The sequence below is a fragment of the Arctopsyche grandis genome, chromosome 4 (assembly GCF_051622035.1).
Source record: "Arctopsyche grandis isolate Sample6627 chromosome 4, ASM5162203v2, whole genome shotgun sequence".
NCBI lineage: Eukaryota > Metazoa > Arthropoda > Insecta > Trichoptera > Hydropsychidae > Arctopsyche > Arctopsyche grandis.
Genome location: NC_135358.1, coordinates 15,122,812 through 15,238,653, shown reverse-complemented (window position 1 = coordinate 15,238,653; position 115,842 = coordinate 15,122,812). Strand labels below are relative to the sequence as shown.

Below are 115,842 nucleotides of genomic sequence, written 5' to 3'. Positions count from 1 at the left end.
CCATTTTACCATTTTTCATCAAACCGAAAACCGGCTTTTTTGGCTCGATCAACCGGCTTTTTAAGGTTTTTTTTAATTAATGTTTTTTTTCCTCAAAACTAACAATCATGGATTTCAAATTTCTATGTAATATCAAAAAAATGTGCATGTATATCCAAACTTTCTTAGGGAATTATCGTATATTTATTTGAACAACAAATAAGGTACAAGGTTGAGATTTAGTAATGGACGAAGTAGATTCAATAACCTACGCAAGGTCTTTCAGAATTTCGGCAAATTGGGTTTTCCATAATTTGGGTTCGACAAGCTTTTGCTGTTGTAAGCTAAAACAGATATGTAAAAATAACTTTGGAAGATGGAAATATTTCATAGTTCATTACGTTTTCGATCATAAATTCATCTCAGCAGTGTTCTTATTCACGATTCCACGATCACAGTTTTTGTACGAGGTAAGACATTTTTTTTTAAATATATTCTTGATAGTAGCTTATTTAAATCATTTAATTATTTGTGCGTATTCAGGATCTGCCATTTTACGGCTGTGATATATAATACAAATTTTATTGTTTATTAAAATAATATATATTGATCTTATGGAAGTTAATAATTTTCATAACTCAATTTAATTTATAAGCAATTATTTTTGCCTAATATAATATGTGTATTTACAATTTTTTTTGATATAAAAATTTAAATCTTAATTTTCTCAAACCGGTGAAAGCCGGTCAACCGGCTTTTTATTTGTAAAAAACCGAAAACCGGCATTTTCTTTTAGGTGGTTTTTTGGAACTAACTCGGCCTTTTTGAGGATACTCAATAACCGGATATTTCAGCCAAATACTCGGATAATGCTCAGTAATCGATTTTTCACAAAAGATCGAAAAAACAAAATGATATTTTTTTAATCGAAATAAATTTAATTGCACGATAATTTTATATTTTGTATATTTGTAATGTTCCGAAATAGAAATAAATTTGATTTTATGATAATTTTATTCTTTTTTTTAATACTTGTTTATACTCATTTCAGTTTAAAAAAAAATATTTAGTCGAATATAACCGGATACCCGGTTATTTTCAATTTTTACTACTCGATACTCGGAGAATTGATGAAGTCGAGTATTTGGAAACTCTACTGGATGGTTAACCCATTTGAACCCAGAGCTCGCGTGAAAACACATGTCCCATGTGCCCAGGACTATTTTTTCGTTTATTTTCCAAAATCTTTGAGTTATTTCATGGGAAATATTTTTTGTAGGATAGGGATGGATAATTAATTGATTTTTCAACATTTTTAATTTTTTTTCAAGGTGGTGTCGTGAACGACCTTTGGGGCTAATGAAACATGTTTTTTAAAATAAAACAAAAATCACAATGGAGTCACATAATCAGTTATAATACTTTCTCACTGGTTATTTGTAATTTTATTGTTAAGAAATTTATAAAATTAATTTTAAAAATAACAAACACGCATCTCTTCGATAAAATGATATTTTCAAATCGCATAACATAACACACGTAGGTACATATATTGTGACATATACACATCGTCAAAAAAAAAAAGGGCGCACCCTTTTAAAAGAAGAAATGTCATAAACGAGATTTTGGGTTCAAAAGTCGTAAAAACAAAATACATGAAGACAAAATAATTAATTATTATGATACGGTACAAAACATTTGTCATGCAATGGAATTTCACAGTTATCACAAGCGGAAAACGTTTTATTTTTACAGTGTCCACAATTTCTCCTTTTCTGTTTGACCAATATCAAATGTCTTCCAACTTCCTTTTGATTTTGATTAACTTTGCCGGGTCTGAATGGGACCAATTGTTTTCGTTTTTGACCATAACACTTGCACAACGTCTCTGTTACCTGTCTGATAAATCCTAATTTATCAAATTTACAACCAAAACTTTTGCTTAGAATCCAAGCGTTATTCACAGCTACATCGATGTTCCAAAACAGAATAGGCATGTACCATTTTTTCCCTCTAATACTTATGTTATAGTTATAAATATGGCTATCCATTTGATCAACCCCACCCATATATTTATTATACGTATTTATACTAAATGGTTGATTGATTTCCACCCTACTTTTTTCTTTAACCGAATATCAGTTTCCAGGGGTGGTAATATGTATGTATGTGGAATCCGGAAGTTGAGACTCGTCCCAATTATCAATTTCTTCCCGTATCTCTGCAGTAGTAAAATTGCATTCTCTGGAAAAAAATATGTGTCATTATCCCAAGGAGTCATATACGACTCCGTCGACTTTTGATTTTTTTTTCCAGGAATATGAGATATATAAACGCGATTTCTCTTATGCATATTATACAATAAGTCCTACTGTATTAGAAACACAAAGATAAATAAAAAATATGTAAAAATAAAAAACTTACGTATGTTTTCTCTTCGACATATCTGCAAGTCGAAAAGCGCTCGATGTTATTCCCTCAAAACTCCAAAAGGAACTGATTTAATTTCGTGTGACTTTCTTAAAATTCATCACCAACATCTAACCAAGCGTAACGAAAGGTTTTACGGCCGGCCTGAGTGATCCCTTTATTTTACGACGCAAAATTGTAAAATGCCGTGAATGACCGCGCTGGCATACATCGTGTAAGTTCATAACTGACCGCGTGGGTTCAAATGGGTTAATCCAGTTCGACCGTCTACATACTACACGACATGGTCGAACCTACATAAATTGCCATCCTGCGAGCGAGGACCAATTCGAGCAGTAGCTTCAAGAGTCAAAGTTCAAAATGCCGCCTTCTCTAGAAATACGGTTCAAATAAAAAAAAAATGATAATTTAAATTACATTTTTAAGTCGTAAATCTATTCCGAAACACAAATATCTTGAAATCAATATAAAACACACATATGTATGTTGTAACGAAAGTAATTAGTAGACTTAGGCGGCCTGGATGCTTTAACCCACCAAAAATTGTTCACTATTGTCAACATTTTTACTTCATACTTGTACGTAGTAACAATACATGAAGTTTTGTGATCATGCGAAAATTCGAACTCGAGATTTTGACTGATTTGAAATCACGTTTACATGATCTAGAAAAAAATGTGTGTGTGTGTGTTTCTGTGTGTCTCGGAAACCTTTCGGCGTATTAAACTGAGATTTCATATCTAAAAGTTTAAGCTTAATACCAGTTATATAAAAAAATTTGGTTGAGTACCCGTCAACCGGAAGTGGTACTGATTTACTTTTGTTCAACTTTTCTTCCATTATTTTTTTCGACCCTTTGAACATGTGTGCTCTTCACAAGAAAATTCAAGTATAATCCTTGTATCAATGTGATGAAAATAAAAAATAATCATTAAATTTAATAAACCGGAAGTGAGATTTTTTTTCCGCACCCTTGAAGGTATCAAGCTGAAAATTTATTATATATTTATATTCTTTATATACTAACTTAGAGTTGGTAAGGTTTTGGCTAGAATTCGTAAACCGAAAATTGTAATTTTTTTTAAAACAGTATTTCATTATTTTATTTTGAGCTTTTAAATTATTTCTATTTTATTGATATTATATAGTAATATTAAATAATAAAATAAGATTGAATAAAATCGAACAACCGAAAGTAAAACTTTTGTATTGTGTAAGTTTCCCCACGTTTGCGCTCAATGTGTATCGAAAATGCTCTCATAGCCGGTATCTTTCATGATCGAATTTTGCTATTTTTTTAATTCTTACATTCCTCAAATACATAGACAATGTCTTGAGTTGGTAACATCCGAATTTTCTTTTTACTCTCTTACTTTGTAGGAAAATAGTAATTGACAATAGTGAACCATTTTTGTGGGTTAAAGCAACCTGGCCACCTAATTCTGTTAATTAGTATGCACTCACCTACATCAATAGAGTATTGATGGTCCATTCTTGATTGGTAAATTATTTACTCACTATTTGAATGTCATAGATTCCTAAAAAGCTCTAATAACACTCGATTTATAATAATAATATTTACGCATTTAGATTGTTATATAAACTAATTTAAATTAATTTACACTATATGTACACTCATACTAATTAAAAACGACCTGTAATAATATCGACCCTGAAAAACGTGTAGTTATGTACATGTCGGTAATATGATCCATTCTTTGAAGAGCTTTTTTCAAATAAGAAAAAAAATGACAGCTAAACCGAATACAAGTTCAACACTGGTATCTAAAAAGTTAAAGCGGGTTTGAATGAACTATAAATAAAGAAAGTTAGGGCGAAAACACACTGAGTGGGACGTGGTACGTGTTTTTTTTTTTAGATACTTTCAAACATGCTAAAAAACGCAACACCCCTAACCCATATTCATGGTACACAGTCCCAAAAATCACCCCCTGGAGTGTTTTCAGTGATATTTTATTCCTGTATTTATCCTCGCTCGACAGAGATCAATAACGGCGAATCCTATGTTTTAAGAAATGTAGGAGAAACTTGTCAGTTGTATGTGGATATGCATACACGTGCGACCTCCCAAACATATTCATTCTGCACGTGCACAGCGGGAAGCCAAGGACACGTGACATCCCATACCACTGAGTGTGTTTTCGCCCTTAGGGCGCGAACACACAGCGCGGGATGCGGGATGTTGTACGTGGGATATTTTTTTTAGATAGTTTTAAACATACAGAAAAAACATGTTAGACGACGGTCATATACGCGGTATCGTGTGGTATATACATGGGACCGTCTATTCATTGGAGCGGTCTCGTTGAAATTCTATAGTATTGTTTATACTTGCTTGACGGTGATATATACCAATTCGACCCTTCGGACTATTGCTTGACAGTGATCGATACCGGTGTATCCCATATTTGCAAAAAAATATAGCAGAACTTGTCGAAATAATAAGATCATAGGAAATAAAAAAGGACAAAGATGTATTCAGCATAAAGGGTTTTATGTAGTACACTAATTATTTACCGGAACCAATTGTTACTAAATAAGCAGAAACGGAAAATAAGTATTCCGTTTCTTTAAATTGTATTTAAATATTTTTAATTACTCGAGAATAGATATATATTATTGTATTAAATAAAACCTTTGGAGGATTTTAAAAGTTGGAGGCAAGTATGAGTGGATAATCATTATCAAATGTTGCAGATCTCGAAATTCGAAAATTTGCCTATTTTTTGCCATGGTTGATAAAGTTAATTCAAGGTTTTCCAAGGCTGTTCGCAAATGATCATTATCATCTATTTTAACTGATTAGAATCACAATTTAATTATTATAAAGACAAGATAAGCATTTTATATTATGATCTACATACTTGGTTGTGATGTAACATTTCTTTCAGGTACTTTTTTAGCTCTTCAAATAAACAGCAATAGTATTTTAGTTATTCTTTAATCGAAAGAAAACAAAACAACTGAACTGTTCATAAAAAATTAAATTTAAAAACAAACGATTCAAAAATGCGTTTTAATCGCTAAATACGAAAATACAAATAAATTGCGAAATGGAATCACTCAAGAAAAATATAGCATTGTAAACCACCAGAAAGAAATTGAAAAATATATTTTTATATCTTTAATCTTATCATTCATGCGTCCAGCCTAATTTGCAGAATACTAAAGAAATACATAATAATTTTATCACAAACATAAAATAAAGGTCAATACAAATATAGATCATAGTGAAATGCGATAAAAAACACGGAATGTGATAAAATTATTTTAAAATATACTACATACGACTCGGCTAGTTTAAAATATAAGTATTCTAAATTATTTTGCTTTGCATGTTTAAATTATGACAGTTTGTTCAGTACATGACAAGGTATCTTTATAAATTTCATATTCCATCTATTTGGCTATATGTATGTATTTTTCTTCGCTAGAAAGCAACACGTCAAATAAAACGATTCGACAATAAACAATTAAAACAACATTCTTCTACTATGACAAATTTATTATTCACCTTTGATGACCTCTTGTGTGACTTATAATTTCCATCACTTTTTCTCTTACAACTTTTTTCTTGTATAGATCGAATCTGAACCAATGTTTATGCATGAAAACACAAAAAAATTAAAAACACCAGAACATACTGCTCATTAAGAGCTTTTTTATAATAAAAGCTCCTAAGCCCCTTTCGAAAATATAAAATCAATGTTATACATACCATGTTGCCATTTATCGTAGAAATAAGTATATCTTATGTAATATTTGATGAATTTCCAAGGAGATGTGCAATTGATTTTTTTTTCAGTATATATACATATGTATATATATTTTTATGTGCAAAAATACAATCAAAATCAATTTGGAAAAGCAATGCACACATGGTTTATCCCTGCCAGCATTATTCAAATCTATTACAATGGATATTGTAGTATGAAAAGGATAAAAGAGGTACCTACGCATGTAAAATACATTGCATATATGTATGTACAAATTAAAATACAATATTAGGAATAAAAATATATATTTCATAAACACCAATTCTCTTTAAAACAACTGAGCCATGTAACACTCCAATATACATGAAAATAATATTGTGATAAAACATCACTTAATCTTATCAAAAAAAAAAAATACTACAGCATTCAAATTAGTTTAAACAACTATAAAATATTATTCATAACATACCTTATTTCAAATTAAAAGCACAAAACAAACACTATACTAACGTAAAACTAAATATAATTGACACATTTCCCATAAAAATGATAAAAACGGGGGACTTTCATCGTTAGAAACAATAAAAAAAAGCAAATGCAAATTAAAAGAAAACAAAATTTCGTGTATTAATTCGTTATTTGTTAAAAATGCAAACAGCAAACATCATGTGCAAATTATTTGGAAGAAAAAACCAAAACACGAAACAATATAAACATCGAAATTTATTCTTATCGAGTACAACGCACTCGATTACATTGTTTGTATAGATGTCTAGAAGTTTATCATTTGACCTCAAAATTAAGTTCTTTCCGCGATATACGGAACCCCTTATCATCGAAACTAAAACAAATACTAACCAACTTTTGTTATAATAAAGCAGAAATAATTAATAAAACACATTAAAACAAATGATATGATGCATTCTTGTTTCATCCGTCGAGAACTTAATTCGACAGATGGGATTAAAAATAAATACATATACATTTAAACATACCTAAATTATAAGAAAAAGCAATTAACTAAAAAATTATAAATGAGTGCATGAAGGAAGAAAATCGGGAAGCGCTAAATGCTACAAATACCAAATATATGTACAAAACAAATCCTAACCTCACTTTATAAAGTTCACTGAGAAACGTTTTTTAATTAAAAAAAAATATATATATATATATATATATATATATATATATATATATATATATATATATATATATAGAAATATGGCGCATATTAAGAAATAATTGTAACTCATATTTCTGTTACGAGTATCCATTGATTGAAATACTTCAATTTAAAGAAACGAAACTCGAAAGTCACTGTTAAAATTCATCATTAATTTGTTTAAATATCCCGATAATCCAGACAGCACAACATGATCACAAATAAAAAATTAATAAATAACAATTAATAATGTATCAGTCTTACTTATAATAAAATGATTTTAATCCTATTTGATTAAAAATTATGAAGGCACAATTTACATTTTGAATTTAATATTACCGATGATACAACAGTTACTACAATTTTAGAAGATAATATGTATATGCATGTATATTTATGTAGCGTTAGCATATGGAAAAATTAAAAATATCGCCGATCCAAAAAATCAGTTGTCTTCATCTGAATTATCGGGTTCATATCAAACAGTATTCATAACTTGGTCAAAGCACTTTGCTACGAATTGCTCTCTTTCGGTGAGTTTTCCATCTTCTCTCTCTTTGTTGGGACCGGCCTCGCCATCGAGGTGTAAAGTTTGCAAAGCGTCTTGAAGGAAAGCGAGCGACTCTGGCGTAAACTTCTTCCCTTTAAGATGAGTTACCACCGAAGCTTCGCCGTGAAATCCAGAAGGCATCAATCCCGGAGGAATGTTGAGCGTAACGTCACTGATCAGCCCCTTTTCCACGGCCATATCAATGCGCAATTTCTGGCTATCTTGCTCTTTGAGAACAAACTGATCCATCGAGTTGGTCGAAGTCAATAGGTTGACGGGAACAGTAAACGAACGGCTGATGCTGAAGTCGGGAGTTCTGCCAAAACGCCATTCCCAACTAACAAACTCTTCTCGAATTTTGTTTATGCCTACAAAAATAAATAAAATTTTATTGTGAAACCAATCGAGATAAATTTAATAGCTAAAAATACAATATTCGAACGACACTGATAACACATTTGAGGCTCGTGTTTTAGTCTCGGCGAAAATTCACAATAATAACAAAAATATTATATCACATGCAAGTATAAAGGTTAATAAAGATAAGTATTTGGTTAATACAACTACAAACAAATAAGATTTTTCTAGATCGTTTCATATAATAAGTGACGTTAAATACTTCATTTTCAAAATTCAATAATAAAAAATAAACAATTTTTGACTCACCAGGGAACCAATTGTCGTTAGGATTGACGAACTGGAAGCCTCTCTGCTTTGAAATGAGCTCGGGTCCACCGTCTACCATTTTAAAAGCAGGAGTACGTAAGAATTCCCATCCGATAGCTGTTTGAAGACCATCAACGGTTATACGTGGATTTTCCTCGCACAAATTACGAATAGGAGATCTCACAGATGGGGTAGCATATGATTTGATACCAGACTGAAAATACAGAACATCCAATTTGAAAATGCTGACATTTTCTACACAAATACTGAAGTTTATAATAACAAATATAAATATACACATGTATTATCTACTCAGCGGGCAGTATTAATAACAATTAATAAAAGAAAATATGTGCCAATTCAATTCATTACAAAAGTGAAACCATTCCGTTTGATAACAATATGAATGTGTATTCAATGATATAAAAAAAAATAAACAAATTAATAAAAAATGAGGTTGTCTCTACACGTTATAAACAATTGTGCAAATGTATATATCGTTAGACAAATAAAGTATGGCTAAAAACACACCAAGCAAATGAAATACAATAAGAAGATATACACACTCGTTAAAATAAAAAACTTGGATGAGCATACATATGTAATTGAGGAAATTTTCGTGTTATCAAAAAGACATGGTGGCAAGAAGGTCAACATTATCTTGAAAAATCATTTTACACTTTGAGCTCCAGAGGGCAAATGAGCGAGAAATGTCTTCTGTATAAAACACATGTATAAACAAAATTATTTAACAATGAACAAACTGAAATAACACGAAGCAACGAGAAAAATCACGAGGAGAGAACGTGCACGTTGCATGTGGTACTGCGATAAGATTCACGCACTTTCATATCATAATACAAACATGTCGAGCTTATTTACACACATGTTTAAACCGTGTTTATGTACATACCTCAACAACATTAATGAAAAGAAATTTCAAGTCAAATATGCGATTCTTGTTAAATTTTCAACGAATATTACATATGTTTGGAATGAGAAAATGATATCATGAAATACCTATGTGAAATATTATTATTTAAATGTATATATCTTACCTCATGTTTCGCCAAGGCTTTGCTGAGGCTTATCTTGTTAGAATTGACCAGAAGGGTACAATGATGATACGCCGATGGCCTTCCGAGTTTTGCAGCAGTGCCGGAGATCTTACAATATGCATTAAGGAATAATACTATTGTAAAGAGTTTTATTACAATTATAATATGATTTTAATACTATATTTATATTGAAACGAAAAACTACTGAAAAAAATTTGGTTTTGTGCAATTAGGGATAAAGTACAAATTTTACTATTGAGCGAATTCTACAAATTTTCGTACAACTGAAATTCCATATACAGAACTAACAAAATTTAAAGAAGGTGTCTGGTTGTTAGTGCTCTTCATATATATGTAATATTGAGACAAATTTTAAGCTATTTGCCTCAAATATGAAGTATTATTGTACAAAAGATGAAGAATACTTTTCAGTATTCGAATAAAATTTTAATTTATGTTGAATAATGTCATCGGTTTGAAAGGTAGCTTACTGAAAACATGATAATAAAAAAAAAGTTATTGTGAAAAAGGATACTTTATATTTGTCTTTCACGACGACATCTTGTCTCTCGTTGATGGATGCGTTGACTCCAAACTCTCTAAAGAGAGCCCTAACGATCAGATCCAAATTGTACTTCCTGTCGTAGTGCTCTTTGGTTGTGAAGAAAGACAAATTAAGATTGCCTCTATCGTGGAAGACGGTTCCTCCTCCACTGTTACGACGAGCCAAAGGAATTCCCGTCTCTGCCAAGTACGGTAAATTAGCTTCGGTCCAAGCGTTCTGATGTCTGCCGATGACGACACACGGTTCGTTGCGCCACAGCAACAAAACGTGTTGATTTGAAAAGTTTGAATTCTTGTACAGCCAGTCCTCCAGTGCGAGGTTCGTGAATATATCTGTAGACTGCGAGATGAGAACCGATTTCACGATGTCCGTGTCGGCCGTCTTCTGAGTGGAATACTGCATCTGCACCTGCATCGGCTTGGAGAGTACTCGGAGAGAAGCGGGGAACGAATTCACCCTAAGGGCACACGATCTGAACAGTGCCATTTTGGATGTTGAAATGTAAATAGTGTGCGTGTGTGGGTGTGTGTGTGTTGTAAGTATGAGTGAAGATCACAGGTACTTGTGACGTTTTAGTCTCTATACGAAATGTGTCAGGGGTGGGGGTTGGGGTTGGGGTTGGGGTGTGGGCGTGAGCGTGGGTCTAGTGGTGGTGTCCGTGATGGGGGATGAGGGCAGGGACGTCCGTGTCAGCGACGGCGAGGGTCACCAGGTATTCGTGGAGGGCGATAGTTTGGTGCAGCCACTTCCAGGTTTGGTGCAGCGAGTTGGAGCGAACCCTGATGCCTAAGCAGTCGCGCACTTCTCTGAGCATTCCTGTGTTGCGAAGGTCGGGGTGTTGCGGGTCGGCGGCGACTCTCTCGGCTCGGCGTCGCGGCAGCGGGTGGCTCCTCGGGGGCCCCGCATGCCTTTATATAGTGGCGCCCCGCAGCGCGCCTCGCCCCTCGCCCCCCGCCCCCCGCCCCTCCCGATCCCGAACCTCACCTGACAGATAACGCGACGTCTCACGACCCCACACTTTTTACAACGACCATCTCCGCCTCAACTCTTATCTAATACTAAATTATTAATATTACTTATAAGATCAAAACTTTTCAGTATTTATGATGTATCTACTCTAGGTCTAGCCTAATGAGTATATTTCACTTCGATCTCTTATCTATTGAGAGCAGAATATTGGAAGATTGTTGATTCTTGAAAAAATAAGCGCAATATTCATTTCCAATCTAATATTTTATAATCCAATCTGTGTTATGATTATTACAAACAAGGCTATACAGTCAGAGTCGTAGAATTGTAGAATAAAACCAGAATCGAAGTGGGAGTAGTTGATTATTTATATGAGCTTATTGTATATGTTGTGGCGGCTCGCTTATACGACATGGTCGAGTTTGGTTGCCTTCCTGCGAGTGGGGACCAACCCGGCTGGGTTCGGAGAGCCGCTACTCACTCTGTCTTCAGCTGTCATATAATAAACACGTGCATTAACATGCCAGTCGTCTCATTCGTTCATCCTCCATACTGGTGACCCCCGACATCGAGCCACGCAGCCTCGATCAATTTCAACATGCCGCTCATCCCTGCCTCGCCGAGCCAGGCGGGGAAGCTACCCGCCGCGCCCCCATCGCCATCAACACGCGTCGCGGCCCGCGGGTGACAATAAACGAGCAGACACGGCTACCTACCTACCTACCTACCTACCTATCGACTGGAGCCCAGCCACAACGTCGATGACAGGTGTGTAGGAATCTCGTCGTCGTCATCGTCATCGAAACCTTCGAGAATATTGGCGGACTGGTGGTGAAGAAGAAATACATGGCGGACTGGTGGTGAAGAAGACCTTCACAATAAGACTAGTTCCCATAGGTGCTTTAAAAAAATGGGGGAGCGAATGAGACGACGATCTTGACAGCTGGATGTGGAGTCATGCGCGATCCACTACACATAGAACGGTCATCCAGCACCACAAGACATACACCACCTCAGCACCATCATCATCATCATCATCAAGGCCCCGTCCGTCCCCACGAGCGTCGTCACGCCGAGACGGGCGTTAGAGCTACAACACCTCCACGAGCCACAACGACTCACAGTCCAGCTCGGAGTATCATCAACCACATCGATGCCCCTGCCGCCCCCGCCGCCCCACCAACCGACATCAGCCTCGGAAGAGCGCTGATGTTGGTTGGTGCATTCAAGCACTTCTTTTGTCCACCTTTCGTCCATCCTCCTAGCTACGTGACCCGCCCATTGCCATTTCAATCTCTTCACTCTATCCACTATGTCCACTACTCTTGTCATACTTCTCACCCACGTGTTCCGCTTTCTGTCTTTCCTCGTTATGCCAAGCATACAGCGCTCCATACTTCTTTGAGTGCATTGGATTTTATGTAGCATCTTGGTGTTCAGTGTCCAAGTTTCACATCATATATTATATATAGAATCAAAAATAGGAAAAAAACCCGACTGGAATTTAAAAAAAAATTCTGTCGTAGTCGGATTGTGAAAAAATGTCAAAACCGGAGTTGTATTTTTTCAATGACATTATAGCCTTGATTATTAGGCATGTAAATACCTATGTAATCGATTTTAAACATTGGAAACAGGGTTGACAGTATGGCTGTGATTATATCGATTTAGGCACGTTGACCAGGTCAGGCTGTCAGTGCCATTACTCCGTTGGTAGTGCGGTTGTAGTGCGTTTTTCCTGGTTGGACTGGTGAGGATTTACAGCTGTAAAGATGGCAAAGCTTGTGAAGGCTACTGGCTTCATGCGTAAGAAAATTTCAACATCTCACGTAACCTCGTCAGCCCCTCCCCTCACTACCCTTTTTCTAGTTATGTAATCTGACATTAACACTTCACAAATCCCCGATTTCCATTTTTTTTCCATTATTTTAAGCTATGAATTCCCCCAAATATTGTCACATCCTAGTAATAAATTTGATATATCGCCACCGACTACATAACCTATATAAATTTTACAGCTGCGCTAAGACGTTGGGCGTTTAATAAGTCAGGATTCAATCAGTACGGTTAGTATTTATTCATCTACTCTGAATGCATGAAGTTTTGACTTTATTACATTCATCGTTTATTATCCAGGACTATTCTTTGACGACCTCTTGTACGAGACTCCAGATGTGATAGAAGCCGTCAATAGGCTGCCCAATAAAATCATCGATGAACGCAATTTCAGGATGATCAGGGCAGCTCAACTGTCAATGCAAAAAATTGTATTGCCAAAGGAAGAATGGATCACTTTCGAACAGGATAGGGCGAACCGTTATCTCTCGCCGATCGTCGAAGAAGTCAAAAAAGAACGTGAAGAGAAAGAGAAATGGATCAGCTTACATTAATTGAAATGCATGAGCTAATTAACAGAATATAATATGTTACATTTATCATTTAAAAGTTAGATGTCTTATTATTCATTATTTCTTGTATAGTGTTAAATAAATTATTTAAGGAAGAGCAGAACTGTCTTTTTACTTTATATTTTTAAATATTCGACTTAAGATTAAATATGTATTTCCACATACCAAGTGCATTAGAGATTTATACAAATTTGAAAAATGCATTAAATAAATTCAATTAATTATATATTTTTTAAAATAATATTTATTCATCTGAATAATCTGGATGGGTTTATAAACTAAATGAGAATTGCTATAAAAAAATTATAAGTGAGTATATATAATAACAATAGATGCTTAACAATTTATAAAAAATCAGCAGTTTTAAAGAAAATATTTCATTTGTATTGTTGATGGCATATTTACGACTGTAATTATATATGTATATATATGATATGGAATGATTTTTACTTCATCCACGTGTATATACGAAGTATGGATAGATGAAGTTTTGTGATCGTGAAAAAAATTCAACCTCGTTTTTATTACAATGATAAAAACAAATCAGTCATATTTCATCATACATATTGAGAATTCCGGATGTAATATTGTAAAATATATAAATGATAAATTTCAAATTAGTCAAAACAATTTGATATTTCATATAATGGTATTTCCTATGTGAGGGGTTCTTTATACTGACACACTAGGAACTGTGAAACAATTTTTCCCAACATAAAATAAAAATTATTTGCGAACAATAACATTGCTCAGGTACCATATTCATATGTCTATTCATTAGTAATAAATGTAGAAGATGGAATGACAGATAGACCTTAAAAGAAAATCAGTTTAAGTATAAATGTACTTAGTAAATGCTCTAGAAAAATGGTGATGGTAAAAATGCATTAAATATAATATAATATAACAGATATTTATGTTAAATTACACAAATGAACTATCAACGTTTAAATTATAATAAAACATTAATTTAATATAAAATAATACACCTTCAACGAAATTTAAATATTTCACCCAAAACGAATACGCATTTAAGATGGCTTACACCATTTGAGCATAAGCCAACGATTAGTATCAAAAACACAGTATATTTCATTTTCAGTAATTTACTGATTTAAAATTAATTAAATGATCAAAGATAGATCTGATAGTTAAATAATAAAAATAACTAAGAAGACGTTAGTAAAAAGAAGCAAATTGAAACTGATAAATTTTAAAAACCTCTAGGTCTTTGTTTAACAAAAATTTTTAGAGATTCAAAATCGAAATCTTTGGTAAAGAAATATTTTAGAACTTAAATACACAATTATCTAGTCTTAAGATTCATCCCAAAATTTACAAATGACTGATGCCAATTAAAACTAGTGAGTTTGAGAAGATCGTTACTATTATATAAAACAATAAAAGTCAATTTAACATGTAATTATTGTAACGAAAACATTCGCATTGATTTGCATTATACATAGATGAGTGGGACTCGTTAATTACTTTAAAATGTGCATAGTCAAAAATGTGCTTTGATTCAGCTAGAAACAAAAAGTCTTTAAAATATACATAGCTGTTCAATAACCCTGGTAAACTTTTAATCTTTTGATAAATTTACATATACACATAATAGATATAACAAAAATAAAATATACAGATTTATACACTATTTACACATTACTGAATTGCACTCAAATTCTATGACAAATAATTTTTACTTAATTTTTTATGGCAATAGATTTACAAAATTTTAATGTAAAAAAAAATGGTTAAATGTAGAGATTATACATATATAGAGCTCAATAAAAATATGTTAAAAACATTTATGCATTATTAAAGATTTCAATATAATGATATACATATTCTATAAGTATATATTGTAAAATTATAAAAATAATTGACGATTTATAATATATAAAATGTGGTAGTTGAAAACAGCGACAGATGAATCAGAGATCGTCATCGCCAATTCCTTCAAAGGCATTATTTTCTACACAGTCATTGCCCGATCGAAAAGACACACTCGCAAACTTTTCAGAAAGCTTCCTGATAGAAAACTTTTCTTTCGGAGATGTCACAGGTCTGCTATTATCACCGTTCTAAAATCATAGCAAACAGAAAGATAGCACAAATTCCATCGTTTCATTTAACTCCATACAGCCAATTATTCCTTATGAAATATATTTACCCCCGAACTAAGCGTATCAGTAGAGGATGATGGAGTGATTATTTGGCTGGAGCCATCCCTCTTCAGATAGGTAAGGCTGTTTTTCTTAGATGTTCCTCGATACACTGTACTTCGTTCACTATTTCCATGAAGCCCGCCATAATTCTTTTGACACATAAGTTCATCAACAACTGCCTAAAAGTTAAAGCATTATACAAATTCAAAATAAATCGACTCCTGTTATAGATACAACAAAACAGCTACAAACATACAAATGTACCTATAAATAATGTATGGATAAGAATTATTGAAAAACATAAATAAATTACCTGAAGGCATACGCTCATAAACATAGCTCGTTCGCTATGAATGGTCACCCATTGCAAAGAATCTTTGTTCATCAAATACTCAAAAGATAATTCTAGCTTTGGCTCGTTTGAATTAGTATGCTCACTACCATTTTGAGCATGACCATTTTGAGATCGATCCTCATCATCTTCCTGTAAAAACACAATTCGTGAAATTTTATAAAAATGTACACACATAAAACATACATTATAGTAATATATGTATGTATGCAACGAGTCATTAATTACCGAGTGTAAAGTTGTAATACGCCAACACCTCATTCGAATAACTTTAAAATATGCCTCATGATGGTCTTGCGTCAACAGTAAAAGCCCAGAGTGGCCGAGTAAAATTTGTGCATATCCTTTGCTAGCTCCTCCCGAGCCCCATTCAGCAAATCCTTGACCAGCCATTACATAGCCATAGTGTCTTTGAAGACGAGCTAGTTCCAAATACTAAAAGTAACATTGATAATATGTTTGTATTCATAAATTCAATATAGACAACCAAACACTAATAATTTCATTGATAACATACTTCCTTTTTTTGATTGTTCAATTGACATTTTTGCAAATGGTCCAAAATTGCAGGAGTAGCCGTTATCCATCCGGCTGAGACTTCGGCAACAGTTTGTGCGTACAATAATTCTAATGCTACTCGATCACACATCAATTCAATATCATATGTCGTGTCCCAATAACTACAACATTACACAAATAATCGATAAAACACATTATATTCATGACATCAGCGATAATTGACCAATCTGTATAAAATTATGTACCTTTTCCTTATACAAATTTTATGATTAGATTTGAACATTTTCAATGATATGTAAGGTGATTCAAAGTCTTCAAGTTTTTTTAAAACAACCATTTCATTCGTTACATCATCAATTTCAACTATATATAATGAAAAATATTTTATCAAATCTGCCGGTAATAGTATGTGCGAGCAAGCATTTTCTAATACTACATCAGAACGATCCGCCGATGACACAATCAACGGTATCCTCAGACCAGTCATGAAATGAACGTCCATTGGTACTCCTTCATGTTTTTCTTGAAAAATTTCTTGCTGCGCAGATGCAAGGAAACCAATCAAGAGATCAGAATTCGACAGTATTGAATTTTGGCCAACTAAACAAAAGCAATTTGTTAGTTTTCATGACTAATAAATACGAAACCTATCTACATATGTACAAATGTATGAGCTAAAATTAATGAAATTACCAAGTTGTAAATATCTTTCCAGTAAAAGTCGCCGCTCTTCGACTTTCGTATTTGTCAAGGGTAAAATTTTTTTTGGAGGAAAATGTGGAAGTTTAAGTGTGGGATATTGTTGATGAAGTTGAGCATGAAGACTATGTAATTGTCGGTATCTCACTGTACAATGAAAATTTCCGTTTATATGAATATTATAGCCCTAAAACAAAACAACATACAGATATAGATAAAACTACATACATACACATATAGAATAAGCACATCCTAGTTAATAGATACCACAACATTTAAATGGTAAAAACATCACCATTTTTTCAGTTAAATTGCTGTACACAGCAATCTGACCACAATGTGGTAAAATAAAAACATTTAAAATTATGTAAGATTACAAATATTAATATCAAATTTATATGATATATGTACATATATTGACTCATTATGGACCGCCCGAATATTCCGAAAACTCTCTATGAGAGTCTGCATATTTTTCGCAAGTAACGGCAAAAATAATAGATTTTATAAATTGAACATAAATGCTAAACCTTTCAATGAATTAAATTGAAAATTGCCTTTGATCTTATAAATGTTCATATCACTATTTCTCAATATGTGGTGATCGCTGTATTCAATTTTGTATGAAATTTATATACATTTTTACGTAATCTAATATATAATGTCGAAAGAGATTTTGTATGTATGTAAGGTTGGTTGGGAACATCGAAAATACATCAAAGTTTCTATGATGACTATATCGACATCGATTCAAATACATAAATGTTTACTAATAGATTGTTTCGCCATGTTTAAGCGTTTTATATTACAAATACCGAGCGAAGCCGGGTAAAACCACTAGTAAACTATATCTTTCTTATTACATTATTCATTTTAATAAAATAATTCAATTTAAAAAGTATGCAACACGAGAAAAAACTAGTCAATGTCGATATCTGTGGATTTGAAATCATTTCTGAATATTATCGATAAATTCCTTGGAAAAAAAGTTATACCATAGAAATATAATATCGCTATTCTGTGTGTGTATCTGAGATAACACTCTCCGTACAATAATAGTCGTTTCGATTCGACATACATGTACGTCACAGCCAAACCACTGCCAATAAAATGTACGAATATAATTACGAAAGAAAAAAACTTCTATATATACTGTTCACTACCAATGCTTCCTCTAGGATAATAGACGGCGCTAAGTCTCTGAGCATTTAGCGCCATTTATTGAAAATTTATTTATTTAATTAATTTATATATATATATATATATTTTTTTTTTTCTATTTGTGTTTTATATTGTTCATATGTAGGTAAGTAGGCAGTTTTTACCATTTTTCTTTCATATTAAACAATTAAATATAAATATTAAATTAAATATATTTAAAAGGTATTTGGAAAAAATCGACCACATGCGGATCGAACACAGGACCGACACATTTCTTTTTTTTTTTTTTTTATTTAATACCTTAATATGCCAACACCCATGCGATGATATTTCATCGGGTACAATACTAGTGTATCTAATATATAATTTCGAAAGAGACTTTGTATGTAACATTGGTTGGTTGGGTGGGAACAACACGTTCGATTTTTACTTTATTTTTTTTCGATTCATAGGTGCCGATTCGATTTTTTTCGATTCAAAGGATTCGAAGTCCTTGGGGGCGAACCCTCCTAGAGAGCGAAGCCCTACCCGATTTCTCTTCGGATTCTGGTATACATATAATTTCGAAAGAGTATAAATTTTTGTTTGTTCGTGAGAGTCAATTTAATAAAAAAAAACAAATGAGTATTCAAATAAATTTATATAAAATAAAACTATTCAAATAAATTTATATAAAATAAAACTATTCAAATAAATTGAATAAAATGTTTACTATTAGATAAGTCATGTTTAAGCGGTTTATATTACAAATACCGAGCGAAGCCGGTTAATACAGCTAGTATGAATATATTTTTAATTATGAATGGAAGTTTTAAACTAAATCTTTTAAATAATACTTTTTTTTAATGAAGTTTGGAGGATTTAAGAACACACACTTTGTGTTGACGGCCTTTGAATGGAATTTCTTTAAAAACACAGCGTATGTGTTTACGGTCCATAGTGAGTTAAAATAAGAATAAAACGTGCTCAATTTTATTAATTACAAAACACGACGATCGTTCTCAAGGTGAGATTATTCAATTAGCTGTGCGCAAATACATATTAATAAAACAGCAAAATAATACAGAATTATCAACCAATTCCTAGTGATAAGTGCAAGAGTACAAAATTGTGTTGAAAACAAACATACAAAAATATACTACATTAATGACTCGAGTCAGTAATTGATAAATCTACTATCTGAATAACACCATTATCAAACATTATTCGAAATGAACGATAAAAATATACATGTATTTTAGTACACCATTGTATATCAATTTGGTGTGGCACACAGCACCTATACAACGAACTCGTAATTCAATTGGTTCCGAGCGTCTGTTTATTGTTAGTCGTGTTCGTGCAATTCCACACGCTAAAAATGCACATGCAACGGGAGTGCTGATAAGATAACCATAAAATATCAACATTTCCAGCGACCTATGCATACCAAGAGTATAAAAACAACATTTTTAAATAAGCGCTCATAGAAAATTTATACCCGGGAAAATTTATTCTCGACAGTGTGAAAAAATAATGTATATTTGGAGTTGTTGAAATATATTTCACATATGTATATGTATTACAAGGATGAGTTATACAAATATTTGAAATTGTTTAGAAACCAGGCCATAATCATGAATTTTTAAAACATCGCAAATTCTCATATGAATTTTAATTTGATACAATTTGGTTTAAAATCGTATTAGCTGTATTTAATGGTTTAAAATACCTATATTAATATTGTATTCCTATGTTGAAATTTTGATACACTTGAATTTACCTAGACTTAATACTTTAACCTTCCATACTGTTACACTACATCCTCTTTCTAGTTATTCTCTTTCTAGTTATCTCTTTCTTTATTTTTTGTAATAGAATTAACTGGAAAGAGGATTGAAATTTCCAAGAAAACTCCAGAATTAAGCTGATATAAGTATTAAAATCAATAAAAAAAAAATTAAACATACAGCAGTCGGTAAACAATTATAAAATTCTTATAATATAGTGAAAGTTAAGCACTTGAAATAGTGTTTGAATATTATGAAAAAGGTTTATAAGAGGTTTGCAGTGAAAAAAATTCATCTAGATAGTAAATCGAATTGGCGAAAATTTAGCACCTACAATACTATTTTTATACAGATAACGAGCCAAAAACATAATATGAATAGTCGAGAAACGCGGTTTGTGTTCAGTGGGGTAATGTATGGGGAAGTTGTGGTTAATTTATAAACAGGTGTAGTCAACTTGGTTACCACATATGCTGGCGCTTTGTCGTCTGCAGCGAGATGTCTCGCGTCCGGTAAAGAGAAATGCATGGCAAATGGGTGGTGCGCCCTTCGTGGGCCCCCGCGTAGCCCCTCGACACCGGAGCCCCGACGCCCGTCTTATCCAACTGTGGCCGCGCACACACTGACAGCTGACATTCACTTTCTACTACACAATATACCAATAACACCACATTCCACGGCCATGCTTGTTGCCCTTTCGTTTTCATTTTGCCCGTAAAGATATTGTTTGATAAGGTTTTAGACGGTTTTCAATATTTAAACGTGCACTTTTAAAAAGAAGAAACACTAGTAATTGATCGCATGGCAGCTGTTAATCACTTAGATTAGAATTGACAACAATTACAATATCAATTATTAGTAACAGGACTCAAAATGCTGCTCCCTCTCGTGAAATCCAGAGACGTAGTGCTCCTTCGTGAAAAATCCAAAATTTCCGTACCCTTAAGTAAATTTTGAAAAACGTGAAATTTAATTACATATTATTGCGGAAAATAATATGCCAATATTGCTTGACTATGTTTAGAAGGTTATTCTCATTGCATAGATAACAAAGTACGTATTCAAAAAGTTTTATAAAGCAGTGAAATATGAAATCTGTTTAAGGTCTGTTCATACCTATCCAGCACGACCCGAATCCTGCAAGTACGGACAGTATTCTTCAGTACATTCTATATGGACGCGCATGAATGCGTAAATGCGCGAATGGAGTATGAATACGTCCATATAATGTACCAAAGAATACTATCCGCACTTGCAGGACACCTGCATGATACGGGTCATGCTGGATAGGTATGAACAGACCTTTACTCATAATTAAAATATTTTGAAGGTACTTGTATTGTTGTACATATTCACTATTTATTCTCAAAAAGAAAAAAGAACCTAATAAATTACTTTTACATTTTTATTTAAAATACTTTCACATAAAAATAGTTAAAGAATTTGCATTCATTTGTAGTTTAAAAAAATACATTTTTTGAAAATCCATATGTATAGACGTAATGTCTTAAGATTTAAATAAACTGAAAAAAAAAGAAATATGAATTTTTATTTTTAAGTCAATTTGATATATCATGGATGAAGCTATTTTGAAATAAACAAAGAAATCGATTATTCTACGATTAATACACAATAAATGCAAAATAATACAAATACATCGATCAAATATATCACATGTGCTCAAAAGCCATTTTTATTAAATGCATAAGTAGTAAAGGATACTGATTGTAATTACAAAATTCTACAAACTTATGTCAATATTAAATACATAGAAAAGGGTACAAAATAAGACTAAAATACAGAATGGGTAGATAATTCAAAGATAAAATGTATAAAATAATCTCAATGTGGGAATGTCTTCAATCAGAATCGGACGAAATATTATTTCCCATGTTCTGAGTCAGTTTCCTACTGCAACGAAAATTATTGGTTGTCGTTTCGCCCCTATAAACGACGTGATTCTTTTCAGTCTCTAGAATTTTCACCTCATGAAGTAGTTCTGGTTTACTCATTTCAGATTGCAAGCGATCCCAAATAAAAATTGCTAAATTTTCAGTCGTCGACACCTAACGAAGCAAATATACAACTTAAAATATAAACAATAAAATAAAATAAAATTTCAATGTTCACTTACAACATTTTTGAAATATGGCACATCTTTATCCAAATTTTTATGATCCAATGGTAGAGTTATGGCCGAATGCATATACTTTTTCAGTTCATGAATATTCATCACCATGCCTGTTTTAGGATCAACCACTCCACGAATTGTAACTAGCACTGGAAATTCATATTATAAGTATAAAATATTTGTTAAAATCAAAAGTTCATTTAGAAGGTTAGTAAATAAAATAAATATTATACACACCAACATAATTATGACCATGACCATTTGGATTATAACATTTGCCGTAAGTTTCTTCATTTTCCTTATCAGTTAAATGTGGACTGCAGATTATTTAAAATTATAAACAAAAGTTAATAACGGAAATAAAAAGAAAGTTAGTGAAATATAAGCACAAAACATTTATAACAGTGTGTGACAATAAAATTAGCACATATTATTAAAATAAAATTAAATAGAGTATAAGAATAAACTCTACACAGCACTTGTTTTTTAGACACATTTTTTTCTGAAATATATTTGCATTAGTAGAAAAGCTTCAATCACGATCGCATTTATCAGACTTTATAAAATTACAATAAAAGAAATGATAAACAATGCAAAAATAAAACCTAGAGAGTCGATGGCTCGCACTAAAAGTTTCTCTGCGAATCAACGATACAATCGGCATCGAAGTCATGACGTTCACTCGCAAATTCTGGCCACACGACAAAATAACACCTGTCAAAATGAACGACAATAACATGCAGAAATACGACTATAATTTTTTTTAATTTACGGTTGAAAAATTAAGCAAAATAATTGGAAACTGTATGATGGATGTTTATAAATATTTAAAATACATACATATAATTAAAGTCGATCGAGTCTGTCGGAATAAAATGATATGAGTCGTTTAGAATTTGAGCGATTCCGACTCCGATTTTGCACTTAAATTGCGATATTTTTTTTACTTAATAATGTATGTACGTACATATATGAATAGTGAATAAGTAACCAAGAGTTACTCGCCAATACTCAGTGTATGTATGTATGTATGCATATCTAAAACAGTGTTTTTATATTTTTATTTCTCTCATTTCATTTTTATGTAAAATTGAGAAGGCCTAATATTCTGCAAATCCGTTACGCTAAATGTATAGACTTAAGTTTCATGTATGTGATCATAAATAAACATTATGAAATATTGAAAGAAAAAAGTTACCGTAGTTTATTTCTTCTAAAGCAGTGTCGATGTGAGAGTTGAAAACTTCATATGGCAGTGCAAGATCAGAAATTATTTTTCGACTGGACAAAAATCCATTCCGAAATGTACGATTCTCTCATCGTAAGTTTTCAATATATTAATTTATGTATAAACTCACTTTAATGGTCAATTAAGTCGACCAAAAAGCCCTCTACATGAGGCTACCACCCCCCAAGGAATACAGTCTGAGAGATCTTTTCGTCGAAGAATGCGACGGTTGTCCAGCAATATAGTACTAGAACAACCGCATATCACCGTTCTATTAAAAAAACCGCAATTTATCTAACAGTACAATAAAATCAAAAAAATATTTAAATTGATTAATAATAACGTAAATTGTGCTTTTGTTTGTAGCGGCGGTTTATCATAAATTGAAAAAAAAGCGCGCGATTGGGAACCCCGAAATGAGTCTTTATAATTGTAATATAGGTTATTATTAATATTATTTTTTACTACTATCATTGGTACTACTGTTGTCAATATTATTATTATTTCTTTTGTTAATTTTTAATATTTAAATTTTTTATCTTATATATAATATTATATATGCGAAAATTTTATAAACGGTTTTTTTTTTATTAATAATTATATTGTTATTATTATTTGTAATGAATTAAATTGTAAATTTTCCAAAAATAAATAAATAGATAAAAAGCGATCTAGCGCGCACGTCAATAAAATCTGGATCACGGAACTTCTGGCGCCCAAAAACTCCATAAATCGAAAGCCGTTCACGCCGCGAAGTATTGCACTAACGAGAACTCGAGTGCCAGATATTCCGTATTCGCAATTTTTGCGGCAACGATTGTGGTGCGCGAGAACGTTTTGAGCGAAATAATCAAATTTTTTATTTTATTTATTTTTACAACATCAATTAATCAAGCACACTCGTCCAACAGATTGCTCCAAAGCAACGAGTGTGCTAAAAAGATTAAGAAGTACAAAAGGAAAAAAATACAAGTTAAATAAACAAATTATATATACAAATATACAAATTAAATAAAGAAAAGATAACTAAATAAAACATGACATAGAAAAAAAAGCTCATTCATCTGGCGTACAAGCTCCACCGTCAACACACTAATTTTAACAATTTCTATGTTTGACTTATTTAATATTAATGCTTTACAAGCTAGAGCGATTATTGCAAATTTGTTTTTCGATGATTAATTTTATTGAAAATTTACGATTGTGATTATGAATTTTTATTTTGATGTATTTATTTTGTCTTTTTGTTTTTTGTTATATATTATATTATTTTTATTATTTCATAATTTTTATCATATTATTATTCTTATTATTTTGATATTTTTATTATACTGTTATTTCTATTTTTTTCTTTTTGTTTTCTCTTACTATCTTACTCTATTATCATTTTTGTTTCTTATTTTAAATGTTTGAGCTTTTCTTTTTTTACCTATATGTGAAAATTATTAATGGTTTACTTAACATAATTATGTTTTTTTACTATCAATCTATGTAACTTTATAAACTGTAAATTTTCCAAATAAATAAATAAAAAGAATTCCTAATAAAATCATAATTAAATACACTAACTCAACCTTTCTAAATGGTCGCGACTTCCATAACTTACGAAGTGGTGCAGAGACTGAAAAGAGAGACGTGACAAATGTTAATGGCACCCATCCAGTGAATTTAAGAAACGGAGGAATGGGAGAATAACTAAATCAATCGAATCAAACAAAGGAAGCAGAAAGAGCATAGGTCGCAAAAGGCGGTGCTACGAGCCGCGATAAATAGGCCGGAATGTGTGTGTGTTCGTGTGTGGAGTCGGCCGTCGAGCGGCCAGTGTCGATCGTCCGCGGCGAAGGTTCAGTGTCGAGACGGAGAGGGGGCTGAGCGCGCGCGAGGAGTGCGAGCAGTGCGAGGAGTACGAGCAGTGCCAGCCGTGCCGGTGTCGGAGCCGGAGACAGCGACGGAGACGGAGACGGAGCGGGTGAGGGCGAGGGCGAGGGCGCGGGAGGGGCGAGGGGAGCGACACGCCCTCAGGGGAGAGGTAGCCGCAGCCATGAACGGGCTGTCGCTGTCGGAGCTGTGCTGCCTGTTCTGCTGGCCGCCGTGCCCCGCGCGCATCGCCGCCAAGTTGGCCTTCCTGCCGCCCGAGCCCACCTACGCCCTGCTGCCGGCCGCTCCCGCCCCCGCCCCCGCCACCGCCACCACCGCAGCCCCCGCAGCCCCGGCCACCACCACGGCTACCGGAAGCGCGTCCACAGCGACAGGAAGTGGAGCCGGAGCCGGAGCCGGAGAGGAGCCGCGGCTGTCGCTGCAGCTGACGGAGCGCGCCGAGTGGCAGTACTCGGAGCGCGACCGCGACTCGGTGGAGGGGTTCTTCTCGCGCACGGCCCGCGGCAACCGGATCGCGTGCCTGTTCGTGCGCTGCCAGCCCGACGCCAAGTTCACGATCCTGTTCTCGCACGGCAACGCCGTCGACCTGGGCCAGATGAGCAGCTTCTACCTGGGCCTGGGCACGCGCATCAACTGCAACATCTTCTCGTACGACTACTCGGGCTACGGCGTCAGCGGCGGCCGCCCCTCCGAGAAGAACCTCTACGCCGACATCGAGGCGGCCTGGCACGCCCTCCGCACCCGCTACGGCGTCAGCCCCGAGAACATCATCCTCTACGGCCAGAGCATCGGCACCGTTCCCACCGTAGACCTGGCCTCGCGCTACGAGGTCGGCGCCGTCATCTTGCACTCCCCGCTCATGTCCGGCATGCGAGTCGCCTTCCCCAACACCAAACGGACTTGGTTCTTCGACGCCTTCCCCAGGTATACAAACCACGAAACCTCCAACAAACATTCTCACCTACTCTCTATCGTTTCAGTGCAGACTACAATGCAGAATATCCGATACTTGCACGCGGAACTATAGTCCGTCCGCTGTAAAAAGACGATTAGATAAAACGTACACGATGTCCCTTTCGAGAAATGCGATGTAAACATTGGAAGAACGTAAAAAAAATTCCTTTGTTTTGATTTATTTATTTTTACATTGAAACAAAATATTTTTTCTTTATCTACATTTGTACGTATGTATATACTAACAATAGATAAAGTTTTGTTTTTGTTTTTTCATTTAAAACTTATTCACTATACGAATGAAGATGGAATGACATTCTCATTTAAAAAAGGAGTCTCTGAAGTGGAGACACTGTATGGAAGAAAAGTTGTCTCGTCGAATGAAAGTCAACATCTGACATGGAAATTGGTTCGGCGACAGTCGTATACCATTTGTGATGGTCGTTCGTTTCTTGTATCATCAGGCCAGAGAGTTGATGTGGTGCAAAGGAGGAATTATAATCAATTCTCGTTAAATTAACTCTCCGTTGCTATAATTGTCTCGTCGGCTCAGTACTAGGATCATCATAGTAATCATTCCAGAAACATTTTCCAAAATCTCTAATATGTTTCAACTTATCTCGACTTTTAATTCAATATTTATTAAAAACAAATTATTTATTATCCTAGAAATTTTGAATTTTAGAGGTTTTGTTTTCATTACATACATGTATGTAGCTGTAATAAACATAAAATTATTAATCTTATTCAAAATTGATGGCAAATTCTATTCAAGTACAGAAACAAAGAGCCAGGAGAAATTGGTGAAACTAAGCCTACCAAAACAATAAACAGGAGGTAAAAGATCAATCATTGAAAGCTTGTTTACAAAGAGAAAGAATAATACCAGTAGAAAACTTCCATGACAGTGGATTTCGGAGGACTGTGTCTGGAAACTCAGAAATGCTTATTAGTCGAAATGGCTAACCGCGATTGAAGAATTGGAAAAAACTGGATGTGAACATTACTAAGTCAATCTACAATACAACTCGGTTAATCCACACCCTGGTGTACATATTCAAATACAGTAACGTAATAAACGACCGAGGAATAATCCGTCATCATTTGAAGTCAAATTCATTCAGAGACGGCTGGTCAGAATCAATAACCTATTCGAATCACTTTTGGACACAATTAAAACTTTTTGGCCTTGTAATTTTGGATTATAATTATATTTAAAATTTCTTACTATTTGTGTATTCAATTATTGAAACTGTTCAAGAGGGGGGTGTAAGAGACAGAATGTACCTATTTTTCTTCTAATGCCGAATCCGTATTCGGACGTAGGTGGCTACCATGGACAGACATTGTTTATGGCCCGTGCTAATTCCTCCCTATATCTAGTCCTGAATATAGTCCTACAGCGAACAGACTATAAAGCATAATTTTTATTTAAATTGCATGGTCTTTATTAGGGTACGATTTTAAGTCAACAGCACTAAATTACTCGCAGTCATTGGTAAATTTGAGTTTTACTTTGAAACTTCATAACTAACAACATGCAGTAAATGGCAGGAAGACGACAATAACACTTTCAAATGAAGTTTAACTCCAGAAGAAATATAAAATATCTGACGTCTAGCAACATCGGTATGTTATTGTTCGCAAACGAATCTACTCTGCATACTGGGTTACTCGTCAACATTTGAGTAAAAATACAATGACATGTTCTAAATGTCAGCAACTTTACACAATCCACTAAGTATAACCAAGGAACTTAAAACCGTGTAATAATAATGGATACTAAAACTTTATTTTTCCGAGTTCAGTATATTGTTTCTTTCAACTATTCCAGATGTTTTGTTTTGCGACGTAGAATTCAAATTAATAATTTATTGTGATTCGAGTAAATTTTCCAACATCATTTACTAGCGCATATAAAATTTCTAACATGAAGCATTAAGTTTAATATTCACCTAGATGTATGTCTATGTATAAGTATTAACAATTACGCATTCGTTAAGACTACATATTACAAGTAGAATTTATCTTACAATGGCAAGTTCTTGGCGTTGGCATGAGTAAAAATTAAAGTCCCATATTTGCCATCAACAACTGAACTGTCCGAGCTGTCAATAGTAAATATAGTTAAATATTGAAATATTTGTTGAAGCATTCTATGAAACCATATATACAGTTAGTTTTTATAATATGAAGATAGTCTGTAGAAAGACATGTTCACAATCTCGTTTTATATGCTACCACAAATGACACCAATTAAATGTGTAACCAACCGCATATTTCGAGACTTATGAATATATGTATTTATGACTCCGTAGTTTTATTTCAAAATGTGTCCTTTGTCTTTGAAATGTGGTCATTGATTCTTTTGTCTATTATTTTCTTATAACATGTACATAGTTTGATTTTCATTTCAGTGTGCTTAAATTTAAACTTATGAATGATATTTTTTATGTTATATTGAAGCAACCAATTAATTAAGTCATTACTCGGTTTATGAAGTTGAACTTTAGACGAACCGTTTTCCTTGTGATTATTTCGAAATTTATGCATACAAATTAAACAATTCCCATTGCTTAGATTAAGTAGACTGTTGTCATCAATTTCACTTTTTAGAGTTTGTTTATTTTAAACGCATCAGTATTTGTACATTGATACTTTGCAGACGTTTCATATTGATCGTTGCATATTTGTTTTATTAATGTTTTAACAAGATATAATGATGATAATAAAACAAACAAGTCAATTTGCTTTTGCTGTGCTGTTGCAATTCACTAGATTGCGATTTTTTTTAATATCAACTGAATTAAAAAAAAATACATGTTGAAAATTACTATTGCGAAATGTCAAGTGTTTTTTAAGTGTATATATACGATTTACATATTTTAAAATAATACTACATATGATAATTTTATGCAATATTGGTTTAGGTATATAAAAAGTTTGATAGCATTTTGAACTCGATTTCCTCATAATCATGTTTAAATATTATGCAAATGATATTGCAAATTATGTCATTTGATAAGTATAATAACGCCAGAATAATACAGATGTGCATTGTATTTAGAACTTGAATGTGTTTTGGTTAGTTATTTAGGATTTTTTGCAAACGAGAAATCATTCTCAAACTATCACTACATTTCCTATATTAAATTTATGGTATGAAAGGTGGTTATACGACAATTGGTGCAAGTCCAAAAGGTTCAACGACAAAATGTACCCGAAAATTAGTGCACTGACAAAATGTACCCGCGACAAAATGTCCACGGAAATAATGTTCAAGCGACAAAATGTTCAAAAATCCTAAATTTTCCTATTTTAATGGAAAAAGTAACTTTTTATTGTATTATATTTATCGATGTATATGGTACTTTTTATCGTATAGATCGCAGATGTTATTAAATTAGTATAAATTACAGGTGTTCTCAACCGCACCAACATATTCTTATTTAAATTGAACAATTACATTTTAAGCGAATGTCATTGTGACTCATTGAATATCATTTTAAGATGTCATTGAATTAGTTTAAATGTTAGGGGTTCTTGATTATTTCCATGGACATTTTGTCAGTGCACTAATTTTCGGGTACATTTTGTCGTTGAACCTTTTGGACTTGAACCAATTGTCGCGTCCCCATGAAAGGTATAGTAATTTTATACGGACAAGTTTTGTGACTCATTTATGTTATCAGTGTTCGGTTGGTTAGAGCAGTGTGAATTTGATACGGGACTGGCTTTAATTTAATCGTTGGATATACATGGGTACTTTTATTTAGAATTTTCTTTCCTTTATCTGTGTTTGAGTTCCTTTTTTTTTTTCAACAAGTCATTCGATTGCTTATATGAATTTTTATATCACTTGCGTCATTCCTTTTTCATTTTAAAATTTTGTGTACAAACTTATTATTATTTTTTTTCTTATTTTTAAGCTTGTGTTTTATTTATGTTGCAGCATTGACAAAGTTCCAAAGGTAACATCTCCGGTTCTCGTTATTCATGGAACTGAGGATGAAGTAATAGATTTTTCACATGGACTTGCTATATATGAGAGATGCCAAAGGGCAGTCGAGCCGCTATGGGTGGAGGTATGAACTTAATTTATGAATCGCGCCACAATGTGATGAAACATGTTTTCGAAAAATGTGATTTTTAATATGTTAAATTTGATTACAGGGAGCCGGTCACAATGATGTCGAACTGTATAATCAATATGTAGAACGACTTAAACAATTTGTGTCTGTTGAATTGGTCAACTGACAACGACTGCAGGCTCCCGGCCAGAACAAAACGGGTATTTGTTTATTTATTTAAATGTTAAAGCAGAAAATTAGCCAAGCCAAATACATTATGCACTGAAATATATTGTTTTATCACCCTTTTTTTTTAATTCTTTCAGGTGAAGATGCAAATCCAGTCTCAACAGTCAGTTCGGGTACCACCAGTTCCGTAACTGAAAAATTACTATAGCTAGCAGGGGCCGGGTCCAACCACTTGGCCGGCCCCAAAAAGTACACAAGTGTCGATCGAATACCTAACAGTCCTATACATCGAAGTGATGGTATTAACACTAAACGTCTTTCACCTTTGGGGGACTCTGATATCCAAAGACTCGTTCTGATATCTAGCAATGATCATTTGGAGGCGATAAAAGATAAGCATAATGTGAGCATTAGTATAACTAAAGCTTGTTCTCCTGATGGTTCCATAAAAAAAGAATGGCGTGCCATACACTCACGAAGTAACAGTGATGTGACTCCTAAATGTGTTTGCCCCTCCTCTCCTGCTCCCCCTCGTGCCTTGCTTCCGCGTCGACCTCATCCACGCTCTCACTCACTCGGAGCTCGACCTGGTCTAAAACAAACAATTAAACCGCCACCTCTAAGTATTCCAGTACAACGGTCTTCGATAACAAATTTAGCTGTTGAATTTTCTCCACATGCAGAAATCAGTACGCTTAGCTCTATACTTGCTAAATGTGAGAAGAGTCTTTCGCCCAAGTGCAGTCCACGAAAAATTTGCAGTGAACGCACCTCTCCCAATGTTTCCGTGATATCTATACCGGATGCTAATCCACTACTCCTAAAGGTAGGACCTATGCTTGCAGATAAAAGTAGCAGCCAACTGGTTTACGTTCCATCAGATCCGTGGACTAAGATGAATGCAAGTGATTTTAAAACTGGTGGAAAATTGGCACGAGCCAATCATCTTTCATTTGATCATCCAACAGACACAGGACCGTGGGTACTTCACGATTTCTCCAAAGAGAATTCTCAGTCTCGACAGCGATTGTATAGAAAAAGTAGATCTTTGTCTAAGCAAAAAAATAGCTTCGATGGAAAGAAGTTGGAGACTTCTACGACTTTACAAATTTCAAATTGTAACAGTCTCTTACAGGCGAAGTTAGATAGATTTTCCTCCATATCTTGTGATATATGCTGGTCGTCAGAATGTAAATGTTCAAAGTCTAATGGAAATCGAGTTTTTAAGACTTCTCCAACTGTTATCGAAAAACCAATAGATTTACTATCATCTCAACCTAGTCCATCTCGCTTATGCGCCGAAAGAATGTATGGAGTAGGGAAGAAATCTCCAGTCTTCTTGAGAAATGAACCAAAGACATCATCAATAAATTCATCAAAATGCTCCCATAACGCCGAAAAATTTCATCTGGATGATAAAAATGAATTAACTTGCTTGTGCAATAACCAACCATTTGCAATATCACCGAAACCATCTCCTCGTCATTTGTCCCCAAGAGTGAATTATAAAACATTGCCAAATGAAAACAACACAGAAATGGATAAATTACAAAGCAAAGATGTTCTCAATAAAATTGTTAATTGTGAGACAACAAATTGCATAAAATCGGAAGCAATTCCCGCAGAAGTATGCATCAAGCCATTACCAGCAAACTCTCCCGAGTGGAACAGTACACCTGCAGTTATTAAAGACAACCGATCGTCAAAACCCACCGACGCTTGTGATCCTTTACTTGAAACCACCTGTTAATATTTCAAGCACTATTTAGATGTAAGACTTTTTTAAACTATCAACAATTTAAGTAATTAATAAAGAAAGTGACTTTCGTATGAAGAACAATTTTTTTTATAGTATAAAAATATTTCAAAATTTCAGTGATCTATGATTTTCAATCTAGGCTATGTAATATATAAAATATATGCGCTATGTCAAAACTGAATTTATAATATAAATCAGTGTACAAGTGAAATAATCTTTCAGTGTGTTTCAGATACATGTTTAAAATAAATGTTTGAAGTAAACTATTCTGTGCAAAGCTCGCAATAACATTTTTTTATATATTTAGTGTTAACGTTGGAACTCGTACTGCACAAGTATATTGAGTGGCGATTATTCATATTAGGAATGTATACAATCAGTTTCAATTAGACAATTTATGGTTATTAACTGTTATTAAAAGACTGCAAATGATTATATCTTAGGATTTACTTAACATATGTGGGTGTTTCAGCACTTTTTCACAAACGAAAGAGCACGGAAGAAAGATTACTGCTTTTTCATGTAAACAGTGCAAAAATGTTTTATATTAAAAATTTTCAAGATGCATTAAAACATTATTGATTAGTGTTAAATTTTTAAATCAAAATTTAAATGTCTTCCTATTATATTTACACGAGTTTTACTTTGTTCAAAAAATTAGATATTCATTATACAACCCAATTTTTATGTACAGTATGTTAAATATTTGTTTGTTTTTTTTTTTTTTTGAAGGGAATGTTACTAGGATACTTTGTGATTAAAACACAATACGTACTTATCTCTTAACTTCGAATCAATTTATGAAAACTTTCGCTTCACACAAATGTGACCAATGATAATAGTTTGCAAATTATTTTTTCATATTTGCTTAGTTAAGCCATTCATCATAAAAATACTCGTAATGTAATATCGGTAATCAATTTTAGTGGAAACTTAAAAACGAAATAAACACAATCTATGCCTTACTATACAAGGTAATATTTGGTCAATTTTGACTTCTTCCAACTTAAAGTGTGCAATTGCTGTTAAGTTTTCTGACTGTAATTAGAAGTTTTCATTGCAATTTATTACCCATATTACATGTGTTACAATGGAACGCTATCATTGTGTACTTACATTTGAACATTACATGTGTCTGTGTAACTAAATTTATAAAATAAAGTCACATATTATACTTATTTCGTGATTTTATCGAGTGCAACGGTGGCACTGGTTTAATCTTACAACATTTCACTCGAATTGCAAACTCAATGAGTTTCATTGACTATTTATAAAAACGGTTCATAGCACACTATCAACTTTATAACATAGCATTTTTTTCCCCTATACAAGTGATCATTTTTAAGGTCTGCCTATGTATTACACTTTTATATATGTATCATGTATTTCATGTAGATCTATATTTACAAAAAAAAAAAAATATATCGTTAAGTATACATATACATATTATAATCTGATAAAGTTTTAAGCAAAATTTATTTTAAAGATATTATTTATGTTTTTTTTATATATACATATATTGTCTAAACACGATGATCGTGGCAATTTGGAAATTTGAACAAAACGTTCAAAAGTGATTCCAATTCAATGAATTTTAACAATGTTTCTACATTTGAATATTTTAGAATTAAATTGATCGTACCAATTTAACACGTTCTTATTAAAGGAGAGCAACTACCGTGCATTTCACGCAAACTATTCACAATAAGATTTTCTAAGAAATATTGCATTTATTGTATGACGGTTCTTGAAAATATTCACTTGTATCAGTTTTGACCGTAGAAATGTTTTTCATTTGACTAAAAATTTTCGTCGAACGTAAAATATAATTATCTTAAGGTAATCATTATTTTACAAATTATTATATGATTTATTTTGTATTTTCAATTTTCGCGTTAGCTAATGATTGACGTTATTTTTATTATTATTATGTGTATCTTTTTTAAATTAACATGCGACGTATTTGTCAACTGAAATGTTGGCAAATAAAATTCATATCGATTGCATGTTTTTTTGAGGGTCAAAAAATGCATTTTTTTCTGTTTTTGAAGAGAATTCTTATTTGTGCAAATAAAAGACTTCTGAAAACAAATTTTTTTATTAAATTCCCTTTCATTATGCTTTTGCTTTGAAAATGTGATTTTTTTACTAAACAGTGGATCAAAGTTATTTTGTTGCTATTGTTTGTTCATAGAGATATGAGAAAGGATTTCATATTGTATTTGTGATTGAAAGATTGGATATAAAATTTAATCGTTAAATTTATATATTTTATACTGCTTTTATTTTACAAAGTAATGATAAAAAGGCAAATAATAAGCCCAATTAATTCTAAAAAAATATCAGTTATTGAAAGTAAATTTTATATATATTCTTTGCACTTTCTTTATTATTTAAAATTTGAAATTCAGTTGATTCTAGTTACTTTATTTTTTAAGAGATTTGTTGCAGTAATTTTATATACATATGGACAGCCGCCAAGAGAAACTCTAGATCTTGGTGTAGTATCGTAAATAAGGGCCCACTTCGTTTTTTACACATAAGATTTTTTTTATCAGGTAGACTAATTACACTTTGACAACTTTCGACTTTTTTTTGGTTCAAAGACGAGATATGACTTCTTATAGATCTATGCCCAGTGAACACGAATCTGGTAATAAAAAAATGTTGATTGGCTCGAGATTCGGAGATATGTGTTTTGTAAATCGCGCGATTTTTCTATATCTTGGTGTTCGGTGGATGTCTCAAAATCTGTCAATTTCCTGTTCAAAATGAATATTGGAATCTATAGTCGGGTATTTTATCTTTCATTTGTAGTACTTTTCAGCTTTCAAATATCTCTTAAGTAGTCGTCCAGTTCAAGTCAAAAGTACGTATTTTCATTTGGGATTTTTTCCCACTGTTAATACTATTTTATATTGAGTTTTTTCTATTGAAACATGTTTATTGGGATAGTGCTCTGGCCATTCTATTTTTTGTTTTCGATTAAAAGGGTCGATTGGAAGTGTGCTGAATTTTAAATCGGTAAAATTACGAGCTAAAAACTTGTACTAGTATCCGGGCTTTTTAAAAAAGGGGGCCAGGCTCTGATTTTTAGCATCAGCTGATACCCCCCCTCTTCCCTGGTTGGGCCTGCATATGGATATTATTTTTGTAAAAAAAACGGTTTTTTATTTGTCACAGTTTTCATAAAATTGACTCAAATCGATATAGAAAAAGATGGTAATTCCAATTATTTACGTCCGACATTATCGATGACGACACTCAATGCGTTATAGATCGTCGAGAATCACGAAAATGTTTCATAACGTTAGACGGGTAAAACTAAAATAAAAAAGCTTGTAATAAAGAACCCGCGAGTACCTTTTATGCTTCCGACGATGTTTCCGTTCACCACTAGTCGACGTTGTCGAAGTTTTATTGTAACGACTAGCGTTTTCTCTAGTGGAAATTTTAACTGACGTGCCGCATTTTATTTATCGCCGTAGAAGTAGATTTAATTCGATAATACGCACGCACTTACATAAATCGGGTAAAAATAGACTACAACTGATTTCTAAAAAATACAGCCGAAGAAATTAAATTTAGAAGGGCAACGAGGTGCAAAAGTGTCGTCATTTCTAAAATAAAAACGAAACGTCAGCAATGGCCGTAGAACGCGGGGTTTGGAGCAGGTCACGTGTGCGCGTCTCGGCGTGGGTGTTGGGCGGGCGGGCGGGCGGCAGGGCGGCATCGGCTTCAGTAGCGCGCGTGTCGCCGTCCCGCGCGGTAGTCGGTGTTTCGTTGTTTTGATTCTGCGGCCGGTGTAACTATGGCTTCCAAGACGAAGAAGACGACGACGGTGACGTCGTCGAGCAGCATGTCGGTGTCGGGGCTGCAGTCGCCGCAGTCGAGCAGCACGCCGCGCGCCTCGAGCCGCCCCCCGTCGGCCGGGCGGCCCTCGTCGGTGGCCGGCGGCTCCATGGGGCGGCCCTCGTCGCCGCTCAGCCCCGCGCGCCAAACCCGCCAGCAGGAGAAGGCCGACCTCATGAACCTCAACGACCGGCTGGCCGCCTACATCGACCGGGTGCGCCACCTCGAGGGCGAGAACTCGCGCCTCACGCGCGAGGTGCAGACCTCGCACGAGACCGTCACTCGCGAGGTCTCCAACATCAAGGGCATGTACGAGCACGAGCTGGCCGACGCGCGCCGTCTGCTCGACGAGACCGCGCGCGAGAAGGCCAAGCTCGAGATCGACAGCAAGCGGCTCTTCGAGGAGAACGACGATCTGCGGAAACGGTAACACCACCACCATCATCCATTCATCCACCATCCACCATCCACCATACATCGATACAACAATAACGTTGCACAAATGCCGACACCGACACCGACACCGGCTCCCGCTCGAAACCTTGCCCGGCTGTCACAACCGTTGCCAGGCGCAGGCCACAAGCGGCTCCGCCCGCGGCCATAACCGCGACCGGCTCGCTCCCCTTTCGCCGTGTATTGTTTTGTGTGGGAACTGGCGTTGTTTCCGTTCGTCCGACGCGAACGTAAACAAAAAATACCCCGCTTCGATTGCAGGTTATCTACGTTTTCTATGCACTGTTAATGTTCGAGCTCTAATGTAAACATCGTCTATGTACAATCCTCCGAAACTGAACGAGCTTCGTTCTGGACCTGTAAATAGTTCTTGTCAGGCGCGGCTCGTGCATAGGAACTGCGGCGCTACAGCACCCCCAGAAAAAATACAAAAAAAATCACATTTGTATACATTTACAACTTGTGAATATAATTTAAATAAGAATGATTAGATATTTGACATAATCATTATTAATGAGTATGTCAAATATATCTAAATACAAGTTGTAAATTCGTTTGTAATTTTTCTGAGGGTGCTGCAGCGCCGCAGTTCTTATGCACGAGCCGCGCCTGGTTCCTCATAGTACAGATCTATTAGTTCACACAATAGTGTATTGATTGATTACTTTATGTTTTAATATAAAAAGTATATAATAAGCCCACTTTAGACGTCAATCAAGTCAGCCAATAGAGCCCTCTACATGAGGCCCCCCCCCCCCAACGAATATTCAATGGGATTAAATTATCTTAGTACTACCGAACTGAATTAAATGCAGTATATTCAATATTCAAAATATTTTGTGCTTTTTGTTTTGGATTGATCGAGTTTGCTCGTCTGAATAAGAAAAGGATACTAAAATTTAACTTTATGTTCAAGCGAACATAATACAATTCTTAATAAAAAAAAAAGCTAGTATCTTGAGTAAAGTTTCCACTCTGCATAATAATGCACCCGACCAATTCCAAATTTATACAGATCGTATCGAGTCATCTCGGTCATATTGACGAGAAGATTTATATTCAACAAATCCGCTACGCCAAATATGTGCATTTTTATTGTCAGTTTCGTATATATCGTCTTATATGTAAAACCGAAACGGCATTTGTAATTCAATTCGTATCTGATCGGCTGTCATCGAAGTCGTTTCTTATTGGCTGGATTGGTCGGAGACGTTTGTGATTGGTCGGTCGTTTAATATTTTTTTTTTCGATTCAAATAAATAAACAAATGAAATTTTTTCATTTCATTCCATTTACCGAGTGAATGGAAATGATTGAAAATTAAATCTTAAAAATCAGATTTTAACGATTAAACAGTCCTAGACTTCAAAACTTTTTATTTAAAAAACATTTCAAAACTTACAATGATATGCCTGTATACATACATCTCATATTTGCCTGTCGCATTATTATCAGATAAACAGCGCTTCGATTTTTTTTATCAATAACATTCACCCTTTAATATGGCGAACCTTAGGTGACGTCAACCATTTATTCAAAGTCGAAGCGGTTACACATATGCATGTATAGGTGTTTGTAAAATATCAACGGCCAGACAATCGGTGCATTTTAATGTTCGTCATAAAGAGGTTTCTCTACACACCCACGCGTCTTACCATGACGTCACATCCGATGTTTTTTTTCTATTTATAAGATGCTGTCCACGCTGGTTTCTACCGAAAGTTTATTTTTGCATAGCGCGTGTGGTTTTATTGTTATGAAAAATAATGTTTCTTTCAGGCTCTCTTTGAATCTCACCTATAACATGTTAGGAACATTTTAATAACTACATGTATGCAAACTATACATATTAATCTAAATCGGCATCGAGCCGGATAACCGCTTCCGTTTGTGCAATTATCTCAAAATTTACCCAGCCGCAATTTTTTGGTTTATGTGGAAATTTTAATTTAAAAAAAAATATCAATCAAGAAGATGTTTGAAATTTATATGTATACTGATAATCATTTTGGGGACGCGACAATTGGTGCAAGTCCAAAAGGTTCAACGACAAAATGTACCCGAAAATTAGTGCACTGACAAAATGTACCCGCGACAAAATGTTCACGTGGCAAAATGTCCACGGAAATAATGTTCAAGCGACAAAATGTTCAAAAATCCTAAATTTTCCTATTTTAAAGGAAAAAGTAACTTTTTATTGTATTATGTTTATAGATGTATATGGTACTTTTTATCGTATAGATCGCGGGCGTTATTAAATTAGTATAAATACATTTTGCCGTTGAACCTTTTGGACTTGCACCAATTGTCGTGTAACCGTATACTGATAATCATTTTATCCCTGCTAAGGTTTCCCTATTATAGGTATGCTCCTGATTCATATTTATATAAACTTTTAAATAATCATACATACTTGTACAGGCCAGTATTATGTATATAACTGACATTTTCCTTAATTTTTTTATGAATAGTCGCATACAATCTTAAGAAGAAAAGTTCACGCTGTAGTTTCTACGTGGGCGATGAACTCACTCTATAGTATAGTACACATTTTAAACTTATATTTGATGAAAAATTAGTGTATAAGAGGATTGTTTGTTTATTTGTGTCAACGTTACGCATAGGTGAAATATCCGGCATCATTTTAGCATAAAGGTCTGTTTATACTGGCACAGCACAGATCGGCAACCGCACGCAAACACCAGTACGAATAATAAAAGCCTTGTAAAATATTCTTTAGTACATTCTATATGGATACATTCCTATGTTCAGCAAAATGTACGTGGTGTAGACGTAACAGCAGTAGCCTAGCCGATACGATCTATTCATAATATGTGTACAGCAGTACACGCCACCGAAAAGTATTAAGCAATACCGGTTTTCTTTGGCCACTGGAAATATTCATGCAGTGGCGAGTGCACGTGTACTAATGAAAGTGCGCATAGGAATGTTTTTGGAAACGCCATATTTTGACAATATTATGCCGTATCCTCGTGATTTAATTTTTATATTTATACCGATTTTGCCAAAACTTGTCTGTACGTCCGCTGCTGTACAGTATGAATATAATGAGTCTTTTCCGTGCACTGCCGTGCCAGGCTGTTGTCGCGCACTGCTGGATAATATAAGCAAAATAATTGTTGAAATTTATGCTATTTTCATGTCCAGTTGAAAATCATAGGTTAAGAATTGAATTTGCATATTAATTAAAAATCTCGTCTCGTTTTAAAGCCGTTGAAAGTTTTACGTTTCATAAGCAAACGTTCACAGTTTGACTAATTTGTTATATGCAAATTTTGCTGGCGCTGAGCACTTTCGCTAGTTTTAATGTTAGATGATTCAATCGTCGAATGAAAGATTCCAGAGAATTTTAATTATTAAAGTGTGTTTCTTTTACTTTGAAAGGTCAGTCTTGATATAAGTAAATAGTGAGGGGGAGCTCAGGGAACCCTAGAAATATAAACACATAAATCAATTTATCTCGTTTAATGTTTGACACCCCTATTTCCATTCTACACGGCCAGTTCCTTTTACTTTATTTAAATATATGTACATATTAGTACACATTACTTTTACGGGGAACGTTATTGAATAAATCTGATAAATTTAGTGGAGTGTTCGCCGTTGTAAACATTCGCTAGATCTATTTCGACGATGTTTTGGATCGCAATAATATTTAGAGCGCGTTTTTATTTTCGTTATATGAATTACTACAATCCAACTTAAAAATATACCCAGACGTGCCATTTGGGGGGGGGGGGGTGGAGGTGGAGAAATAGCGCGAATTGGGTCACGGAAATACGCCATGGTCGATTTTGACTGTCGTGCAGATTGTTTATCAGCGAAATGATTGAGGGTTGAAAGCCGGCTATTACCATCGGGCAGGTGTTGCACCACTAAAACCACCAACACCATCGCATTGTCGTTATCATAAACCGAAAGCGTGCGTTTGTGTGTACATGTGGACCAATACCCCGGGGCGTCTCTCTGTGGGTCGACAAAAATACACACGACCACATCTCAGTAGTGGGTCGTTTACATACACTAGTGAGTGTATATATGCCGAGTATTGCAACAGTGTGATGCATGTTTTTTTTTCTATTTTGTGCTGCTATAACTTGTGCCTTAATCTGCGCTTGGATTTGATTGAAATTCAGTATAATCACATACATAAATAAAAAGCTAATGGTAAGAACACACTGAAAAGTGCGGCATGAGACGTGCTCGTGGTTTTTAGCTGTGATGGGCGCATCTTGATGTCATCGTTAATACCTACGATCTTATTATTTCGATAAATTTCTTCAAATATAGGAATCGCCGTTAAACCTGTATCAATACAAGGATAGAATATCACCGAAAACCGGGGGATGAGTTTTGCCAAGGATCGCGATGGCACGAGACAAGGCACGCACTCTGGTATCCGCCAACGACAAGGGCGCAATGCGTGCATGTAGTCGGACGTGTTTTGGTACAAGTTACAATAATTTTCATGCACTAGTTAAGTAGGGTGGGTTCAGGATCCAAATGAAAGGCCAAGGTCGCTTCACAGCATTTCAACGATTCGAGAGGTCCATACGGAACCACCGTTCACTTCAGAATATCTGATCTATCTTGTTTACCTGCTTATAAAGGACAAGTTGCGCAGCACATATTCCCCGATCCATCAATTTGTCTATTATCTAGGCACGTAAAGGTATATCCTGGCGAGTTTATTGTTTACGCACACACTCGCCCAAATCTGTGAGAACTCCAGCGTATCCTTTGTTCGGGCACTTTAGCTTAATCCGGGGACTCTATTGTTCACCCACGAATGCACTTAGACAGTGGATACTCTCATGTTCCCACGTTACAATATAAAAGAAGAAAATAGTAAAATCGCAATGGTAATGAAAATTCCACTTGTACGCACGCAATCGGAGCTAGATGCAAGATGAAAGACAAGGAGACTTGTCTCATTGTAAATTAATCATTTTCTCCATAATCACCTCTTTGCCAACTCTAAATTGAGCGAATGGTACGGTGTGATTCCCATGTAAGCTAGAAGTGTAATTGAATATAGGACGCCTTAGAAATTGATTTCCATTCAGTTGGCTTATTATGTACTAGTGTCGAAGGAATTGTAAAATAACCCAGTCTTTTTAAATTTTCAAAAAGTTGAAACTCCCACAAAATCGGCTCTCGGCAAGGATGCCACAACAAATGGCACACGGACAACTGACCTAACAATTCGTCCGCTACAGTTGGCTCAAACGACAACCGGTCCATACGACATTACATCCAGCGACCACTGGTCCATGTGACATTAATTTCTAAATGACACAAGCAAAATGTCGTATGGGTCATTTGTCGTGACACGTTCAGCAAGACCCCCACACAGGGAGAACTATGAATTTCGATTGGAGGGAATAGAAAAAGGATATTGACAAACAGTTAATTTTACAAAATTAACAGGACTGTTAATTTTGATGGTCTTGTGTAATTAATTGAATTTGGATATGCATTTGAAGCTTGCCGACGTTCTAGCTATGGGAACGTTTCAGCTCGCCGGTGATATTGGCAGCCTTGTCCCAGTTAGGGTTTTTGAAATATGGGCGAACGCATAGATTCGGCGAATCCGTTTGATGGTCTCTGGTATGTTTCGCGATGGCCTTGTTGCTTTCGAGGCACGCAACCGGTGGCATGCGGGTTGCACGGGCCGGTACGCGTGCCACCAGTTGGATCATTACATTTCGTCTCCCACCCCCTATCCTCCCCCCGAAACCTTCGGTCCATTGATTTTTTCGTGACCTTGTTCGTTTTCCGTGGTGCGAGGTCGCGATGCGTTATCGCCGTAATTGACCTACCGTTGTGTGAGCATTCCCTTGGTTTCGTGGGGGGCTGCCCAAGGATCGAATTGGGTCAATTCTTATTATTTTAGCTCCATTGCTCCGATCATTCAAATTGTCATGTGTACTAACTAATTATGTACGACGTTTCGACACCTGTCTTTTAAGAATATTCATGAATTCTAAGAATCAATACGACAATTTACTAATGGTCCGTGATTACTTAATGGTTTTTTTATGGAGGGAAATGCTATTTGCTAAAAGTTGTAAACAAAAATGTGCATATAACTTCGTTAAATGTGGTTGGGTGTTTACATTTCAGACAATGTGTAGTGTATTTTTAGCGTGTAATAAACTCTGCTGATTCAGCTTCTGTATGTTTGATTTTATTTTAACCCTTGCTTATCTATGAGTCAAGTCTGTTTCCGGCTCTTTTGTAACATGCTGAATCGTCATGCTGAAAAAAATTTGATTGAAATAAAAATTGATTTTCTCAATCTCGCTTTTCTTGCTTTTTTAATCATGGATGTGGATCTACGGTGAAATTGAGATTCGTGCATTTTTTTGTGCAGTTTCCTAACTGCGGGGGTCGGTGTTTCGGAACAATGAAAGGTCAATTAGCAGCTATCGAAAACCGGGACATTTGGCTGTCCCGAAAGGTCCTTTCGGGACGCAGGGACGAGAGGCTTGAAACCGGGATAAACCCGGAATACCGGGACGCGTGGTAGCCCTAAATATGCATACATTTTGACAATTTTTTGATAACTCGATAAATCGCCAAATGTCGAGATGCCGAAAAACTCGAAAATCACGAGACATTTATGGTCAAATTTGCAGTATTTTAATACGAATCAGCGAAATTCAAGATGCTGAAAACTTGAAATTTGCGAGAAATGGGTAAAAGTTGCCAATTTGTTGGAACCGTTTCAATGAAAATCAGATAAATTGACAAACTATAATAGGAAACGATCGACCTGGAGTCACCAACCAAAATCTGGCCAGTGGGACTCGAATCCGTGACCACTATGTTCGAAAGCATATATCCTAACCACATCCTTTTTTTATACATATTATTATTAGCTGAACCAGGCATGCGTTGCAATGCCACAATAACGCATGCAATTCCCGTTCCCATTTGTCGTTAAAACGCAGGCGGGAAAACTAGACTAAAAACATAAAAGAGGTTTGTAAAAAAACCGATAGAACTTGGTGAACACTTTCAATTATTCAATTGTTTGGTTTTTTACCCTAACAACGTAGGTTGCGAGCTGATTTGAAAATATTTACCATGTAATGCCACTCATTCTCGTTTTTCCCGTTTCTGGTTGATTTTTTTTACAGAAACCATCGCGGACATGCACACAATAACTCTTGTAACTTTCATCGCAATCGGTTGAATTTTATAGGAACGCATACGTGACAGAAAAACATTGATTTTTGCTGTATATATAGATTATAGGAAAAATCCTAATATGCAATTACATCAGGCAGAGAACTACACAATACATACATTCACGCTATTTAAAATCCCTAAACCAAATTCATTATCAAACACATACTTTCGATAACAACATTCTAAATTGTAAATCCACTCGTATCGTAATACTGCACGGCAATAAAACGCTATTTTTATCGACGGCTTCATCCCTCCCTCCCCTTCTGCCACGATGCGCATCAATTCGGAATGATCGCCAATGGTTGGTCACACCTGTCTCCATACCCGTTCTAAGCGACTCTCAAATATTTCCACGAGCGGCGAATTTCGCGCGCGTTACGTCACGCCTATTTCCGAAGCCGCGCGCTTTCGATTGCGTCATCGGCGCGTTGGTACTGCGTGACGATCATCAAACTTGGAGATTGTGACGTTGGGAACGTCGTGGTAGCCGACAGATTTCGTCCGGATGATGTCACTCTGGTGTGCTTTAATTCCAAGGTCCGATATCGGTTAGCAAGCTGTCGTCTTGCGTGCACTTGACACGCGTTTACACCGAAGCATAAGGTCAAAGTTGACAGTGACAACTTTTCGACGAGGATTTATATGTCTGTCGCTTATAAATTGTCGTTGAATAATCGAACGACCCCCCTGACTACGATTCTGCGTGAATATTGAATAACTAACGAATGTATGGGCTCATGTTTGTGAGTCAACAATGCTCAATGTATGCATATACCAGACCTAGCACTTTTTAGGAGGGTTGACTGTCTCGTATTATATCTTGGTTACTTTTTTTTGCTACAATCTTTAAATTTTCTTATTATGACTTGAAATATCTGAAACACGATCAAAGTATTCGTTGCGCTGATGTATCAGATATGTTCATAGGTAAATAAATATCCAATCCTGACAAATGTGGCGCAAAAGTTGATGTCTCGTTTTGGTTGAATCCGCATTTTCTGACATTAATTAACCTTACAAAATCAGAAATCGGAAATCAACACGATTATCTCTTTCATCTATATAATCTCGGCCTTTCAAAATATTGCCAAATCTGGGTAATGTCAACGATATCATTCATATTTGATCTAATGTAGTTTTTATTATGTTCCTATTTTTAGTTTTTTTATATGACTTTATTTACATATGAGTCGTTATATTTGAATGTGGCGGAAGTCCAATTTTCAGTTCTAAAAAAGCTTTTTCTGTTTGACTCAATTTACAAATTGCTACCGCTTCTTTTAATTCGATATGTCCAGAATCTCGGAAAAGCAGAATAATCGTATTTCAATCCACCAGTATTTTTAAATATTGCTAAACGCAATACATATTAAATGTTTTGCGAAATATTTCTCGAAATGAAGAAAAATGCACTTTCAAATATAACAGCTCATACATTACTTCTCAAATTTGATTGGGTCTAATTTGTCCTGTAGGAAGTAACTATTATACAGGGTTGACACGATACGAGCAAACCCAGACCAGATTCGCTCGGATGACCTATTTGGACGTTACTCGTAATGTGGCAACATTCGAGTGACCGAATTATCGAACTTTTTTGGGTGCACTCGTATCGTGTCAACCCGGTATTAAGAGTGAAAAAAAATATACGTAAGAGATATTATTCTTAAGCTTTCATACTATGCACTGAAATTGGCTTAAATTGCACCACGATGTAATAATAACTTATTATTTAATACACTTTTGATACACGCTTCTTCGGCACAGTCGAAAGTCCAATGCCAACAGAATTATAGTTTTGATAAAATTTCGTATGATCTGTCTAAAGATAAAATGAGCAATTAACGGCTCATACAAATGATCCATCTAATACTCAAGATATGTAGTAAGTATAAATAATATAATAATTAACTTTTTTTTAGTAGAATGACACTATTTGCCCCACCCCAAATCAACCCTTCAAAGAAGGGGTACTCGAGACCCTAGTGTCCCCCTTATGTCAATTAACCGGTAGACGGGCACACCCACAATCGGAATTACTAGCCGGTTTTTTATGGCGGCAACGTAGCGCATGACGTCATTGTCGAATATGGTCTCATGGCGGCTGAAAGTCATCAATGCTTATCCAAGCTATGTATGTTTACTCTTCGCAGTGTTGACTTCCGCGAGCCTTGATTCGAGTCCTTAAAGGGCATATGTACATATGTAGATACTTGCGATCAGAATGATCATGATAGTTTTTCTGAAATTTTAGATCGAATTAGACGATTTTGTATTCGGTATGTACGTTTGCAAATATCCGGTCGTCTTTGGGTTAGCGTGAATTTTCGTCAGTGTGTCGTCATCGATGATTTCATCGATTTGTAGTGGACTTCGATGCGTTTCATTTGCATATGTATATGTCGGCTTTGTACCAAAATATCTTAACTCGTACTTTATAAAGCAGTGCCGGAAATATTTTAATAGTTAGATGAAATACTCATTTTTAGACTTTTTGCTATATATGACAGGTTTCCATATTTGTATTGAAATGAAAGTTTTAAAATTTGAAAGCTTACAGGGTTTTCCCACAAGTTGAGATTCTAAACCGTTTTTGACACCATGTGCGGTTTTTTCAGCATATTTTAATGAGATATTAGAGTGCGCCGACCTGTTGTACTAAACATCTACGTTTGTTTGCCGAAAATTTTGTACTGAATAAATATTTGAGGTATTTTTGTTTTAATTTTGGCAAGAATGTGTTCATTGAAAAACATTATGTATACGATTTCAGAATGAACCTACGAAATCATTCTTTAGGCAATTTTAAATTTGTGTATTGAATTGATAATACATGCATGTTATTATTACGTACTGTTAGTCAATAGTTGTAATTTATGAATGAAAATTACGTCACTCGACTGATTATTTGTTCTATTTGATGATGATCTCATAACTATATCATTTGAAAGTTATTTTTGAGCATGGTGGCTTTTAATTTTGCAGTTCTGAGTAATTTTTAAGTTAATTATTTTAAATGTTGTTTAAAACCATTTGAAATATTAATGTTTATATTCATTTAATATGGAATTTGAAATTTTTTAGCTTAGCCATTAGCATATTCTTATGGATATGTAGGTCACTTTTATAATTATATAGTGTAATAGTTTTTTTATGAATTCACATTTATGTTTGACAATTTTCTTTCAATTTTTATTTTGCAACTTCGGTATAATTGAATTTACTTTTTAAATATCAATAAATAATACGTAACGAAAACAATAACCAATAAATATGTGCGACACTTAATTATTTTATGACGAATGATTGTCCGTTCAGATTTCCTTATATGTCAAGATTGTTAACTGTGTGATAATACCTTGACATGAATTACCTCACTCATCGGTTTTCTATACAACTGCCGTTAACATTGAACTTTATGTGAGACTAAAATTTATAGCCTTATTAACTTCTTTTTTTTTTGTTTACAGTTTGGACAAGAAAACCAAGGACCTTGTTAATTCTGAAAATTCATGTCGAATGTTCGAATCTCGCGCCACAGAGCTAAACTCCAAATACAATAACGCTCTTGGTGATAGAAAGAAGGCCCAAGATGAAGCTCAGGTAATGCATATTTCCAAAATTTCATTAATTTTTTTTACATTTTTTATTGTTTTATTAAGTTAACAGGTTTTTAATATGCTATTAATTGTAGGAATTGGCGAAAGAACTTGAGAAGCTCCGCAAATTGTTGGCTGACACGCGTAAAATCCAGGAAGAAGAGACATTGTGCCGTATTGATTTAGAAAACACATTGCAAAGTATTCGCGAAGAATTACTCTTCAAAGATCAGGTTTTTAATGTTCAAATGTATTATGATAGCTATTTTTTTATGTTATATTAATGTAAATCTTACTTTCTTTAGATCTATCAGCAAGAACTTACTGAAACTCGCACTCGCCGACAAGTGGATATCAGTGAGATTGATGGCCGATTGGCACAGCAATATGAAGCTAAATTGCAACTTTCTTTGCAAGAACTTAGAGACCAACAAGATGCTCACGCTCGTGCCAATCGCGAAGAGTTAGAAGCTCGATATGATAACAAGGTTCTTGTTAATTCCATTTGTTTCCTTATTTTTTTTTAAATAAAATAAAATTACAATGTATTTTTTATCTTATTCTTTCAGATGAAAGCATTGCAAGCTGCAGCTAGTCGTAATAGTAATGCTACCGGCTTGGCTGTTGAAGAACTCAGAAGTGCTCGTATGCAAGTTGATGGTCTAAATTTGCGTATTTCCGAATTGGAATCTCAGAACTCTGTTCTAAATGTGAGTTTTTATCGTATTTTGTTCATTAAGTCTAAAATTTTAATGCGTAGTGCTTATGGTTTCTGAAAACCTGACCGATCCGGATCCAATATTTTGAAAACCCGGCTGATCCGGGACCAAAATCAAAATCAAACACTTCCAGATTTTAAGTTCAAATTTTATTTATTTTTTATTTTGTTTCATTATACAATTCCGGAAAAATATTATAGAAGGTGATAAAAAACATAATAACCAAATACAAATATAATACAGTATATCATAATGCAAAAAAATAGACAAAATTACAATAAATTAAAAAAATTATTTTGGTTTTTCTAATTTTAACATAATAATACTTCAGAAACACTAAAGCATTGAGAGACTTATCCCCCAATGCCGATCTCAGTTCAGTGCAAAAAATTTTCGATACCGAAAATGTTCTCTCGTTTTCCGTAGATGTAGGTTTAACGGTGCAAAGAGCATTATAAAGTTTATCAAGATTGACAGTACGCTGTTGTTTGTTTTTAAAAAGAGAAAATTCTTGATTTAAATTCCCCAAATGATTAGTTTTATTTGTATTAGGATTTTCTGCGTTTTTCAGAATTAAATTTAATTCCTCCTGCATTGTTATTGCTGTATCATTATCTTCGATTAATATAGATTCTTGAAAATTGTCCGTGAAATTGGTTTGATATGTACACTGTTTATGGGTAAAATTCTAAATTTAGCCAAATTTCAGTAAGCCATATCGTTATTGGTATTTATTTTCAGTTTTCAATTTGCAAAATCCATTATATTGTTCGTAATTTTCTCAGAATTTACAAATCGTAAAATTAAGTTCTCGAACAAATAAGGTCATATATGAATTATGTTCAAGCAGAATCTATAAATAATACATACATATTTGGATATTTTCAATGTATCCACTGAAAATCATTTAAAATTTTTACGTTAGTACTCGAAACTTTAAGTACCCGGATCCGGTGGGTTTTGAAGCCCGGATCCCGAATCCGGGTTTTAAGTCATTAACCGGCCGGGTAGAGTCGAGTCCAGAAACCCTAGTAGTGCTAATGTTCACTTTTTAATTTCACAGAGTCGTTGCCGTGAATTAGAGAAGTCTCTTCAAAACGAACGTGCCCAGCATGCAGCTGATTTGGCACAGTTGGAAGCTGAGTTGGCTCGTCTCAGAGATAAGATGTCAGAGCAATTAGAGGAATATGCTAATTTGATGGATATCAAAACATCCCTTGATCTTGAAATTGCCACATACCGTGCCCTTCTTGAAGGAGAGGAAGATAGGTATAGACAGAATAACAACATGCTTTCTATTTGATGTATTTTAAGTCATAGTGTTGATCGTTTTCATCATTTTTTTTTTATAGGCTAAACCTCACTCCGAATTCACCATCAGAATCTATGCAGAGTAAATCTGTCAGTGGTATTCGACGTGGAACTCCCGTCCGTACTGCTCGCAAGCGTATGTTGTTAGAAGAGAGTGAAGAGCGCAGTCTTCATGACTATTCCGTCACCAGTTCTGCAAAGGGTGACATTGAAATATCTGAAGTATGTCAAGATGGAACTTTCATCAAATTGCACAACAAAGGGAAAAAGGTTTAATCTTATTTTTGCTATTTGTAATAGTGTTAGTCGAATGTTAATTAATTCATCCATGTAAATTGTAGGAAGTCGCTCTATCAGGATGGCAATTAATCAACCGAGCTGGTGCGCAAGAAACAGTCTTCAAATTCCACCGATCAGTCAAAGTAGAAGGCGGTGGAGTCATAACCGTATGGTCGGAAGATGCTGGACACGTTCATGACCCACCCCACAATCTTGTAATGAAATCTCGCAAGTGGTTTGTTGGTGATCATACATCCACCTCTTTGATGAACAATGAAAACGAGGTAATAATATTCGAACATTGGATATTTTTTACCCGATACTATGTTTTTATTCTCCCAACATCAATCTTATTTCGGTTGTGTGTGTTGTATTGCAGCAAGTGGCCGAGTCAGAGAGGCAGCGACGACAAGTCAGTACGAGTGCGCAGCGACACCGTGAGACGCAGCACAAATTCCCCCGTCACGAATTCCTCGGCCAGCAACAGGTGAATACATCTGTGATGAGCGCGCGCCGCTACTGGTAGCACGCTATACCGTCTCCCCTACACCCCTCACCACCACCAACGGCCGGATAATCGACCAACCAACCTCCAAGACCGGCCGGTAAGCCCCGGGGTCTACGTTCCTCTCGCTCGCTCTCACACTGTCGCTATATATATTATTCACACAGCTTCTTGCGCTTGCTGTTTGTCGAGCAGCTTTAAAACCACCTCACACTGTTTGTGCCTTAACACACCAATTTACTCTAGGTGTATATGCTTTCATAATGACTAAACGACTGTGGTAGTCATACGATTAACATGTCATTTCTTCTATATGACGGTATTATTTATTATATATGCATGAATGTGGTTGTATCAGTATTTTATTATGTGTAAAAATCTAACAATTCTACGAAAAAGTGATGTTTACAATGGATGTTGGATTCAGATGCAAGTCTACGCGTCAGGCAGAGACTGTAATATTCAAAAATGGAATAAAAATTATCTGCAGAATATTCAAGTGCAAAATTTAATCAATGACTTATTCATAAACATAAAAAATAATCAATAATACTCTTTCTTTAATCATTTTCATTTAATTTTTAACAAAACTTCTGTGGCATTTTTACTACATGGTGTTGTGATAATTTTTTCAATTTTATAACATCTTCGTTTCTAGGTTTCGAGCATTTTAAAATAATTATTATAATTCAGCATCAATAATCAAGCACACATCAGGTAAATATTATAATTTTTTACTTTATCTTAAAGATATGCTGGAATGAGTGAGATGCCAAATGTGAGTTGACGACTTTGTCGTTTCTGTTAATTAATTTTATAAAGACAGTCGCGAGCCAAATGAGGATCGATTCCCGGAGCTACGGATCAACCTTTCTATAAATTTTACCTTTATTATCCCGAATTCCTTTTGTGTTTCTAACTTGAATTGTTTTTATGTGTTTCAAATAAATACGTATGGGTCATTCGATTCAAGTGTGATTTTCCCAGGTGACCTTTTCGTTGTGGAAAGACATGCTGTAGAGATTTATATTGCTACATCACAGAAGATAGATAAAAGAGAATCGTCATATAGACAATCTTTGTGATGGTCCTTTGCTATTATTGTTAAGCTCATCTGCTTATCTGGCACAGCAGTATAAATTTCTACATTTTTCCGGTAACGCAGAGTGGACTTGATTATCATTCAGAATATGTAGTTCCAATTCCAAAAACTACCAATTTGAATTTGAATGTCCCTCGTATTTATGTGACCACTTTATATCATGCTTTGTGAATATTTGCACATGTGGGCTCATAACCCATATATATACATATTCATGTATTTAGTTGCACATGCACTTAAAATACATGCTAAAAATTACGTATATACGATGAATACAATGTATTTAATTTATGTTTAATTTTTTCTTTTCCAGGGAGAACAATTAGATGAAAAATGTAGCATCATGTAGTAAAGCACTCACTTTTAATTAGTGTAACTTTGTCAGCACATTGCAGTAATAAGAACTCTGGACTATCAGAAGTAAATACAAGACATTGAACAGTGAAGTTTTGACGTAACGTGTTGAATATTTTTTATAGTGATTTTAATCGGCACAAATTGTGATATATCACAAAGAAACTATTGTAGTTATATACATTTTCTCCCATTCCTTTGAATTTCACACGTCATATTGATGTCTAATGTTTCACTTGCGCCCAATTTCGACGATGCCTTGCAAGGTTTCACTATATTTATTGCGTATTATCACTGCCGATAGTCTACTTGAATTCCGAGAGGGGTGTTGGAGATGCTACTGTATCAGATTCGTGCGATTTTTTTTTCAGATTTATTTACAAGTTAAATTGTTTGTAAATCTAGGGTAGGTAGGTATATCAGAAGTTCGCTTTTGAAAACTTTCACTGTTTCATATATATATATTATTCAAGAAAGCAACTAGGTTCGATTTTGGGTACGTGGTCAGGTTTACTTGCTACTCTTAACTTTACTTCCAAGTGCCGTCGGTGGATATCGCTAAACAAACATATTTCGTAAATGTTGACAAGTTTTCAACGGTGAACTTGAATTTCTTTTCGTACCTTTTAACTTGTTGTAACTTAAGAATATAAATATAATTACGATGGTTTGTAGGTGCTGAATTTACCTGCTTAAGAATATTCCTTGATTTTTTCCATTTTTTTTTACAAAAACTTTTTTGACAATCAATGATTTTTTTGTTTTCCAAACGCAAAGGTAAACCACAAATTCATATTGTAGTTGTATTCGCTCTCTGGTAATGAAAGATTATTAATTTTATTCTGGTCATTTTTTTTTATTTAGATAAATCAATTAAAATACATGCGATTTGTAATCAAGTTGTGTAAATTTTGTAAACCAACATATAATATTATTTTATTAAATGCAAGAGACAACTAGTTTTTTATTCTACTTAAATGCTTGTTTAATCAATCATATAAAGTTATCATAGAGTTCTAAATTGTAATAATATATATTTTGTTTTAAATAAATTGTGAATATTTTATATCAACATACACGTGGTTTTCAATCGGTATAGGTTTAGATTTCACATGTTTATTTCTCGAATATATTATATTTTGCATTTAATAGTTTAATATTGCATATTTTTATATTGAAGTTTTGCGATTTGTAAATGTTTTTTTTATTTCGAATTTTGTTTTTTTATGACCCAATATTTTCGATTATAAGAAGAGTAAAAAGATAGATTTATATTTAATTTAATAAATCTTGCTTACATAGTTATAAGTTTTAATTTAAATATATTTTTATGTTGCTAACAGCATTCATTTACTGAATGTCATTAATTTTTCTCGATTCTTGATATTGAAAAGTCATGAATTTAATAATAAAGATATTTTTCTAGTGACTTATTTTGTAGTTACTATTTGAATTTATTTTATCGAAAACAAAAAAACACATGATGTGTGTAATATTGTACTTATACGAGTGTAGTGAGTTTTATTTAAAAACATATATATCAAAAAATTTAATTTTTGCAAAGAAATACTCAAACACTGTATAAGTTTGTATTACATAATTATTTTTATGTAAAAAGAAAAACATGGTTCTTTATTAAAATTTATTCTTATCATTTTCAAATGTTTTATTTACTACACATTGTAATTTGAAAAATCCTGGATGAGAGTGTCTTCAATTCTATAAAATTAGGATCGATGCAAACTTGGGAGTGGAAAAGAATTAAAAATAATTAAAACTTGATTAATTTTGGTTATTTAATTTATTTAAATAACATAAATAAATTGGTAAAAAAATTTATAAATACAAATATTGTTAAAGCTTCAAGCAATACAGTAAACCTTCTTTTCTTTTGTTTATTTTTAATTTCATGAAATAAACATATAATACTGGTTTAATAAAATTTGAATTGAGAAGGTGAGTCAGTCTTTATTATAAATTATTTATTACATATACATAAGTATGTGTGTCTTCATGTGTATGTAGATTAGTATAAACTTGTAATATTGGTTAACAGTTAACATACACTGGGATATAAAATAACATTCCAATAGGTAATAATTTAAGGAATGGAAACTTAAATGGGAATGAAATAAAAATAAAACTTATTCTCAATAAATAGCCAGTCTACAAACACACAAACCTATATTTGATGTGAACAAAATAAAAAAAGTAGTGGGCTTTGTTATAAGTCAATTAAAAAATAAAACTCAAATAATTCAATCTTTTCCACAGGACAGCCAATGAAATTCATTGGAGAAAAAAAATCTAGATATAAAAAAAAGATTCATTAGATTTTTACGAACCTAATGATATTATAGAAATTTAAATTTATAAGACTGAAAATGTCAATAAAGAAAACATTGATAAGTGTTAAGCGATTTGAGTGATCTGGAATTTCAGTATAAAACCAAAGAAGTTATCAATTGCATTGGTCACAACACGACACACTTCTTTTGATATTTTTTTGGAATATATTAATCAAAGATAGTCTTATTTATCAACCTGATAAATAAGTTAATTTTCTAATCCCGAAATCAGTAACATTCTGCGTTAATGGTTTCTTCCCGTTGCAGAATTATAAAATATTCGTTACTTAAAAAATATGCACACAAATAAATGAGTATTTAAAATGGAGATAAAGAAAGGAATCCGAAGAAAAAAAACCACAAAAACACTACAACTGATTCGGCAGCCCTAGAAGAGATGAAATTTCACTCATAGAAGGACTAACCAAATTATTCAAGTCAAACACTGGCTCTAACATATGCAGACTACAAAGAAAAATTTAGTCAACTTCGTTAGGAGTCATAAGACTTTTCTTGTTCACATAAAATATTCTACTGTCATATTTCAAATCTTGAACCAATTTTTAAATTGTAAACTGGCTACAAGAAGTCGCATTTCAAATATAATACTAATTAATAAATAAATCAGATCAAAATTACAAAGATTATTTTAGTAAAAGCGAGTTAGATTCACAAAAAACGTGCTGTCATATTTTAAATAAAAAGATTACATACAAATTTTTTTTAAAAAAACAATCCACAATCAAAATTTTTTTTTTTTTTTGTTTTCTACAAAGATTTGTTATATCATTTCATGTTAATAAAGGCAATGAGTTAAATTTTTAAAGAGCACTTATTTAGAGGACAGCGGAATGTGGTATCCAAAACTCAACAGTCGAAGAATCACCACTCACAGCCAAAACGTCATTTTCATAGTTTAACTGAAACAATAAAATATTTTTGAATAAAAATCGAATAAAACTCCATAATTTCATAGTATCATTCAACTTACTGCAGTCAATTCTTTGGAAGCGCATTGAATATTAGCAATTCGATTGGGTGGATCGGAAGGATTCATAATGTCCACATTGCCGCTATGGGAGCATGTAAATAGAGCACCAGCCCCCACAGACAAACCTGTAATTTTGTGAGTCTTGTCGTTAGACGACCATAATGGATTCGACACTACGTTACTCAAATCATTCATATCCGACAGGTGGAGATAGCCGAGGGTGTCGCCAGCGAACAGCACACGAGGAAATGAGTCATCGTTCCCAGCTAATGTTAGGGGGTAGACTTGCTTCTCGTTAGCTTTTAGAGTATTCTTTTGAACCACATCACCCATACGCATATCGAAATTGGTCAAAGTGCAATCTTCAGATCCGGTGAATATAGTATGACTTCCAGGCGATTTTACTATCAAATCGAGCACGGAACGTCTGTGAATTTTATGAAACGAGACTGGATTTTCTCCCGTTCTTTTATCCAAAATGGCTATTTTCGGTGAAAATAATCCAACAACGGCTACATTTTCATCGACACACGCCAAGCACAGCACCGATATTGAACATCTAAATGACAAAAATCAAGTTTTAATACCAAATCAAGCTTAAAAATTATGTTACATTATACTTATTGATAGCATACTTGAATGTATGTATACATGAACATGTCGTCATATCCCAAACTTTGACCATGTTGTCCCAAGACGCTGAATAAACTATATCTGAATTCGACGAAGGAGTAGACAAATCCCATATCCAACCACCGTGAGCGTTGAGCAATTCCGTTATTGGCTTCACATTGTCCACAACTTCGGTGCTTTCATTCTGTGACTTGCCGACCAATCCTTTCAAATCCCACACCATCATTGATCTATCGCGACTTCCCGATATGCAAATAGCACCATTCTACAAATAATGAAATATCCTTTAGTGCCGATATTTCGACATAGCCATTTATTTACCATTTAAACTGTACGTACATTTTTGATGAGTAAACAATCTACAGAAGCTACGTGAGCAGATTTAGATACGAAATGGTAAGCTTTCGAATTAACATTTGTCCACACACTGTTGATTTTATCAACGTTGACACATTCGTTGCGCCAATCGACGTTTTCAATGCAGTCATCGAATACGGGATATTTTTTACCCCGCATCCTTTTGCACAACCAATATCGCCAGAGGTTTTCATCTTCGAGGATATTTTGAAATCGCTTGCAAACAGAACCTAGGGTGGAACTTACGAAGTCCAAATCTAAAAAGCTGCATATTTTGAAGAATATCTAAAAATTAATAAACATTTAGAAACAAAACTCGAGAACAAAATAAAATATAGGTATTGTAATAAAAGATAATACTTCAATTGGAACATCAATTAAAGAAGGCCCATCGTAATGTTTTGCATTGGAATCGGTTGGGTCGTCATCAGGATCTTTTGTAAACGAACAGTCTTCTAAATTAGAGGTAATCGTGTCGATCAGATGGGCTGACATTGTATAAAATAAACAATATACCTACGAAATAAAATTGCGCGTTACTTATAAAATAAATGAATTGAATATTGTATCACTAAGAGCTGTGAATAATGATGTATGCTGATGTTTTGATCACTATAATTGCACAATTTGGAAAAAATAACTTTATTTATAATAACTTTAGAACCTTGCTTTTATTAAACGACTCAAAATATTTTAATCAATCGATAAACAACAAAGAAAACATGTATCAATGATGTCATATTGTTTAGGCTATGGTAAGATGAGTTGCATATCTAAATGCAAATGGTTCAATGAATTTTTTGATGATAAATGATTAAGAAAACCATACATTTGTGGAAGGAAAGTTTTAAAATGTCGTATTTAAAATGTAATAGTGGTGTGTTTTCAAGAACAAAACCTGAAAACACAAAGCCAGCTGAGAACTGTCATGTAATTTCGCCCACGGAGACAGTTGTTGGCCATCGCAGGGTTTTTTACAGCCATTTATTGACCGTTGTAAAAATGTAAACATGAAAGCTAATCATATATGCATTTACAGTCGAAAAAATGTTTACAGACAAAATGGCGTACGACACAACGTCCCCGACAAAATAATAACGCGACATAATATTCATATGTCAAAATATTGTTTTTAGAGCGCCTGTGAAACCAGTTTTTGGGCTCATTGGAAGCTATTAACTAGAGGTAGGACCGGAAGCGTGCCGTTTATTGTTTAATTGTTGTAAATGCTTTGTAAAAAAGGTTCGGCAAACCTTTAACAATGCATTTACAACATTTGAACAATAAACGGCCCCCTCAGGGTCCGGGCTTTACTATTAACAACTGGACACTAAAGGTCTGTTCAGACCTATTCAGCACGACTCGAACCCTGCAAGTATCCTGCAAGTACGGACAGTACTCTTTAGTACATTCTATATGAACGCGCATGAATGCGTAAATGCGCATGCGCGAATGAAGTATGAATACGTCCATATAATGTACCAAAGAATACTATCCGCACTTGCAGGCAGTGCCGGTTTTGGGGGGGGGGGCTGGGTCGGGCGATGCCCGAGGGCGCCAAATAAGTTAGGGCGCCACACGATGCGCCAAAGGCGCTCTAAAATTTAAAATTAGAGCGCCAAAAGCCATACAAAATTTTAGATTATAGCGCTAAATGCAAAATTTTTTTCTAAGGGCGTTTAGAAAAAATTTCTCGAGGGCGCCATTGGGTGTAAGGCCGGCACTGCTTGCAGGACACCTGCAGGATACGGGTCGTGCTGGATAGGTATGAACAGACCTTAAGACGAACGAAATTAGGATGTCGAACTTAATAAAAGAAATTCAAAATTAACTTTATACGAAAAATAATTATAATCTAGATAGGCTTGAATTTTACTGGTGCGTATTTTAATGCATTTTTGTCAATATTTTAAATATGAAAGTTCAGTATTTATATTAAATGGCCAATATTCTTCAGTATTCAAGTGGTCAGTATAAATAATAAACGGTCAGTATTTATATTAAACGGTCAGTATTAATGTTAAAAGGTAAATTTTATTTCGACGAATGGCCAGTATTATTTTTTGGTTGGTATCACCACAAGATTGATACGATCTTGATAGACAATTCCATCCAACAGGCATTGCTATTTGTTCTGGCGAATTGTGGCGAGCCAGAGTTGTGTATTTTTTAACGATTCACAGCTTGATAGGTATACACAACATAATGATAAGTACGTATTAAAGACAACGCATATTCTTATTTTAAAAAGTCAATAGATGTCACTTTCAATTGAAAATTTCCGGGAAATATATGTAAAATTCTGAAAAACTTACATCATAAAAATATATTACAATTTTAAATTTTAATATTATTTATATGAGCAAGTAGAGTACATAAATACATAAAAAACACTCGTAGAATTACATACGAGTGTGTATGAGGGATTTACGTATGAATGTATGTATGTACATATTTACATACATACATATATATGTACATATTTACATACATACATATGTATGTACAATAACATATAAAATATAATAAAAAGTTTGTGATAAAAAATGAGGTACATTAAAGTGCGTATATGGGAGCATTGATTTAATTGCAAAAACTAACCGATTACGAAATAAAAATCACATTTCAAATTGATTTTGGGAATCATAGGATCCTGAATTTTTATTTAAGCAGAGAATGTACATATTTTGCAATTTTCGTATTAACAATAATTCATAGAATGATTTTTATGAAAATAAATTATATTTACTGAACTTGTTGACACCGCATTTATTTTTAGTTCCCCCAAACCAGCAGGGAAAACGGTATTATTCTATTTTTTTACAAACGAACATTTTTTAAAGCATCGGCAAACGATATGTTCACGTCATGTTTACGGCGAAATATGTCACAACGAATCGTTTGTATCAGAATATTTCACATTTTACACGTCTTTCATCTGTTTGAACTGATTTATTGTCGTCGACAAAATCGTTACGATTCAGAATCACCGAATGATGTCTCCAGCGTTATTACGTAAACGTTTATTTATTTTACGAATAAAACATTCGGTGAGATGAATTCGCAATGGCGTCGAGGAGGATAAGTTCGCTCGCATTATTTAACGCACCATTGGATCCAGTTCACTCGGAAAAATAACCCTTTGATGTCGGGAAGCCTGCTGAGACATCCAGAAACAATGGTCTCCTTCTGCAGCTGATTCTCGCCGACAGAGACTCCATTGTCGCAACGAAACAACGCTTGAAATTTGTTAGTGTTTGTTTGTTTATTGTTCTTGGCTGCAACGGCCAAACAACTTATTCGTTGAGAACCAACACGTCAAATAATTATCATTTATATTCCGCTGTGTATTCATACTCGATCCTTTGATCCTGACGTAGAAACACTGATGAAATTATTGCTCAACTGATTTCAACAGGAAGTAAACGAGTTCCGGAAGTGAAGTTCAGAGAACTCAGAAGTTATTAAATTATATACATATTCCACTTTATATATGTACATACATATGATAGTAACCTCGGCTCAAATCCAAATTCGTTCTACTTTTGCATATTCAATTCGTTTTCTAAAGGAATTGCTTGAGACTTATTATCTACCTTTACTATACGTAACTTTATACTTTACTATACTTAACCAGCAGCGTGGTCTAGTGGCGAATGTTGAATTATTTCGTACTTGAGTTCGATTCCCGCTAAGTCTCGCTGTCGATCGTTTCTTATCAGAATTTGCCAATTTTTCTGATTTTCATTGAAATGATTCCTGTAAAATTGGCGTTTCCTTCCCAATTTTTTGTTGCGAACCTTTAGTTATTGTTATATCTTAGGTTTCGCCATATTGCTCACCATAGATGTCTTTGTGGTTGTTAATCGAATATAAAATTCGTATTTTTACATGAAAGTTATTCATCGTTATTTATCGTATTAATACGATGTTTGTAATATCTGACTATAGATGTCAGATATTGTTTAGATTTACATGTATCTATGTAATAATTATGTGGACCAGGAAGGCGTATTTGGGGTTTACCTGTTAAGCCTTCCTGGTATATTTGTATATATGTATATGTATGTAAGTGAGCTATCCCTAATTAGCACACAGATGCGGAACACATGTTTTAATATTATCTACAAAGTCAATTTGTTTTCTTGCTAAAATTTTATCTGCTTTCTTAGCGAATTATCTTGCGAACCATCGATAATAACATGTTTGTAAATTTATGAGTTGTCAAATCATTAATAACATAATAATTTATTTGCTTTCATATATGTTATAGCGTGCCACATTCCCGAGGTGTCATCTTTCAGGAATGCCCAGCGTTTAGTGTCTACTCGAGCGTCCGAAAGATCTATCCGCGGGGAAGACTTCCGACGACATGTGCTACAACCAGCGATTGTCAGACGACTCGTTTATCATTTTTAAATATCAGACGAAAGCTGACGTGAAGCCCGTCGCTACATTCGCGACTGGCTTCCAACCAAAATCACGGAACTGAACTATTATGAAAAGGAAAATATAAAGTGATTGAGTTAATTGATCTACTAGTTAGTGAACTAGTATTTAATTAGAACTACAGCGGTATCTAATCGCCTTCGAACCTCTATCTTTTGTTATTGATTAATGAAAACATCTTTGGAAAATACTTCCTCTATAGTCTTGCGATAGTAATTTAAGACAAAATTTTAATCTATTTAATAAATAGCTACACATACTTACGAAAAGTGTTTTTAAAGCTGTTCCATCGAAAAATATCTGATTTTGCGACAGCTTGACTCTAGACCAGCGGCGCCCAACTTTTTTGACTCGCGTAGCACTTGGTAATAAATTACGCTAAATTGTACCACTATATAAAAATGATTGTATTTCATGAAATTTGTTATCGCAACTATAATTATATAGTATTTGCATGGTATGGAATGTAAATACGCAATAGATTTGTTTTGGTTAAGAAATTTTGTGGAAGAAAAGTTATTATAATGTATATTTATCTACTATTTTCATAAAAACTCAAAATTACAAAGTACATATAATATATTTTCCTTTTATTAAGTAAATCTCCTTACAAAATAAATTTGATGAGTTTTTGTGCTTGTTTCGAGGAACGTTTTTTAAAATTCGATTCAAATGATGCGAGATATTCTCTTAAGTATGGAGCTGCATTCAATCTATTTCTATATTTCTCTTTTATAAAACGTCTCTTTTATAAAAAATCTGTATTTCTCTTTTATAAAGAGTCTAGACATTAAATTCAGTAGCAATGCTGTTGTTGCTGTATATATATGTACATATTCTATTGATAACTGGCTTTCCTCGATAAAATAAACGAATTTTTGTTATTGATCCACAAGAATAGTCGAAATATGATTTTTCTAAGTGGAATTTTATTTAATTCTCATATAAAGACAATTTAATATATTATCCCTATTAATTCAATCCAGATTCGTGTAAATACGAGTAAATACTAGAACGAGCTTTTGGCTCAAAATTTTACCGATTTAAAATTCAGCACACTTCCAATGAACCCTTTTAAACGAAAACAAAAAATAGTGTGGCCAGAATACTATCTCAATAAACATCTTTCTACTATTTCAATATAAAATACTCAATATAAAATAGTATTAACAGTGGGAAAAAATCCCAAGTGAAAATATATACTTTTGACTTTTGATTTGAACTGGACAACTACTTAGAGAGATTTGAAAGCTGAAAAGTTCTATAAATGAAAGATAAAATACCCGACTATAGATTCCAATATTCATTTTGAACAGGAAATTGACAGATTTTGAGACGTCAACCGAACAACACGAAGATATAGAAAAATCGCGCGATTTAAAAATCGCATATATCTCCGAATCTCGAGTCAATCAACATTTTTTATTACCAGATTCGTGTTCACTGGGCATAGATCTATAAGATAAGTCATATCTCGTCTCTGAACCATTTTTCGTGTCGAACAGTGTAATTTGCATTTTTATATTTTATTAACAAAAAAAAAAAAAAATATTCTAAGAAATTAGATTATTTTTGCCTTTATATTGCACTAAATAAGAGAAGCGCCGTGTGACGTCAGGGTAGTTTTAAGCTGTAAATTTTGTATCTATTAAAATAAAATTCAACACCCATTTTGTCTTAAAGTCAAGATCAGTGACAGTGACAGGGATATCTGGTTAGCTTACCCGCATAGGCAAGTAAGGCAACGCCTTAGAGCGGCACGTTTTGAGGGGCGGCAAACAAAAAAATTAAAAAATATCAAAAATAATTGAAATTATGTATTATCTTCCGTTTATATTTTATATTACAAATAATTTGCCATTCTCGGATGAGTGCATTCTAATTATTTCAATTAAAACACATAATATCGTCGGTATACTGGCAGAAAACGGTAAGTCAATAATGGGATATTTTGAATTTGAATGAATTTTCAAAAAAATTGATTTTCTCAAAACAATGATTTTTTACCCAAAGAAAATTTAATTTAAATATAATACAATATGTATTATATTCAAAAATATATATCCTTAATATAATAATTATGATTTTTTTTCGTTTGTATGGCATTTAGTCTCGAGACGTCACTGCATTGGAGCCAAAAATCAGTAAAATTATTTCAAAGATACTTCTTTGAAATAATTTTACACACTAAAAATATGTAAAACTCAAATAAGATTAAATTATTTTGAAATGATCAAACTAACCTCGATAGTTTTGCAACAATTTGTGGAATTTACGATGTTGCAGTGTCTTTTTAAAAAAACCATATTAGTGATGAATTGGATTTTCGGCTATTTTTCAAAAAGTGCAAATTTTAAAATTTCCAGAAACCCACTGTCCAGAAACCTTCATAAATAGCACCCGTGAGGCATCGATTTTTATTGCAGGTACAAATTATTTTGTTGCAGTCACTGAATCATTTTTGCTAGGTGTATTTTGTCCAGGTATGTAAATATTCGCATGAAGATTTTAAATTAAAATTTTAAGATAAAATCTTAAGAAGAGAATTCTGATCAGTAGGTAAGGAGCAGTGTCGGTTCATGTAAACCAATTTGGTTGGTGTACTGCAGTACCTCATTCCCAAGACGAACCTGTTAAGAAGAACAGTAATGTGGACCATTCAGATTTACTAACTTCATCGTACATAGCTCTGAAAAGCGACAATAAATGGTTCAACACAATACGTAATATAAAGTTAACTAGTTACAGCTCTGTAGCTCTATATTAACGTTTTCAAATACTTCAAATTTTCAAAGCGTTTAACAGGATCATAAAAAAAGATACTAGTGTCGTTAAAATGACATGTGTTCACTGTAAATATAAACACGCTATTCAGGACTCCTTTGTAAACTATGCGATATATTTTCAGAAGACGCGACCGTTATTTATATGCACTTTTTTGTGTTTCACCGCACTCATTGTGTCGCCATCGCGTATGTTAAATATGATTTATTATCATCGTTGTCGCATTTTGATAACTATACCTACTGTGATCAATATCAGAAAACAATTATGTATCGTGTTTCAGAAATGCGAGTACGTTTTCTATAATTGAATCGGCCCGAGGACGCCGGTCAAACGGTCAGATAACCCGGTCGTAAGATACTTACAAAATATTTGAAGTTTCTCAATTTTAATAACAATAATTACTTATAACAACAGCATATAAATTGTTTTTATCTTTTGATTAGTTCATATGTATAAATGCGCAAAAAGTCATTTGATGAATATATGCATTCTCGTCTGTAGATAAAATTAATAAGATAATATGAAGAGTTATTATTTTTCTGTAACTTCTAAATATATACGGGTCTGATAAATACATATGTGTATGATTCAGATGGATTTTATGGAAAAGTAAGATAAGCTTGTGTTGATGTAGCATTATATTTGATACTTAAAAATATTTTAAATACACTTCCGAAAATGATTGAAATTTCTATAAATTTATTTCTTTGGTTATGTATATCACTTATTTTTATACAAATGTACATATGTATTTACGAATTTGGTTCAATTTGCAAATTTCAAATCAGTATAAATAACAAATAAAAATTACTCTTAAAGGAATAATCCATTAAGAGTTGTTTGAATTAGCAACCCCCTCCTAAAAGTTTAACGTTATCAACATTAACAGAGATATGTCCTAAATATGTTACTAAACCGTAAGTAACATAGTATTACAGTTTGAGGATTGCTTTATTATTGAATCGAGTGGCAAGATGGTAATCGATATGAAATGAGATTAATAATTTGATACATTCATTCCCTATCTATCTACTTCGATTCGACCCTTCAGCAAAGCGCCAAAGATCCTCTCAATTGACCTATTCTTTTTTTGTCGGGATTGATTATGATTGCTACGTATGAATTTTTTTTACGCCTTATAGGATTTATACAAAAAGTTTCATATATGTACATAAATACTTCAACAAATTGAAATTAATTAAATCAATCTACTTTTTGTGTAAGAAACAATCGATCAAAGTCAATTTTTTCATTTTCAAATTTGATGGTTGAAATGACTAAAATAAAAATGATTTTAATATATTAAGGTTCACCTAAGAAAATTCACCAAATATTTAAGAGTTTTTCTATTTGGTATCCTTATGTACATACAACTGAATATATTCTGGTAAGTTGAAGAAAATAAAAAAATAAAAAAATATTATAAACTGAATTTTTTGACTGCTGTGTAATATATAATACATACATATATATACATATATGTATAGATATCTACCAATGGTAAGATACGGATACGCCCACTCACTCATAACCACGCCTTTCCACGCCTAGTGTGAAAAATCTTGTGAGTGTTGTCAGTTGTGAAGTTTCCACAGGAAGAAATGGACCGATCCTCAAATTTTCATTTCCAAAATTAAAATATTACGCGTACTTATAATTTACGTTCTTATCAATGGTATACAAGACAAAACGTTAATTAACCATTTTTTTTAATAATTTGAATTTGGCTGTGTATTGGAAGTTACAACATAAATATTATATTAAATAAGGTAATTATTTTTTAATGTTAGTGTTTGTATTTTTAGTTTGATAAATAATGAATTAAAATTAGTTGAAATATTGAAAATAACACACATATCAATATACATCCATACAAATTGTGTACATATCAATTTCAAACTCAATTGAAAATTACATATAAATTACCTACCTATAATACAAACATAAATACCAAATATTTACATATATACATTTATATAAGGTTGAATATCTTAATTAATTGTGTTTCTGTTCTTTTCCTTGTTTATAATTCATTGTACATATTGTAAGGAAATGTTGGAAAAGTATAATTTTATATATGTACATATTTAGGTTCTAATCTTTAAGCGTAATTACTATTTGAGCCGTTATATTTGAAATTCCAATTTTTAGTTCCAAAAACACCATTTTTGTTTGACTTAATTCACAAATTGTTATCACTTATTTTAATTCGATATGTCCAAAATTTTAGAAAAGCAGAATAAATATATGTATTGCAGGCCACCAGTATTTTTTTTTAAATATTGTTAAACGCAAAACATTATAATTAATGTTTTGCGAGATATTAAGAAAAACTTTCAGTTCATATATTTACATTGTCTATAATATTTTCATGATAAGTGTCTTCTATTATTCATTTTTGTTCAGTTATTTTAAAAATAATATAAATCATACTAAATAATCTATACAAATTTAATCAGTGTAATGCAAATAATTAAGGGATTTGATATTATATGTAGAAAGTACAATGCTCTTATTACTATAGTAGAAACTAATTACTCTGATGATCTAATCAAGCTGTAATTAAAATTGAAAAATATAAGATATGTATGTATGTAGATACCACCCAAGAAAGAATGCTCTATAACCGATTTCCTTTTGCTTATCGTATATTAATGATTAAGGTTTCTTTGTTGCCGGTAATTAAAGCTGATTAATTGTAGGAACGTGCCTAATTGGAAAAATGTCTTCGGAAAATCGTCCTCGAAGACTTCTGAGGACACCGAAGTGCGCCCGATGCCGAAACCACGGTGTCATATCGTGTTTGAAGGGCCACAAGAGGGTTTGTCACTGGAGAGAGTGCACTTGTGCAAGTTGCAGATTGGTCGTCGAAAGGCAGAGGGTTATGGCAGCTCAGGTTTGTACATTAAATTTCAAATTAAGAAATATGATTAACAATCTAACAAGATCATATATTATATATGTACGATTTGTTTAGCTTCGTGTCCTAAAATATAGTCGTTGTGGGCGCTCTTAGTATTCATACAGTTTGTTTATTTAATTTCGTAAAAATCGGTATCGCGCTTCTTCCTGATATACTATACGCGTTCTTGTTATTCGGTTCGGGTATTATGCGCTGCTGTCATTTTGGCAGGTGGTACTTCTCCAGGAAAAAGACGTTCAGCATCCCATGACGCGTGTCAGCTCCCGACCGTAGACATTCACATGTGGGTCAATGGATTCAGAAATACGCATCCACACAAGAATAGAACAATTTCAAGCACATTTAAAATGTTCATTTTGTCTATTAGGTTGCATTGAGGAGACAGCAGTGTTCGCAAGAAGGGTTGGCAGCATTATTAGCACAGAAGAGACTCTATCAGAAGCAGTTGAGATCACTTCAACAAGCAAATTTAGCCAACGACCTTATCAACGGTATGCAAATTAGAAATTAGAACTTTTATTGGTTACTTATTATCTTCTTGTGCATTTTATATCGAAAGTTTACGACCTTCACGATATTGGAAACCGTTGCATAAAACAAGGACCTCGCGCTCTTTCTAAACCATTCGCCTATATTTTTTTTGGTTAAGAGATTCCCCTCCTTCTTGGTCTTTAGATTCCTTATTCAGTTGCGTAGTACGTATGTAATTGAAATATTTCAGGTTTTTAATTAAATTATCTTCTACGGTCACATTTTTTACGCGTTCAATCATAATTAGTGGTGTAGTCGGGGCAGGTCGCTGCCCTGGTACTTCTTTTGGAGCCAGGTCGCCGCCCTGACACTTTGATTAATATAAACATTGTTTTTCGAGTACAATTAAAAAATATTTTGACTAAAATTTCACATCAAATTTTATATTCCAAATATTGTGAGCATTCTCGTTCTACACTCGATGACCACAGTTGAATAGTAATCTGAGCACATTCAAAACTTAAAGGACGTTTAATGAAATTTATTGGCTTTTTTATTTAAAACCACCCAAAACATTGAAAGAAAACATTGTTTGAACTATTGACCATACGCACTTGAGGATGGATAAAATGAGGGAACTTGGCTTAAATGAATAGTGATTTCTAAATTCACATGTTAAAATTTGATAGTTTTTTGACATACATATGTATACAAATCCGTGACGGACCGGAATGTGAAATGCCGGAAAACGCAAATATCGGAAGGCAAAGATCAAAAATCGAAAGATCTTAAGTCGAAAGATCAAAAAAATGAGGGTGCATGGTAAACGGTACATACTCACGTTCATACTCACTTAATTTGCGCGAGCAGGATACAACAGGAACAAGAGGAACAGGGTTTTCCTCCCGTAGTCTGCGCGCGCACATTAATACGGGAGGAAAAGCCTGTTCCTCTTGTTTCTGTTGTATCCTGCTCGCGCAAATTTAGTGAGTATGTACCGTTTACCATGCACCCTTTTTTTTATCTTTCGACTTAAGATCTTTCGATTTTCGATCTTTGCCTTCCGATATTTGCGTTTTCCGGCATTTCACATTCCGGCCCGTGAGCTGGACCCGTATAAATATGTATGTACATGGTTTTAGCATTGCTAAAGGGAAATGTTGCTGTTGACACACAATCACGGGTTTTTTAAAATCAAAGATGTTGAAGAAGATGCATTATGGAAGTTTTTATAAAATATAAGAAAATAACTCATAATTTCAACAAGTAAGAATATTTGTTAATTATTATTTGATTTTTTTTATAAATATTTGAACTACCAATATTAGGATAAAACTTTTTTTTTCGTAAGGAAGAAAGCGGGGGGGGGGGGGGTAAAAATTAAACACCGACCTGGTTCTTTTTTATTTAGCACTACTCCACTGATCTTAATCCTGTTAACCTGCGAGATACGAAGCATTGAAAGAATCAGTATATTTATTAGTTCGCTAGTGTAAAATTTTTATTCTAGGCCAAGACATCATATGTATGATATGTATATAAAAGCGTCAGTGTTGGTAATTATGTAGATTACAAGTAGCATTTAGATAGATTACAAGTACATACAACTTTGTATGTGCACGAGAATTGTTTATACGATAAAAATAGTGCTCCGGTTTTTCAGAAGCCATTGTTCGTCGGATTTAACCATTTTTACGGCAGTTGTAATAGTAGATCAAACGTAATCATCCCGTGAATAAATAAACTGCACATTGTTTGCTGACATTGCATGTATCGATTTCTTCTCGGTTTTATGGGCTCTCGGCGCAACGCAAACAACCCGTTTCCGAATTAGTTGGATAAACACTCTGGCCTGGATGCGAATTTTCTTGTAATATAATTCCTCACCGAAAGACCAGAGACGATTGTCAGTCAAAGTTTGTATCTCGTTTTTGATGAGGAACACCCGCGGAATTTAACATTTCGCATTTGCCGAAGATGTCGTGTTGTGCTACCCAATCTAAACAATGTCAATCCCAGCAAGCGATTTAATAAATACATTTATTGTATATAAATCCTTCTGTAACAATTATACATATGTAATATTTCGACTATTTATATACACCGTAATATTCACCATACTTTTGATCATAGATACTATCATATAGATATCATACATAGCTGTTGATCGAGTTTTGGATTCAGAAACCCTTTAGTTTATGATCTGATTGACGAAAAAATTTTCTCAAAAGATTATCTGAATGTTATTGGAATTCAGATTTACAGAATTCTGTTGGGTTACAGAATACAGTTGCGTTAATGTCAACCTTCGAGAGGTTGCCAGGTCCGATCCCGTGAGTTGAAATCGATTGAAAAGAATTTATTCGGGGTATAATCTGTAGTACTGCTGGTCAGACTTGGATATTTGTGACTCCAAGTCTAAATATCCAAGTCTATCTTTGCCTATCAGAGTTTGCCAATTTATCTGATTTCATTGTTGAGACGGTTCCTCCATTAAATTGGGAAAAAACCATCCTACCAACTGTGTCACCACTGTTTGAATATGATTTAAAATTTATAATCTATAAATTTATATGTATTTATTATTTTTATATTTAATTTATAGTTTAATACTACATATATGTAGATGTCGCTCAGGGGAGACCCGTGATGATATCATGCGGAAATATATATTTTTTAATTTATTTCTCCATGATTCACCATATATAAAAAACCGATACCTATTAAATAGTTACTCATAAATTCCATTCATGAAATCATGGACTCTTCTTTTAAATATTCTATTCCTTTCTATGGTATATGTTTCCCTTTTAGAATATAATATAAACAGGTAAAAGGGAACATTTGAAATCTATTATACTAATTAAATGTACATACATATTTCATATAAAAATAATAACACATCAAAGGAAAATTTAATTCACATAGGGAACACATGATGGGTTACTCAAATGGTTATTCTGTGCTTTATTTGAAAAGAAACTTCCAAAGATTCAGAGTGGAAGATGACGCCGGCTGTGTCCACCTGTCGATGCTACAGAAGCATCTTCACCACTAGCTCAATAAAAGTGCTGAAACAACAAGAGCAGTGTAAAAAACACCGGGCACTCGTAAAATGTTGCTTGAAGCCGCCATTTTAATTATGTTCTCTTAACGGCTGCCGCCATTTATTTCGAATATATTTTTCCTAGGGTTGCGTCACAAAGGCTACATACATGCATTGCCAAAAGCTGCGATACAAATCTGAAACATTTACGACCGATAAAGCGATTTTTAATCGTTTAAAATTTAACGCCTTCATCCCGGAAGAAGTAACTTTGTGTGCTATTTGATGATATTGCGATTTAAATTATATTCCTGCATATTTATCTCGTTTGAATTGCGCACTAAGCACTTGTTCTCTGCATGTACAATGATTTGCAGACAGGAAACAGTAAATGTGTTATTTTATGTCCGGTACAAAAACGGATAAGAGCTTATCTGTTTTATTTTTGAGATACTTTTGTAACTGAATTGTTCCGAATGTCCCATGACTCTCGTTTACAAACCCAACACCCATTAATATTATATTTTTGTTTGTTCTTGCGCTAGGAGGTGTCGGATGTCTTATCTAAATAAAGTTTCGTTTATTTTTCGAGTAAAATTAGAAAAACGTGTTGTTTCGAAAAGTGCACCGAAAAGCCATTATTTTTCAAGACAAAAATCGTTTGGACGCTTTCGTAAATAAAAATCACTTCAGTTATAAAAAAATAAAACAAAATTAATTGGTATACATATGTACATATCTACATACAACTTAGTATAAAACTACGTATATTTTCACGGAAATAAGAAGTAGATTGAATTTTATTTTACATATTAGTATCCTAAAATAATTTAATTTAATACATATTTCATTGATTTTAAACTGAATTAGGGACCATTTTATTTCATCTTGGACTTCAAATGGTTAAATTATGTAGTCGTATATGTATGTACATATGATATTTCGTCACCCGTGTGACTACATCATTTTATTTTCATACATATTTTCTATCACGGCCATAGCTAACATTTTTTAACCCCCCCCCCCCCAAGCGTTTTTTTATAAAAATTATAAAAATTTTTGTTTAAAAAAAATGGGGAGTACTATATGGGGCGCCATATAAATAACATCAATATTTTTAAAATTTAGGGGGATCCTCCCCTGGCTACGGCCATGTTTTCTATGTTAGACTATTTCGTACATGGCGATCACACGTCACTAAAATCTCCATCATGGAATATCTGGCACTCGAAAATTTCACCCACTGGGAGTTACCCACACGAACTATCACATTAACGAGAATTTGAGTGCCATATATTCCATATTTGCGATTGTCGTGTGCGAGATCACCATGTGCGAAATAGTCCGTTTACCATAGAGTATATACATACATATTACCATAGAATATATACATATTACCATAGAGTATATACATTGGGTACTAAGTTATATACATACATAGGTTTAAATTTATAATGCATTCTCATATTAACTATTGTTAATATTTCAAATACGTATGAATTTTGGTGTCTGCTTTAGTTATGTACCTACACGATTAAGTTTTCAGGCTATATTTTATTAAAATTTTAGCTTTCATCAATAGTTATGTGAATTATTTTATGTAGTCTAAAATAAAATAGTGGCGATAAATAGATACATTTAAAATGGGTCTACGTGACGAGCCAGAATGTTAAATTACAGAAAACACAAATATCGGAAGGCAAAGATCGAAAATCGAAAGATCTTAAGTCGAAAGATCAAAAAAAAAGGGTGCATGATAACGGTACATACTCACGTACATACTCACTTAATTTGCGCGAGCAGGGTACAACAGGAACAAGAGAAACAGGCTTTTCCTCCCGTATTCTGCGCGCGCACATTAATACGGGGGGAAAAGCCTGTTCCTCTTGTTCCTGTTGTATCCTGCTCGCGCAAATTAAGTGAGTATGTACCGTTTACCATGCACCCTTTTTTATCTTTTGACTTAAGATCTTTCGATTTTCGATCTTTGCCTTCCGATATTTGCGTTTTCTGTAATTTAATATTCTGGCTCGTCACGGAGACCGATTCAAAATATATGTACATATATAGGTTAATTTTTTAATCTAGATATTAAAGTGAATTGATTAAATAGAAATAAGTGTGTCATCAGCTGCTTAATATGTAGGTAAAATAAAAATTAGAAACTAGTTTGAGAATCATTAATGTATTCGATAACAATTTGAGAATTTTGTAAGAAGTGGTAGACGGCTTGGCACCGCGCTCATTAGCGACCCGCTCACCCATAAATTCTCCATACGATTTTTTTAACCGACGATACCCAAATATTTGTCGGATCGCGTTGCTTTTGACACCTCCAAGAACATTTCTCAGTAGTTCGGATTACTACCAGGGGGGGGTGAGGAAGTATCACATTTCCTCTGCTAGAAGCTTCTTAGAAGTGTGTCCTTTTTTGCAGTCTTTTCAAAAGGTATGCTTTGATGATTTCAGGGTATCAGCGCTGGATGCCCCTGACGAACGACCCAGAAATAAACGATAGATTAAGGAAAAGAAGAACGTTTGCGGATCCCTCCTTAGAATCAGTACCCGCTACTCCATTCGCTTCTTTGAGACCCAACACAGCCGCCCTGCTAAAAACCAGACTTCTTCAGGACTATTCTCGGCTGCGGGATCTTCAACATATGCCTCAAACAATATCTCCTATCGTGGGTGATCCTACTGTCATCCACCACAATCTAAACAACTTGGCTGTCAGTTCTTTCGTCAGAGATTTGATGATAAAAACAGAACAGTTGAGAATGCTACCCTTGGAAAATTCTTTGGCTCGACTTAAAGCAAATGAAACGATGAATTTGACTTCACAAAATAGCTTTACAGAAAGTAAAAAAGAAAGTGATAGCACGGCGATGTTCAAAGATTCTAAAGCTGCTCAGAAACCTCGTGAAGTAACTGATGACACAGTAAGGACAAAGATATCTTTCTCAATTGAATCTATAATCGGAATTAAATAAAAAGGACGAAAAATATGGATCACTTTGGATATAAAGTTTGAATGTAAAAAATCATATCAAAAATGTTCGTGAATGCATACATACATTATGTTCGATTAGAGTATTTTTAATAAATATTAATGTACATATTTACATATACAGAACATAATACACTAATTATAATTATTAGATAAAAATAAAAGCATTGAATAATAATCAGAAGCATTTATGTTGCGTATGATTAAATAAAACATTAAAAAATATTTAATATTCATTTATACAAATATAATAATTTATAAGTCTAATAAATATAATCTGTAAGATATATAATAATAATAGTCGTAAGAAAAATATGCCAAAAATAATTTATACAACTTCGTTGTTTATCACTTCAAAACTGTCAATGCTGATTTTTTTGTAAAAGGAATCAACCATCATGAAACTCTTTACCATGGTAGATGTCTTCAAGTACGAATTTTCTTTAGGATCGAAATCACACATAGACCAGTCTGATTGATTCATATTTATTGTAGTATTCATAGCTATGTTCAAGTCAACGTTAATATTGACTGTTAACGGTAGACCTGTCGTAGTTGAAGCTATGTACGACACGTCTAAAATTTTGACGTTTTGTTGAAATTTGAAATAAAGAGGCGAGATAGATATAATATCTGGATCTTTATAGATATCTTCCAATTGTTTTTGCCACGATGAAAGATTTAACGTGTACAATTTAGTGCCAAGTACAGAAAAGTACAAATATTGATGCAACGAATCAATAATTTCTTTGTTTAATATTGAGTTTTCTTTTTGTTGAAAGACATCATCGTTTTTTGTATAATCGAATGAACACAGTTTTTTTTTCGCAATATAATCTGATTTTGATATTGGTTTAATCCTTAATAAATAACCATCGAAGCCAAATATTTCAATAGTTTTATTAAATATGTTCATTAACTTCTTGGTTTTAAACATTTCCAATTCAATGTTTGTTCTATCTCTTATTGTAATCACGTTGCTGCTTTCATTTGATGAAATACTAAATAAATGAGAATCTATTGGAATATCATTATTTTCATCATTCCACTCGTACTTCCATTTGATGTGATTGTCATTCAATAATAAATCAATAATGTTTTTAAACTTGGATGATGTGTTTTGAAGTTGTGATAAATAGTTCCAGGTGAATAGTGTTACTGAAATTATTTTTTATTGTTAAAATAAAATATTTTATTATATGTAAATAAAGTTATAATAAATGTGAATTACCTTGATTAATGTGTTCGTTGAGTAATACATGAAGAGTTTTCTTGAATACATCATACGAAGGACATTTCATCACAGCTAAATATGCTTCAAGTCTCACGCTTGCTTCATCGTCCTGAAAATCATTTACAATGTAATTTCAATGCTAATAATTCCACCTGTATAGTATTTTATATAAGTTTTATCATTATGACATTTATCATATATTTGACTATGTACCATTTACATATCTAAAATAAATGTTTTAATTCAAAAAGATAATCATTCCTGAATAAATTGTGTAATGTTGTAGGTTTTTATAAAATATTTCTATACTTAAACATTTCATGGTTATTTAATATTTCATGCTCTCATATTTTCACCCATCAAACCTGATTGGCAAAGACTTCAAAAAGAAGATCACGTCGGACATCTTGACACTCCATTTGTCCGTGAGAACGTAGTGCTGCTAATCGAAGTATCTTTGGCAAAGTCTTATTCTAAAATTAAAAATAAATATTTTGATTTTATAATATTGTACACATGTAATATATAAATTTAGATTTAAAAAATCGTTTTCAACATACCTGATAGATTGATATGATTGAATCAATTGAATAAGTAAATCCAATATTTTCTAAAGATACTAAAGAAATCAACACTGATTCATAATTATCAATTTCGATAGATAATTGCAATGGAAATTCTATTTGTTTTATCACATTTTTAATTTCTGTCTCTTGTGTACAATTGGAATTTTCCTGGCAGTAATTGTTGATTAAACCTGATATGTACAAATATGCTAATGGAGTGAAAGCTTCATCTTGTAAAAGTGGCTATAAAAATATTCACCAGATAAGTTTAACACTTGGACTCTATAGGAATTCAGAAAATGGATATACCTGTATCATTATTATCAAATCAACTGTTGGATTTTCAACAAATGGGAAATTATGCAGACAATTGATTAAATAGTCATTTTTAACATCTCCATTTTCGTACGACTCAATTATTAATTTCAAAGTATTATTATTTAATACATTATCCAACAAGGAAAAAAATATTCTAAAAGTATAAATAAAGGATATGTAAAATAATTAGTTATTAAATATACACTGAAAAATATAAATTTAACCACAACCTTCGTTCAATTGTATTGCATTGATCGAAAACAGTTTTCAATTCGTCATATGTAGCAATTCTTATTAAATCATACAATTTTTCATTCAACGTTTTGTTCCACGATTGAATTAAATTTAATATAAGGTTTGCAGAATTTTTCTCAATTTCTTCATAGTCAAAAGTATACGCATATTGATATTCGTTTGAAGTGTATTCATCTATAGAACATAAGAATAAATTAAGTGTGAAATAATTAAATAATGATAAATCAAAATTAAAAAGAAAACCTTCAAAATTGGGAATATCCTTAATAACAATTCTATCCAAATCTAATTGTTGTTTAAGTTTAACATTTATATCTGTCGCATTTGGGAATGGTTTAATGCTATGAAATTCTCTACATGTGATAAGAATAGGTTCTCCATTTTTACCAAGAACATGTCTACATTTTTGAAAACTCCTGAAATTATTGTTGTTTGTAAGTAAGTATATTCAATGTTCAATATGAAAATGCGAGTACTCACTTTGAGAATTCATCTACTTTCGATGCATTTAAATTATTATGTAAGTTAAAGAATTTCTTTCGATAAATAGTTCGTTGAGTACATCCATTGAGGTCGACATCTCGCCGTAAAATTCTCCAACCATCGGCTTCATTAATTGTGTATTGACTTTCGCAATCTCCATTCATATTAGTCTTCATATTAAAAATAACAAACAAAATAAACATACAAAATGCACTGTTACATAGTTTTGTTAATGTCTCTTTTTTTTTTAACTCACTTCGGTAGCATTGTATTTAAAGCTATCGTTTCTCCATGTGTACTGAAGTGCAGATAGAATACCGAGTTTTATATTGATAACCCAATCAGGATCAGATTTTGAAGAGCACACCTCGGTGACTTCTCCTTGCTCGTAACGAAATAACAAATATCTAGTTGATAATATATTACTTAACTGGGGAGAATTACTGCTATTAGTAGTGTCAGTAAAAGTTGGAGATTCCAACTAAAAACATTGAAAAAATCATATAATTTATTTATGAATAGCATAAAAATCAATCGAATTGAGTATAGCAAATTTTGAAATAAAATATTGCATTACCTTTAGAACCAAATTGCAAGTATCGTCAGCATAGATTTCTACATCAGCATCAAACATGACAATGTTTTCATCTAACGAATTATTGGTTGAAGATTTTACAGTCATCATTTCAACATGATAATTATATATATACGTATGTCCTGGTTTGAAAATGCTTTTTGAATCAGTCAAACATTCTGATAAATAGCATGAAGAGTTATTTTCAATAACATGGCATTCTAAAATTACACATTATTCTAATATATTAAAATATTGATCGTACTCACATAAAAAACATGCATTTTTGTTAGTATAACTTACCAATGTTTAAAAATAATGAAAGAACAACGAGTACAATGAATGAAGAGCACATTTTTATTACGAGGAGCAACTACACTCGTGGCATACGTTGATGTTGTATGATATTCACAATTGGATAATTATTTAATGTCATTCGAACATCACCGTGGCGTTCTTTCTAATAGATATCAATAGTATAATAGTAGCTGTAATAATATGAGCCAAAATATCATCTCGCATAGATTCTATTACCATTGATATAACACGTGTAGGTACAAAGGTATTTATACTAAAAATAATATTTAGTTTATTTTATTTAAGTACATATATGTATGTAATTTACAATCACTTATTAAAATTTCAGTCAAAATTGCAGAAACCAAAATATTACTTTCGGGTCACTTTGAGTATCTTTTGAGTCGCCGATTGTACTCCTGTTCAATATTAACTAAATTCATAATTGATAATTTATTAGATGCGAGTACTTTGTAATTGATAATTAGATGGTGTACAAAAATTGCTCTGGTTTGTAATAGTAGATTTCTGATTGATCAGTGAATTTCAAATTAAAATATGTGAACATTGTATACCAGTGTACGGCTCGTGGGCTCTTTTCGGGCGTGAATCTTTTTTTTCCTACTAATAAAGGACGAATACCAGTCACAAAATTGATATTTTTCTCGCATCTTTTGAAAAGAAATAACTGCAATGAATACTTATATTAGAACCTGCTATGCCCGTTGATTGTGACTATTTTTGTATGAAATTACTGTTAACTAAATACTTTTTTCCCTAAGCAACACATTGTTAGCTGCAGCAGGGATGTTCATTTTATTTAAAAATAATACTCACAAAGTAGCCGAATAGTTAAAAACAGGAAAAAATGTTTATTGTGGACGGACAGATATTGTTAAATGTAAGTGCAAGCCTAGGCAAACGGACTACTAGTCATATGTAAACCAGTCACAGGACAACCGGTCGCTCTAGATCGGTCACACGTGATCGGTCAATCAGTTTTCTCGTGACCGATTTTAGGGTGTGACCAGTTTTAGGGTGTGACCAGTTTTCTCGTGACCAGTTTTAGTGTGACGGGTGATCACGTGTGACCGACCTAGAAGAGCGACCGATTGTCTTGTGACCAGTTCACATTTTACTAGTAATCACCGAGCCGCAAGCCTAAATATAAAAGTAGGTATAACCCTTCACGACAGAGAAAAAGAAAACGGCAGATCTTATCTACAATATTTAAAACGAAAATATTTACATTGTTATTGATTTACTTTATTACAATACATAGTACATGTTTATTTATTTTACTGTAATCTATTTTATTAAAATACATATTATATTTTATATTGAAAACCCCTGTTGACTGCATCTATAGATAAAAAATAGGCCAATAGGAAAATATACTGGAAAAATGAATACGCCTGAAAAGAGCCCGCGTGGCGAACATTCAATTGTATACTATACAGTTATTTCCATTTGATATAAAACAATGGTAAACGGATCATGGGGGATGAACGAATGAGACGACTGGCATGTTGATGCACGTGTTTTATTTATGACAGCTGAAGGCAGAGTGAGTAGCTAGCTCCGAACACAATCGGGTTGGTCCCCACTCGCAGGAAGGTGACCAAACTCGACCATGTCGTATAGCGAGCCGCCACATCATTATTCCGTAAAAAGCGATCTCGCGCAAGTCACTAAAATCTCAATCACGGAACATCTAGCACTTGCTTTCGACTGATGGAGAAAAATTATATATTCGTTGTCACATAAAATGATCTAAATAATGTCAGATTTTTATTTTTTTAACATCAAAATCCAAGTGGCTAATAACTATACACTGGGCAGCAACTATAATATTTTTCATATAAACCAAAGCAGTTACTGTAGTTTATTTTTACGCTGTGAAAAGGATTTGGGACGTTGTCCTTGCCTTATTAGCTAATTGTCAAGTTGTATTAAAATTTCAATATGAATCATTTGCAAGTGTGGGTTGAATATATTGGTAGACATTTATTTGTGAGTTGGTCACCATGATTGTCATATTTTGACAGCTTATGTCAAAACAAAAATGAGTGTCAATAAGAGTTTTATGTATTTTTCATACGGAAGTAATTTACTCTCTAAAAGAATTCATATACAGAATCCAACAGCATTACGAAAACATGTCGGACAATTGAAGGTTATATTTTATCTAAGAATGTTTGTGCGATTTAATTTTTTTTTAATCGTTATATAAAGCACTAATTATTACTTCAGGATCATCGTTTAGATTTTATTGGACACTCATTAAGATGGGGAGGGGCTCCAGCTACGATTGTACCCCATGTCGGAGAGAGTGTATGGGGTGCAATATGGGAAATTGATATGAAAAATTTGCCAGATCTCGACGAGTATGTATAATATATATGTACTATCATAAATAAAAATCTGCATATTAACTTGATCTTAAATGCGTTTCAGTCAGGAAGGAGTTGCTGCGAATATTTATTTTCCAAGAACAGTCGACATTCACCTGATCGATGGCCAAGTTATTTCATGTCGTACATATCAAAGAACCGTCGATCCTCCAGATGGCTCCAATTATCCCGCAGACAAACCTTCTCGTGTTTACTTGTCGACGATACTTCATGGAGCAATAGAAAGTGAACTGCCCAAACATTATATAGAAAAATTGGAAACACTTCCTCACAATAATAATGTTGGAGAAATAGAGATGGAATCTATACTAGAACAGTTGTGATCAATATTATTACAATCTATTTTAAGGTAACTTTAATATGTTGTTTACTTTTATTTCTATATATAAAATCGATTGTGATAATAGGTAGCTATGAGGCTAGTTTGTACGTTATTATAACAGTATATATATACATGTACATATGTATGTATTCTAAATTATATACATATTTCCAAACAAACGTAAATACTAAATTCACCAATTTCTTTGTAAGTATTATGTATATTGTTAATTGAATTTATATTGTTTTTATGCTTATAGAAATGTAAAGTTATATATTTAATTAAATCAATTTTAAAACAAAAGTATGTGTCTACTTTTACTTCAAATGAAAATTACTTTCTTTTGAAAATTTCTAAAAATCATATAAAGGAATTATATTAAATTAAAATGAGAATTTTTCAGTTGTCTTTATATGAAGATAGATATATGTATAACATGATTAAATATTAAATGCGCCCATTTGACTTGCCTTTTTTTGGGGGGATTAATAATAATATCCACATATATAAATATAGGTAAATATTATTCAACAATTCAGAGGTTCAACCAGAATTTGAAAACGGGAAGTATAACGGAAAAAAATAAATATTTCCGGTAAAATGTTGGCATAAACCGCATTCAGTAATATAAAATGTCGAAATCACAAAGAGTTAAAGTCAAAAAAGAATAAAAATAATCAAGAATGTCATCAGTGGAAAGTTTCAATTGTTCATGTAGTGGGGAACAATATAATTTTTGACATTGCGTGAATTAAATTTTATTGACGGTAAATTATAATAAAATATTGCTTAGTAATGAACGGGAACACGGGATTGAGGACACGAAAGGTATTCAGTAATGTCAAAGGGTTCTTATTTTTTTTTTTTACTTTTAAAATCCAAATGGCCAAAAGCACTGCAAGACTGCAGTTGTTGGCCATTTGGATTATAATATTGAAATTAATCAAAATTGACAGTAAATTTGTTTTTATAACAGTTACTAGTATTTAGAAGTACTATTATTGTGGCTAAACTTGTAAGTAGTGGGTTTTTTCGGTTCGATAAAAACGGTTCGGTGATTATTCCGCAAAATACGATCTCGCGCAAGTCCCTAAAATCTCGATCACGGACCGTCTGACCAGTGCCGCTATTAGGGGAGGGCTGGGTCGGGCGGTGCTCGAGGGCGCCAAATAAGTTAGGGCGCCGCTCGATGCTCCAAAAGCGCTTTAAAATTAAAATTAGAGCGTCAAAGACCCTACATTTGTACTCGGCAAATTCTATTCAAACAATCTACTGGGAAAAGCCAATCTTCAAATTAAGCTCACCGCGAATTCAAAATCTGATATTATTAGCAATGAACTTATCAATTTAAAAACCTTTCACTCATTGTATTAAATTTTATAAAACAGCACAATTTACAAGAATTATATCCAAACATTTGGGTTTCTATGCTTTTGCTGACACTGCCTGAAACTGAAGCAAGGTCCCAAGGCCGGGAAAAAGGAGGATGGTAATCCAGTTTTTTATAATTTTTTTCCAAGGGTGCTTAGAAAAAATTGCTCGAGGGCGCCACTGGGTGTAAGGCCGGCACTGCATCTGACACCCAAAAACTCCGTCAATTGGAAGTAATTAACGCGAAATATTGTACTAACGAGAAATCGAGTGCCAGATGTTCCGTGATCAAGATTTTACTGACTTGCGCGAGATTGCTTTTTGCGGAATAATCCGTTTACCATTTTTATAACAGTTAATAGTATTTAGAAGTACTTTTGTTGTGGCTGAACTTGTAAGTAGTGGGTAAAAAAAAATAAAACATATTTGAGCTTTATAGAGAAATGGTGATGATGTATTGTGTTTAGACCAATAACGTCAGTGCGGGCGAGGTTAGGTGTGGGCGGGGACGCAACAGGGCGCGGTCAATTCGTCTGGTCGGGGGCGCAGGCACTGATTAAATTCCGCTATTTAAAAACTGCTAATATGTCTCGTGGCAAGAAGGCCCTGGATGAGGCTCGCGAGGACAATCGCCTCGAGCTGGACCTCGTCGATAGGGATATCAAATCATTCGAAGATCTACCAGGATTATGTTAGTTTGACACCAAATTTCACCAGTTCTAACATCAACAAACCACTCATTTACAATTCACAATTGTACACAAAACTCTACATACTTAACATACTTCAGTTTGATGTTTAAATCATCCATCAATTAGACAGTTGTTTTGAAGGTCGCAGTCTTCGATATATATCCCTTATTGTCTTTCAGTGAACATGGTTAACATCACAAGGTTGACGCTCAGCCACAATAAAATAAGCGTTATTCCGCCGGGATTGGCCAATCTCGTCAATTTGGAAATACTGAATCTCGCCAACAATCACATAGAAGAGTTGCCTGTGAGCATCTCATCAATGCCTAAATTACGAATTCTCAACGTGTCCATAAACAGATTGAATTCTTTGCCGAGGGGTTTCGGTGCATTTCCTGTATTGGAGTTATTGGATCTGACTTACAACAATCTCAACGAGAACACTCTGCCTGGAAATTTCTTTATGATTGGTATGTTTATTTAAGTTTCAAATGTTGTTTAAAAAATAAGCACTTATATTAATTTTGTAATTTTTTTCAGAGAGTCTTCGTGCCTTGTATTTGGGCGATAATGATTTCGAATACGTTCCACCAGAGATTGGTCAACTGAAAAATTTACAAATTGTTTGTATTTAGATATATAATTAAAATTACAAATTAACTGTGTATAGTTTTCATGTTGAATATTATTTTAGTTATCATTACGTGAAAATGACATCATTGAACTTCCAAAAGAAATTGGTGAGCTGACTCGTCTACGTGAGTTGCATCTACAAGCTAACCGTTTGACACTGCTGCCTCCTGAACTCGGTAAATTTAACTGCAATGTTATTGGCTATATAATATAACGTAGATTTAATTAAATCAATTGTTATTTATAGGCAATTTGGATTTAGCTAGCAACAAAGCAATGTTAAGGTTGGAGGGTAACTTTTGGATTCCTCCAATCGAAGATCAACTGCGTTTGGGAATATCACACGTGCTTGATTATATACGTACAGAACAATATCGCATGTATGTATATTTTCATTTTTTACAATTTGAATCAGACAATATGATAACTAATTATGTTTTAATTCCATATCTGTAGTATATATAATCGTCAAATGATGGCAAAGCCTCCTCCACCACCACAGAACATCGACAAAAGCAAGAAAGCTAGCAGGGCTAGATAAACTTTGATATAACATGGTGTCTTGTATGATGAAGATTATATCAATCCCGGTGCTACTTTAACAAGAGAAAATGTATTTATTTTATATTAACTATTTAAAACAAGGAAACAAAATCTTAACAATTTTTATATTGAACTAATATAATGCTTTTATATTTTGAATAACTTAAGTTTGGAGTATTAATCCTCATTTATTGATTACATAATTTACAGTACAAATGTTTTCAGATAATTTTTAAAACTTTACATGACAGAAATATTTTTATAGTGTATTGTTAATATTAATAATTGTATTTATCATTCTTATTCATCACTGCCAAAGTCATTATGCTGTGAAAACGTATACATATGAATAAGAAATGTATTTTAAATGGCTTAACTGAATTTTGTGCCTTTTAACGTGTAGTAATATGTATATCTAATTTATAATTTAATAAAATTAAATGAATGATTGCTAACATAAATATTGTTTTATTTATGTTATTCTGAACGAATTGAGACAAAATTTACGAGATCAATAATTTATTAGATTTCACACACACGAACATTTCAAACATGAAAAATATTAAAGCTTGTTATAAAAAAATATGTAAATACTAAAATCATACTTAAATTAATCACAGAAACACTTTAAATCAAGTTAATACAAATGTTTATTATTACGTCAAATGCTATAAGTCATCAGGACTGAATGAAGAATCGTCACTGGTAAAACAGTCTTCTTTGAGATTGGACGAAACTGAAGCAGGATTTTTGGCTTTTGGTCGATGAATAATAAAATCTTCTGTATCATAATCATTAATTTCGTCACTGCTAATGTGATCACTGCCGTCCATAAAATTGGCAAATCTGCAATTAAAATTTTGCTTTAATTTCACGAAACCGATTTATATGTTAGTTATTCGTGGACAAAAATCGACTGACTTCGAAGGATATTTTAGTTTACGCACTAACTCCCATTGTTTACATTCTGGACTTGAACAATAACCTCTGAGGTCTTCCAGTGCTTTGGCTGTTTCCCTTATTCCTTCTTCATAATATTGTTCTTGTGTTAACAATACTCGTTTTGGTGGAAATTTATAAGCCCTAGAATTATTTTGTTGTGCTTTTATACATATGTTTCAATGTGCAAAGTACGTACAGATCATATAAAATACTAACCAATATGATATTATTTTATTGGTCCATCTCCTGGGTACATATTTTACTAATAGAAGGAAAGTATATATTGCAATAATAGCCTCTAACACTTCAGTACTGAAATAAATAGCAACAAATCCCAGAATCTGCAAATTAAAATATTATAATTGATTATATTTTTTATACACAAGAATGAAAATGAAGTTTAGAAAATTTATATAATACATATACATATGTATATGTATATTTATTCACCTGAAGTGTCCAAACGATCAAGTTTTTACTTCTCCGATCACTCGGCGGACCTTTTTTATAGCAAACGATGAAACTGATGAAGCCACTAATTAGGATATACCATATTACGTAATTACGATATACCAATAACAACGGTTGAAAATTAGACCATATAAGCTGAAAAAAATATATTCCTACTGCCCATCCGCCGACCATCGAACCATACACTATCGGTTTCTGAATTTAAAAGTAAAGAATAATTAGAAATATATTTGAATACACTAGATGTAACACTTTTTTGTCACTATGTAGATGACTATACCCCAGGTAGCATTCGGCTTAGGATGTACACCAACACCATAAATGATGCACATATACCGATAGATACTCCAATTGCATAGTAGAACAAGGTATTTTCACCCAACGATCTCGCCCAAAAGAATAGAACAATGCCGATAATTAGAAAAGTAATTCTCCAATGGTCAACATCTGTTCGAAATATAAAATTAATTAAAATCAAATCATACTCATATTTGTAGATTGTTTTCAACCAAATAATGAACCAAACTTACTTTTAACTTCTATACTTAAGGTGTGGCTTTGAACACTGTTGATGGCAAAGCATGTCTGATTAAATGGATTTAGATTTAAATGACGAGGTTTTTTCGATGCGAAAAAATTTACTGTCCAGGTAGCTTTGTCCGTTTGAAAGGCATTCCAAACCTCATCAGGAGTGTGACCCACATATTGATAGAAGTTGTCATTCTTAATATCTATATTTAACTGAAAATTTACATGAATGATAAAAAGATGGATTATCTTATTCATTACATAAAGTATGAATTAAAAGTACAAAGTATACCATGACAGACTGCCATAAGTATATTATATATTTTGGTTTTCCCTTGTAGCAATACACATTCAATGGCGAGGATGTTACATGTGCCGATTGGTCTATTCGACTTCCATCGTCGATCCAATGAACTGAAACGTCAAAGAAATGAAAAAAAAAAACTTTATTGGTTTTCACATACCAGACTTTAAAAAATGAAATATGGGGAAAATTTGTATTATTAAAAAATCACTTTTTACTTTTTCAACACTTCGTAAATATAGTATTCGTATATATAAATAGTCGGAAGATAATTTTTGTGTCTATCTATGTTTACTTGAACTATGCAACACCACACCACTAAGTTCAAATAAAGTGAAACTGACTTAAAATTACTTTAAGAAATTCTTAAACATGTAAATTCTTAATCTATATTTGCTGCCAATTTTAGTAGGTGCTAGTGCAACTTAAGGTTTTGATCAATGTTGAAAAAACGCAATATAAGTTATGCTAAACAAATAATCGAAGATATACATTTGAAAGCACGCTACACGCTACAAATTAAAATAATTAAAGAGGATATTGGTCTGTGTATATTTATTTATATCGGACAGTAGCTGGTGCATCATCTAGCAACATATAAATAAAAATAAAATTCCTCAATACTTTTGTTTTTATTTGGTAAAACCTACTTTCCGAAGCACTTGTTTATTCTATCTGGTAATGGTAATTTTTTTAATATAAGTCTAAAGAAGTGAGCTAGTCAATAATAGGTATGATATAGTTTACAGGTTATGTTTTAAAAAGTGAAGTTTGAATAAGATACCGACTATTGTATGGGGTCGCATCAGTGATAGCAATGACGCTCATGAAGAGGGCGAGTATCCAGGGCAGGCGAGAGCACCCCATCGTCCCCACCGCCCCAATCGCCCCTCTCGCCGCACTTCCCACCCCCGCTTCCATAACATTGAATGTCACCGACGCAAACCACAGCCTCTCGCGCCACGCCGTCACTACTGCCAACTGCATTCAAAACTGATACATATTATATTTACTTATTGTTTTATCGTTATCACTATTATTATCTATCATTATGTATATTTTACTTATGAAAATCATTCAAATTAAGTAAAAATAATTTAGTTTTGTAAGTAATTTACGGAATATTACACAAAATTTGAAACACTTTTTGTATAATCGTGACGCAAAACTGTGGACTGACTGAATAGTAAGTTGGCCTGACAATTTAGTTAGGCCAACTTACTATTATTATTAAAAAGTGTAATTTTTCTGTATTTTAAAGACAATTTCATAGAGATTTATTGTTAGAGAGATAATCGTGGATTTATAGCAATTTTAGAGGTTTTTTTCATGTTATGGAGGATGAACGAATGAGACGACTGGCATGTTAATGCACGTGTTTATTATATGACAGCTGAAGACAGAGTGAGTAGTGGCTCTCCGAACCCAGCCGAGTTGGTTCCCACTCGCAGGAAGGCAACCAAACTCGACCATGTCGTATAAGCGAGCCGCCACAATGTTGTCATTATTGTAAATACAAAATTTTAGTACGCGGGACAGATGTGTTGTACGTGTCTCGGTCTAAGAAAACACCGTTTGTGTTTGTAAGAGGATCGTTTATTTTTGTTCAATTGTTACAATGGTTATTGTATGTACGAAGAGGTTGAGCTTCGGAGAAGTGAGCTGGTTGAACTCCAGAGGTTCACTCTGGTGTTGGGAGCTGGTGCGTCGCTTTATATACGTTCTGGCTTGATGCGTGCCGTGTGCAGGTGCTTTGTCTTCGCTTCCAGGACACGTGTGTTTTATAGCTATGGGGTCAGCGCTAGGACGTCGTTCGTTTGAGAATGGAGTCATATGCCACGCGTTAATGACTTTTCAAGGCATGTGTTGCGGTCGCCTGATGACATCACTGTTGGGTTTCGTTCGTTTTACGATCAAGCGATGAACTCTTTCTTCTGGAATGGTCGAAGGGGTCGTTGCCCTTGAGTTATGCATGTTTGTACAGAATCGATGATGAGATCACTGGTATTGATGTAATATCACAAGTCGTGCTATATTCCCACAAAATCATATTCCTATTAATTTTATTTTAATGGTACTATGGAGGATGAACGAATGAGACGACTGGCATGTTAATGCACGTGTTTATTATATGACAGCTGAAGACAGAGTGAGTAGTGGCTCTCCGAACCCAGCCGGGTTGGTCCCCACTCGCAGGAAGGCAACCAAACTCGACCATGTCGTATAAGCGAGCCGCCACAGTACAGTTATTATAAAGGTTCGGTGATTATTCCGTACAAAGTGATTTCGTACAAGTCACTAAAATCTCGTTCACGTAACATCTGGCACCCGAAAATTTCATCCATCGAAATTTACCACGAGAACTATCACACTAACGACAACTCAAGTCCCAGATATTCCGTATTCACGATTGTCGTGTACGCGATCGCAACGTGCGAAATAATCAGTTTATACTATTACTGCTAATGTTTACTTTTATACTAAATTTATGTTGGATGCACTGTTTGATAGTTTGACGTTTATCGGTACGTCAAATAAACGTCTTCGAGTCCGCACGTGGGCTTTTTTAATTATTATTAATTATGTAAGTACGTGTGTTGTCGTTAGAATTTTTCCTTCGACAACATAAGATGGATTCGTTCAACTCAAAGTATACCAGTGACATAGAAAGAATGGCGGTTGAGAAACATCTCGCCAACAAATTCCTCAACGGGGAGCTAACATTCGCCGAATACTCGGAAAAGTGGTTCGGCCCCGTTTTAGCGGAAGACGAAGACCAAGCGGACGTTGGTAATGAATACGAAGAGGTCCACGAAGTGGAGGAACCCCCCGATGAGAGTGACGGTATAGCGGAGAGTGAGAATGTAAACGAAGAGTCAAGTCGTAATTTGGGTGAAGGAAGCCGACGTATAAAGCGAAGACAAAGAAGTCATCTTCCTCCAGCGCTCGCCGGTCTCATGGGTGAAGCTAATTTGAGATATGCTCGTGGAGATCATGGCACAGCTGAGAAAATTTGCTACGAGATCATAAGACAGACTCCCACTGCTTACGAGCCGTTCCAAACTCTAGCTCAAATATACGAGAGTGACGCGGAAAAGTCTTTGGAGTTCTCACTGATAGCTGCCCATCTCAATCCAGATTCCAAAGAGTGGATTCGGTTAGCCATGATCCTTAGAGAAAAGGGAGATGTGAAACAAGAACTCAACTGTCTTACGAGAGCCATTCAAGTTGACCCTAAAAATATCGCTAACCATATGAGAAGATTGGAGAGGTTGCAGTATTTAGAGGAATTCAATTTGACCCCTCCAAATTATATTTCTATCATGACTTGTCGTACGTCTCTAATGAACTCGTATCCCGATAGTGAAGGTCCAACAGTCGTGCAAATGGCGAAATCGATTGCTAGAGACTATCATGCTCTTAATAAAATTCATTTAGCTTCCAACATTATGCAAAGGGCTTATAAAAGATTTTCAGACTTGTTTACATACGAAGATTTGAATTTATATTTAGAACTTTTAATTGCTCAAAAGCAGTATAACACTTCTTTGGAAGTTCTCGTTGCCAAAGGTGATGTTGAAATAGTTGCTGATCTTCAAACACTGTCCGAGGATGGATGTACACAAGAAGTTATGAATATAATATCTTGCAATATGCCTTCATCTCTTCCAATCGATCTTAGAACAAAGTTAATAATATGTTTAATTCATTTAAAAGCGTTTCATCTTATCAATACGTTTGTCTCTATGATAATAGAAAAAGAAGATATCGAAACGAACGGAGATGTATTTTTAGATATTGAAGAAGCATTAACAAGTGAGAATCAGCATTCAGAAGCATTAAAATTACTGAGTATATTGGTGAAGAGTAAAAATTTCAGCCTGCCTGCTGTTTGGCTTAAATATGCTGAATGTCTAGCACTACTCGACCGAGACGATGAAGCTATTGAAGCATACCAGACAGTCGTAATGTTGGCACCTCAACATATGAATGCACGTATTAAGCTATCAGCTCTCTTAAAACGCAGTAACAGAATCGACGAAGCTTACCTAGCTTTGATGCACGACGAGAATAGCGATATTTTAGATACTGGAATACTATACGAAAGATGTGTCATTCTTAAAAATAGTGGAAAGAAATACGAATACTTAAACGCTGGTCATCTACTGCTAAGTAGGCATTTTCATGTGATTAGACACCGAAGTGAAGTAGCATCATTGTTAATAAAAGACACAAACGATGTGCTCAGAGCAATGCGTGAGGCTCGGGCAGATATTGTCGTGGAGACACACTCATTCGAAAATACTTGCGATAAACTCACTATAGAGGTTGAGTGGGAAATGCTGATGGATATTTTAACAATTGCATATGAATTGAAAGAATACACGACTTTACAACGCATCTCTTTTTTGGCTCTTGCTAGTAAACGATTCTCCCCATTCAGGAGGAAATTAGAATTCATTTCTTTGTTGGCTAGTTTTTACAACTCTGACTCTTATCACGCATTTTCTTTGTTAAAAAACTTCATCATTACGATGTCTGATAAGGTTGGTATATGGAATCTTTTGAATCTTATACTTCAGAGGGGTGAGGATCCACGCTCTTATAAATTTTTAAATAGATTTTTGCAAAAAAAAGAATTTTATGACCCTCACATTAATATTTTGTTTGGCAACTATTTCCTCAAATCGGGCACTTATCGATTTGCTATCAAAATATACCTGGATTGTTATAAATTTCAACCGACTGCTTTAAACACTCTGCTATGTGGCATAACAATGATTCAATTTGCATCGCAAAAATCGGCTATCAATAGAAATACTCTGATCGCTCAAGCGACTGCCTTTTTTAAAACATACGAGAATTTGCGAGGAGAGTTTGCTCGTCATGAGATCTATTATAATATAGGAAGAGCTTATCACCAACATAGCTTGTTTAATTTGGCGTGCGAATATTATAAACGAGCTCTTGAAGAAACAAACGAGTTGATGGAGAGCGATCCAGAGATTTTTAACTTACAAAAAGAAATTGCCTTCAATTTACATTTAATTTACCGAATTAACTGTCCGGAACTTGCCAGAATGTATTTAATGAAATATATTGTTTTATAAATATGAGGCTTTCATTTCATCACAATACACGTCACTACAGTGCTCATTCATTTATTTATGAACAAATAAATTCATCTAGAAATTTAGTTTTAATGAATACTTTTCCTACAGACAATGTTTCATAACTTACATTAAAATACTTACTGATTAAACTTTATGTTTTCATCTGAAGCATGAATAATCCTGAAATACCATCCGATGATGTTGGGGCAAAAATCACTTTCCTTAACTTTTGCAATATTTGTGAAAAGATTAAGAATGCCAAAGGGAAGCAGAAAGGTGACATTCTTACGAAATATCTTAATGATTGCAGAAGTTTAAATAATAATAGTGATAACGTTAGTATTTACAATTGAATATTATGTATTTAGTAAAAAAAATTGTATTATTTAAAAATTAAATACGTTGTAGCATGCCGATCTGCATTCTATTATTCGGCTATTACTGCCCCAATGTGAACGAGAACGAGGTCCGTACGGCATCAAAGAAACGACATTCGCGAAAATGTATATAAGGATTTTAAATTTACCCCAGCAGGGTCGTGACGCACAGAAATTATTAAATTACAAAGCTCCTTCATCATCGATGGCTACATCGGCTGATTTTGCCGATGTGGCGTACTGGGTTCTCAAATCTCGTGGCCGCTCAAACAATGAAGATATTTCACTTTTAGACGTTAATAAACGACTCGACAATATGGCCTCTTATCACAACAACAACCAACCCAGTGAGTAAAATGAAATAATTTAACATCGAATATTTTATAGCATATCATCATAGAAGTAGAATGCATAGAATGGTCATTGTTAACAAAGTATCGTCTTAAAAGCGAGCCATCGAAGAGAGAGACGGAAAGTCGGAAGAGATACAAGAGAGAGAGAGAGACGAAGTTTAGTAAACAATGAGCAAACGATAAACAAACTCTGCCGCGCAGAGTTTTTGTAGCAACATTTTTGGAGGCTGAGAGCGATTCTATGCATTCTACTTCTATGCATATCATACTAAAATTGTGAAACAACGATTTGTAAAATCATGAATCAAAAATTTTTAGGAGCTGTTGATGATGAATTGACTAAACTTATTGCTAGTTTATCTGCTCTGCAACAAAAATGGCTAATAAGAATAATATTGAAAGATTTGAAACTTGGTATCGGAATGGTGAAAATATTGTTGTGCTTCCATGTTGATGCGCCAGATTTGCATGACTCTTCGAATAGTCTGTCTAAGGTATTTGTTTTTAAAATCTCTTTAAAAATATATAGACGCCGTTTAACCCTTTGAATGCTGACCAACGCCCATAGGCGTTTTGCTGACAAGTTCATGGGCCTGCAAAACGCCGATAGGCGTTGTATATTGAGCATGTAAAAAGTAAACAAGAATACTATTTGCTAAGCCTTTAAAGGTAGCATTGAAAAAAAATGTATTGAACATGGGTCGTGTAATCCGTGTCATTCATTTTTCAATATTTATAAAGACTCGTTTACACCGGAATTTCTGAATTCATAACCATATCAGAATTACCCGATGGAAATCCCCAACTGCTGAGTATTTTACATTGTAGTTTGGAATTTAGATTGGGAGCATTACATTTTAACAACAATAAAGAAGATGGAACTAGTTTTGGAAAAATACATTCATTAATAGACTTCTTTTGTCTATTTTATATTGTTGCAAGATTTATTAGAGTCTAAACACGTTTACAAAACTCGAAATCATCAGCGGTATATACATATAGGGTAGTGATCTAGAGTTTGTTTGGCTACAATTTTTATACCTGCTTCCTATTGGATTTCTAAATAATTCTAACAGAAGAGACGTCAGCACTCAAAGGGTTAAGAAAAACATGTCTAATTGTATATAATTTCCAAAATATGCGATTTTTTCCTTTGTATCAAATTGAAGGTGTGCACTACGCTGCGAAATCCAGATACACGATTGAATGAAATCGAAATAGATATATTTTCTCCATATAGGCCGATGTTATCAGAACGTTTGGATATTACTAAAATTAAATCTGTAATGAAAAGAGAAGACACATATTTTTTAGAAATGAAATTTGATGGCGAACGGTTTCAAATACATATGAAAGATGGAAATTTTAAGTATTTTTCGCGAAATGCTTTCGAATATACATCTTGCTATGGTGAAACTTACGATCGAGAAGGCATGCTTACTAAATACTTAAAAAACTGCTTGGATTCGTCTGTTCATAGTTTTATTATCGACGGGGAAATGATGGGATGGCACAAGGCAAAGAAAAAATTCAGTTCTAAAGGTTTATTAACATTTAATAAATACAAAATCAAACTTTATATACATATTTTAATATCTTACTTTAAACAGGCATAAATTTTGATGTCAAGAAGATAACAGACAACAGCTCATATCGGCCATGCTTTTGCGCTTTTGATATTCTGTTGTACAATAATATAATTTTGACCAATAAGCCATTGTTTGAAAGATTAGAATATTTGGATATTTTGTTTAAGGAAGAAGAAGGTATAATAATGCACAGCAAGAGGGTCCAGACACAAGATAGGTAAAATATCACGTAGTTTCCGAAATGACATATTTATACAGATATTCTCACATGACTTTACATATACATATTTAATAGTGATCAAGTTCTTCAAGCATTGAATGAAGCTATTGATAATCAAGAAGAAGGAGTAGTTCTCAAAAATATAATATCACCATATAAACCCAATAGTAGAAAAGCTGGCTGGTTCAAAATAAAACCTGAAGTATTTTTTTTAATCATTGCATGTTATGTAAAATCATATTTATATTTAATTACCTTAAATGATTTTCACTTTTAGTATACTGATGGTGTTATGAATGAGTTAGATTTTTTGATAATTGGAGGTTACTTCGTTGAAAATAAACGATATGGAGAAATTGGCAGCGTGTTATTGGGTGTTGCAGATTCTTCAAAAAATGCTGGTTCGAATTTCATGTGAAATAAAATATATTACGTGATTTAAGACTAGCAGTTGTAGTTTATTTGTATTTTAGATGGTGAACCAAACATTTTTCATTCGGCGGGAAGAGTAAAATTGACATTAGTCAGGGAAGAATTTGAAGAACTTTGCACTAAATTACAACCACACTGGAATACTGTCAGTAAAGACACCAATCCGAAATCAGTGTGTTGGTCCAAAGATAAGCCAGATGTTTGGATTGAACCTAACAAGTCTTTCATACTTCAAGTATTGTCTTATTTTATTTTCATTCTTATGCTTTTAAATGCTAAATTTTAATATTTTGTTCAAATATGTTAGGTTAAAGCATCAGAATTAGTAAAAACAAATGCTTTCAAAACGGAATATACTGTACGTTTTCCTAGAGTCGAAAAAATTAGATATGATAAGCCATGGTATGACTGTCTGACTCTCGGGGAATTCTCTACTCTTACAGAGGTTCTTATAATTTCTTTGTATATACAATGTATTTAAAATAAGTTAATGGAGAATAATTTATTTTCACTATTTTTAGTCTTCTCATGGAGTTGAAAAATTGACTGCACGTAACATTGACCATAATGATATAGAAAAATCTAGTGATATTTCACCGAGAAAAAAAGCAAAGTTGATAAATATTGGGGCTCAATTTCAACCTGCCTTTGTCGGTAACGTCACAGAAAAATCTAGTTTATTCTCTGGAAAAGAATTTTGTATAATCACCGGAAATAAAGATATAACAAAATCAGACCTTGAAATAAAAGTCGTAGAAAATGGAGGACAAATTGTGCAAAATCCAGGTTATATTAAGTTAAGATCTGCAAATAAAATAATTTTTGAGTTGTATTAAATTACCTTTTATTTTATATAGGTAAAAATACATTTTGTATAATTGCTGGAGACAAAAATGTTCGTATGACAAATGCTATTAAATCTGGTCAGCATAATGTCGCAAATGTTGAATGGTTTTTAAAATCTTTGAATGAAGAGTATATCTCTTCTGGAGAACTTTTAAAATGGACACCCAAAGATTTGATTGGTATGTCATTGGAAATCGCTAATGAGTTTGCCCTTAAATATGATAAATATGGTGATGGTTTTACAACGCCTGCAACAATAGAGTCTTTAAAATATTCTATGCAGAAGATCAAAGAAACTGTAAGCTCTGTCAATTATCTTTTTTAAAGTTTTTTATACATATATGATAAATATTTTTTTGATGTTTTATCTAATTTATTTTAGTCAACAACAGTGAATCTGATGCCAGTTGAGATATTGCATTTAGATAAGTTAGTTTTTAATGGTGCTAGCCCATATTCTTTTTTGAGAATGTGCAATATATATTTTATTGAATCACAAATTGATTATGTATTAAATGAAAAAATGCATTTGAGTATTTTAAAGATCGAGGTAGAATTATATGGCGGGACATACTGCAACAGTATAGATGCGGATACAACTCACATAGTAATATCTTCTGTACCAGATTCTGAGAGTATTGCTAACGTAAAAAAATGTATACAAAAAAATATGTGTAAACCTCTGATGGTGACCCTTGATTGGATTTCCAAATGTATTGATCAAAAGATGATTGTTCCAACGGAAGATTATGAATTGAATTTAATAAACTGATTTTTTTGTTATACACCACATTAAAAATGTATTTGTATAATTTAACGCACAATAATGAAATGAAAATGCATTTTTCCGTAGGAAATCAATGTGAATTGGAATACCAATTTATTTATTTTTGTTTTAATAAATATTGAACGTTTAACCCAACTTCTATTATTATACAGTTAACTTTTGAAGTATTGTACACTAACAATAAAAATTGAACATTGGGGACATATCTTTATTTGTCTGTGAAGTTCTTTGGAGTGTCAGAAGCTATTTTTCGATATCATATCATTTACAAGATCTTTAAGAGAGCTGTACATCCGAAACCTTAATTTTGTTGCCGTTCCTTTCTTCGATATAAATATTGAGTGAATGTGACAATATATATATATATATATATATATATTGAGTGAATGTGACAGTTGCGCTTCGACCAGATAAAACGTATTTTAAATCGACAAAATCGAGGTTTCGTATTATCCTATTTTCTCCTAAAAAAATTTCATCATCGGTATGAAAAAGATATTTTCTGTGCAACTATGTGCGTATTTTTTTTTTAAATCGACCGTTAAACAAGCACGCTGGACTCTTTTCGTGGGTGTAAAAAAGAGGCGATTTTATAGATGTTTGGCGGTTCCTAGCTCCAATAAAAAATAACTAATCAAAAAAATAAAACGATAGATGCATCCCAATGGTGGATATCCATAGCATATTAAAAAAATAATTTCTCTAGTGCCATAATTTAGGAAGGGAGAAGTGTAATACGTTTGTATGGATAAGGCGTTGGTGTCCAGCCCTCTTAATCTCACCAATTAATTAATTATTACAGTTTAACTTTTCAAGTTACAATAAATTGGGTAAACGGGTTATTTCGCACATTGCGATCGCGCATACAATAACCATTGTCACGAAAATATGGAATGTCTAGCACTCGAGTTCACGTTAGTATGATAGTTCGCGTGGATGAAATTTGTCAGTTTATTAAAAATAAATGCTTACTTGAAAAATAAGTAACGTATTTGCGTAAAAATTCAATTTAACTTTATCCTATAAAATTTACGTATAAGGACGATTTTCAATCGCTTTGAATCATAAAACTTTAACTGACAGCTCGATATTTGACAGCCGCATGATCATATTCAAAATGTGGAGTCGAACGAAATTAATATTTGAGAGATTTACAGCACTGTCAAGGCAGTTCTCTTCTGAAAATGCATCATCTAGTAAGATGACTTTTTTTCTTAAATTTAAAAATGTATATTCATCTTGGAATTACAAATATGAAAATATAACCTAAAATTTTGTATTTTCTGCTGCACACAATAAGTAATATAATAATATTATTCCAAATAACCAATATCATATCGTATAAAAATGTTTATATGATATGGGAAATTAATCTCGTTGTAATTATTCCAATTAAAACTATTTTCGTTTGCACATTTTTATTTATTTACAAATATTATTTTAGGTGTACTTGTAGATCAATCTAACAGAGTTACCACTATTGGTATAAATAGACCATCTAAAAGAAACTGCCTAAATACTAGTATAATCGAACAATTGAAACTTGCATTTGAAGAATTTGACAAATCAGATTCGAGTGTTGCAGTATTATATGGAGAGGGGGGAAATTTTTGTTCAGGCTTTGATATTGATGAACTCATAGAAGATGGACCAGAATCATTAGAAAACTCAATTGTAGGTTGATTTTGAATAGATAAAATTTTTGTACATACCTATATTATAATTATATAAGAGTATGTATTCTATTAAATTTCAGAATTATTGGAAAATTAATCCTTTGTGTAAAAAACCTGTAATATGTGCTATGGATGGATACTCTGTAGGTGAGGGTTTTGAATTGGCGTTAGCGTGTGATCTCAGAGTGATTGAAGATACGGCACAGATGGGTTTTTTTGGCAGACGTTTCGGTATAAATATTTTAATATGCATTTTCACCCAATTATGTATATTAAATACATTTGAAATGTTGTAACATTACTGTTAAAAGGCGCACCATTAGTACTGGGAAGTGCTAAAAGATTATCATTACTTGTTGGACAATCACGAGCTTTAGATTTAATTATGACGGGACGTGCACTCAGCGGGGTTGTTGCTCACACATGGGGACTAGCAGCTAGGTCGGTTGCTACTGGTACAGGTGATTGAACGTTTTCATTTAATTTTTATATAATAGTGCATTATATTATACATATGTATGTATGTATGTACATTACACATCGATTTATAATTTGTTTTAGCATTGGGCCAATCTTTAAATTTAGCATACTCAATTTCAAAATATTCTAAATCAGCTATTGAGTATGATTGTAAAATTTTTAAATGTAGCCATTCTGATCAATACGATGAAAGAAATTTTGCAGATCTTAAGACTACGGTGTTAAATGATATGATGGAAAATTTACCCAAATTTAAACAAGGTTAAATCGTAACTTTATATACTCAACATATGTATTTGTTTATAGTATTATTCATAAGCTAACTTTCCAAAATACAATTTTACAGGAATTGGAAAACATGGTTCAACTAAAAACTTATATATAAAACCTAAGAAGAGCTGGGAAAACGATTTCATAGAACATCGAGAAAAAGCATAACGCCTGATTAAAATTGATATGTACATATTATAATAGTCGTAACAAAATATAAAAATTAAAGTCATTAAAAAAATTCATTAAGTATTTATTTAAACATTAACTGTCATTAACCATATTATTATATTCAAAAAGTATCATTTTGGCTATTTTTTCGCCTTTTTATTTATATGTGGGATCGTCAATGTTTTAAAGTAATGAAACTTTACACTCATTCATTGTTCATTTGGGTTTGAAGCTAAGACTAAGCTATAGCCGTATACATATATGAACGGCATTCACCGATCTTAATGGTTCGGTGATTATTCCGCAAAAAGCGATCTCACGCAAGTCACTAAAATCTCGATCGCGGAACATCTGGCACCCACAAACTCCTTCAATCTTTGCGATTTGTAAAGATTGAAGGAGATCGCTTTTTGCGGTATAGGCGTGAAGGTGCGATCTTTGTTGAAGGGGTCACCAGTTATAGGACAGGTGATAGGTTTCGACTGGTTCCCGGCCTATGGAAACTCGGTTGAGTTTTAAAGAGTACTTTATTGTATGTAGAGTCAATACAAATGTTTAGTACAGTGTAATCGCAGCGAAGAAGGCTAGTTGGTTGTCTTCGATGGAAGGTCTGACTGAACTGCTTATTGAATCCGTTCCGGGGGTTTATATATTGCAGTCGAAAGCACGACCGTGTGAAAATGTCATTGCCTGAAGGTCGCGATGTAGCTGCATCTTGGGCTCGCTCATGGTCCCTGGTCGAGTTCCCAGGAATTCAAGGGTGTAATGGGGTAAAGATCCGGAAGTAGTTAATTGCAGCTGTAGTTCGATGGGGGAATATATGGTTTCCTCGAACTGGGTGCATTCTCGGGCTCCAGATGAATTAACGCATGTCCAAAGGGTCTTTACAGCTATGTTTTGGGTCAACTTTTAGAGGTCGTCGTGTGGCTGCATTTTATGTTTGCTCACGTTTTCCGGATGGTTTCACGCAATTTCCGTTTCTTTCTGGGAAGGGTCGTGTGCTTAGGCTCACACATCTGGGCGTGTAACTGTAAAATTGGAGATACAATGAATCTTTACAATTATTGCTGTACTGCATTCCTACAGCGGAATAGTCCGTTTACCATCTTAATTTATCGTGACAACGGGACAAAACAATCCCCATGTGCGCTCGTCCTAAGAGTCCTGTGATATTGTTGAGTCATGGAATCCCTGCGACATTGTGTACCCTTGATGGTGAACCTGTTCATCAAAACTGTTATTTTTCTGTCAATTGATAAATTATTTTAGTTCAATTGATAAACAACTATGGCGTTTCCTCCAATGTTTTTTGGTCAAACAAAGCCTAGATTGGGATATTTTAATTGAGTGACAAAAATAAGTGACTCTTCAGAAATAATATAAATGTTGTTGTTAAATTGAAAGTACTAGTTATAATTTTTAACTAGAAAATATATTCCTCAAAGAGAACCAAGCAGTACATAATAATGTTAAAGTAATGCTAGTAATAGCGAGTGTTTTGGCCATTACTGTCAGTCTTGTACAAAGGTGCTCACGTCAGTTGTTAACTGTCATTAAGTTGTGCTGCCGCCCTCATGATGACTATGAGGTATTCTCTGTTGCGAGGGCTCCACCAACAGCGGCTATGCCCCCTGCGCCCCCAGGTTGTACACAAATATATTTAATATACTAATTTTTACTCTCCATCAATTACATACGATAGCTGTATTCCCATTCCAGATAAGGTTGTATTGTTACGTAAACGGTCGTTCTTATTTATTGCTATTATATTATTTTTTTAGGAATTGGCGTTTACGTAACCGCGTAACCGTTGTTAGCACAATAACTCGCAGTTATACATCTTATTAGATAATGATCTCAATTGTTGGGTTCAAAGTTCACTTTAACCTAAAGATTGGAACTAGTTTTTTTCACGTGGTGAACAACATGTATATTTATGTTCTAAGGAATTATATACAATATGTTTCGAATGTTTTGACGTATTATTTATTAATATTATCATATTCCAATCACAGGGTTTGCGTAATCAGAGCACATTAATTGTAGCTGAACACAATGGTGAGCAACTGTCAGCTTCAACGAGGAATGCTATAACTGCTGCTAAAAGTCTACCTGCTGGTGAAGTGACTGCTCTTGTGGCTGGTCCGAAATGCGGCCCAGTTAGTAATTGATCTTGTGTTAGATAGACATTAATTAATTTTGTTTATTGATATAAGTTCATTTATACTTCAGATAGCCGAACAGTTGTCCAAGGTAGCTGGTCTTAACAGAATCCTTGTGGCTGAAAGTGATGCTTTTAAAGGATTTACAGCTGAGGCTTTGACGCCCCTAATTTTAGCTTCACAGAAGCAGTTTAACTTCACGCACATATTGGCAGGCGCAAGTGCATTTGGTAAAGCTGTTTTGCCACGAGTCGCCGCTAAACTTGACGTTTCACCTGTGTCAGACATTATTGGCATCAAAGATGCCAATACATTTGTACGTACTATATATGCAGGTGATGTGGTTGAATTCTAATTTTGAAAAAAATATATTAACTCAATGCAAATCATATAAAAATATCTTTTTTATATGTACATAGGTAATGCTATTATGACATTAGAGTCTAAAGATGCGATCAAGGTTATTACAATAAGAGGTACATCCTTCGAGGCTGCTGCATTAGAAGGAGGCTCAGCATCAATTGAACAAGCTCCTCAAGGTGACTATAAAACAGACCTCACTGAATGGATCTCTCAAGAACTGTCCAAATCTGATAGGCCGGAATTGACTGGTGCTAAAAACATTGTATCTGGAGGTTAATATTATGTGTTATTTTTTTTTACGTTTTCTTTACTAATCAATATTAATATTATAATAAATCTGTATTTAATATGTTAGGCAGAGGTTTGAAATCTGGTGATAATTTCAAACTGTTGTACGATCTTGCCGATAAGTTGAATGCTGCTGTGGGAGCATCAAGAGCAGCAGTAGATGCTGGCTTTGTGGCAAATGATCTTCAAATTGGACAAACTGGAAAAATTGTTGCTCCTGTAAGTATTGAAGGTTTGAATTAAAAATGATTGCTTTAAAAAGAAATATACATTAATTATTTTTGTATCAGGAATTGTACATTGCTGTGGGTATAAGTGGGGCAATTCAACATTTGGCTGGCATGAAGGATTCTAAGACCATTGTGGCCATCAATAAAGATCCTGAGGCACCCATTTTCCAGGTTAATTCTGTTGTAAAATGAATAAAAAAAAAAGATTATGTCACTTATTTCAATTTAAATATATCGTTTTAGGTTGCTGATTATGGATTAGTCGCTGACCTTTTCAAAGCCGTACCTGAACTTACAGGGAAATTATAAAAAATTACATATATAATGAAATTCATTAAATGAATTAAAATTAACTATAACTGGAATCATTGTGTTCATATTTCTAATAGTGTCTTTTTCTCATGGGAACCTACCTCTTATTCTTCCGTTTCAATATTGAAAATCAGCCAGAAGTGTATTTTTATATGTCTTTTTTCAACTACACAATTATAAATTATGTTGGTAAATAGTTGTTGTTTTATTTGACCCATACCCAATGTATTTTATTAATTTTAAGAAATTAGTAATATATGAATTGATGAAATCTATTGATGTTTTACATTGCTAGAAATGTTATTTCATCGATAACAATTTAGGCTTCCACTAAATTATTTTCTCCAAAATATCGATTTTCATCGAAACCTCCAAAAATATCGATTTTTATTAATCGACAAGCTTTGTGTAAATGTCAAATTCTTATTTGTCAAAATATTTTAACTTGAAATTATAAACATAGATATGTACATGTGTAGCTCTTTGTGACCTAACGTAATTTTGTAACAGCCCTAGGTTTCATGAACTCCATGGGACTACACCCCTTGCGCCCCCGTGGGGGTGAATCCATTGAATCGAAAAAAATAAATCGAATCATTTGTTCGATGACGGCTGCGCCCCATGAGGCTGCACCCCCTTCGGGGCACCATGCGGCTGAGCCCCATAATGCTGCGTCCCTTTCGGGGCCTCATGCGGCTGCACCCCCTTCGGGGCCCCATGGGGCTTCGCCCACTTCGGGGCCCCATGGGGCTGCGCCCCCCTGCGCCCTCTGTGGCGCCCCTGGCGGGGCCCCATAAGACTGCACCCCCGCGGGGGTGAATCCATTGAATCGAAAAAAATCAAATCGGCGCCTATGAATCGAAAAAAAAATAAATTGAATCACGTGTTCGATGACGTCACCGATCTACGGACGACGAATGAACCAAGGATACATACATACAAAGTCTATTTCCAAATTATATATTAGATATACATTTTTATTCGTCGCAAGTCACTATTACATGAAAATTCATTCAATTTTCAAGATTTTTGACAAAAATTATATAAATTTTTAGATTAAATAACGGGTTCCGGAAACTTTTGATTTTTAACAACGGGTTTCCGGAAACCCATGGAAACCATTAGGGTGACACCACTGGGTGAGACATGGGCGGATCCAGAAAGTGGTTAAGGAGGGTGCCATTTTGAAATTGAACATAAAAAAAAATTAAAACTTATGTGATGTAACATTACGATATAAATAATAGTAGATATGATACTTACATTATAGTAATTTTTTTAAAGAAAACTATTATGGTGTAAAACCCCATTCAGGAAATATGAAAAATTTACAATATATATGAAATTAAATTAGTCCCAAGTGGGAAGGGGGCCAGGCACCCATGGCACCCCCCTTGGATCCGCCTATGGGGTGAGACGTATGACAAGGGTAGTGAATATAGTAGATATAGTGAAGATATAAGACAAAATTGGGGAGTCACCACCATTGGCGTCACTAGGAATTTTGGGCCCGTAAGCAAAAAATCATCAAGCCCCCCCCCCTCGATGATTTTTTAAATCGAAATATCAAATTTTTGATTTCGCACCCCAGTATTAATATAAATATAATTATTGTTAATATGCAGGTACATAATATAATTTTCTTAATTTAACTCTTCTTTCAAACCTTACTGTTTGCAAAATCATGAATTAATTGTTTGAGGTCCATTTTGGCTACTTCTTTGTGCTTAATTGTAAGCATAGATAGTTCATTGAGTCTGGTTTGACCGATCGAATTTGTTTTGTAATCTTTAATTATTTTTAATTTATTGAATGTTCTTTCTACACTAGCCACAGGTACAGGAGTTAAAAATAACATAAATGTGGTATATATGTATGTATGTACTTCTGAAACATTATTCTCCAAACAACTGTACTTGGTAATAAATAATTCTGAAAATTGCCTAATAGTTATTGTTTCAGAAAGATCTTTCTCTATTAATAAAAGGACATGTGTAAATTGAGACTCGAATTGATCTGAGAAAACTTCTGAATATTTTTCTCTGAGATTCAAACAATAGTTTTAAGTGCAGGTGAAGTAGTGAAAACCGAAATAGTTTTTCACTGCCTGTATTCTCGCAAAATTTGTCTTAATTTGTCTTAATTTCTCCATATCGTTTATTTTCAACGAAGTAACCTCCAATTATCAAAAAATCTAACTCATTCATAACACCATCAGTATACTAAAAGTGAAAATCATTTAAGGTAAGTAAATATAAATATGATTTTACATAACATGCAATGATTAAAAAAAATACTTTTTTATAATACAGGTTTTATTTTGAACCAGCCAGCTTTTCTACTATTGGGTTTATATGGTGATATTATATTTTTGAGAACTACTCCTTCTTCTTGATTATCAATAGCTTCATTCAATGCTTGAAGAACTTGATCACTATTAAATATGTATATGTAAAGTCATGTGAGAATATCTGAATAAATATGTCATTTCGGAAACTACGTGATATTTTACCTATCTTGTGTCTGGACCCTCTTGCTGTGCATTATTATACCTTCTTCTTCCTTAAACAAAATATCCAAATATTCTAATCTTTCAAACAATGGCTTATTGGTCAAAATTATATTGTTGTACAACAGAATATCAAAAGCGCAAAAGCATGGCCGATATGAGCTGTTGTCTGCTATCTTCTTGACATCAAAATTTAGGCCTGTTTAAAGTAACATATTAAAATATGTATATAAAGTTTGATTTTGTATTTATTAAATGTTAATGTACCTTTAGAACTGAATTTTTTCTTTGCCTTGTGCCATCCCATCATTTCACCGTCAATAATAAAACTATGAACAGACGAATCCAAGCAGTTTTTTAAGTATTTAGTAAGCATGCCTTCTCGATCGTAAGTTTCACCATAGCAAGATGTATATTCGAAAGCATTTCGCGAAAAATACTTAAAATTTCCATCTTTCATATGTATTTGAAACCGTTCGCCATCAAATTTCATTTCTAAAAAATATGTGTCTTCTCTTTTCATTACAGATTTAATTTTAGTAATATCCAAACGTTCTGATAACATCGGCCTATATGGAGAAAATATATCTATTTCGATTTCATTCAATCGTGTATCTGGATTTCGCAGCGTAGTGCACACCTTCAATTTGATACAAAGGAAAAAATCGCATATTTTGGAAATTATATACAATTAGACATGTTTTTCTTAACCCTTTGAGTGCTGACGTCTCTTCTGTTAGAATTATTTAGAAATCCAATAGGAAGCAGGTATAAAAATTGTAGCCAAACAAACTCTAGATCACTACCCTATATGTATATACCGCTGATGATTTCGAGTTTTGTAAACGTGTTTAGACTCTAATAAATCTTGCAACAATATAAAATAGACAAAAGAAGTCTATTAATGAATGTATTTTTCCAAAACTAGTTCCATCTTCTTTATTGTTGTTAAAATGTAATGCTCCCAATCTAAATTCCAAACTACAATGTAAAATACTCAGCAGTTGGGGATTTCCATCGGGTAATTCTGATATGGTTATGAATTCAGAAATTCCGGTGTAAACGAGTCTTTATAAATATTGAAAAATGAATGACACGGATTACACGACCCATGTTCAATACATTTTTTTTCAATGCTACCTTTAAAGGCTTAGCAAATAGTATTCTTGTTTACTTTTTACATGCTCAATATACAACGCCTATCGGCGTTTTGCAGGCCCATGAACTTGTCAGCAAAACGCCTATGGGCGTTGGTCAGCATTCAAAGGGTTAAACGGCGTCTATATATTTTTAAAGAGATTTTAAAAACAAATACCTTAGACAGACTATTCGAAGAGTCATGCAAATCTGGCGCATCAACATGGAAGCACAACAATATTTTCACCATTCCGATACCAAGTTTCAAATCTTTCAATATTATTCTTATTAGCCATTTTTGTTGCAGAGCGGATAAACTAGCAATAAGTTTAGTCAATTCATCATCAACAGCTCCTAAAAATTTTTGATTCATGATTTTACAAATCGTTGTCTCACAATTTTAGTATGATATGCATATAAGAAGAATACATAGAATCGTATCGTATGCATAGAATCGCATAGAATCGGAATATTTCCGTACACTGCCCAACCGTCCGAAATTATATGTGAACCAGGCAGTATATGTCTGAGTATTTCATCGGGTAAAAGTCGAGTTAATTCAGGGCACGGCAATACTATTGGCATCGCGAAGAGTAGCCAATCACAGGATGGACCGGTTCGACCGAGCCTCGCTTCCGAGCCTAGGGGTCCGCCCTGTCGAGAATTCTCACTTTTGCCGGAAAATCATCATCATTTACAACAACCATGCAGAATTCGCTTCTGGATGAAAGCCTCTCCACACGCTTCAATTCGTCTCTGTTTTGCGCAACTCTCATCCATCCCCCCGCACACATTTTTTTCTAATTTAGTCCACCCAACTTACTTGCAGTGGTGACCAGTGTTGTAACTACTATGTAGGGGGTAAGCAATGCTTACGGGCCCACGGAGATAGGGGGCCATAAATCGACAAAATAACTGTTCAAATTAAGACAAATTTTGCGAGAATGCAGGTAGTTAAATACTATTTCTGTTTTCACTACTTCACCTGCACTTAAAACTATTGTTTGAATCTCAGAGAAAAATATTCAGAAGTTTTCTCAGATCAATTCAAGTCTCAATTTACACATGTACTTTTATTAATAGAGAAAGATCTTTCTGAAACAATAAATTATTTATTACCAAGTACAGTTGTTTGGAGAGTAATGTTTCAGAAGTATATACCACATTTATGTTACTTTTTACTCTTCCGGTACCTGTGGCAGCTGTCGCATCAAGTGGAATATTTCCGTACACTGCCCAACCTTCCGAAATTACATGTGAACCAGGCAGTATATGTCTGAGTATTTCATCAGGTAAAAGTCGAGTTAATTCAGGGCACGGCAATACTATTGGCATCGCGAAGAGTAGCCAATCACAGGATGGAGCGGGTCAACCGAGCCTCCCTTCCGACCTAGCGGTCTCCGCCCTGTCGAGGGTTTTCACTTTTACCGATTTTCCATCCAAAAATTTAAATTGTGCAAGTTTTATGAAATATGATTTTAACTAACAGTTTAAAAACTAACCAATAGACACTTTATGAGGGTGGGTACGCATTAAAATACAATGAGTAAACAGACAATAGCTTTGCATCCTTGGACCCAAACTGCCTAACGAACTATAGGGTAGGTATGAAAACATTTCTATAGGCATATTTTAAAAGTTTCTAGTAATAAAACTCATTTATTATACAAAACTGCTGTCATAAATAATACAAGAAATGTAAAACTCATCATTTAGTTCGATTTGGTAATTATGATAGTTTGAAATAATTGAATTTAGTGACTATATTCGAAAAATTCTATCCCAATTCAACATCATGTTATTATGGTCACAATTGGAGACGAACAGATAGTCCCAAAATAACTGAGTATAATATTTAGTTTTTATCTAAAAAAAAAAATTGCCTATTTTTGGATAAAATTAAGTCACCAATTTGATATTCGACATAAATTAATAATATGAACAACTAAAATTAAAAAAAAAAAATTTCCATCCCAGAGTAGACTAGTGGTGAAGAGAAATTCCAATAAGAGTGCAAAGTGTTAAATATCAACGAATTCAATAGACTCATGTATCAATTTAAAAAATTTCGGATTGAAACTAATTCGAAACACTGCCTGATATAAAATTGATTGCCTATCGCACAAAATCTCGTTTCCCATATACAATAAATATAAATAAAATAGTTCCGACAGTGCAATTTGATCGAAATCATTCGCTTATAGAAATTTTAACCGACGTTATCTGGTTCGATCGTAAATTGATACGTTCAGCAGATTTATGTACACTCGTTGTGCATATGTTGTTTGTTTTGTGATTTGTCGACAGGCTGTGGAATGTGCATCGACACGCCTAGCCCCTCCCACCGACCAATCGCGACGCGAGCTTTCCAAGTCGCGCATTCTGATTGGCGGACGGGAGATACGAAGGCGGGGCTCTGTGTAAGCTCTGGTAGCGTATTCGCCAGGTCTACGGACAGTTCCAGTGGAACGTTCTCTGGTGGAAGTCGTGTTCGTTGGCTTCGTTCGTGCATCGAGTTTTGAGTGCGCGCTTCCGGCGGTAGTATGCCGCGTCCGCCGCGGGAATCTTATGGCGAACAGAAACCGCCCTATTCCTACATCTCCCTGACGGCGATGGCCATCTGGAGCTCTCCTGACAAGATGCTGCCCCTCTCGGACATATACCGCTTCATCACCGATCGCTTTCCCTACTATCGCCGCAACACACAGCGCTGGCAGAACTCGTTGCGGCACAACCTCTCCTTCAACGACTGTTTCGTCAAAGTACCGAGACGACCAGATCGGCCTGGAAAAGGCGCTTATTGGACACTTCACCCCCAAGCGTTCGACATGTTCGAGAACGGCTCTCTGTTACGGCGACGCAAACGGTTCAAACTGCGCAAATCGGACAAAGATGTCCTCAACGAGGAACTAGCCGCTCTAGCTAATCTGAACAGATTCTTCTTGGCTGGGGGCACGACGATTCCAGAGGAGCCGCCGTCTCCTCCAGCTCCTCCACCGCCTCCACCGGCTCTTCCTTCGTTCACGGAATTGGCGCCCGACAGACCGAAGCGATCGTTCACCATAGAAAGCCTCATATCACCAGACAGACCGGCGCCTCCTCCGGCTCGGATAGAACCTCCTGCTTGGCGTCCTCCTTGTTGGGAGCCCTGTGCAACTTTACCGCCACCTTGTAGTGCTTTAGAGTTCCAGTACAGAGCGGGTCTCTTGGCTGCTGCGTCTCTGCGTGCTCCTTTAACGCCCCTGTACCGCTTGGGACCGGCGCCTTTGAGGATCATCTGATCTGTAAATACCCGCATGTAAATATGTACGATAGAAGTAAATAATTAAAATATTTATTCGTGTCTGTGAAGAAGACTTTTCTCAAATAGTTCCTATATGTATGCGGCGCAACCAGTATTAAGAGCGGAAGTACTTATATCGTGTTTGATCGATCGTCTTGTGTGTGCATGTAAGTTAAAACGTGAGTGAATGAGAGGTGGCGCGTGTAGGCGCAATTTTTATGGCAGTAAATTATTCAACAATTGCTTACTCTTTTTATAAACTGAATTAATCGAAACTCCGTGTAAAATTTCGTAAAAGCCGTATCAACGTTTTTTTTTAAATGTAAATCAGTCAAACGTAAATATTTATTTTCTTCAAAAGACCGTATCCGTAATTAATTTAAATTCTGATGAAAGCGATTGCGTGAAATCACATTGTTTATTCAGTTAGAATGATGTCAAAATTAATTTGTAAAATATAATGTATATTCTTAAGCCAATTTACATGATTATTTTACAATCGAAAAGTTATTTATTTTAATTTGTCGGGACTGTTGAATTGATACGGTGATTTTATGAAATAATTTATTCTCCATTTGACTGTGTATATGTATACAAATTTAATATTACCCGTTAAATTATATTCAGCATTGATATATTTGTCATATGTAAATTAATATACGGTACAGTAATAAAATGTCCGAAAAACCTGTATTGTTACGACATTACTGATGAAGATAAAAACATAAATGATTAATTTTAAAATTATAGATATCTTTGTAATCGATAATCTCAAAAAAAATTAAATGTACTTAAAAATATACACATCTACATGCATAGATATGTATGTAGTTATACTTACTCATAATTGCCAATGTATGGTATTCGCATTTTTAAAGTTTAGCATTGTAGTGTATGACTACCATATAATAATAATATGATTAAAATATTTAACCAATTAGTGTCAGCGTTGTTATGTGCCAATATGTTTATAAATTATGCATAAATAAGCATGTTTTTTTTTAAATATATCAAGTCTTATTCACTTTTCTATACTTATTTGTAATAAGAAGGAATTTTTCTTTGTTGGATATTATTGATATTTTATTCAATTTATATAATAAATCGATTTGAATGTATATTCCTTACATAACATTTTATTACGACCGCATTGAATTGTAGCACTTGGTTGCATTCCTAAAGAGTAGTATAAGAATCGGTATTATTAAAATTGTAAGCAAAAATTTTGTATGAAAGTAGAAGCATTGAACGCGATTGTACCTAATCCATAAAAATAAATTACACCTCTTTTATTGGAGTTCTCATAAATTTATTTTAAATCTGAGAAAAAAACACAATGTACATATGTATGTATGTACGTAGGGGTTCATTAAATACAATTTATTTGAAATACAATAAAAAAGGTGAAGTTTACATTATCTGTGTGATTTAAAAATATTAATTATAAAAATAGTAACAATTGAAGTGCTTTTATTTTGCATTACAATTTTCGACTGAGAATAGAATTACACAATGTTTCCCAAATTGTTTTCATCGATTCTGTTAAAATAGGGAAACATTTAAGAAGCTCTCGTAAATTAGTACGCTTATTGTTTAATCGATAAAATAACTAGTAAAGTGCAAAATTGTAAATATACATTAATATTGAATATTTAAAATGTTAACGTTTTGAACGCTCACTGTGCAATTAATTTTATTTTCTTATATTATTTTGAAATGTTGTGAACAATTTATTCACTGTTAAATCAGCACTCTTGTTTAAAACTTTCGTGGTTTTTTTTTACGTTTTGTTCTACATATACATATATTATAGAAAAAAAAAAACAAAATTTTTGCTACGCGTAGGTGCCTAAATATGTTTAGTAAGATTTCCTACGCTATTGATTTTCCTGTAAAATATGCTTTGCCCTTATTAGAAACTTTATCTGACAAGTTTATCTACTATTTACTGAGGTAGTGTGTTGTGAGTATATCGCGATAGCTTACCAAATAGTAAAACAGTAATTTACTGTACATATTTTCTCTACCAAATAATAGCAAATTAAAATACACACGCAAATATTTTAACTACAATGCCAACTTCGTGATGATCTGAATTAATTTATAGTTAAAAAGGTTTAATCAATGCCATTTAAATAATCATTCCTGTCAAATTTCAAAGATTTTTTTTATGAAGAATTTAATGTGACACGTGGATTTGATGTCCACTACATATACATATATAGATTGTTGTGCCTACATTATCGCTTATTTTGCTATGTAATAGATTCACTTAGATACAGAGTTGTAGTATTGTAGATACCTTTGTGCACCCTGGGCGTACGTCTTGCACGCCTCTGTGGTCACTACACTACAGCACTGTATATACCTACATATGTTTGTAAATAATATTTGTGTATATTAAAATAGTCGTATGTAAACAAAAATATATATTGTAAATTAAATATATCGATGTTTTCGAGTCATACAATATTGACATGTGAAAATAAATATGTAAAATGCAAAACTAGGTTTTTAATTACTCACCCCAAATTATTTAATTTATTCGCAAGTGTCAGATTACTTGAATAAGATACGTAGAATGTATAAACATGCTTTTTATTATTTTTTACACAAATTTGTAGGTACTAAAACTTATTTATTATGATATAAATAAATTCTGGGAAGTTCAATTATGAATTATTCAATTATTGAAATACTATTTTCATACAGCAGAAAATATAATTGAAATTATCAGTGTAAAAGCATTCATTTTCATTTCAAACGAGTTTATTTTTTAGGAAGAAGTTGTTTTTGCGATAATGATCAAAGAATTAACATTCGTACAAAAAAAAAATCGTTCAAAGTTAACAAGCAGGCATTGCGATTCGTATTTTTACCGATTAATTTTAACTTTACAACACGGCAATCTGTAAATTGTACAATTCTTTCAGTTATATTACTGACCGTGACATTCACGCGATTGAAATGATATTTTAAATATACATAGATATTTTTCTCTTCGCTTTTGAGCAGAACTTTCCGTCCGCCGGATATTAAAATTTGTAGGCGAGTCACTAATTGCGAACCGGCCCTGTAAATTGCGAATGGCGTGCTGACTGCCTTCAAATATTTATTTTAAATACTTATGTATGCATCTATATACATATTATTTATAAGAAATGATGAGAGGGCACGCGCCGCCACTGGCGCTCGAGGCCTCTCACCGTCTCTTATTTATTCAAAGCGATCGTTGGCGTAATTGACCAGTGCCGTACGCTATATGAGGCGTCATTAAAAACGATAATTATCGTACACGGATATGAAATAAAACGAAATGAAATTTTATCGTCTACACTTAAGAAACTAGATTCGATCACGTTTTGGTAGAAAAAATGCAGTGCAAACGTTGATTTGCGAATAGTGCGTTTCACTAAACTATTTCTTAACTTCAAGCAATAATTTAGCTTGTTTAATTAACTGCTATAGTTTGGACAAGCTCTGACATAAGCTTTCACGAGTAATTCTGTTTAAAATTTTATATGTATGTATGTATATTTATTCGCACTTAAAATATATTTTATATTGAGTGCTATGATGAGATATTTTTTCCATCGACGATATGCTTTAAATATATAATACGTGCGTTTGATCTCAAATATCTGATCGGAGAGGATAACTGAGCCGGTTTATCTAATAAGTAACTCGATCTAAATTACTCTACCTAGTTGTCTATTTGGCTATAATTATTCTAAAAAATAAATACGCACGTCGGTAGACGATCATATTTTATATTAATACTCTTCGTGTAATTGCCAAAGTATAGGACGAGTTTTGACGCGAATTAATATATAGTAGACGTACATATCTACATATGTATGTATGTATGTGTACGTAGATGCATAACTGTATTACGAGAGAGATTTTAATAAGCAATTAAGATTTAATCGAGGTACCGTCGTTTGGACAGATTCAATGGATTAATGAAATACTAATTTTAAGTTGATAATTAAGTAAATAATTTTTGATTTTATTACTTTTAATAAAAAATAAATTCAAAAACTTCGGTATTGCTTTACAGGCCTGGTTAATTTGATGGAACAAAATTCAAAAACTGCAAGCATTTTGATTTGGTTGTGAAAAACATGATTTTTCATTTTACTTATTTTAATTATTTAAATTATTTTATTGAAATTTTATTGTTAAAAAATAGCATTTATCAACATTAGCGTACTATTTGGAAAACATACTCAAACAAGTAACAAGAATTCAGTTGATTCCATCGGTATGAGAGAACTTTTTTGATTTATTTTATTATAACAAAAGTAATAATACTTCTGTTAATGTTTTTTTTAAACAGAAAAAAAGATTAATAGCATTAATAAAAAAAAAACAAAAAAAAAAGCATTGAATAGTGGTGGATATGGGGTATACATATGTAAATTTGTATGTATGTACATATGTATGTATTACTAATAAAAATAATCCATTAATAGAAATTTAAAGCAAGTGAAGGAACAACAAAAAGGATGAATATGAGGGGGAAAATTGTTAAAATAAGAGCAAAATCTATAAAAAAAGGAATTACAGGAATAGTTAGTAGAACATGGATTAATGTGAAATTACGAAGATTTACAGAGGGATTTGATTGGACATTGGAATAGGATCTTACTTAATAAATAATGACTACCTATTATATAATTCAAACGCTTAGCAAAAAACATAAATTTTCCACCTAGATTGTAAGTGAACAAAATGATCATTGTGAATAAATCTGGAATTGCAGTAAGAATAGACATTTTTATTTATGCGTTTTCATTAAATTATTAACACAGATATACATATATATCTATATGTACATAAAAGTACGCGATAGAAAGGATTCCAAACAGTACTAGCATATTCCAGATGATTCCTTACGAATGAATTGAAAAGCAAGGCTTTTTGTTAGGGGTTCCAAATATTCGAATATATTCGAAAATTAAATATGGAATAGTAGCTCTAAATTATTTATTTGCAGTTTTAAGAAGGTCAAGATATTATTATAATTTTAAGAGAAACATCAGATGGAACTAAATGTGCTGTAGATTTAAAATAAGTTCGTATAAAAAGTATTCGGATATTCGGATGTTCGGATGCTCATGCAGTCGAAGTTGTTTCTATAGAAACAAAAAAAAAACTACTATTCGGATTTGGAACCCCTAGCTACAGTACTATGGAATTTAAAGGGCTTGGACATTCTAAAAATGAAACCCAAATTCTTACATGCCTTCAATAATACAAAATTCATTATTTTTTTATAATCTAATTAAAAATTTAGTTATTTATAAGTATTATTTATTTTAAAAGTTATTTATTTATTTATTTATTTCATACCAGGATGGCATTACAGGTAAACCCCAATGCGCCTTCCTGGCCAAATTACAAACAATACAGCATTTTTTATTATATAAGTCGCTAAATTACGAGACACTGACTTAAACTCGACAATTAACGAGACATCTATGAATTGTACATACATTTTTATTGTAATATTTACATTAATCATACTCAAATAGTGGTGACATAGTGGGTAGGAAGGATTTTTAGCCAATTTTTAATCGGGAATCGTTTCAACAATGAAATCAGAGAAAATTGGCAAACTCTGATAGGAAACGATCAACCAGGAGTCACAAATCCTGGTCTGACCAGCAGCATTACAGATATACTCAGAAAAATTCTTTTCAATCGAGGTCAGCTCAAGGGATCGAACTCGGCGCCTCTCAGTGTTAAGCAGAAGCTTAACGACCGAGCCACGCTGCTGGCTGGCTGTATAGATATATCTATTTACGTTAATATGTCAAACGCTGGTATTACAGATATTTACAAATTATTATTAAAAAAACTAATATTATCATGTTATGAATTAGTAGGTATAATGTCATGCATATCAAATGCAAAATATTGAAAAAATTACAGTCACAATATTTTAAATAAATTATACACACTCCCATATTTACGTCTCCGAAGCACGAAAGCCAATTGTGTCTTTTTGTGCGCGATTAGATAAGGTTCATTTTTCTTTACAACGACAGCTGACATTGTATTTCTTTGAGAAAATTGATTCGAAGTCGTGTAACGAGACCGTTATATACGAAAAATAAAAACACTAGATTATTTCAATACGACCGTGTGTTTTGGCGTTATTGTCGTTCATTTTTATGAACTTTATTACAAGATTCGACGAATCGTAAACAACCAACGTCGCATGCCTCGAAATTTTAGTATTTTTTTTACCGTATTACTAAATCCATATTTTTGTGTGTGTATTGTTTCACTGAGAAGGGGTAGGAGGGAATGAGGTCGCCTCAGAGGGAAAATAAATTGACTCGGTCGCAATCGTAATGAGGGTTCACTCCCCCTCAACCGAAGCACCGCAACTAGCTATGAATAATCGCGGCTGTTCTTACAACCACCCCGACACGATTTCGGGGGTTGCTCTCACCCCCTTGCATCCCCTCCCCGATGCCACAGAATCGGAATAAATCAAAATTATAAACACACATTTCACAAATCATTTAGTGAGTCCTCTGTAATTTTTCAGATTCGATCGTATCGCCGCGCGGATTACAATCCTAATTTCCTAGGGGCCTGGGGCGGCTCGTAAATAGCGGTCTCGCCTAATTCTTCGTAAACACGATTTTCCGACATGAAAGCACTTGGGTATACTGAACTACTGAGTGGTTGTTGTAAGTCGATAAATAAATAAAATAGTGATGCGATTCAATAGTCGATACAAGTTGTTTGAAAATTTGTTGTCATATTATATTATATGTATTTACATATGTACATATATAATAGGTATTCCAAATGTTCAGCACAAGAAAGGTATTGATATAGTGTGTCTGATTATATGTAGTATAAAGGTTTGTTTATACCAGTACAGCTCAAGTCGGTAAGTGTATGTAAGCAGAAGAACGAAAAATAATCTTTGGTACATTCTATATTGACACATTCATATTTATTTATTTTTACATATATACCAGGAAGGCCTTACAGGTAAATCCCAATGCGCCTTCCTGGCCAATTACAAATACAAATGCAGCATTTTTTTATTATAAGTCGTTGAATTGCGAGACACTGAAAAAACTCGCAAATTAACGAGACATCTATGAATTGTACATAAATTTTTATTGTACATCCATCAAATTTCAAATAGTGGTGACATTGTAGGTAGGAAGGATTTTTAGCCAATTTTTTTTTCCGGGAACCGTTTCAACAATGAAATCAGAGAAAATTGGCAAACTCTGATAGGAAACGATCAACCTGGAGTCACAAATCCAGGTCTGACCAACAGCATACTCTGAAAAATTCATTTTCATTCAGGGATAGAACCCGGCACCTTCTTGACGGTAAGCAGAAGCTTAACGTCCGAGCTATGCTGCTGGCTAATGTATGTCCCATAATATTATATGCATCCGTTACAACAGTAGCCGACACGATCTATTCATATCATATAGCAGTATATGTCACCGAAACGTAGCAAGCAGAACCGGTTTTCTTTGGCCACTGTAGAAATATTCACGCAAGATGTGACGTCATAGTGGCAAGTGCACCCTTTTTAACGAAAGTGCTGTCATTAATATATTTGGAAACTTCATATTGGGACCATGTTAACTCAAACAATATTGCGCCGTATTGTCACACTTTTTAGTGTGTATATAACCCGGTTTTACTTTGCCGTCAAAAAGAGGTATAAATGTGCCGGAAACAGGCGGTGCTGTATAGTTTGAATAGCAGTAGTCTTTTCTGTGTGGTGCTGCGCTGAGCTGTTGACGTGCAGTGCTACTCGAAAGCATAATATGCTCACCAGCAACGTGGACTGATGGTTAGCATATTATGCTTTTGAGCGGAGTGGTCAAGGGTTCGAGACCCACTACTGGCTGCTGGCTAAACCTTGGTATGTGACTCCATTTCGATCGTTTCTTATCAGTTTTTCTGATTTTCATTGAAACGGTTCCTGTAAATTGGCATCTTCCTTGTTAACTCTCTTGATAATCTTAAGTTACTCAGCGTCTCTAGGTTCACCGAGTTGTAAAATAAAATGTTGCAAAAATTTCTCCATATATGTCAATGTGGATGATATTTGAATGAATTTGCATTGTAAAAATTGTGGTATTGATCGTATTGTATAAATGCTCGCAAAGCTACTTTGCAATGTATGAACATAGATTTTGTATATAATGTAAAAATATATAATAATAATTATGTATTTATATATAATTTAGTGTTTCTTGATCTGTATCACACTCATCGCTTTGGAGCAATCTGTGTACATGTCCGATTGAATAAATAAAATAAATATAAACGGACCTTAAGCTGTCGTCAGTCGGATAGTAATTTTTAAGGCGGGCGAATATGACCTTTTCAATAATTTTTTTTCAGGGAGTACTCGTAGCAGTGGCGAACTATAGTGGATTTTTTAATTTATTTTGGTCTTTTAGAAATTTTATACTTATATAAAAATTTC

The 115,842-nt window shown here is 33.6% G+C and overlaps 18 protein-coding genes across 23 annotated transcripts; 12 read left to right on the top strand and 6 right to left on the bottom strand.

The window, feature by feature from the left end:
• Positions 1 to 7,331: 7,331 nt before the first annotated feature.
• On the bottom strand, positions 7,332 to 11,627 carry Lipt1 (Lipoyltransferase 1). The gene is made up of 4 exons (XM_077429653.1): positions 10,118 to 11,627; positions 9,583 to 9,690; positions 8,525 to 8,738; positions 7,332 to 8,226 (listed from the first exon to the last, which is right to left on the bottom strand). Exons 1-4 carry the CDS (start codon positions 10,631 to 10,633, stop codon positions 7,787 to 7,789), a joined length of 1,278 nt encoding a protein of 425 aa, XP_077285779.1. The 5' UTR covers positions 10,634 to 11,627; the 3' UTR covers positions 7,332 to 7,786.
• Positions 11,628 to 11,868: 241 nt separating this feature from the next.
• On the top strand, positions 11,869 to 13,625 carry LOC143910985 (cytochrome b-c1 complex subunit 7-like). Its single transcript, XM_077429652.1, has 3 exons — positions 11,869 to 12,922; positions 13,135 to 13,182; positions 13,253 to 13,625. Exons 1-3 carry the CDS (start codon positions 12,889 to 12,891, stop codon positions 13,504 to 13,506), a joined length of 336 nt encoding a protein of 111 aa, XP_077285778.1. The 5' UTR covers positions 11,869 to 12,888; the 3' UTR covers positions 13,507 to 13,625.
• Positions 13,626 to 13,758: 133 nt separating this feature from the next.
• Positions 13,759 to 20,861, bottom strand: Snx17 (sorting nexin 17). The gene is made up of 8 exons (XM_077429651.1): positions 20,658 to 20,861; positions 17,257 to 17,449; positions 16,809 to 17,163; positions 16,562 to 16,724; positions 16,273 to 16,479; positions 16,006 to 16,176; positions 15,698 to 15,871; positions 13,759 to 15,608 (listed from the first exon to the last, which is right to left on the bottom strand). The coding sequence occupies exons 1-8, from the start codon at positions 20,718 to 20,720 to the stop codon at positions 15,459 to 15,461; spliced, it is 1,476 nt and encodes a 491-aa protein (XP_077285777.1). The 5' UTR covers positions 20,721 to 20,861; the 3' UTR covers positions 13,759 to 15,458.
• Positions 20,862 to 21,528: 667 nt separating this feature from the next.
• pr (6-pyruvoyl tetrahydrobiopterin synthase purple) lies at positions 21,529 to 23,063 on the bottom strand. The gene is made up of 4 exons (XM_077429650.1): positions 22,929 to 23,063; positions 22,561 to 22,640; positions 22,327 to 22,472; positions 21,529 to 22,258 (listed from the first exon to the last, which is right to left on the bottom strand). The coding sequence occupies exons 1-4, from the start codon at positions 23,060 to 23,062 to the stop codon at positions 22,052 to 22,054; spliced, it is 567 nt and encodes a 188-aa protein (XP_077285776.1). The 5' UTR covers position 23,063; the 3' UTR covers positions 21,529 to 22,051.
• A 2,271-nt stretch (positions 23,064 to 25,334) lies between these two features.
• LOC143910982 (alpha/beta hydrolase domain-containing protein 17B) lies at positions 25,335 to 34,485 on the top strand. The gene is made up of 4 exons (XM_077429648.1): positions 25,335 to 26,353; positions 30,336 to 30,468; positions 30,557 to 30,674; positions 30,780 to 34,485. Exons 1-3 carry the CDS (start codon positions 25,593 to 25,595, stop codon positions 30,638 to 30,640), a joined length of 978 nt encoding a protein of 325 aa, XP_077285774.1. The 5' UTR covers positions 25,335 to 25,592; the 3' UTR covers positions 30,641 to 30,674; positions 30,780 to 34,485.
• LOC143910771 (uncharacterized) lies at positions 30,786 to 32,392 on the top strand. Its single transcript, XM_077429368.1, has 2 exons — positions 30,786 to 30,809; positions 30,851 to 32,392. Exons 1-2 carry the CDS (start codon positions 30,786 to 30,788, stop codon positions 32,390 to 32,392), a joined length of 1,566 nt encoding a protein of 521 aa, XP_077285494.1.
• Positions 34,486 to 36,073: 1,588 nt separating the features above from the next.
• LOC143910980 (lamin Dm0-like) lies at positions 36,074 to 53,453 on the top strand. Of its 2 annotated transcripts, none has more exons than XM_077429645.1 (10): positions 36,074 to 36,679; positions 47,398 to 47,530; positions 47,622 to 47,759; positions 47,832 to 48,014; positions 48,096 to 48,236; positions 49,309 to 49,514; positions 49,598 to 49,826; positions 49,898 to 50,119; positions 50,215 to 50,322; positions 51,756 to 53,453. In XM_077429645.1, exons 1-10 carry the CDS (start codon positions 36,213 to 36,215, stop codon positions 51,789 to 51,791), a joined length of 1,863 nt encoding a protein of 620 aa, XP_077285771.1. In that variant the 5' UTR covers positions 36,074 to 36,212; the 3' UTR covers positions 51,792 to 53,453. The 2 variants fall into 2 exon arrangements, 1 of the variants encoding a protein (XP_077285771.1); XR_013260514.1 differs by having other exon boundaries at positions 36,079 to 36,679; positions 50,215 to 50,440; positions 51,756 to 53,452.
• Positions 53,454 to 53,704: 251 nt separating this feature from the next.
• LOC143910981 (F-box/WD repeat-containing protein 9-like) lies at positions 53,705 to 57,101 on the bottom strand. Of its 2 annotated transcripts, none has more exons than XM_077429647.1 (6): positions 57,024 to 57,101; positions 56,486 to 56,641; positions 56,108 to 56,410; positions 55,771 to 56,033; positions 55,136 to 55,694; positions 53,705 to 55,064 (listed from the first exon to the last, which is right to left on the bottom strand). In XM_077429647.1, exons 2-6 carry the CDS (start codon positions 56,618 to 56,620, stop codon positions 54,981 to 54,983), a joined length of 1,344 nt encoding a protein of 447 aa, XP_077285773.1. In that variant the 5' UTR covers positions 56,621 to 56,641; positions 57,024 to 57,101; the 3' UTR covers positions 53,705 to 54,980. The 2 variants fall into 2 exon arrangements, with proteins under 2 accessions (XP_077285773.1, XP_077285772.1); XM_077429646.1 differs by having other exon boundaries at positions 56,955 to 57,091.
• An 8,982-nt stretch (positions 57,102 to 66,083) lies between these two features.
• On the top strand, positions 66,084 to 72,791 carry LOC143910770 (uncharacterized). The gene is made up of 3 exons (XM_077429365.1): positions 66,084 to 66,257; positions 66,652 to 66,775; positions 72,271 to 72,791. Exons 1-3 carry the CDS (start codon positions 66,084 to 66,086, stop codon positions 72,789 to 72,791), a joined length of 819 nt encoding a protein of 272 aa, XP_077285491.1.
• A 345-nt stretch (positions 72,792 to 73,136) lies between these two features.
• LOC143910769 (apolipophorins-like) lies at positions 73,137 to 76,349 on the bottom strand. The gene is made up of 9 exons (XM_077429364.1): positions 76,242 to 76,349; positions 75,921 to 76,145; positions 75,662 to 75,834; positions 75,425 to 75,597; positions 75,189 to 75,355; positions 74,603 to 74,851; positions 74,408 to 74,515; positions 74,040 to 74,151; positions 73,137 to 73,966 (listed from the first exon to the last, which is right to left on the bottom strand). Exons 1-9 carry the CDS (start codon positions 76,347 to 76,349, stop codon positions 73,137 to 73,139), a joined length of 2,145 nt encoding a protein of 714 aa, XP_077285490.1.
• Positions 76,350 to 78,533: 2,184 nt separating this feature from the next.
• Positions 78,534 to 79,924, top strand: LOC143910577 (gamma-glutamylcyclotransferase-like). Its single transcript, XM_077429108.1, has 3 exons — positions 78,534 to 78,711; positions 78,789 to 78,922; positions 78,993 to 79,924. Exons 1-3 carry the CDS (start codon positions 78,601 to 78,603, stop codon positions 79,270 to 79,272), a joined length of 525 nt encoding a protein of 174 aa, XP_077285234.1. The 5' UTR covers positions 78,534 to 78,600; the 3' UTR covers positions 79,273 to 79,924.
• A 1,189-nt stretch (positions 79,925 to 81,113) lies between these two features.
• Positions 81,114 to 82,968, top strand: ics (ras suppressor protein 1). The gene is made up of 6 exons (XM_077428606.1): positions 81,114 to 81,333; positions 81,514 to 81,804; positions 81,875 to 81,957; positions 82,029 to 82,143; positions 82,215 to 82,347; positions 82,424 to 82,968. Exons 1-6 carry the CDS (start codon positions 81,228 to 81,230, stop codon positions 82,506 to 82,508), a joined length of 813 nt encoding a protein of 270 aa, XP_077284732.1. The 5' UTR covers positions 81,114 to 81,227; the 3' UTR covers positions 82,509 to 82,968.
• Positions 82,667 to 86,191, bottom strand: Nemp (Nuclear envelope integral membrane protein). Its single transcript, XM_077428605.1, has 8 exons — positions 85,544 to 86,191; positions 84,744 to 84,865; positions 84,454 to 84,664; positions 84,204 to 84,370; positions 83,903 to 84,118; positions 83,669 to 83,793; positions 83,432 to 83,593; positions 82,667 to 83,356 (listed from the first exon to the last, which is right to left on the bottom strand). The coding sequence occupies exons 1-8, from the start codon at positions 85,740 to 85,742 to the stop codon at positions 83,179 to 83,181; spliced, it is 1,380 nt and encodes a 459-aa protein (XP_077284731.1). The 5' UTR covers positions 85,743 to 86,191; the 3' UTR covers positions 82,667 to 83,178.
• A 1,063-nt stretch (positions 86,192 to 87,254) lies between these two features.
• Positions 87,255 to 94,675, top strand: DNAlig4 (DNA ligase 4). 2 transcript variants are annotated; one of them, XM_077429115.1, is made up of 13 exons: positions 87,255 to 87,339; positions 90,039 to 90,204; positions 90,278 to 90,593; positions 90,918 to 91,093; positions 91,769 to 92,141; positions 92,210 to 92,405; positions 92,484 to 92,610; positions 92,686 to 92,809; positions 92,882 to 93,075; positions 93,148 to 93,285; positions 93,362 to 93,626; positions 93,698 to 93,984; positions 94,069 to 94,675. In XM_077429115.1, exons 2-13 carry the CDS (start codon positions 90,040 to 90,042, stop codon positions 94,456 to 94,458), a joined length of 2,751 nt encoding a protein of 916 aa, XP_077285241.1. In that variant the 5' UTR covers positions 87,255 to 87,339; position 90,039; the 3' UTR covers positions 94,459 to 94,675. The 2 variants fall into 2 exon arrangements, with proteins under 2 accessions (XP_077285241.1, XP_077285243.1); XM_077429117.1 differs by lacking the exon at positions 91,769 to 92,141 and having other exon boundaries at positions 92,356 to 92,405.
• On the top strand, positions 87,259 to 90,008 carry LOC143910585 (general transcription factor 3C polypeptide 3). The gene has a single exon (XM_077429118.1). It carries the CDS (start codon positions 87,386 to 87,388, stop codon positions 89,864 to 89,866), a length of 2,481 nt encoding a protein of 826 aa, XP_077285244.1. The 5' UTR covers positions 87,259 to 87,385; the 3' UTR covers positions 89,867 to 90,008.
• Positions 94,676 to 95,533: 858 nt separating the features above from the next.
• Positions 95,534 to 97,143, top strand: LOC143910195 (putative enoyl-CoA hydratase). Of its 2 annotated transcripts, none has more exons than XM_077428568.1 (6): positions 95,534 to 95,669; positions 95,918 to 96,147; positions 96,230 to 96,380; positions 96,461 to 96,610; positions 96,711 to 96,890; positions 96,976 to 97,143. In XM_077428568.1, exons 1-6 carry the CDS (start codon positions 95,576 to 95,578, stop codon positions 97,065 to 97,067), a joined length of 897 nt encoding a protein of 298 aa, XP_077284694.1. In that variant the 5' UTR covers positions 95,534 to 95,575; the 3' UTR covers positions 97,068 to 97,143. The 2 variants fall into 2 exon arrangements, with proteins under 2 accessions (XP_077284694.1, XP_077284693.1); XM_077428567.1 differs by having other exon boundaries at positions 95,546 to 95,669; positions 96,206 to 96,380; positions 96,976 to 97,133.
• A 1,392-nt stretch (positions 97,144 to 98,535) lies between these two features.
• On the top strand, positions 98,536 to 100,620 carry wal (electron transfer flavoprotein subunit alpha wal). 2 transcript variants are annotated; one of them, XM_077430238.1, is made up of 7 exons: positions 98,536 to 98,713; positions 99,086 to 99,229; positions 99,303 to 99,567; positions 99,652 to 99,867; positions 99,951 to 100,102; positions 100,174 to 100,284; positions 100,357 to 100,620. In XM_077430238.1, the coding sequence occupies exons 1-7, from the start codon at positions 98,645 to 98,647 to the stop codon at positions 100,420 to 100,422; spliced, it is 1,023 nt and encodes a 340-aa protein (XP_077286364.1). In that variant the 5' UTR covers positions 98,536 to 98,644; the 3' UTR covers positions 100,423 to 100,620. The 2 variants fall into 2 exon arrangements, with proteins under 2 accessions (XP_077286364.1, XP_077286363.1); XM_077430237.1 differs by having other exon boundaries at positions 98,553 to 98,713; positions 99,086 to 99,233; positions 99,307 to 99,567.
• A 5,994-nt stretch (positions 100,621 to 106,614) lies between these two features.
• Positions 106,615 to 107,352, top strand: LOC143910768 (fork head domain-containing protein FD4-like). Its single transcript, XM_077429363.1, has one exon. The coding sequence runs from the start codon at positions 106,615 to 106,617 to the stop codon at positions 107,350 to 107,352; it is 738 nt and encodes a 245-aa protein (XP_077285489.1).
• The last annotated feature ends 8,490 nt before the right edge of the window (positions 107,353 to 115,842 follow it).

Coding starts and splice junctions, on each gene's coding strand:
- Lipt1 (XM_077429653.1), bottom strand. CDS start 10,633: ATGGCACTGTTCAGATCGTGTGCCCTTAGGGTGAATTCGTTCCCCGCT. Junction 9,691..10,117: donor TCGTGAAAGACAAATATAAA/GTATCCTTTTTC, acceptor GCATATTGTAAG/ATCTCCGGCACTGCTGCAAA. Junction 8,739..9,582: donor AAGCCTTGGCGAAACATGAG/GTAAGATATATA, acceptor CTGTATTTTCAG/TCTGGTATCAAATCATATGC.
- LOC143910985 (XM_077429652.1), top strand. CDS start 12,889: ATGGCAAAGCTTGTGAAGGCTACTGGCTTCATGC. Junction 12,923..13,134: donor GAAGGCTACTGGCTTCATGC/GTAAGAAAATTT, acceptor TAAATTTTACAG/CTGCGCTAAGACGTTGGGCG. Junction 13,183..13,252: donor GTCAGGATTCAATCAGTACG/GTTAGTATTTAT, acceptor TTTATTATCCAG/GACTATTCTTTGACGACCTC.
- Snx17 (XM_077429651.1), bottom strand. CDS start 20,720: ATGCATTTCTCTTTACCGGACGCGAGACATCTCGCTGCAGACGACAAA. Junction 16,725..16,808: donor AAAATTTGTATAAGGAAAAG/GTACATAATTTT, acceptor GTAATGTTGTAG/TTATTGGGACACGACATATG. Junction 15,872..16,005: donor TTATGAGCGTATGCCTTCAG/GTAATTTATTTA, acceptor TTTAACTTTTAG/GCAGTTGTTGATGAACTTAT.
- pr (XM_077429650.1), bottom strand. CDS start 23,062: ATGTTATTGTCGTTCATTTTGACAGGTGTTATTTTGTCGTGTGGCCAG. Junction 22,641..22,928: donor GCGAGCCATCGACTCTCTAG/GTTTTATTTTTG, acceptor AATAATCTGCAG/TCCACATTTAACTGATAAGG. Junction 22,473..22,560: donor TCATGGTCATAATTATGTTG/GTGTGTATAATA, acceptor ATGAATTTCCAG/TGCTAGTTACAATTCGTGGA.
- LOC143910982 (XM_077429648.1), top strand. CDS start 25,593: ATGAACGGGCTGTCGCTGTCGGAGCTGTGCTGCCTGTTCTGCTGGCCG. Junction 26,354..30,335: donor TTCTTCGACGCCTTCCCCAG/GTATACAAACCA, acceptor TTTATGTTGCAG/CATTGACAAAGTTCCAAAGG. Junction 30,469..30,556: donor TCGAGCCGCTATGGGTGGAG/GTATGAACTTAA, acceptor ATTTGATTACAG/GGAGCCGGTCACAATGATGT.
- LOC143910771 (XM_077429368.1), top strand. CDS start 30,786: ATGCAAATCCAGTCTCAACAGTCA. Junction 30,810..30,850: donor AAATCCAGTCTCAACAGTCA/GTTCGGGTACCA, acceptor AAATTACTATAG/CTAGCAGGGGCCGGGTCCAA.
- LOC143910980 (XM_077429645.1), top strand. CDS start 36,213: ATGGCTTCCAAGACGAAGAAGACGACGACGGTGACGTCGTCGAGCAGC. Junction 48,015..48,095: donor AAGCTCGATATGATAACAAG/GTTCTTGTTAAT, acceptor TTATTCTTTCAG/ATGAAAGCATTGCAAGCTGC. Junction 48,237..49,308: donor CTCAGAACTCTGTTCTAAAT/GTGAGTTTTTAT, acceptor TTAATTTCACAG/AGTCGTTGCCGTGAATTAGA.
- LOC143910981 (XM_077429647.1), bottom strand. CDS start 56,620: ATGTCAGCCCATCTGATCGACACGATTACCTCTAATTTAGAAGACTGT. Junction 56,411..56,485: donor TAATTGATGTTCCAATTGAA/GTATTATCTTTT, acceptor ATTAATTTTTAG/ATATTCTTCAAAATATGCAG. Junction 55,065..55,135: donor CTTCCAAAGAATTGACTGCA/GTAAGTTGAATG, acceptor TTATTGTTTCAG/TTAAACTATGAAAATGACGT.
- LOC143910770 (XM_077429365.1), top strand. CDS start 66,084: ATGTCTTCGGAAAATCGTCCTCGAAGACTTCTGAGGACACCGAAGTGC. Junction 66,258..66,651: donor AGAGGGTTATGGCAGCTCAG/GTTTGTACATTA, acceptor TTTGTCTATTAG/GTTGCATTGAGGAGACAGCA. Junction 66,776..72,270: donor AGCCAACGACCTTATCAACG/GTATGCAAATTA, acceptor TGATGATTTCAG/GGTATCAGCGCTGGATGCCC.
- LOC143910769 (XM_077429364.1), bottom strand. CDS start 76,349: ATGATGACTGTAAAATCTTCAACCAATAATTCGTTAGATGAAAACATT. Junction 76,146..76,241: donor CTTGCAATTTGGTTCTAAAG/GTAATGCAATAT, acceptor CAATGTTTTTAG/TTGGAATCTCCAACTTTTAC. Junction 75,356..75,424: donor GGATATTCCCAATTTTGAAG/GTTTTCTTTTTA, acceptor TATGTTCTATAG/ATGAATACACTTCAAACGAA.
- LOC143910577 (XM_077429108.1), top strand. CDS start 78,601: ATGAGTGTCAATAAGAGTTTTATGTATTTTTCATACGGAAGTAATTTA. Junction 78,712..78,788: donor AACATGTCGGACAATTGAAG/GTTATATTTTAT, acceptor TTATTACTTCAG/GATCATCGTTTAGATTTTAT. Junction 78,923..78,992: donor AATTTGCCAGATCTCGACGA/GTATGTATAATA, acceptor AATGCGTTTCAG/TCAGGAAGGAGTTGCTGCGA.
- ics (XM_077428606.1), top strand. CDS start 81,228: ATGTCTCGTGGCAAGAAGGCCCTGGATGAGGCTCGCGAGGACAATCGC. Junction 81,805..81,874: donor TGGAAATTTCTTTATGATTG/GTATGTTTATTT, acceptor AATTTTTTTCAG/AGAGTCTTCGTGCCTTGTAT. Junction 81,958..82,028: donor AACTGAAAAATTTACAAATT/GTTTGTATTTAG, acceptor ATATTATTTTAG/TTATCATTACGTGAAAATGA.
- Nemp (XM_077428605.1), bottom strand. CDS start 85,742: ATGCAGTTGGCAGTAGTGACGGCGTGGCGCGAGAGGCTGTGGTTTGCG. Junction 83,594..83,668: donor AATAAAATAATATCATATTG/GTTAGTATTTTA, acceptor AAATAATTCTAG/GGCTTATAAATTTCCACCAA. Junction 83,357..83,431: donor AAACTAAAATATCCTTCGAA/GTCAGTCGATTT, acceptor TTTTAATTGCAG/ATTTGCCAATTTTATGGACG.
- LOC143910585 (XM_077429118.1), top strand. CDS start 87,386: ATGGATTCGTTCAACTCAAAGTATACCAGTGACATAGAAAGAATGGCG.
- DNAlig4 (XM_077429115.1), top strand. CDS start 90,040: ATGAATAATCCTGAAATACCATCCGATGATGTTGGGGCAAAAATCACT. Junction 90,205..90,277: donor TAAATAATAATAGTGATAAC/GTTAGTATTTAC, acceptor AATACGTTGTAG/CATGCCGATCTGCATTCTAT. Junction 92,142..92,209: donor GAAAAAATTCAGTTCTAAAG/GTTTATTAACAT, acceptor TACTTTAAACAG/GCATAAATTTTGATGTCAAG.
- LOC143910195 (XM_077428567.1), top strand. CDS start 95,576: ATGATCATATTCAAAATGTGGAGTCGAACGAAATTAATATTTGAGAGA. Junction 95,670..95,917: donor TTCTGAAAATGCATCATCTA/GTAAGATGACTT, acceptor ATATTATTTTAG/GTGTACTTGTAGATCAATCT. Junction 96,611..96,710: donor GTCGGTTGCTACTGGTACAG/GTGATTGAACGT, acceptor AATTTGTTTTAG/CATTGGGCCAATCTTTAAAT.
- wal (XM_077430238.1), top strand. CDS start 98,645: ATGATGACTATGAGGTATTCTCTGTTGCGAGGGCTCCACCAACAGCGG. Junction 98,714..99,085: donor TATGCCCCCTGCGCCCCCAG/GTTGTACACAAA, acceptor TTCCAATCACAG/GGTTTGCGTAATCAGAGCAC. Junction 99,868..99,950: donor TAAAAACATTGTATCTGGAG/GTTAATATTATG, acceptor TTAATATGTTAG/GCAGAGGTTTGAAATCTGGT.
- LOC143910768 (XM_077429363.1), top strand. CDS start 106,615: ATGCCGCGTCCGCCGCGGGAATCTTATGGCGAACAGAAACCGCCCTAT.